The 128768-nt window shown below is 42.8% G+C and overlaps 3 protein-coding genes across 3 annotated transcripts; 1 reads left to right on the top strand and 2 right to left on the bottom strand.

Annotated features, from left to right (window-relative positions):
* Positions 1–22940: 22940 nt before the first annotated feature.
* Positions 22941–65910, bottom strand: LOC126184642 (aquaporin AQPAe.a-like). Its single transcript, XM_049927120.1, has 6 exons — positions 65851–65910; positions 63378–63577; positions 55895–56038; positions 33578–33772; positions 23779–23859; positions 22941–23092 (listed from the first exon to the last, which is right to left on the bottom strand). The coding sequence occupies exons 1-6, from the start codon at positions 65876–65878 to the stop codon at positions 22961–22963; spliced, it is 780 nt and encodes a 259-aa protein (XP_049783077.1). The 5' UTR covers positions 65879–65910; the 3' UTR covers positions 22941–22960.
* A 7759-nt stretch (positions 65911–73669) lies between these two features.
* LOC126183861 (aquaporin AQPAe.a-like) lies at positions 73670–84938 on the top strand. The gene is made up of 6 exons (XM_049926154.1): positions 73670–73750; positions 78001–78200; positions 80681–80824; positions 81244–81444; positions 84431–84511; positions 84599–84938. The coding sequence occupies exons 1-6, from the start codon at positions 73711–73713 to the stop codon at positions 84749–84751; spliced, it is 819 nt and encodes a 272-aa protein (XP_049782111.1). The 5' UTR covers positions 73670–73710; the 3' UTR covers positions 84752–84938.
* An 18554-nt stretch (positions 84939–103492) lies between these two features.
* Positions 103493–114813, bottom strand: LOC126183862 (aquaporin AQPAe.a-like). Its single transcript, XM_049926155.1, has 6 exons — positions 114733–114813; positions 110290–110489; positions 107666–107809; positions 107046–107246; positions 103985–104065; positions 103493–103897 (listed from the first exon to the last, which is right to left on the bottom strand). Exons 1-6 carry the CDS (start codon positions 114770–114772, stop codon positions 103745–103747), a joined length of 819 nt encoding a protein of 272 aa, XP_049782112.1. The 5' UTR covers positions 114773–114813; the 3' UTR covers positions 103493–103744.
* Positions 114814–128768: the final 13955 nt, after the last annotated feature.

A 128768-nucleotide genomic window follows, 5' to 3' on the forward strand; every position in this document is an offset into this window, starting at 1 on the left:
CGTGGTGGGTTAATACAGATGCCAGGGAATTTTGTTTATGTTTAGATTGAATGCCTGTAAAATTGTAGTGCTTTAGGTGTGCATACTTTGCACTCTGAACTGTAAAACCAAGGGGTTGTTTCAGAGCAGGTAAGTTTGGGACCAGACTGAACCCACCATACTGCTTGTGGGATTTCTCTAGAGAACTGTTTCCTGTTCTTATAGATTCAAACGATGTCATATTCTCGTAAAGAAATGAAAATAAGTGATCAACTCGATGAATGGCTACAGTCTATCCTTGACTAAGTACAGCTATACACACTGATTAACCAGAACCGTTTGACCATCTACCTAATAGCCGGTATGTCTATCTTCGGCACGGATAACAGTGACAATGCGTTTTTGCACAGAGTCCCCGAAGCCTTGATAGGTCTCTGGAGGGAGTTGGCACCACATCTGTGCACTCAAGTCCCCTAATTCTTGTAAATTCTGGGGAGTGAGCTCTGATGCCATGTTCAAGTTCAGTCACATGCCAGTCTGTGTGATAGGCAAAATCAAGTGTGTGTGTATGATCACCCTGTGTGAACAAGTTCTTAAATGCAAAATTTCGGACTTCTGTCTTCCTTTTGCCCTCTTCTACAGAAAGTAACCAGCTACAGTGTTGAGTTGGGCCTTTATACGGATTATATAGCAGCCATGACAGTAATTCAGAGTTAGGTGCTGAAGAAGAAAATGGAAATGAGGTAGAAAATGAAGAGGTGTTGGGAGAGGTCATATTTTGATCTAGCACTTACCAGGCATTGGTCCTTCATAGGTCTCCAAAATTCTTGTTCTGAATGCAGCATCTGGTCATTCCATGTAATGGGTAATATTTTTGGAGAAATACTTAGGGCAATGAATGATTTTTTCTTCTTTTTGTGAATCCATCAGAGGTACGATATAGGACTGCAGCTGGCTTCAAATTCTTGTGAAAAACCTTGTACCAAACAGCTGTTTTACTTTTTATAAATTCTTTACTATATGCAACTAGTTTCGGCATCCCATTAATCTTAAGGCTATACATAAACCACCAGATAAATATATCACATAGTTGGTCTGCATTATGCAGGTGCCACCAGGTTTTTTACTAGATTCCATAGACTTCTTCAGACTGACGTGGACACCTCAGTCATAAGACAACTAGTTATTTTTCTGCAATTATATGCATGGTATCCATTCTTTCAGACAGCTGAAAGAACAGTCACCACGCATACAATTTTATCTATACATAGCCTAGCTTGGCATTGGGGAACTTTCTTCAGTTCAGATGCACTCATACACTCAGAGCCATTTGCAGGAATATCTCATGGAGACGGCGAGTGAGGGTACTACTGCAGTAGTAGTGACATATGGAATTTTGGGTCAGATGGGAGACTTGCTGAGGTAATGCACATAGTCATGATGGGCACTGTGTCTGGGTAGTGAAGTAGTCAGTGCAACTGCCTTGACAGCAGGAGTGACGGGTTCAAATCCCGATCCAGTAAAAATATTCTTTTGTCACCATTGATATAGGTCAACACAGCAAGAAAGCATTTAATAAAATTATCAAAATACTTTTATGTCAGAGGCATCCACATAGAACTGAAGGAGACATTCACAGAATCTAATAAAAAACTGCTGGAGCCTGCACAATGCAGACCAACTATGTAGACATGTTTATCTAGTGGTGTGCATACAGCATTAAGATGGCTGCCATTGGGTCACCAAAACTACATGCATGTAATAATGGATTGATTGTAGAAAAACAGCTGTTTGATACAAGGTTTTTCACAAGAACAAATGAAAAAATTCTGAAAAACCAGACTATTTCTCCAACAGAAAATACCTGATTGGCGATGTGTCATGCAATTTAAGGCATCTTGAGATTATTATTATCCGATTCAGCTTTCTTGAAGTAAAAAAGGATTTACAATGATGCCTACACAAGTTTATCTTGTTGTCCATCTTTTCTATAACCTTTGCAAGCTTTATAATAAAATTTGTATGAAAAGTTTACTGTACATGTTTACTTATCCTGTAACTACAGCTAACTGATGCATAATATAGTGCTATTGTGATGGGTTTACTCATATGTTGATTCAACCAACAGGTTTGATTCTTAAGGTTTCAAGAAAATATAACATTTCCATATATTATGCACATGTCAGAACCGTTTCAATGTAAACATTTAAATTATGGTGAGGAGTATGTGATTTTCAACATGCTTCACAAGTTTGATTTTAATTCAAAATGGCTCTGAGCACTATGGGACTCAACTGCTGTGGTCATAAGTCCCCTAGAACTACTTAAACCTAACTAACCTAACGACATCACACACATCCATACCCGAGGCAGGATTCGAACCTGCGACCGTAGCGGTCGTGCGGTTCCAGACTGTAGCGCCTTTAACCGCTCGGCCAATCTGGCCGGCTCTTGATTTTAATTGCTTTAACCAAAGAAAACTAGTCTGAACTTCTTGCACAGCCCACTTTTGTATATTATCCCTTAAATGTCACAAAGTTGCCAGCAGCCATGGCAGACAGCTCTGCTGTGGCTGGTGTTGCCTCATAGCACTTACCACGTTAAGTAATTACTAGACATTAACTGAATTATTGGGCAAAAACATTCCATTAAAGGAAAATTCCTCAGACAGACATTAGAATTTTGGCTGCACTTTTTAAGCAAGACTTCTAGATGCATATACTTCGTGCTCAAGGTCCCGAAAAGCTGTTAACACATCGACTGCAGTATTGTCACTAAAAGCCACACACCCGATGCCATATGCCTGGTGACAAAACATCCATCACCAAGCATGTCATAACCGACATGTTAAATATAGAAAATTAGACCAAGAAAGTCAGCAAAATAGATTCTCGGGAACTGTTTTAATATAAAAAATAATAACTGGAACTGAATAAACAATTTTCAACTTGTCCAAGCAAATTTTGCTTTTTGACTTCATTCAGTTGTCAACTGGAAAACATTCATACTGAAGGATTCTGGTGAATACTCATACTTTACCTGTGAAAAATAGTAAAACCATTTGAAATGACTACGTACATAGTCCAATTAATGTTACAGTTTAGTAGATATTTCAGTTACATTTTGTTAACTATATGCAATAGGATAAATGAGTCAAAAGAAACACACAGTGACATTTTCTTTATTAAGTACACTCGGATTTCCACATCACCCCGAGGTACCGAGTATGATGCGTTACTCATTTTTTTACATGGTGAGTTTCCCCAGTAGGCCTATAAACCATGATACCCACACATGCACACACAACTGTAGGACAGATAAATTTAATTCTTAGAGTAAGTGTGGTCAAAGCCAACATGTACACTCAACACTTCACTGTCAGGTTGCACCAAAGCACTAGCAACATTTGGCGTTTCAGCCAGGGTTGGTTTACCAAAGACACTTTTTGGACTGAAGTTCTGTTTGTTAGATGTTCGTTGAACTGGCATCTTCTCATTGCTGGCACAGTGTTGACCTCCTTTCTTGGAGCGAGAGTTAACAAATGACAGCAATTTCTTCCCACAGCTTCAGAATTTGCTCACTATCTCCCGGTATGTCTAAATTGTTCCTTTTGCTAAGAGAAATCTGTTACACATGAAACTGCATTCAAATCTGGGTTCCATGCGTTGAGCGATACGAAAAAAAAAACAGTTTCTTCAAAAATTATGGACAGTAAAAATTAGGTTTGTTAATTACCCATTGTGGATTACAATGATTGTGACTTAAATGTCTTCTAAGACTAGTCCGTTAATACAAATAATCCTTTCATGTGAGCTGAAAGAAACTTTGCAGTACAACATTGCACCAGATTACTGAATGCACAAAGAACGAAATTCTATAGTTTTACCAGAAACGATCCTACTATTGAATAGTAAAAACTTATTATTATGCAGTGTTTCTTACGGTCCATTGGCTGAAATACAATCTTTTTCATCCGCAGTTCGAACCATGTGCTTTTTCTTCCACATGTGCTCTCAAACTAGCCAATGTATTGAAGGAATAGCTGCAGTCGTCTTATGGGCACTTATTCTTACCTTCTGTATTTGGCACTACATCATACATTTTCCTGATGTGCGAGTATAAAGTTACTCGAAGCTGAAATGCTTTAGCGCACACAAAACACGTGTTGGAATCTGCCATTATAAACATACGCCTAGAACACACAACAGTGAAGTACTATAACGAGTTAGCCACACAATGTATCGACAGACGAATGGCCTCATTTAAAGAACAACGCGTTTCAGAAAGTAGCAACGATCTAGATTGGCTGGTGTGGGAGACGACGTCATGGCACGACGTGGCCAATCAGCAAAGCCAATTCTTTGGCGTCCCCTAGACGCAAGTCAGCCGAGCCGGTCGCGGACGGCAGTCGGAACACCAGCGACCAGAGAGGACCATGGGAGCCGCGTCATGCGGGCGGGAACGGCTGAGGGAACACCCGATGCTGCACGGACCGACTAGGGAACGCCCAGCACCTTACAGGCATAAATACTAGACTCGATCCGCCCAAGGACCATTCTCGGGTAGCACCTGAAGAAGACAGAGTTACGCCATCGAAATATTGTGCGAGAACGACGCGAACATCCGGCAGAAGTCACGTTTTTCAAAATGTCAACAGATCGCTGGGAAAGCGTGAAGAATTACATCAGATTAAGAATATTCGGCCAAATGCGAAGTATGTACATTGCGCCAGTCATAATTTGAATTTCGAGATAAATGATGTCATTAGCAGTTGTGTGGATGTACGAATTTTTTTTCGCAACAATGCGAATCTTGTGTAATTTTTTCGGGAATAACATTAAGCGTTGGGATCTACTGTCGAAGTTCACTGGCGAATGAGAAGCCACTCTAAAAAAATTGAATCCAATTATATGGTCTAGTGAAGATGTACAATAAAACATCCTTTGACAAAAGAAATGCGTTATCAGAAAAAAAGTACTGAAGAGTTTCAGTAAAGATGATTGTAAAGAAGGAGGATGTATTAAAACAGAAATGCTAAATTTCGAGTTCGTATTCCTTTGCGAATTCATGCTATTGAATGACATCAGTTATGCATCAAAAATTTTACAAATCGTGATATCGATTTGGACAAGGGAAGTAGAGCTTCAGCAGAAGTTTGGAAAAATTGATGTTTTATAGAAATGATTTCGAATCATTCAAGTGCAAAGCCAGTGAAACTGCAAAAACATATCACATAGATCCCAGTTTTCATCAAAAACGGGAAAAAAAACATTTTGATAAACTAGCTTCTGACCACCCATTTCGAAACAGGAAAGAAATATTTAATGATGTTGTTGTTGTTGTTGTTGTCTTCAGTCCTGAGACTGGTTTGATGCAGCTCTCCATGCTACTCTATCCTGTGCAAGCTTCTTCATCTCCCAGTACTTACTGCAACCTACATCCTTCTGAATGTGCTTAGCGTATTCATCTCTCGGTCTCCCTCTACGATTTTTACCGTCCACGCTGCCCTCCAATGCTAAATTTATGATCCCTTGATGCCTCAGAACATGTCCTACCAACCGGTCCCTTCTTCTTGTCAAGTTGTGCCCTAAACTCCTCTTCTCCCCGATTCTATTCAATACCTCCTCATTAATTATGTGATCTACTCTTCAGTTTTCTTCTGTAGCACCACATTTCGAAAGCTTCTATTCTCTTCTTGTCCAAACTATTTATCGTCCATGTTTCACTTCCATACATAGCTACACTCCATACAAATACTTTCAGAAACGACTTCCTTACACTTAAATCTATACTCGATGTTAACAAATTTCTCTTCTTCAGAAACGCTTTCCTTGCCATTGCCAGTCTACAATTTAATGTTACTATTTTGAAATATGTACTAGACACAATAATAGCTGAGTTAAATACACATTTTACAGGCATGAGTGCAGTCTGTCAAATATTAAATTTCATAACACCATTGCTCAATGCTCATTGTAGATGAAGCAACTATTTTACAAAAATGTGATCAGTTCCAAAGTAAATATTTTGATGTAATACGCCCTAATTTTTCACTTCAATTTAGTAATACCTATCACCTTGTTCAATCTAAACTGACTCCAACATGGGCTGTTCACCAATTATGTAAGGAAATTGTAACTAAATATGCAGTGAAACTTACTGACAATTAGCGATCGGAAAACGTAGCTGCGAACGAAATAAGGCTGATCGGTATGGCTCAATGAGTTCACGGTTCACAGTTCACTAGTTCAGCAAGAGTGAGTTGCCATTATTGACAATAGCCTGTCTCCCCGCACCTCTGTGCCATCGCGTAGGAGCAAGTTCTGACTTGACTGTTCCCAGTGTGCTTTGTGGCAAACAGCCATGTTTTCATGGCTGAGTAAGGTCTGTTTCACACACTGGTGACGGTCACTGGTAATTGTGGTGAACGCTCCTGGATCACCAGTGTTGGACACTGCAGATATTGCCAGCTGATTAGTTAGTGAAATGGACTCGAGCGAGGAGGAACTTTTGTTAATACTTGTAACGTGCGGTTTTAGGCGCTACAGTCTGGAGCCGAGCGACCGCTACGGCCGCAGGTTCGAATCCTGCCTCGGGCATGGATGTGTGTGATATCCTTAGGTTAGTTAGGTTTAATTAGTTCTAAGTTCTAGGCGTCTGATGACCTCAGAAGTTAAGTCGCATAGTGCTCAGAGCCAATACTTGTAAGCAGGAGGAGGAGGAGAGTGAAGACAACCGTTCATTACACGTACATCCACAGCTACGTGATTTGCTGGAGAAAGGATTGTTTTCTACTCTTTATGTCAACCTGAGACAAGATGAGAAGCAGTTTTTTCAGTATTTTCGAATGTCGGAAACTTCGTTTGATGAACTGCTAGGACAAGTGAAAGAAGCAAAGGAAAAACTTGTCACATTACGGGGAGTCGGTAGGCAAGTGGGCTTCAAAAATTCGATTTTTAAATTTTAGCATATTTGAAATGCCAGGTCTTTCCCGCGTGAAACAGTTTTTGTTTTATATAAATACGACAACTTTTTCGTGAGATATGATGGTTTTCATGACGCTTTCTGCAATCTGGCATTTAAATGCCACGCCCTCGTTTTTGCGCCATGCAGGTATAATGCACAGCATTCTTTTACTCCTTGTATGTTATTTCATGCTTTTATTGTTTTATCGCTTCAATGTTTCCTACCCTATATCTACAACAGTCTAGCATAACAGTCGCGACACTTCGCCTCGATTTTGTTGCCTACCGTGGCAGCAGCGCCCCAAGCGGCCAGTAACTTAAACTGTGAGTTCGGCGAGATCATGAAAGCGAATAGCGGTTGTTTATTTTGATTTCTACAATGGTTTTTACAAGCGGGAGTGTTTGTAGCGCAATGAAATGCATCAACAACAGGAAGAAAACACCACAGCTGTGTTTTTTAGGTTTCCTAAGGATCCTGATAGGTATATACCATCATGTTACTAAACTGTATCGTCAGGATTCACTTGCAAACTATATGTGTATTAATGATTAATGTTTCGTTTTAGGAGCAGAAAATGGCTAGTTAATAGCAGACGAGAAGACCTTATGACAAAGACCCAGTTTAACTGTATAATAATATTAGGTTTTGTTCGCTACATTTCGAACAAAACCAGTTCATGAACGCAGACAATAATGAACTCGTGTGGAATGCAGTACCCACACTGTTTGACATCCCAAATAAACCACCTCAACTGACGAACAGGAAACTGCCACAAAGATTCGACAATCCATCTAAAGCTGTGAAACAGTCCTATGACAGAAGCAGCCAGTTCAGCTCTCGATGTATCAGTGCCAGATTCGTGTGAATCGTCAACACAGGCCTGCTTTGACGATGAAGTGGTTATTAAATGAAGTTATTCGTGTCTTACAAAAGCGTAATGTTTGGTATGTATTTCATTCACTTCTGTTGTTAGTCACTTAATTTTCCTTGCTTCCTTCGTGTGATGCCATTATTTTGTTAGGACCTTGTTCACCGACAGATTTTTTGAAAATTATTCAAATATTTGGTTTTGCATGAAATGTAATCAGCTCATAATGTTTTCAACATATTTCACCCACTATTTGGCAGTTGCTTGCCCTACTTAGAATAATATAAAGATGAAGGTCGTACTTGTGGCAACAGGTGACCATGACAAACACAGTAGGCCTACAGAACGATAAATGAGCTGTTGATAGCTTTTGCATGTAGAGGTACATGTCTGTGCTTCTTACGTGTGAATCTGTGTGTTTATATTCTTTTTATATCAACGAGGTAAGCTGCAATTCTCTCCAACGTCACAAGTGTCTTCACGAATGTGTTGTAGCTTGCCACTCGATTCACGGTGTTTGTCCATACTTGTGCTTATTTTAGAATCATTTTTAGACACATATATGCCTTCTGATACTACACAAACCCTTGGAGGCAAGAAAATAACTCAAATATTTCGTAAATTACGTAGGAAGTGGTTGCAAAACAGGCCTTGTCCTTACGACGCCTCTGATGTTCACCTTACTCGCCGCTTGGAGTGCTAGTGTCGCTCCATCTGTCAAATGATAACAACTTTTACAGCAGTGAGTGTCGCCACTGTTATGTTAGACTGTGATATCTACCATCGATACTCGTTTTTCCGATCGTGTTTGTTATTGTTTTCGAGCGATAATGGTTGTACTTAGTGATTTTTGTTGTGAGTGAAAACATGTTGATTTGTACTTTTTTTGGTTCCGCGTGTTTTCATAAAAATGCCGCAAATAAAGAAATTCTCGCCTAAATTAAAATTCAGAGGAAATAAATACATAACGGTAAATGGGGTTAGTGGGTGAAAGGACCCAAGAATGTTGGGCATAAAGAAAATCAGCACATCAAAAAAAGAAACTTCAGTGTCTTCAAGGCATATCCTCCCAGTCACCTTGTGGGGAGATTGACATTCGTTTGAAAATATTATGGTGAACCTTAGCATACTGTGTGATTTCATTTCCAAAAATACTGTGTGCAGAATATATGGTGGTGACGTATCTTTGGGTGAGAATCAGCATCTTCGTAAAGTGATTGTGTCAAACCTGACATTGACTTGTACAAAATGTGGTGCAGTTGCTACAACAATGACATCAAAAATAGCAAATAATAATTTATATGAAAACAACATAAGGATAGTTTATGGTCTCGGATCTGTTGGTAAAGGGATGGAGCCAGGAAAAGTCTTATGCGCATTACTCGACATTCCAAATCCTCTTACAAAATTTATGACTTACAATAATATTACTGGTATTGCTTTTGCTGATGTTTGTAACGTCTCAGTGAAGGAAGCAGCTGAAGAAGCACTCAAGGAAAGTGATGACAGTGAAAGTGGTGATATTTGTGCATGTTTTGATGGCAGCTGGCAGAAACGTGGACGCACTTCACTAAATGGTGTCGTGGCAGCTACATCATTTGATACCGGCAAGGTAATTGATGTATAGATTCCAAGTAAGTACTGTAAAACTTGTGGCAGTGGAACTGAGAAAGAGCATGAACATAACTGTTAGATGAATTATACTGGTCCAAGTGGTAGGATGAAAGTAGCAGGAGTTCTCAGGATTTTTAATCGTTCAGTGGCAAACAGAGGTGTCAGATACACACAGTATTTAGGGGATGGTGACAGCAAGGCTTGTGACTGGGTGTGTGCAGAAAAACCCTATGGTTCTAATGTCATAATTTCTAAATTAAAGTGCATTGGGCATGTCCAGAAGAGAATGAGGTCCAGGTTGAGAAGATTATTGAAAGAAAAGTAAAAAAGTAGTATCGGAAGATGGTAAGGAGATAGGTGGTAAAGGTCGGCTGACAAATGTTGAAATAGATAGATTACAGAATTATTATGGCTTGGCCATAAGAATAAATGTAGGGAATTTTGAAAACATGAGAAAAGCTGTATGGGCTATCTTTTTCCATAAGCTTTCCACAAATGAAAATCCAGTGCACGGTCTTTGCCCTAATGATCCTGACACTTGGTGCACATACAGGAGAAGAGCCAGGTATGACGGGTCAATGGAGGCATCCGATCCAACCCATCGGCTTTGTCCTATGATGTAAGGGTGTTGTGTGTGAAGTCATGACGGTGTGGAGTTTAGTCTATAAGTGTGTTGTGTTTGTGGACGTCGTCTTGTTGCAGTTGGTGGTGTCATCTAGTGGTGTGTGCGTGTATGATCCGCATGTTATGTGGTATATTGGGTTCATTTGGGTGTCGGTGCTTGAAGTGTGCGTTTATCGGTTGTGACTGTTGTAGAAGAACGGAAATTAGTTTGAGTGAGTTAAGAATTAAGTTTCCGTTGTGTTTACGTTATTGCTGTGTCGTTTGATGTTATTGGTTTGCTGTTTGTCTTGCAGTAAGTCTTCTAATTCAATTTGTAGCTTCTTTTGTTAGGTATGGATATGACTTCTAAGTTTAATTGTGCACGTCTGCAGGCTGAAATGGTGGACGACATGTTGTCCATCATGAAGTTTCTGCTACGTTTTGGGCTTGTGGCGGAGATAGTGAAATGCGGCGCATGAAAGTGGAACATGCGAGTGTTGGTTTTGTGGTATCGACAGTTGCAGTGTGATTATAATTTTTGGAATTGTTGGTTTTTATTTTGTGGTATCGACAATTGCGGTTGAGCTATGAAGGTGAAGGGAAGTGGCCGATTACTGCCGATATTGTAAGTGTAGCGGAATTTGGGAATTTTGTGGTGTTTTAATGTCGTCATTTTGTATGGTTTGGGATCATATTGTGTGTATGTGTTTATATTTACTTTGTCCCCACCCAAATACCCCCAATTTCCAAGTGCTGGTCCCGATACTTTGATTATATTTTTAAAGGGAGGTGTTTGTTGTCATGTTTATGTAATGACGTCATAGACGCCATATTGGAGACGTTGAGAATGGTCGTTTCCGCCATATTGGTGACATCATGGGTCAAAGGAGATGGGTGGAATCGGACACTTCTGTATTCCCGATATGACCACGAACATTCTTTACCTGCATCAGTAATGAATGAAATGTAACCCATATATACAGACCTTTGTAAAGATACCTTGATGAAGAAATGTCTTCATTGGAAAACCCAAAATTTAAATGAATGTGTAAATTCTGTCATTTGGAACCAGTTACTGAAAACTGTATTTGATCAGCTTACAAACCTCAAATTTGGTGTTTATGATGCTATTTAATGCTTCAATGATGGTTTAATTAGAAAACTTGATGTTTTGGAATTATTGGGCATTAAATCTAGTGGAAATACTGCAAAATCTAATGGTTCAAATGGCTCTGAGCACTATGGGACTCAACTGCTGTGGTCATAAGTCCCCTAGAACTTAGAACTACTTAAACCTAACTAACCTAAGGACATCACACACATCCACGCCCGAGGCAGGATTCGAACCTGCGACCATAGCGGTCGTGCGGTTCCAGACTGTAGCGCCTTTAACCGCTCGGCCACTCCGGCCGGCTACTGCAAAATCCTTGGTGCAAATAGATAAGAGAGAATCTGCAAAGGAGATATTGCTAATCATCATTCTCAGTACTAGAGATAGTGCTCTTACAGTCAGTTGTTAAGAATCGCATCCAATCGAAGGAGGTTTACTTCTTCCTACCAGTTGCTGCACAAACATCCCTTTTTTTCGGTCTTTTGTCTTAATTACTTTCTGGTGTAACTGGCCTGTAAGCTCTTCCATTTCCTTTGTAGGGTTGTCCCTGAAACAAATAAAAAGGTTCAGGAACTTCTTCCATGAGTTTTACTTTTGCGGTTGTGTCTGTTAAAGTCTGCTCAAATAATGAAGTAGTTTTGTTATCTACGCCATACTCACGAAGTGTATTGAACAGACTGGTGCGATGAATTGAGTCGTATACTTTCTAGAAATCTATGAAGCCGACTACTGTGCAGTTCGACTGACGGTGTTGCAGTATCATCTTCTGGTTCCAGATTGTTGTGCGCAGGATCGATGTGGGCGGAAGCCTGCCTGATATTCACTGATCATATTTTCTGTCTGTCCTAATCTGCTGAGAATACCTCAACAGTATTATGATGAAAAAATGTATTATTGCAGTAGCTACATATGCGTAAATAACTGGTTAAGAATAATATTTTAACTACGAGGGTCACTCCAAAAGAAATGCACACTTGTTTTTAAATCCACATTTTATTCTACATGTTTCAAAGTTTTAGGGTGTAGATGCATCCTTTAGGATTTCTCCACATAACTTCCACCCCTCTCAACTGCCTTACTCCATCTTGGAACCAGCGCCTGTATACCCGCACAGTAAAATTCTGGACCAACCTGTTGGAGCTACTGTTTGGCAGCGTGCACAACGGAGTCCTCATCTTCAAACCTTGTTCGATGAAGAGAGTCTTTCAGTTTCTCAAAGAGATGATAGTCACATGGAGCCAGGTCAGGACTGTAAGGCGGATGTTTCAGTGTTGTCCATATGAGTTTTGTGATCGCTTTTTGACTGACATGTGGCCATGCATTGTCGTGCAACAGCAAAACATCCTGATTTTTCCGATGTGGTCGAATGCGACTCAGTCTAGCTTGAAGTTTCTTCAGTGTTGTCACATATGCATCAGAATTTATGGTGGTTCCACTTGGCATCATGTCCACAAACAAGAGTCCTTCGGAATTGGAAAACACCGTAGCCATAACTTTTCCAGCAGAAGGTATGGTTTTGAATTATTTTTTTCTTGGTTGAATTTGCATGATGCCACTCCATTGATTGCCTCTTCATCTCTGGTGAAAAATGATGGAGCCATGTTCCATCACCTGTCACAATTCTTCCAATGAATTCATCTCCACCATTTTTGTACTGTTCCAAAAGTTCGCTGCATACCGTTTTTCTTGTTTCTTTGTGAGCCACTGTCAACATCCTGGGAACCCACCTGGCACAAACCTTTTTTAACGCCAACATTTTCAGTATTCTGCAAACACTTCCTTCCCCTATCCCAACGCAGCGTGACAATTTGTTCACTGTGATGCATCTGTCAGCAGTCACCAATTCGTTAACACTCTGCACATTGTCTGGAGTGTGTGCAGTATGAGGCCTGCCGCTGCGAGGACAATCTTCAATGTTGCTGGGACCGCTTTCATCACGTAACCTGCTTGCCCACCGACTAACTGTACTGCGATTGTCAGCAGCATCTTCATACACCTTTTTTAACCTCTTGTGGATGTTTCCCACTTCTCGTTTTCACAGCACAGAAATTCTATGACAGCACGTTGCTTCTGACGAACGCCAAGAATGGCAGCCATCTTGAAGACATGTTGTGATGGCGCCACTCACGGGAACAGGTTGAACTAAGTTTGAAGACAAGCGGGAAGGATGTACTTGCACACTGTAAAACTTCCACACATGCAGAATGAAAACTATTTTTACAGAAAAGTGTGCAGTTCTTTCGGAGTGACCCTCGTATATTTTTCAGACCACAAGGCAGTGCACTTTAAGACGATAAGACACACCCTTAATTTTGTTATGAAAATTTGGAAATACAAGTATTTTTCGATTTTATTTTCATTCGTCATGTATGGGTGAGTTCATGGTTTCACGCTCATCTATTTTGTCCCTTATTATCGCATTAATACTTCATAATGGTACGCTTGTTACTGGTAAAAGAAAACGGGGGTAGCCTCGTACATGGGTAGCAACTAAAGTTCTCTAATTTTTTTATGGCCCAAAAAATAAGGTATTAAATTCACACCCACTCTTCGATCGACTTCCTGACAATAATACGACCCCAGCTTGGGTCACACTGGTATATAATGCAAGTGAATAGCTTCAGATGTTGAAAAAATGAGGGGATAAAGATCAGAGTTTAATGTCCAGTAGACAGAGGTCAGAGGCAGAGCACAAGCTCTGATTATTTTAAGCATGGAGGAGGAAATCGCCGGTGCCCTTTCAAAGAAGCCTTCCCAGCATTAGTCTGGGCTAATTTAGGGACATCATGGACAACCTGAATCTGGATGATTGGATGTGGATCCAAATCAGTCGTCCTCTCAAATGGGACTTAAGAGGTTATCGCCATGAAAGACACGAATATGCCTGGTAATTGTGTGACAGCATTATCGGCACATTACAGAGTTTGATATGGGCATCATTGTGGGTCTCCATGAGACCATCTAGTATGATCTTGCAATATCCAGACTTATTGGGCATTCCTATGTGACAATGGCCTGATGACGGACTGCAAGGGAAAGTAAGGGTAGGAGTACTTGTCAATTCTCCAGTCGATCACATCTGATCACCACAAGGAAAGATCGCCCTATTGTGCACCAAGACCATCTTAACTCCTTCACATGTGCACCTGGAATCCAAGAACACGCAATGGATTCCCTGCAACATCCTGTATTATCTTGCACCACTGGACGGCAGTTAGCAGCAACCAGAGTAGGGAATTAGAGCCCCATGCATAAGCTGCCGTTAACACCACGACAGAAACAGATGTTTTGAAGTGGTGTGTTGACCATGAAGCTTGAACTGATGATGAATAGATCCCATTGTGTTCTGTGTAATAAATTGAGATTCTCCACTGCCCCAAATGGCCATAGTATGCGAGTATGGCGGCAGCCTGAGGAGGTCCCATTTTCCAGTTGTTGGAGCGACATGGCAGTGGGCAGTGCTACTCCTGGAGTCATGGTGTGGAGAAACATCACATACACCTTCAGGTCACAGTCAGTACTGAGTGAGAGAACTGACAGCACAACAATAGTGTTGACACCCTGAGTCCTCATACGACAGTACCAGAGTACAGTTTTTCCATGTGTGTGTATGAAATGTCTGCGTATGTTGTGGTACTCCTATGGTCAGCAAGATTCCCAATAGAAGATACATGAAACTAGTTTGGACGTTAACCGTGTCACACTGCCATTATGGAGGATATAAAGTAGCTGCTATATCTGTTGAGAGTCAACTGGCCTCAGGAGAGAGTGCAAAGGATGCTTGAAACCCTTCCCAAGCAAATCGCTGCATGTATCAAGGCCAGAGGGGCTTTAATGCCATACTGATAAGTGGGCTCATATTGACAAATTCTTTATATATTCGACTATCTTGTCAATGAAATAGTATCACATACCTTCCTAAGTTTTGAAGTTTCAATTCATTTCCTCCTCTCCTCCTCGATGTTTCACTTATTTTATCAGGCAGTATTTGCTTCACGTTGAATGGGAGGACTATAAAAGGCAGGTATGAATGTGAGCCTGTCTTCGATAAGGTACCCGCTATTGAACATCAGAGAGATACATGAAACACTTATTGACCAATTCTTGTTTCCGAGAGTCATAACATGAGAGTAATGCACATGCTCAAAGTTTAAAGATGACTTAATGAAGTGGTCCATTGTAGCACAGAATGCTGACCAGTTATTTGGAGAGAATATTATGATCATCCACTACATAACAGCAGCCTGTACAGGAAAGAATTGGAGTTCGCGAATTCTTGATGGGAAAGGCCACTAAAGGAGCGTAATGTGTCGTGGGTCAGAACTCATACACAGTCCCAGACTCCTTATGCTTATACAACTCATGCCTTTCAGTTCTTCCATCTGTACACTGGACTAAATGAGGTCAAAACATAGCACATAGTTGTAATTTGTTGTAATACGAAGAGTCAGAAATTCTCTTATAAAGGGAGAAATACACTGACGTGCAAAAGAAACATAGGCATGCGTATTCAAATTTGGAGGTATGTAAACAGGCAACGCCTACGTAATATAAGTGTCTGGCGTAAGTTGTAGACCAGTTACTGCTGCTGCAATGACAGGTTATCAAGATTTAAGTGAGTTTGTACGTGGTGTTTTAGTCGGCGCACGAGCAATCCTGCAAGAATGGGACCAACGACGACTGAAGGGAACATTTAGAGTGACAGAAGTGCAACCCTCCTGCAAATTGCTCCAGATTTCAATGCTGGGCCATCAACAAACGTCAACGCGCAAACCATCCGACGAAACACCATCGATATGTGCTTTCGGAGCTAGAGGCCACTGGTGTACCCTTTATGATTGTAGATCACAAAGCTCTACGCCTCGCCTGGGCCCATAAACACCGACTTTGGGCTGTTGACTGGAAACATGTTTCCTAGTCGGACATGTCTCGTTTCAAATCGTATCGAGCGGATGGGCGTGTATGGGTCTTGAGACAACCTCATGACTCCATGGATCCTGCATGTCAGCAGGGGATTGTTCAAGCTCGTGGAGGCTCTAATGTGAGGGCGTGTGCAGTTAGAGTGTTATGGGACCACTGATACGTCTAAACACGAGTGACATGTTACATGTACTTAAGCGTCCTTTCTGATCACCTGCATCCATGCCCATTTTGCATTCCGATGGACTTGGGCAATTCCAGCAGAACAGTGCTACACTGCAGCTCCAGAATCACTGGAAGTTTAAACACTTCCGGTGGCCACCAAACTCCCCAGACATGAACATACTGTACGTATCTGGGAGGACCTGCAACGTGCTGTTCAGAAGAGATCTCCACCCACCCTCGTACTCTTACGGATTTATGGACAGCCCTGCAGGATTCATGGTGTCGGTTCCCTCCACAACTACTTCAGACATTAGTAGAGTCCATGCCACGTCGTGTTGCGGCACTTCTGCGTGCCCGAGGGGGCCCTACATGATATTAGGCAGATGTACAAGTTTCTTTGGCTCTTCAGTGTATATAGGAATATATCCCTGATCGATATTTGTAAGTAGTTTTAGATTTCAGGAGCTTACTTAGAAAATTTATAAGAAAGGTATTTCGTGAGATTTCATTTCAGATCTCATCTGTGTATATTTTGTATGAGTACTTGCCTTTTTATGTCATAGAATGAACGCTTAAGAGTTCGACAGATGAGAAGGTCCATACTATTCCATCTTGTCAAGAACCATTCGTGATAGAGGACGTGGTGATGGCACTAACCAAAGATGTGGAGTATACGCGCGTGCGTGTACACACACAAACACAAATGTCAGTGTCTTAACTTTACAGGAAATAAAAAGCCATTAAAAGATGCCAAACCACTGTCTGGAGAATTATACGAATGAACCATTGACTTAACTATGGGGGGGGGGGGAGGGGAGGGGAGATAAAGAACAGGAGCGCAAGAAAATTCTGAACACATTTCTGTTCGAGCGTTGGGAATAAGTCGAGATAGTGCTGTTTAATTTCCTGTCAAAGGTCACTATTCGTACTGATGGAAAGTCATTGAGTAAAACTGAAGTGATGTCTGGTGTTCCCAGGGGAAATGTACGTCATCTCCTGGTCCTAGTCTACAGCAAGTTTATTTTAATGGTTTTAGAGTTTCAACAAAAACATCGGGTGCATGCCGCCGTTACAAGCAGATCCTGGGACTGATCGTTAGCTGTTAATAGGCAGATGTCTTGGTGTGCCTTTGAGACCTAAGATGTCCATTTTAACATCGGAAATGTCCCTCACTGGGTGACTGCTGTGGCAGAGCGGACCAAATGGAATGAAGATAGAATTGCGAAACAGTTTACGCGAACTTCCATCTCCCAAATGGGATCTAATGGCCAGAAGCACATGAAAAGGAAAGGTGAAAATTTTGATCGTAACGTGTTTCTGGAGGAATCTGGTGGGTAAAGTGACAGAAGAGCTTAACAGACAATCTTCACATTGTTTGGAGCTGATGCTGTGATTTATCATGTAGTAAAGTCATCAGAAGATCAAAAACAAGTGCAAAATGATTAAGACAAGATATCTATATTGTGCGAAAAATGGCAAGTGCTAGGTCACCAACTTTATTTGTAAAAGGAATCCGTTAAATTTCTGTTACACGATGAATCAGGCAAGTCTAAAGGCTGACAATTCAAATACATGCCTAGAAATTAGAATTACGAACAACTTAAATTGAAATGGTCATGATGATGTCGCAAGGAAGGCAAATCTAATACTACGTTTTATTGGTTGACCACTTAGAAGATGCAACTGGTCTACTGAAGAGCCCACACTACCCTTGTTCAGTGTCTACTGGAGTACTGCTATGCTACATGGGATCCTTACCAGAAAGTAAGGAGAACATTGAGTTTATTAGTATGGTGAAATAGGGCGGAGTGTCACGGATATGACAAGATAGTTGGAATGAAAATCGTTAAAACAAGGGCGTTTTTAGTTGTGTGATCTGTTCAAGAAATTTCAATCTCCAACGTTCTCCACCGAAAGCTGAAGTACTTTGTTTACACCCACGTACATAGGCAGAAACATCGTTAATACCAGATTCAGCGTTATGTGAAGTGGTATTCCAAACACGCATTTGTCAGTAATAGCCAGAAATATGACCACATGGACGCCGTTTGTCATGCTGAGTTATTTAGTAAGTATTTTCCAGATAAATTTGCTATATACTGGGTGATCAAAAAGTCAGTATGAATTTGAAAACTGAATAAATCACGGAATAATATAGATAGAGAGGTACAAACTGACATGCGAGGAATGACATGGGGTTTTATTAGAACCAAAAAATACAGAAGTTCAAAAATGTCCGACACATGGCGCTTCATCTGATCAGAATAGCAATAATTAGCATAAAGTAAGACTAAGCAAATATGTTCTTTACAGGAAATGCTCAATATGTCCATTCCTCAACAATAGCTGTAGTCGGGGAATAATGTGAACAGCACTGTAAAGCACGTCCGGAGTTATGGTGAGGCATTGGCGTCGGATGATATCTGTCGGCATTCCTAGAGATGTCGGTCGATCACGATACACTTGCGACTTCAGGTAACCCCAAAGCCAATAATCGCACGGACTGAGGTCTGGGGACCTGGGAGGCCAAGCATGACGAAAATGACGGCTGAGCACACGATTATCACCAAACGACGCGCGCAAGAGATCTTTCACGCGTCTAGCAATATGGGCTGGAGCGCCATCCTGCATAAACATCTTACGTTCCAGCAGGTGTTTACCAGCGAGGCTGGGGATGATGCGATTCTGTAACATATCGGCGTACCTCTCACCCGTCACGGTAGCAGTTACAAAACCAGAATCACGCATTTCCTCGAAGAAAAGGCCCGATAACGGTAGATGTAAATCCAACCCCTACCGTGACTTTCTCGTCGTGCAATGGAGTTTCCACGACAGTTTTAGGATTTTCTGTAGCCCAAATTCTGCAGTTGTGGACGTTGACACACCCTCTGAGCGTGAAATGAGCTTCGTCGGTCCACAACGTTATTCAACCAATCGCCATCTTCCGCCATCTTTTGAAACGCCCACACCGCAAATGCCCTCTGCTTCACTAAATCGCCAGGTAACAGTTCATGATGCCGATGGATTTTGTACGGATAGCATCGGAGGGCAAACCAAACAGTAGTGTATGGAATGCCGGTGCGACGTGCGACTGCACGAGCGCTGACTGCCCCGTGCATAGACGAACCCGCTACAGTATCCATTTCTTCCTGAACTGTCTCCGCAGCATTACGCCTTGTGCTCGGTCGGCCACTACGGGGTCTATCGTCTAAACAACCCGTGGCTTCGAACTTCGAAATCATTCTCGCCACAGCTGCATTTGTTTGCGGACCTTTACCCGTTCGAATCCCCTTCATCTGGCGATAGGATCGTAACGCTGAACTAGCAAACTCCCCATTCTGATAATACAGCTTCACTGAAAGCGCCTTTTCAGGTAAGGTCAACATGCTGTGACTGCTGGCGCATCTGATCCTCTCATTACAGCTCCTTTTAGACACGATTGTCATGCGCAGTCACTGACGTTTTGCTGTCCAGCGCCATCTGTCTGGCATTTTGTGACCTGTTTTTGTTCTAATAAAACCCCATGTCATTCCAAGCATTTGTGTCAGTTTTTACCTCTATCCACATTATTCCGTTGTTTATTAAGTTTTCAAATTTATACTGACTTTGATCACCCAATACGTAACTTCTATATTTTTTATGTTTTTATCTTTTAATCTTTTATTGAATGTTTTTACATCTGCTAAATTTTGTTGTCTAGCTGTAAGATTCAGATTTAGTTATTTTCATTTGAAATTTACGTTTTAACATTTTAGCCATACAACAATGACGGTGTAGAAATGTTCGGGTCAAATACGCTGAGTGCACTCATTTTGCGCACCAAGCATGCAGGATGTAACACTTTGGACAAATCTGAATGCTCCGTTGTAATGCACATAAACGACAGAACTTATTTGAAGTGTTTTGTATCTGATATCGTTTCAACAGTATTCATTCGGAAAAACTTTTTCCAAGGGGGGGCGTGCTTTCACTCTTCACGGCCTTTTAGGCACATCTTAATTATCTTACACTACATTGCAACATATTCAAAGCCGATCAAAATTCAAGTATATTGCTTGGGTAGCTTTATCAGCATTTTCTTGCCCCTATTCTTTGCCCCCATAGTGTCATTTGTGTATTTCTCCAATCAGTGGTTTGGTGTTACAAACTCGTCGCTTGCACTAGTTTCCACTTAATTGACAAAATTCATACAGAAACGTTGTGATCGGCATTTTCTCGTTTCGTTTCCAAGTGTCCTAGGGACAGGTTTCTGTAAACTTCCTCTGCATTATCTTGTGCATTTAGTCTACCGCAGTCGTCCTCCAAAGACGGATATTCCCTGTGTTCAAGTGGACAGCTTCAGGCTCAAAGGCATACTAAGAATTCTGCCTAGTAACTTCTAACAGTACCACGGAGGTCTGCTTGTAGCACCTATATGCTCAGCCGGTCAGCCTCTGGTAATATTTATTTAGATCCTGTAAATTCGTTTCCGGAACAAGAGTTACACTTTCTACAACATACTTTTTAAAATTTTTATAGAAATGCGATACTGCATTAGTTACAAACTTACGAAGGATTTTTACATATATTTTATACTTGTCAATTTGTATAATTAATGGATAAATTACTCTTTTTTAAGCATTAAGTACGGGGAGACTGGGTGAAAGAAGTTTCTGCAGTGTGTAGGAAGTAATTTTAAAAACGTAGCTCAAAGAAATGTGTGTACAATTTCAGTGTGTCACCTGTACGACATTTCTTGGAAATGTTTTAATGATTGGTACTATTGTCATGGAGAACTGAGTGAATTTCTTTCCTTGAGACATGAACATGCGTAACTATGATACACAAATTTTGCTATTTATAGTGTTTGGTGCTGCTTGTGTATTTTATCTACTTTTTATTTATCAGGAAAGTTTGGTCTGGTGTAGATTTATCCACAGTATGCTGCATCTCGTTAATGAATATACAGAAGCGAAGTATATGGGCTCAACTGTTTGAATAATAGTCTCATTTAATTCTCACTAGACACGTCAGTTTGGCCAGTTTTTGTATTACAGATGTGGTGAGTCAGGAATTTTGATTCTACAGGCACCTTGCGTTGCAATGAAGGGCTCAGTAACACTATAAACAAGAACTTTCAATCTCTTAACGTATAGTTTTAACAATGCAAAATGCTCTGGGAATATTTTGCTTTATTCTCAGACCAATGCTTATTCTTTTTCTCAGTAATGCATTGTGCAGTTTGTTAGGTTGATTATACTAATTTCCAGTGATTTCATCTATGTACATGCCTTCCACAGACCACCTTCGAGAATTTTATGCACACGCTAGCAAATTTGTCTATAGCCTGGTGCTCAGATCATCGTACTTATTTAAATCTTAGGGCATACACTAGCCCCGTACTAATGAATTATCGTAGATACTGGGGACGAATATGCATTTCATTCTGCGGTAGGTGAATTCCACATACTGTACCCGATGTTTCCAACTTCAATATAAAATAGTATTTATGTACAATTTAGGTCTGCCGCTTCTTTCAGTTTAACAATTTCAGTGCTAAGCCGCATCTACAGGAACCTACGAGTCAATGGTTTATAGGGACTAGATAAAATATGGGAAAACAAAAAATAGAACATTACACTGCCTAATATGGTGCAGGAAGCCTGCTGGCTCTGGAAACAGTTTCCTGTTTCAGAATGGATGAATACAGATCCTTCATGGTTTTAAAGACAATTTTCTCCCATTCTTCCTGTGTAGTAGTTCAGCTAAAGGTTATGGAGATAGCTAACGAACGAACACACACACACACACACACACACACACACACACACACACACACACACACACACACACACACACACACACACACACACACGTGTGTGTCTTGATAGTAGATCACAGTGGCTCAGTATTTAGATATAGTGATTGGTGCCTGTTTTAACTTACCGGATTTTTCTGATTTCCTTGTATGCGGTATAAATCTTCAATACAGTGATTCTTTAAACACCGACCTCCGACTCCCCTGGTTATGAAATCACCTATTGATTAACAACAATTTGCCCACATTCGAATTCACGTAGCTCTGCTAAAATACACCATATTACACAGAACACTTCCACACGACTGGCTCTTTGAACATATTGGAACACTGTACTGTGCCGCTTGTTATAAAATACGGCAGCGCAATCTAGCATCTTCCTTTATGTTCTAGCATCCATTTCTCACTGTCTCCATATTTTCACCCAATCCCATGTATCTACTACAGACTGCCTCACTTTCAGCACTTCCGAATACCACTTAATATCGACAACAGGCCCCCTAAAGCAATATTAACGATGTTCACTAACAATTATTTCGAAAAACAATGGAAAACCGAAATATGTTTTATGTATAGAAGCACGAATACTTTTCACTTCTGTCCTGCAATTGGCTTACTGTTTCATATACTGTAACAATGAAATACTGTGGCCATAAGGGTTTGACTGTATCTGAAGCGTAGAAATACAGCAGTGAAACTTACCTATGAAGAATTGAGTTGCCTCTTACCTCGAGAGTTCGTAAACCAGCTGCGTATCATCAATAGTTGAATTTTGAGGATATATGTTGTAAATTACAATCCGTTGAGTAGTAACAAAGTCAAGTAGGTAAAATTGAACACTAACTTTGGATCACCATATATTTAAGATTTTCAACAGGGAACATTCTACAGATAATTTCTTTATCAATAGCCTTAGCAGTTTAAGACAAATGCTATTTTATGAAAGTAGGGGCCTGTGTTCAGAGTCTCGAGTTGGTCTGACTGGTGCTTTAGGGACGCTTGGCCTGAAGAGAGAACGGGACATGGCGCCAGCTGCAATGCCTCCTGCGAGTGGTCCCATCCAGTACACCTGAAAGAATTAGTTTCATCATTACTTAGTCTGTGGGCATAATAAGACATTCATAGTTAAGCTGTGTACACTATGTGCTCCTTTTCTGATCACAGAATGATTTTTGTATCAGAAGTTTCAGGAGAAGACCGTCGCCGATGTCTTATACAACATTTACCAAACAATCCACGTGTGCAATGTACAGGAATAACATCACGTAAGCTACTCCACATAGGAATTGCGAGAAGGAAAGTGACTATTCCCTGGAACTTTGGAATATCTGCACAGTCGGAAATGGACAATATATTAATACTTACTACATAATTTAAGTACATATTACAGCAAAATCTATATGCGCAGTTTAGAAACTATTTTGAAGTAAACTTTGGAACAAGTAAAGTTTCTATGATCTAGGTCAGAAAAGACGAGAAAATTAACAAAAACTCTTGTTGTAAGACAAATGGCATTTTATTTTTTAGAATCTGAAGTGAGGAAATGAGGACAGTACAGCACGCCTAATTTCAGGTAGAACTTGACAGTCAGCTAAGTATAATGCTTAACATGTTAATGTATGCGTTGACTATAGGTTTGATTAGGCAACATCTATGTTGGGTAAAGATAATAGCGGAATATTCTGCAGTTTGTTATTTTTGCCTATTAGAGCTGACCCTCAGTCGACTTTTAGCATTATCACAAGCAATACTTACCCAGTGATTGTGCCACACACCGGTCACCATTGCAGGCCCAAGTGAGCGAGCCGGATTCATGCTAGCACCTGTGTACTGCATCTGCAAACAAAACAGTAGAAACATTACTCAAATTCTGGTTAACTAAATGTTAAGCTCTTCCTGACCAAAGATTTGGAATGCTTTGAGTGGATTAAAGGGACTAAACCACAAGGCCATCAATCCTTGCAACACATCAGGCAGGGAAGAGTCCTCAGAGAGGAAGGGGACCTTAGACAAATCCTGAGAAACCCAACTAACAGAAAATCAATAAAGCCAAAAGAAAAGAAGCAGAAATGGAGGAGTGAGAGTGTGAAGGTGAGAGCTGTACTGGCCATGAAGCAGTTCGCGATCCTCTGCACAAGTTATGGGAGAGACACCCTCTGCATCAGAGCAGATTTTTCTCATCCTTTATCACCACAAGATAAGTAGCAACCGCAGCAAGTTGATAAACTCTTAGGAAACAGAGGCAGCAAATCAGCATTAGATTTAAAATAATTAAAAACGTAGAAAGGGCAGGAGCTGGGCCACACCACTGAACAATGGCAGCCATGGGGACACTGCATCAGCAATCAGTAGGACAGCCCTCCAATCTCTCTAGCAGCTGACAACAGCAATGTACCCTACCTACCACAGTAGAATCCACCCTCACAGGTAAAACAAAACCATCAGCTTCTTTGGCATCATCCACTAGCACAAAACAATGTCACGTTTAAGGTTTTGCCATAAGGTGGGCAAAATAGTGCCATCTCATGGGGTACAGGCAACTATCAGATAAGCACCAGAGCAACAGTGGGGTAGATCCTGACAACGTATGTGGCAATGTCTCTGCCAATTGGGGCCTATGTGAAGTCTACTCAACTTTGTTCCAAGCAAGCAGCATTAAGCGAAGAACGCCACATTGTCAGGTTCCTTTTAGTGCTTTTATTATTAAGAGAAACCAGGGTATACCAATTTTGCTTTACAAGCCTCTAAGGGAGTCGATTGAATGTCCAATTCCAATATACCCTTCTCCAAAAATGAGCGTCCTGGTAGCCAACATGGCAAAGACAGCATGTTCGTTCTCTGGAATCCCAGCGAGACCTGGAGGGCCAAAAAAGACTTCTAGGGCGCAAAAACTGCTGTATGTCGCATAAAAAGTAAAACGCAGTCAACCGACCATGCATCGTTCACTAAAACGGCAAATAATTCAGACTGCAAACAAATTACAACTCAAGTGGTTAAAAAGGGGCATTCAATCAGGACACTGAACTGTCAAAGGTTGATGACGATGAGCACAATTGTGGGGATCAAATGGCGATGGCTAAAACGACAGTGGCGAATACGCAACCCAGCAAAAATGTGTAGGAAGCATGAGAGCTGAGAGGTGGTCAGCCAAGCCACTGGGAGAGGTTTATTTGCTCAGAGCTTGCCCCTGTGAAGGGAAGACCACTGGTGATGGAGTGACACCACCTGCTGAAGATGGCAACACACAGACTAGAATGAATAGAGGAACCAGTAGGCCAAGATAGGACTGCAGCCTTGGCAGTAGCATCAGCAGCTTCGTTTGCCATCTGAAGTGAGCAGGGACCTACAAACATTAAGAGTAAACAAGTGCAAGCTTTCTTTGACATGTTACATTAAGGGATTGATTGTGTTTAGCACAGTCTCTGAAGGGCAGAGTGTTGGAGCAAATAACTGGAAAGCCTGTGTCATCAAATGAACAGCGTGGCCTGACACAGCAAAGAGACCCATGTAAATACTGAGCAGTGTTCCAGAAGCCAATACCGAAAATCGTCTGTGCCAATGAAGGTATACCTGACACCAGTCAGTGTCCTCACTAGTATTGGGACAATCAATGGATGGCGCCACCCAAGACTGCAGCCGTGACTGCAGCCGTGACGTCACCCAACCAGTAGGCGTTTTCTGGCCCAAAATACAGTTATCCAAGATGGTGGGATAGTGCCACGCCCCCAGTAAAGTTCAGACAGCTCTGCCTCAGCCAGTGAGCATGGTACCACCCCACAAGGGGTTATGGGCATTTAACTACCTAAACCTTTCCTACTGCTAGGAGATTTTATCAATCAGTGCAGCTAATACATTCAGGAGTACTGCATCATCTGGATGAAGATATACATTGCAGACAGTTATTTCCTGTGTCATGCTTTTTCAGACAGCCACTGCTTCAAAATGGGTTTGAATGGGCACATGTTCACTACATACCAAGTTTAGGACATTAACACAAACTCCACCTGATACTATTACAGTCGCTACAGTTCCTGTAATATCTCTTAGCTGCGGAGTGCAGGGTCCACACTGCTGGGAACCAGGTTTCCTGGAAGGCAATGCATATGATGATGTTATGGTCTTCAGTCCTGAGACTGGTTTGATGCAGCTCTCCATGCTACTCTATCCTGTGCAAGCTGCTTCATCTCCCAGTACCTACTGCAACCTACATCCTTCTGAACCTGCTTAGTGTAGTCATCTCTTGGTCTCCCCCTACGATTTTTACCCTCCACGCTGCCCTCTAATACTAAATTGGTGATCCCTTGATGCCTCAGAACATGTCCTACCAACCGATCCCTTCTTCTGGTCAAGTTGTGCCACAAACTTCTCTTCTCTCCAATCCTATTCAATACTTCCTCATTAGTTATGTGATCTACCCATCTAATCTTCAGCATTTTTCTGTAGCACCACATTTCAAAAGCTATTCTCTTGTCCAAACTATTTACCGTCCATGTTTCACTTCCATACATGGCTACACTCCATACAAATACTTTCAGAAATGACTTCCTGACAAATCTATACTCGATGTTAAATTTCTTTTCTGCAGAAAGGCTTTCCTTGCCATTGCCAGTCTACATTTTATATCCTCTACTTCGACCATCATCAGTTATTTTGCTCCCCAAATAGCAAAACTCCTTTACTACTTTGAGTGTGATTTCCTAATCTAATATCCTCAACATCACCCGATTTAATTCGACTACATTCCATTATCCTCGTTTTGCTTTTGTTGATGTTGGTCTTATATCCTCCCTTCAAGACACCCTCCATTCCGTTCAACTGCTCTTCCACGTCCTTTGCTGTCTGACAGAATTACGATGTCATCGGCGAACCTCGAAGTTTTTATTTCTTCTCCATGGATTTTAATGCCTACACCGAACTTTTCTTTTGTTTCCTTTACTGCTTGCTCAATATACAGATTGAATAACATCGGGGAGAGGCTACAACCCTGTCTCACTCCCTTCCCAACCACTGCTTCCCTTTCATGTCCCTCGACTCTTATAACTGCCATCTGGTTTCTGTACAAATTGTAAATAGCCTTTCGCTCCCTGTATTTTACCCCTGCCAGCTTTAGAATTTGAAATACAGTATTCCAGTCAACATTGTCAAAAGCTTTCTCTAAGTCTACAAATGCTAGAAACATAGGTTTGCCTTTCCTTAATCTTTCTTCTAAGATACGTCTTAGGGTCAGTATTGCCTCACGTGTTCCAGTATTTCTACGGAATCCAAACTCATCTCCCCTGAGGTCAGCTTCTAGTTTTTCCATTCGTCTGTAAAGAATACGTGTTAGTATTTTGCAGCTGTGGCTTATTAAACTGATTGTTCGGTAATTTTCACATCTGTCAACACCTGCTTTCTTTGGGATTGGAATTATTATATTCTTTCTAAGTCTGAGGGTATTTCGCCTGTTTCATACATCTTGCTCACCAGATGGTAGAGTTCTGTCAGGACTGGCTCTCCCAAGGCTGTCAGTAGTTCCAATGGAATGTTGTCTACTCCAGGGGCCTTGTTTAGACTCAGGTCTTTCAGTGCTCTGTCAAACTCTTCACGCAGTATCATATCTCCCATTTCATCTTCATCTACATCGTCTTCCACTTCCATAATATTGTCCCTTGTATAGACCTATATACTCCTTCCACCTTTATGCTTTCCCTTCTTTGCTTAGAACTGGGTTTCCATCTGAGCTCTTGATGTTCATACATTTGGTTCTCTTATCTCCAAAGGTATCTTTAATTTTCCTGTAGGCAGTATCTATCTTACCCCTAGTGAGATAAGCCTCTACATCCTTACATTTGTCCTCTAGCCATCCCTGCTTATCCATTTTGCACTTCCTGTCGATCTCATTTTTGAGACGTTTGTATTCCTTTTTGCCTGCTTCATTTACTGCATTTTTATATTTTCTCCTTTCATCAATTAAATTCAATATTTCTTCTGTTACCCAAGAATTTCTACTAGCCCTCGTCTTTTTACCTACTTGATCCTCTGCTGCCTTCACTACATCCCTCAAAGCTACCCATTCTTCATCTACTGTATTTCTTTCCCCCATTCCTGTCAATTGTTCCTTATGCTCTCCCTGAAACTCTGTACAACCTCTGGTTCTTTCAGTTTATCCAGGTCCCATCTCCTTAAATTCCCACCTTTTTCCAGTTTCTTCAGTCTTAACCTTAAGGTCATAACCAATAGATTCTGATCAGAGTCCACATCTGCCCCTGGAAATGTCTTAATTTAAAACCTGGTTCCTAAATCTGTCTTACCATTATATAATGTGATACCTTTATTATCTCCAGGGTTCTTCCATGTATACAACCTATCATGATTCTTAAACCAAGTGTTAGCTATGATTAAGTTATGCTCTGTGCTAAAGTCTACCAGGCGGCTTCCTCTTTCATTTATTAGCCCCAATCCATATTCACCTACGTTTCCTTCTCTCCCTTTTCCTACACACTAATTCCAGTCACCCATGACTTAAATTTTCGTCTCCGTTCACTATCTGAATAATTTCTTTTATTTCATCATACATTTCTTCAATTTCTTTGTCATCTGCAGAGATAGTTGGCATATAAACTTGTACTACTGTAGTATGTGTGGGCTTCGTATCTATCGTGGCCACAATAATGCGTTCACTATGCTGTTTGTAGTAGCTTACCCGCATTCCCATTTTCCTATTCATTATTAAACCTACTCCTGCATTACCCCTATTTGACTGTGGAGGATCACATTGTGAGACTTAAGGCATGGAACATTCAATGAGGTAGCTTACGCAGCAATAGTCACCTGCTGTCACCGATTTATTGCCTGAGCAGTCTACCAATTTTTTTTTGTGGTTTAGGGCGCTCAACTACTAAGGTCATTAGCGCCCAGTCACAAACGTTAATGCACTAATAGCGTAGAACAACGCAAAGGGGCAACACCAAAAAGTACTTACAAAGACATAAAAGATCTTTTGGAAATGTCAGTCAATGTACTAAAACTAAGGATACGAGCAGCTGCTCGAGCGTCATCAGCTAAAAGTTCCTGTAAGGTAGACGGCAGAGAGGACAACATGAGTGAATAAAACGGGGACAGGACAATAAAATATGGAGCACCGTCAATGGATGACCACAAGGGCACTGCAGGGCGTGGTCACCGGACAACAGGTAGCGGTGGCTAAATCGGCAATGCCCAATCTGCAACCTGGCCAAAATGACCACCTCTCGGCGGGAAGGGAGTGAGGAGGTCGTCCAAGCCGTTGGGATCTGATGGCCCTAAGCTTATTTTCATGGAGAGAAGGGAGGGATGTGGGAGGGAGAAGAAAGATCAATGGCATAAAATGTACCATGAGCGGGACTGAAATGGGTAGGTGAGCCATCATTAAGAAAGCACAAGTAGTTGTCTACAAGAAACTAGTTTATGAGAAGACCCTGACTAAATGCAAATGCATTGCCCCACAAAGGATGGTGAGCATTAAAATTCCTGAGAAGGAGGAAGGGAGGAGGAAGCTGCTGAAGAAGGGCAATTAACGCAGCAGGTTTAAGTCATGTCAAGAGGGAGATTATTGCGAATTGTGACCCCTGAGTCCAGGTGGACCTTAACAGCAACCTTTTCCAATGTAGTTTGAAGAGGAATACATGTGCTAGCAACGTCCGTACAGACCAGGGTACAGACGCCAACAGAGGCCCGCAGGGTGCAGACCCGATTTCGGCAGAAAGCATGGAACCCATAGAGGTTCGGTGAGAGGCTATCTGTAAAATGAGATTCGTGTAGAACCACACAAGCTGCAGAGTAAGACGAAATAAAGGATTTGAACGCTTGAAGGTAACTGTACCATCCATTACAATTCCATTGGATAACCACAGAACGACGATTCAAATGGGGGTAAACAGGCTAAAGCCAATCATGGCACTGGGTCACCATCCATCACTGACAAGGAGGGGGTGACATCCATGAATAGCAGGTCAGAGTCAGGTTGCAAAGGTGGGGACGGGACCTCTGGCTACACCAGAAGCTCCCTGTCCAGGGACTCTTCTGTATGAGATAGAGGAGGGCTGTGCTGCGAGAAAGAGCCAGCTGCAGCAAAATCTGGATCAGAAAGAGCAGGCGACCTGGGGGCCCACAGACCGTGGTTATCGTAGTGGTCGTGTGGCAGCAGATCTTTGACCTGGAAAGTGCTGGGAAGGGGATCCTGGGAGGGGTGTGCCCTTTACTAGCTGTCACCAAAGAAGTGGGACACTTCTCTGGCTGGGGGAGACGGAGCACCACCTGGAGGGGAGGGGGGGGGGAGGTTCGGGACAGATAAGGTAGGGTGAGGAAAGAGTGAGGATTTAACTAAAGCATAGCTAGACGCCATTGACACAGGATGAGGACATGCATACTTCTTACGATTTTCTGTGTAGGTTAGATGATCAAGGAACTTCGTCTCTTGTATCTTTTCCTTCTTATAAGCTGGGCAATCCAGTGCATGTGGAGAATGATTGCCATGACAATTACACACAGGAGGGGGAACACAGGAACTCCTCATGGAGTTTACATCCAGTCACCAGAGGGGTCTGCGAATAGTGTGAAGACTTGTTCAAAACGCAAGCACTTAAGACATCTGAAAGGAGATGGGATGTACAGCTTCAAGTCACATCAATAAACCATAATCTTGACCTCAGGGAGGGTATCCCTTCGAAAGGCCAGGATAAAGGCACCAGTGTCAATGCAATTGTCCTTCGGGCCCTTCTGAACACACCAAACAAAGTGAACACCCCACTGTGATTGTCCCTCAGTTCCTCATCAGTTTGAAGGATGAGGTCCCTGTGAAAAATGACACACTGAACCATATTCAAATACTTGGGGGGGGGAGGGGGGTAATGGAGACAGGAATTGTGCCAAGATGGTCACAGGTACAAAGGGCCACAGACTGGACAGCTGAAAGTTTTGATCAACAACAAACCCAACTGCATCTTGCTCAGAGTCCACTTTGCCAATCTTTTCTTTAACATGTTCCACAAAAAATTAAGGTATGGTATTTGTGGAAGTATCCCGTGAGTCTTGGTGCAAACCAGATAGCGGGGGAAAGGTTTCACCCCTAGCCAAAGAGCCTGACCCTCTTCCCAGTGGGTAGCCATGGAAGGGAGGGCAGAAGTAGCAGCACTAAAAGAATCATTTCCATTCTAAGAGAGGGCCATAGAAGAATGGCCAGAATTCTGGACCCATATCTTGTTCATTTGCGTAGCATCCGCCCCCATACCAACCACTCCGATGATGGGCTCTCCCCATAGGCGCCACCCAGCCACAGCAAAGGCCGTCTGGCATGGCAGCCATTGCCAGGAGTCCCGATGCTCCAGGATGACAAACTACTCCTACACTTACACGAGTAGGTCACAGCTCAGGCATCTGAAGCGTGATCCCTGTGTTTTCATGGGGCTCAACCAAAAGGGTACGTAGCAACCCCACCACACAGGCTGGCTTTGACGTGAAGGAAAAGATGGAAGGAACTAGGAGGGCACACACTGGAGACACTAGGAAAGGTGCTCTTCCCCAAATGGCTCACACTACAGAATACAAATTTAGTAATGGAGTCAGAGCCCAGAGGGGGACCCGAGAATGCCAGAATGATAATTACTCAACGAAACTCCGTCGCAAAGCCAACATAACCAGGGGATAGCGGGGCCAACAAACAAGGATACCAAGAGAGGTAGAGGAGCGGGTGGAGGGGGAAGGACCAATGACAGGGAATGAGGGGAAGGGAAAGGAAAGGAAATGCAGCCCAGGAAGAAAGGCTGCAATAGCTCAGGGCCCTGTGTTCACCATGCATGTACTCAAAAAGACTGAGCCCCTGGGGGGACCTGTCGACCTGGGGCTGGGCATTACACGTTGTCCCATCACCAGCTAAGCGTCAGAAGTATGGGGTTGCCTTCAGGAGGGCGCAAGGAGGAAGGCATGGAAGAACCTCTAACGCTGAAGTGGACGAAGGAGTGAAAGAAGAACCTCACGCCCAAGTGGAGGAAGGCTAGGAGGAGGGAATGCAGAAGGAGGAAACTGAAAATGTCAGGCTACTGAAAATTCTAGATACATTTCCAGAAGTATCAGGCATGTTCCCGAGAGAGGTCAAAATAGGATGATAGACATGCAGGGCCAAAGGGAGAAGTGCTGCAAAGGCTGTGGCCCCATGGTACCCAAGCACAAACTCACCAATTAGTTTTCAGCCCCATGGCTGGCTAGGTAACTATGTCCAGCCTGACAGGTCAAGAGATCTGAGATCATCACAACCAATGGGTTGTAAGGATTCCACTGGTTAGTAGCCTGACAGTTACTCAGTCCATGCTGACCTGACTTCTCACCAGTGCAGGAACGAATGTGACTCAGGGCTCAAGCAATGACCAACTCTGCTGTGAGTAAACTGCATCCATTTGGCAGTAAGTAGTTCACTGCACACTACATGTGTGTAGGCGAAAGTGGTTGATCTGTCGACTGTAGAAGACAGTGCGTATCACTTCTTAACCGAGAAATGCATCAAGGATAGCCAGGAACAGAGACAGGAGAACCACTGCGTCACTATTTCAGTCCCAAGGATAGGTCGAGAAATCTGATGACTGAGTACACACCATTGAGTGCTTCCTGGCAAGAGGCAGTAGTGAATTTGGAGTTCATAGCAGGGACACTGAACTACAATTTTGATTCCAATGCTGGATGTCCGTTGCATTAGTGGATCTCCCCTTATCACACCCCTCACAGACGAAATTGTCAGTAGAGCGACTTTGACGGAAACTGGACTGATAACCAAAATATCGACAATCTAGTTACTGATACAACCATATGCTCGAGCAACTTTCAGATAACATTAGCGAGACTAAGTTATAGCTGTCATTCTCAATGTGGTGTTTACTCTGTTTCAGTACCACGATGCTCTCGCCACGAAGACGAGCTCTCACTCTCGCTCCAAATATAGTTGAATATGGCAAGGACACGATGCTGGCAGTCCACCAGCAGGCGTTTGAGCTTTCGGCTGTGCATGCAATCTGCCTCTCAAGCTATGTTAGAGAAAGTGCTGGCACGCTGAAGAAGTCCCACACATAGAGGCACAATACAGCCAATGTAAATGCAATGAGGCGCTCCATCAATTGATGTCTCATAGCATTGGCGAGCTCATCTGATCTGAAATGGCGACAGTAATTTCTGAAGTCTACCAAGATTACTTTCATCCGACAGCAGATAGAATGGACGTGATTCTGGACAGCTGCATCGAGTCAGTGTGTCAGGGTGCTAAAGGCGATGGCAGCGGCAAAGTAATTCCAGTTACAATTCCTAACTGACTATATGTCCAGATGATTGGTGCTGTCTGACAACATTCAGTAAAGACCACTATCACGTGTCATGTTTGACTCTGCAACAGAGGGGAGAAGACCACGGCTACAAATGGTAAGAGCTATAGCGTAGACCATCCACTTTTCATTATCCTGTGCCACGCTACCTCAACAGCTTCATGGAACGTTTGTTTATTGCTACTGGCTTTGCTAGATTACGGCTATTTAATAAGTACGAAGAGTATACATACCGCGAACAGGTGGCATGTCGTGATGGATAAGCCAATGGCAAACCCAGCACTGCCTCTGGCAGACCTGGCGCCAAACACCGTCATCACTAAGAAGAATGTTATGAAAGCCTCCACGAAGACCGCCTGCGTCAGCGTCAAATATGGGCTGACTGCCGTCACACCTAATGTAGACTCAGACTCCTCTGGTGTCAGCGCCTGGAATGAACAGCAGACTGAAAATTTAGCCTTTCAGTAACTATTATACAGCTCAATGACTACTATCACTCGTCTCAACGACTAAGACTTTTCTATTTCGCAGTGGGGCAAAGGTGAATTCCTGTTCAAGTTGGAAAAGGCATTTATCAATCTGCTGCCCCTCTAATGTGAGAAGATGCCTGAAACTTCACGCTATTTTGAAACTAATCAATTAACAAGCAATGGTGAATGTGCTAACTTGCTTTACCCCATACAAACTCGAATCATTAACAATTTATATGTTCGGGCAGAAAGTGAATCACATTGTAATTGAAATGTTAGTCAAACTGAACTGTACTTAACGAAAACAGTAAGAGGGACAGGAAGGACGAAGTAAACTGGCCTTTATTATGGAACACCCATTGCCTCAATGTCAAAAACTTTACTGAAAGTTATGTAGCTGTTCCGACCGAAACAGAAGGTATCTGAAAGCGTTCTTTTAAAATTTTACTGGAATGGACCGACTTGGGCTAAATGAAGTTCTCAAACCAAAGCGGTATAATCGCGACAGAGCAGTGAGTACTGCACACTTAGGCCTGCTTCACACGCAATGATTTCTTCCGTGGAACGAACTGCTCTGTGCTGGGTTATTGGCAGTTTGGAATTGGCAACAGTCGTCTGATGGCTAAGAGCTTTTAAGGTAAGCCGAACGGAATCTAAGTTTTCAAGAGTGCAGAGCATCGGAGTAGAACGAATTGGATCGGGTAACTACATTTCATTGTCAGATTTCATTCCTGTTTAAATACTTGCGTGGAAATATGCCGAGCGTATTACTGGAATTTAATGTATTTCCTTTAACATAAAAAAAGGAAATTTCCAGCCACGTTTCACGTCGCAACGTTTCCTCATCATTTGAGAACAGTATTCTCAAAAATCTTTACCTATAATAAGACGGCGTCTTAGGTTCATGACTACTTATTTGCCTGAAATCTTACTACATGTCAAGGACGGGCACTTTATTCACAAATTTATTGCAAGTATGTGATAGCGTTTACGTTCACTACGTTTTAGACCACACATTACGACGTATGAAATGTAGCCTCCATCTTCGTAAAGGTTTTTAAACTTTTAAAGATGTTAATATGCATCACCGTTCATATTAGGAGGAAGCGTTAGTACCACGCGCTATCTTGTGTCTGTGGTGCTCAGTATCGGCTGCACAACTGTTGGCTGTTGCTGCTGTTCATAGGCGCATGCTGCTACAGTATTAGTTTAACCGGACTAGAATGGACATCAATCTTTTTACCTACATTGTGCAATCTGTATCTAAGAGTGTCAGTAAGTTGGGTTCCATCAGGTTACTCAAAAATAATCTTCCAAGCCTGTCTGAAGAATTAACGAGTAACAAGAACTAGTTACATGTTTCAATGAGCTGAATTGCCTGAGACTAACTTTACGATTAAATACGATAGGTATTATATTTTGACGAAAATAGAACTTTTGCTTTCAGGCGATGTGTATTGAATGTGAAAAATATGGCGAAACTATACGTAAACACAAACCAGTGAGTTTAGGGCGTTTATGAGTTATGCCCGTGTCTGGAGCCACAGATCAAATTCGCCAAGAGCTGTACACAGTTCACCGCCGCCTTCGGTTCATTAGTGGGGCCCCAGTACCTGCTTGTCACAGTGTGCACGAAGATTGTCAAATTAACTAAATCATGCCGAACTCTTATTTCTCCTACCTGGCGCCTTTTGAAGACTTGTTCCTCTCTGTAGAAGATGACGGTCGGTCGCGGATTCTTCATGTTATACTTTAACTCTTGTAATCGAGGGAAGTTGCTACTTTTCTGTAAGGAGCGCTCAAACTGTTTCAGAAGGAATGCATTATTTCTTGCTGTGCCTGCCATACAATGCAGTATGTGATGCTTTAGTCCAAAGACCTAACTTTTTGCTATTGACAGTCCTTTTTATATTCTCACTACATCTTATTTCACTGGCCGAACAGCAAAACTCATCTAGAAAGGTATTTTCATTCTGCAGCAGAGTGTACACTGAAACTTCTTCGTGGATTACAATTGTGCCGGACCGAGACCCTCACTCAGGACTTTGCCTTTTGCGGGGAAGGGCTCTACCGGTTTAACTACCCAGGCACGACTGTGGACCTGTCCTCGCAGTATTACTTTCACAAGTATCTTTTCTTTTAACTTTTTAACTTCACAGCTCTCCTGCTAATCTTTCAAGACCAGCACTCCTCCGGGAAGATTGCCAGGCTGTTTCTAAGCCATGTCTCCGCAATATACTTCCCTTCAGGAGTGCTGGGCTTGCAAGGTTCGCAGGAGAGCTGCTGTGAATTTTGGAAGGTAGGAGACGAGGTACTGGTGGAAGTAAAGCCGTGAGGACGGGTCATGCGTCGCGCCTGGGTAGCTCAGTCGTACTTTCCCACAAAAAAAAGTTCGTGAGAGTATCGATCCAGCACAGTTTCGATCTGCCAGGAAGTTTCAAAACTAATCTACTTTTAGACTTTATTTTCCTAATGTAAATTCCTCACCCTCGCTAGATTTAATTGGACAACATTCCACTACCAATATTTTGGTTTTACTCATGTTTTTATTACATCCTTTCAAGACACTATTCCGTTTAACTGTTCTTCCTACTCTGTTTTTGACGGTTAGTGTCACTGGGAAGCCTCAGTTCTTATTTCTCGAAACTTGGTAATGCCGTTTCCAAATTTGTCTATACTTCCCTGTTTGATTACTGTACATATTAATAATGCGGACAGGCTACAACCTTGTCTCACTCTTCTACCACTGCTTCCCTTTCACGTCTCAACTAGTGTTCTGTCTGGTTTCTGTAGAAACTATATTCAACTTCACACTTCCTGTATTTTACCCCTACTACCTTCAGAATTCCAAAGAGTACTCAAGTACACATTGTCAAGAGCTTTCTCAAAATCTACGAAAGCTAAAAAACTTACGTTTGTCTTTCACCGACCTGCCTTCAAAGCGTAGTCGAGTCAGTATTACTTTGAGAGTTCCTACAATTCTCCGGAATCCATATTGATCTTCCCGATGTCTATCTACCAGTTCTTACGATTCATCGGTAAATAATGTGCAACCTGCAGCTACGACGTACTAAGTTCATAGTGCGGCAATATTCACACTCATCTGCACCTGCTTTCTTTGGAATTTTAATTCTAACAATGTTTAAGTTTGAAGGTATTCCGCCTGCCTTACCTTTTGCATACCAGGTATATTAGTTCTGTTATGGCTAATTCTCCCAACGATATCAGTTGTGACGGAATGTCTTACTCCAAGGGCTTTGTTTAGGCATAGGTCTGTCAGTGTTGTCTTCAATTAATTTTGTAATATTCTCCCATATATTTCTCTTATGTTTCCAATCAGTTTATTTCCTTTATATGGATCCTGTATGTATTTCCACCTTTCATATGTCCCTTTTTTTTGCACAGTACTGATTATCCACCAGATCTTTATATTCATACAACTCTCTTCTCGAAAGGTAGATAGGGTGGTTGGTTTAAAAACGGGGGAAAGGGACCGAACTGTGAAGTCATTGGTCCCTTGCTCCCAACAGAACAATTACCCAAGTGAAAGAAGAAAGGCATACAGCACAACAGGAGAAAGGAAGAACAAGAAGAATGACAGGACAACGAACTACAATGGACGAAACAGGACAAGAAAACCAGAGACGCGAGGAACAAGAAGAGACAAAGATTACCATGGCTCGTCGACCATGAGAATAAAAAAGGAGAAGCCAGCCACTCGGCAGCACATTAAAACAACCCAAAAACCATAGGGTTGAGGACAGAGGGACAAAGGACATGCACTAGAACTCAGATTAATAAAACCCACCCTCACGAATAAAACTTAAAATTAAAACTTCTGTTGAGGCATTGTCGCCCAACACCGAAGGTAGGGTGCTGGGAAGGTTAGAAGTCCCCGAAGAGCGGATAAAAGTGGCCATTCCAGCAAGAGGTGGACGACTGTCATTTAGGAGCCACGCCACAGCGACACTGAGGTGGGTCCTCGCAATGGAGGCGGTAACCATGTGTGACACGTATGGCCAATGCGGAGTCCACTAAGGACAACTGATTCCCTGCGAGAAGGCCGCAGGGGAGACTTCCAAATATCTACAGTCTCCTTAATGACATGCAGCTTCTTGTGCATACTGTTATGCCACTCAATCTCCAGAAGCCGGAAACACTTGCGGCGTAAGAGAACGCAGATCAGTTTCAGAGATTTCCATCTCCAGGAGCGGTTTACACGTAGCTTGTTTGGTCAGCCGGTCAACAAATTCGTTGCCTGGAATTCCGACGTGTCCTGGGGTCCATACTCCACTGAACGACTGGATCATTCCAGGGTAGTGAGGGGTTCCTGGATGTTCGCTACCAATGGATGGCGAGCGTAGCACTGATCGATAGCTTGTAAGCTGCTCACGGGGTCACAGAACAAACGACTCACCAGAACAGGAATGGATGTACTAAAGTGCACGAGATATGGCCACAAGATCTGCAGTGAACACATTGCAGCAAGCAGGCAAAGAATATTTTTCAGTATGTCCTCTATCGACATACGAGAAACCAACATTACATTACCATCAGCCACCGCGCCGTTTTGTAAACTTCAGAGCCCCAGAACACGCAAGAATCGAGGGAAAGTGACAGCAGAGGGGTAGGGTTTACAGTCCTTAGGGTCTTGCGCAAAAGGTCCAGACGAAGCTTTTGCCGAGTTTTGTTTTGTTTTGTTTAGGGCGCTCAACTACTAAGGTCATTAGCGCCCAGTCACAAACGTTAGCGCACTAGTAGCGTAGAAAAACGCAAGGGGCAACACCAGAAAGGACTTACAAAGACAAATAAAATAGATCTCTGGACAAGTTCGTCAATGTAATAAAACTAAGGACACGAGCAGCTGCACGAGCGTCATCAGCTGACAGTTCCTGTAAAGTAGACAGACAGGACAACACGGGAGTGAGTACAATGGGGACAGGACAATAAAACTGCGCACCGTCAATGGGTGACCACAGGGGCACTGCAGGGCCAGGTCACCGAACAACAGGTAGCGGTGGCTAAATCTGCAATGCGTAATCTACAACCTGGCCAAAATGACCTCTCGCCGGGAAGGACGTGAGGAGGTCGCCCAAGCCCCTTAAACATCCCAACAACCACCACCACCACCACCACCACCACCACCACCACCACCACCACCACCACCACCACCAAAGTTTATTTTCATGCCACAATGATGAAACGCACCGACAAAGAACCCTACTAACATCAGTTGATGGGACACAAGAGGCAGCTGTCCGAGGCAGGAGGACAGCAGCCTTGGCCGCAGCATCAGCAGCTTCGTTTCCAGGCACACGAACGCGGCCAGGAATAAAAAAAAGGACATGAGCGCCACTAGCAGCTAGCGACTGAAGGGACTGTAATTCGTTGCACGAGAGGGTGGTCCGAATATGGGTCATGGAGACAATGGCGCTGAAAGAATCAGAGCAGATGGCATAGGGAGAACGTCGATGGCGGCGGATATTGTGAACAGCCTGATAGAGAGCAGAAAGCTCAGCTGTAAAGCTTGAACACTGGTCAAGGAGCCGGTATCGAAAGGTATCATCCCCAATGACAAAGGCACATCCGACGCCAGCAGAAGTCAGCCATATGTGTAAATCAATTAGCGAGCCTCGAACGAAGTTCGACAAACCTCGAGCGGGATATCGAATCTGCTGTCTTCTCCTTTGGGAGCGAGCTGAGTTCATGGTGAACGCGAACCTGAGCCTGGAGCCAAGGTGGCGTCGGGCTCTCACCCACTCGAAAAGTGGTAGGGAGGGTAAAATCAAATTGCTGAAGCAGGCGACGAAAGCGAACTCTAGGAGGTAACAGGGCAGAGACATACAGCCCGTATTGGCGGTCGAGAGAGTCGTCAAAGAACGAGAAATGACGGGTGGTCGGGCAATGACTTCGGTCGGCAGGCGTACCGACAAAGCAATGTATCGCGCCGGTAGTTTAGCAGTAATTCGGCAGTTTCGGCATACAGATTGAACAGGGCTGGTGTCGAATGCTCCAGTCGCCAGACATAAACCCCCACCTGCCACGGTGGTAGGTGAACATGCACTGAGATACAGTTTGCCAGGTCAATACAATCGCATGGGTGTAACTTCGTTTCTTAGAGACCTACAACAAGCGGGCAGTGCATTCGAAGGAGCAATTTTGGTTCCTCTAGGTTGGACCAAATGCCACGAATATTCAATTGAATAAGTGCCATTATAAAAACGAAAAAAGAAGAAACAAGAAAGGGTCACCTCGATGGCCGCTGAGGGCCTGGCTTCGAGAGAGCACTGCTGCTGCAATCGATAGGTGGTGAGTCATGGTCGATCAACTCAACAATTGCGTCTGCCACCTTCCTGAGCTGGTAAGGAGCCGCCGCCGCCGCCGCCCCCCCCCCCCCCCCTCCGGGGTCCCGTGCTCACTACGTACATATCAACAAAAGAGTTGCGGACCAGGGGGGGAGGGGGGGGGGGAAGGGGGATGAGGGGGATGAGGGGTCCAACGAAGTGTGAGCGACAGTTAAGTAGTATGCAAAAATTTTACTATGCCGCTTCCTCCATCGCTTTCCCTCCATCCATGTATACCCTCTACTTTTCTTTTTCCAACTCCCAAATTTAAGTCCCATCACATTTTTTCATCTCTTGGCGATCTAATTGCCTTTACTTAATTATACCTTCAATCTGCAGAGCTAGTTTACTGTGCGTGCGCGCGCGCGTGCGCGGTATGCCTCAACTAAGAGCTAGACTATGTTCCGTAGTTGGTGATCTTTAGTAACTTTCATTACAGTCTCAATCTAGAAAGCCACACACAGAACTGAGTACTGCTAGTGTGCAGCGCAGCGGCATACAGCAGGTTCATGGACTGTTCTGTTTCGACAGGGTGAAAAAGATACGGCGACTACCATGTTCTGTATTAAAGATCACTTAATTCAAAGTGCTTCATTGCATAAATACTGCCAAATGCCGGCCTGAGATGAGTGGCCGCCTAGCTATGAAAATCCATTTACTATGCTTCTACAGTAAACCACCTGCGTACCTGTTCATTATTGAATGTACTCCTGTATTACCCCTATTTCATTTTGTATTTATAGCGCTGTATTCACACCAGACTCTTGCTCCTCTGACCACCGAACTTCACTAATCACCACCGTATCTTTTATTTCATTTGTAAATTTTGCAACCTTCCTGCCCGAATACATGTGTTAGCATTTCACATTCTGACAATGTGACATCCTCCTGGGTAGTCCACACCCAGAGATCCGGATGGGGAAGGGGGTGACTTACTTCCGAAGTCAGTCACCCAAGAAGATGCCGTCATGTAACTATACTAACGTTGTTTCCTGTTGCATTCAGCTGTTTGCAGTACCAGCACAACGAAGCATGTTTGGTCTGAGAGCGTTCTGTTATGAATGCACCTACAGTACGGCAGTATCACTGCGACAGCAAGCCAGAACACTGTCAAATCCACGGTTCCTATGGCGCACCCTTTTTTTAATGACAGGTAACATTGCGCATGTAGGCGGCCACTCATCTCAGGCCGGCATTTGGCAGTATTTATGCAATGAAGCACTTTGAATTAAGTGATCTTTAATACAGAACATGGTAGTCGCCGTATCTTTTTCACCCTGTCGAAACAGAACAGTCCATGAACCTGCTGTATGCCGCTGCGCTGCACACTAGCAGTACTCAGTTCTGTGTGTGGCTTTCTAGATTGAGACTGTAATGAAAGTTACTAAAGATCACCAACTACGGAACAAATAGTCTAGCTCTTAGTTGAGGCATACCAGCAGCTTGACTTAAATTTGTGGACTAAGCTGTAAACCCCTTGCAACAGGTATACAGTATGTTTGGCTGCATAGTCATTGTGCAGTTAATGTTTAAAGTTGCTTAACTACGAAACATGCAGTAAATTAACCTTACAGATTCTGCCCTGCATTGTGCATAGTCGCGGGCCATTACTGTTGACATGCTTGGCGCTACCGCGAGGTTAAGATCCTATTTGCTCACTTACGAGACCCGTAACTGCTGCCTAACGCAAGCTCATCCGTCCACGTCCCACGTTCGACCAACTCAGTTCGAAGCACTTCGTTCAGCTCATTGTTGACGCGCTGAAATGCTTCGTCTGCGTTTTACGATGTTGACATGGAAATAATGAGTATTACGTATGGTATTAATATTTGTAATTGCTAAGTTGGTTCATGGCAGATACTAAAGTTACAGAAGTTAACGCTATGGCTCGCAGAGTTACTAACGTCAGTAAGTTCTGCCTGACTAGCGCGTGCATGGCAAGAGGAAAGTGCATTGTGCACATACCCACCAGTAGTAGCCGAGTCCTTTTAACGATCGGCCTCCTAAGTGTGCCAATGTTGATAGTTTGCGTTTTATCGTCGCTGCCACTTGTAATGCCTATAGGCTGCTGCTGCTGCAGCTGCTGTGTTGATAATGCAGAGCTACAGGCAGGCACGGGAATCTGCCATACGGCATCCAGACTCTGCAGTGGCAAGGCAGCCACGGCGACATTCTGCTGCAGGCAGCTGGTCCAAGATACGGCAGGATTGTGCTAGCTTCAGACAGTTTTACGCTAACCTTGTTCTGTAAGGTTTGTTAACTTCAATTTTATCTAGGAACATATCAGAACTCACCTGTAAATACTTTAGCTCGACATTGCGTCAAACGCTTTCGCTAAACCGTACCCTCGCGTGAGCTTCGTTGCAGTGACGAACTACATTTACAGCCATGTCAGGAAGTATTCATTGAATAGCCAAGCAATGAAAAGGTATGGGAGCCTCCATGCACACGACTGTGTTAAGCTATGAAAAACAAGCTTCTAGGAACTGTTGAGTTGCCGAAGCAGCTAAGTGTGGCTATTTGCGTGAAGGACCTAAGCCTTGGCATATTGCGCAATTCCTTAACGGTTGTCGAGAACTATGTTCTTCGCAAGGTACTAATATCTTTGACATTATTATAGTAGTCCTGCAATACATTGTAGTCCACTGTAAGGAAAGTAATTTTGATTATGGGGAAGAGTTATATTCAAACAAATTACGTGAATACAGCCGATTCACCTGTCGTGCCCGCATGTCGTACTATACGTAATAGCATATTGAGAAGAGCAGGTCCAGACTACCTGCAGTAAGTTTAATATTCTTTAAGATAACTTCCTTATTTACTGCCCTTATCAAGTAACCTGCTAATACAACATCGTTGAGATTATCTACACAGGGTGATTGTGCATGTGAATAATTACACACTGGTATTTAACGTCTAGTTTAATTTGACATCCATTCTGTCACTAATTCGTAGTGATTGCGCGACATGTAATTATCAACTAATAATACGTTTTGACCTATGTTAATTTAATCTGAACGGCTTCCTCAGCATTATCCCAGTAACCGACATCGCACGTCATTAACTATTCCTTAGGATGACCAGTACCAAGGGAATGCTCTGAAAGATTTGCTCAGATTTGTGTACGGTGCTATGCTTAACACATTGTCCCATTGGTCAAACCAATGTATGACAAGCCCTAACATCAAGGGATATTCTAGAGCTTATTTACTCAAACCAGTATCCTCTTTAACAGATCCTAAGAGTACCCTAATCTTGGACGAAAAGCATATTTTACATGTCTCCCCATAATAAGACCAATACTATTTGAAATTCTACCTTCTAAAGACGAGAACTGTATTATTTGCCATCTCATTTTCGTCTCTCATCCAATCCGCGGTTTGCCAACAGATCAATGGGCGCCTTATCTGTCACCATTCTGACGAAAGGTTAGTTTGAAATTAGCGAACTCAGGTGACCGACTCACAGAGATGTATGAATGTCTTGCACAAGGCCGCACGTACGGAGACAGAGCTCTCTTAAGTAATTTAGGTTGTAATTAATTGTAGTTGAACACAAATACGTTCATTAGTGTGCTCTTCAAGCTTGCCATTAAAGGTTTATTATTTGCGTATTCTTCCAGTAATCGAAAAAGTTAGTTTGGGGTACATTCGACTGTTTAGGCCTAATTTTTGAACGTACGTATTTAGCGTTATACCACAAATTTAAGTGCATTTGTTAATAGTTTACTTACATATTAGTTTCCAAAACATTTAGTGTCCTTTTACATCTGCATTTAATATACACTCCTGGAAATGGAAAAAAGAACACATTGACACCGGTGTGTCAGACCCACCATACTTGCTCCGGACACTGCGAGAGGGCTGTACAAGCAATGATCACACGCACGGCACAGCGGACACACCAGGAACCGTGGTGTTGGCCGTCGAATGGCGCTAGCTGCGCAGCATTTGTGCACCGCCGCCGTCAGTGTCAGCCAGTTTGCCGTGGCATACGGAGCGCCATCGCAGTCTTTAACACTGGTAGCATGCCGCGACAGCGTGGACGTGAACCGTATGTGCAGTTGACGGACTTTGAGCGAGGGCGTATAGTGGGCATGCGGGAGGCCGGGTGGACGTACCGCCGAATTGCTCAACACGTGGGGCGTGAGGTCTCCACAGTACATCGATGTTGTCGCCAGTGGTCGGCGGAAGGTGCACGTGCCTGTCGACCTGGGACCGGACCGCAGCGACGCACGGATGCACACCAAGACCGTAGGATCCTATGCAGTGCCGTAGGGGACCGCACCGCCACTTCCCAGCAAATTAGGGACACTGTTGCTCCTGGGGTATCGGCGAGGACCATTCGCAACCGTCTCCATGAAGCTGGGCTACGGTCCCGCACACCGTTAGGCCGTCTTCCGCTCACGCCCCAACATCGTGCAGCCCGCCTCCAGTGGTGTGGCGACAGGCGTGAATGGAGGGACGAATGGAGACGTGTCGTCTTCAGCGATGAGAGTCGCTTCTGCCTTGGTGCCAATGATGGTCGTATGCGTGTTTGGCGCCGTGCAGGTGAGCGCCACAATCAGGACTGCATACGACCGAGGCACACAGGGCCAACACCCGGCATCATGGTGTGGGGAGCGATCTCCTACACTGGCCGTACACCACTGGTGATCGTCGAGGGGACACTGAATAGTGCACGGTACATCCAAACCGTCATCGAACCCATCGTTCTACCATTCCTAGACCGGCAAGGGAACTTGCTGTTCCAACAGGACAATGCACGTCCGCATGTATCCCGTGCCACCCAACGTGCTCTAGAAGGTGTAAGTCAACTACCCTGGCCAGCAAGATCTCCGGATCTGTCCCCCATTGAGCATGTTTGGGACTGGATGAAGCGTCGTCTCACGCGGTCTGCACGTCCAGCACGAACGCTGGTCCAACTGAGACGCCAGGTGGAAATGGCATGGCAAGCCGTTCCACAGGACTACATCCAGCATCTCTACGATCGTCTCCATGGGAGAATAGCAGCCTGCATTGCTGCGAAAGGTGGATATACACTGTACTAGTGCCGACATTGTGCATGCTCTGTTGCCTATGTCTATGTGCCTGTGGTTCTGTCAGTGTGATCATGTGATGTATCTGACCCCAAGGAATGTGTCAATAAAGTTTCCCCTTCCTGGGACAATGAATTCACGGTGTTCTTATTTCAATTTCCAGGAGTGTATTATCATCATCACTTAGTAAATCTCTTATCTAATTTCCAAACTACCATGGATAGTAAGTGTGTGAGCTGCAGTAGGAAAGTTAGTTCGGGAGCTTTGTGCAGCTGTTTTGACAGGTGGTTTCATTGGAGAAATTGTAGTGGCGTGGGAATTGCGCAAGCAAACTAGACTCTCCAATTCTTTTGCAGGGTTTGCTTAAGAGATAGGATTATAGCTGAACAGGAGGAGAAAATTAGAGCCCTTCAGGCTGATTTGGACAGAGCTAGGGAGGAACTGAAGGGATTAAGGGGGAGGAAGGTAAACAGCGGTAGGAAGTGGTAGCTGGGAACAGGGGCTACAGAGAGAACAGTGACTTTCCCAATTGGCACAACCAATAGATTTGCATTGCTACCACAGTCAAGTAAGGAAGAGGCTCCAGTACTAGATGTTAAGATGCAACAGAATCTGATTAGGAAACCAACTGTTTCAAGGAAAGTAGAAAGAGGAAAGTTCTGCTGCTAGGTAGCAGCCATGGAAGGTGTGGGCCAGATTTCACAAGAAAAATTAGGTGACAGGTACCAGGCCACAAACTTTCAAGCCAAGTGCATGTCGTAGCCAGGTGGAAGATTATATGAGTTCCTTGTGCAATGGTTTCTCAAAGCAGGATCGTGTGATAGTGGGTGGAGTGGGAAACAATATTGATAGTGATCAGGGCTACAGTATTGAGTGTGACCTGGAGAAAACGGCCTCTGCACGCCCCACACCAATGTTGGGCTGGTGCCTGCTTTCGTGTGGCATGATCAGCCCCAGTTGAACAGCTGTCAGGAGGGTAAATATGGAGTGATCAGATTCTTGAGTTTCTCCCGGCGTATTTGATAATCAAAATATCCACGGGTATGCTGCCGGTCTATAGTGTCCAACGGGCACAATATTTCGGCGATCAAACATGTCGCCATCATCAGGTGAACTGACGGACTGAGCTCCTGTGAACGTGCCGGCACGGAGATCCGTACGCTATGGCTGCTCAGAGGGAACTGGGTTTGGTCGCGGCGGCGGCCGATTTAAATACCCTCCGCCCGCGGCGCGCTCCCTCCGCCGTCCGCGCCCAGCGCCACGGTCGCGCGGTGGAACAGATTGCGACGGCGTCTGAGATGACGTCGGTGTGATGGCTCTGTCCGCCGTGGTCGTCACAACTATACGTCTGCTCGATTTACTCTTGATTAACCCGATCGCTGGTTCCCAAGCCTTGCTAAGATTATAGCCACAGTCCCGGTTTATGAGGTCATAATATTGTGCCCGTTGGACACTATAGACCGGCAGCATACCCGTGGATATTTTGATGGAGTGATCAGTTGCATAGGGCGGCCACTGTCAGACATTGGTTCCTGTAGATGCTTTTTGTTTTGTTCTAGGGCGCAAAACTGCTATGGTCATTAGCGCCCGGTATGTGACTTAGGAAACAGTAAAAAACCGAAAACAAACCAGCAGCAATGGGAACGAAAGTCAAATTGGAGAAACTAAAAGCAGAAGGAAGGCTTAAAATCCACTACAGAAAGAGGTTGGTTGTCCCCAAAAAAGCTTCAAATGACTGACGTCATTTCACTGGCACTAATGAACTAGAACGCGATCGGCCGAGCGCGTGTCATCTGCTAAAATTGACGATATATCAGGCGACAGCTGCAGACAGGCGCGTAACGTATTAAAATAGGGGCACTCAAAAGGTGTCTTACTGTCCACAGCTGAGAGCAGTGGGGACAGAGTGGGGGAGGATCGCCGCTTAAAAGATGTCGATGGCTAAAAAGGCAGTGCCCTATCCGGAGTCTAGTTAAAATTACCTCCTCCCGACGACGCGCTCGGGAGGAAGAGGTCCAAGCACAAGGAAGAGATTTTACGTCCCGCAATTTATTTTGGGGAAGTGTCGACCAGTGCGCGTGCCATAAATGAACAACACGACGACATAAAACGCGCCGTAGATGGGCGACGGGAATCGATGGAATAGCTGGCCGAAGAAGAGACTGCAGCCTTGGCTGCAATATCGGCCGCCTCATTTCCGCAGATACCAACGTGTCCCGGGAGCCAGAGGAACGCCACCGAGACGCCCCCCAGGTGGAGCAAGCGCAGACAGTCCTGAATCCGGTGGACCAGAGGGTGCACAGGGTAAAGAGCTTGGAGACTGAGGAGAGAGCTGAGAGAATCGGAGCAGATAACGTACTGTATCCGCCGATGGCGGCGGATGTAGTGGACAGCCCGGAGAACAGCGTAAAGCTCTGCAGTATAGACCGAACACTGGTCGGGAAGCCGAAAGTGATTTGGGGTGTCGCCAACAACATAGGCACTCTACACCTAACGATGTTTTCGAGCCATCGGTGTAAATAAATGTGGCTTCCGTCATTTGTGCACATAGAGCAGCAAATGCCCGACGATAAACAAGTGAAGGGGTACCATCCTTGGGAAATCGACAGAGGTCACGGAGCAGGCAGATCAGGGGACGGAGCCAAGGCGGTGCTGTACCCCAAGTTGTCAAGAAGGTTGTAGGAAAGCGGAAGGAAACAGAATGGAGCAGTCGACGGAAGCGGACTCCCGGTGGTAGTAGGGAGGAGGGGCGGCCTGCATACCCTACATCAAAGGAGGCGTCGAAAAATATGTCATGGGCTGGATTAGCAGGCATGGAAGACAGATGGCTGGCATAACGGCTCAGAAGGACTGCTCGCCGATTTGACAGCGGAGGTTCAGCAGTCTCAGCATAAAGGCTTTCCACAGGGCTGGTGTAAAAAGCTCCAGACACTAAACGTAATCCACGGTGGTGGATAGAGTCGAGACGCCCAAGAATAGACGGCCGAGCAGAGGAGTAGACTGCTTCCATAGTCCAATTTCGAGCGCACTAAGGCGCGATAGAGGCGGAGAAGGACCACTCGGTCCGCTCCCCAGGAGGTACCATTCAGGACACGGAGGGTGTTAAGGGATCGCAGACAGCGAGCCGAAAGATACGAAATGTGGGAGGACCAGCATAGTTTTCTGTCAAACATAAGACCCAAGAATTTAGCGACGTCCGAAAACGGAAGGTTGACAGGTCCTGTATGTAAGGAGAGTGGAAGACACTCCTTACGTCGCCAAGAATTAACACAAACGGTCTTACTGGGAGAAAAACGGAAGCCGGTTTCGATGCTCCAAGCGTGGAGGCGATCGAGACATCCTTGAAGACGTCGTTCAAGAAGGCTGGTCCGTTGAGAGCTGTAGTAGATCGCAAAATCGTCCACAAAGAGGGAGCCCGAGACATCAGGAAGGAGACAATCCATAATTGGATTGGTGGCAATGGCAAACAGTACAACACTCAGCACGGAGCCCTGGGGTACCCCGTTTTCTTGGGACGAAGTACGGGAGAGCAGTGTTCACCCGCACCCTAAATGTGCGCTCTGCCATAAATTCGCGAAGAAAAAGGGGCAGCCGACCTCGAAAGCCCCAAGAGAACAGTGTGCGGAGGGTACCTGTCCTCCAACAGGTATCGTATGCTCTCTCGAGATCAAAAAAATATTGCTACTGTTTGGCGTTTCCGGAGAAAATTATTCATGATATAAGTGGAGAGAGCAACTAGCTGTTCAACGGCAGAACGATGGTTTCGGAATCCGCATTGGGCAGGTGTTAGAAGACTGCGGGACTCCAGCCACCACGCTAGACGGTAATTCACCATACGCTCCAAAACCTTACAGACACTACTCGTGAGAGAAATGGGGCGATAGCTAGAGGGGAGATGTTTGTCCTTTCCAGGTTTCGGAACGGGAACAATAGCTTCCCGCCACCGTCTGGGAAAGGTACTGTCGGTCCAAATTCGATTATAAACGCGAAGGAGGTAACGCAGACTATGGGTTGATAAATGCAGCAACATTTGGACATGGATACTATCCGGTCCTGGGGCGGAGGAGCGAGAAGAAGAGAGGGCATGTTGGGTTCCCGCATGGAGAAAACAGTATTGTAGCTTTCGTGATTTTGAGAGGAGAAAGCAAGGTGTCGCACTTCTGCTGTACGTTTCTTCGGGAGAAACGCTGGCGGGTAATTTGAAGAGCTCGAAATCTCAGCGAAGTGCTGACCCAACGAGTTAGAAATTGCGACGGGGTCCACTAAGGTATCATGTGCGACAGTGAGCCCAGAGACCGGGGAGAAACTAGGCGCGCCTGAGAACCGCCGAAGCCGACTCCCAACTTCCGAGGAGGGAGTGAAGGTGTTAAATGAGCTAATAAAGAATTTCCAGCTTGCCTTCTTGCTATCGCGGATGACGCGACGGCATCGCGCACGGAGCTGCTTATAGCGGATACAGTTGGCCAAAGTAGGATGGTGACGGAAAACGCGAAGAGCACGTCGCCGCTCACGTATTGCGTCACGGCATGCCTCGTTCCACCAAGGAACTGGGGGCGCCGGGGCAATTCGGAGGTGCGTGGTATTGAAAGTTCCGCTGCTGTAAGAATAACGTCGGTAACGTGTGTGACCTCATCGTCAACGCTGGGAAAGGGACGGTCAGCGAATGTCGCTAGAGACGAAAAAAGTGTCCAGTTGGCCTGGGCAAACTTCCAGCGTCTCAGGCGCATATATGGCAGTTGAGGCTGCAATCTAAGAATCATCAAGGGCGAACCATTCGAAGCGCCGAGCTAGCGGAACAGTACCGACCACAAGGTCCAAATGAGATAAATTTGTTGTGGAGGCAGACAAAAATGTAGGGACCCCAGTGTTAAGGCAAACTAGATCCGCTTGGTGGAAGACGTCTAGCAGGAGTGAGCCACGTGGACAAGTATGTGGAGATCCCCAAAGCGGGTGGTGGGCATTGAAGTGCCCAACCAGCAAATGGGGGGTGGAAGCTGACCAAGAAGATGAAGGAGATCAGCTCGTGCCATTGGTGTGGACGATGGAATGTATACAGTACAAAGAGAGAACGTGTATCCAGAAAGGGAAAGACGGACGGTGACAGCTTGGAAGGAAGTGTTTAAGTGAATTGGGTGATAATGGAGAGTATCATGGAGAAGAATCGTGAGTCCTCCATGGGCTGGAGTGCTTTCAACAGAGGGGAGATCATATCGGACAGACTGAAAATGAGGGAGAACAAAGCAGTCATGGGGACGCAGCTTTGTTTCCTGAAGACAGAAGATGACCGGCGAGTAGGATTGTAAGAGGATCGACAATTCATCCCGATTGGCTCGAATGCCGTGGATATTCCAGTGGATAATGGACGTAGGGTGAACAGAAAATGGAGGAATGTGACGAAGGCTGCTGTTAACGACTGCTCAGAGCTTGCGACCGACAGCATGGAATGGCATTCAGCCGAAGGCAGAAGATCCTGATCCATAGGTTGTTCAGGAGCTGCTCCCACCACCAGCGATCGGCCGGTTGATCGGCCGCCAGCAATGCGCCTCGGCGACCCAGAAGACGGCTGAGGGCGATTTCCGCCAGGTGGTGCTGTAGATGGGATACGCCTTGGCGGAGAAGGAGATGAACTGTGTTTCTTTGTAGCCTTCTGGGACATATGATGTTTAGATGAGGGAGGAACCGATGGTTGGGAAGTTGGGTACATAAAAATATCTTCACGAGTATGCTCTTTTTTTGAAGTCTTTGTGTCTGACTTTTGGGCTCGAGATTTAGCAGAACCTGACGAAGGGTGAGCCAGACAGTGGGCAGGCCAAAGTGGTAAGGTTGAACGGGCGATATTTGTGCTGGCCGATCTGACGACCGTGGCACTAAAGGTGAGGTCACAAGTCTGCGTGCCCGCCTCCTTTGTTGGCCAAGGAGAAGCAAGGACAGTGCTGTATTTTCCTGTCTGAGGCACAGTGGGCTGTCGACTGGCGAATAATTTTAGAGCAGCAAAGGTCGACACCTTTTCCTTCACTCTGATTTCCTGGACGAGCTTTTCGTCTAAAAACGGGGCAATCTCGAGAGGAAGCAGCGTGGTCACCCATACAGTTGATGCAGCGAGGGGATGGAGGTGGACAAGCACCCTCGTGGACATCCTTGCCACACGGAACACATTTGGCTGGATTGGAACAGGACTGGCTGGTGTGATTGAACCGCTGGCACCGATAGCAACACGAAGGGTTTGGGACATAAGGGAGAACGTAAATTATCTCATAGCCTGCTTTGAATTTGGATGGGAGGTGAACTTTGTCAAATGTCAAGAAGACAGTGCGGGTTGGAATGATGTTCGTGTCAACCCTTTTCATAACTATGAACAGCCGTTACACCCTGGTCGGACAGGTAGTGCTGAATTTCTTCGTCAATCCATCGAGGGAGCGTGTATAAACGACTCCACGCGAGCAATTTAAAGTGCGGTGCGCTTCAACCTGGACAGGGAAGGTGTGGAGCAGTGGAGTACGCAGCAATTTTTGTGCCTGGAGGGCACTGACTGTTTCTAATAACAAGGTGCCATTCCGTAATCTGGAACAAGACTTTACAGGACCTGCAATTGCGTCGACACCTTTCTGAATAATGAAAGGGTTGACTGTGGAGAAGTAGTGACCTTCGTCAGACCGAGAAACAACAAGGAACTGTGGCAACGATGGAAGAACCGTCTGTGGCTGAGACTCAGTGGACTTACACATGTGAGCAGTCATAGTGGAAGGTGAGGAAACCATTGCAGAAGAATCCCCCATGATTACTGGCGTCTCTGATGGCGCGCTCCTCCCTTGTGGGGGCCCTCTCTGAGGGCACTCCCACCTTAGGTGATTGTTCACACCTCAGGTCACACCTCCCGACAAACGGACGGAGGGACCAATCGGCACTTTCGGAAGGTATCAGCTCGGGTAATCACCCCTCCCTGGGCCTGGCCGTTACCAGGGGGTACGTACGTGTCCTACCTGTCTACCCGGGGCAGGGAATTACGCGTTACCCCGTCACCAGCTACGCACAAAAATGCGTGGGTCGGCCTTCAGACACGCACAGGGAGGAAGAAAGGGAAAACAAAGAAAGGGAATGGAAAGAGGTCTCAAACACCACAGTGGAGAAAAGGGTAAAGAGAAGAGGTAAGGAAAAGAGAAGGACAAATGGAGGATGAAGACATACAAGCAGAGAAGGTGAAGAATGCGGTACATTTACGAGCGTCCGTCTCTGGACGTAGGCACAAACCATACTCCCAGAGGGGGAGAAAGCGACGGAAAGAGCCAGAGGCGAGGGGAGGAGAGGCAAAGATGGGGAGAGGGAAGGATGCGGAAAAGGAAGGTATGCAGCCCGGAAAGGAAGGAGGGCCACATTACCTTGGGGTCCCATGCTCGCTACACACGTATCCACAAAAGAGTTGTGGACCCCCTGGGGGTGTAGATGCTATTGATAGGGGGGAGACTTCATAAGGCATGGCTTATACCTCAATAGGGAAGGGAAGGGAATGGTAAACTGGCAGGGTTGTTAGCGTAATCCGTAAGGGGACACTAGTACTCATGGATGTATCTTTTTAGACTAATATCCGTGTCCAATGGGAAGTTCAGGCAGGCAGGTGCTGAAGAGGTCCAAAACTCCGAAGACTCACAACAGTAAATAATAATGTTACTATATTTAACCACAATATTGGCGGATTAAAGGAAAAGATTCTCAAAGTAAAAAATAATGTTACCATTTTTCACCAAAATATTCCAGGATTGAATAAAGTAGCTGAGCTCCTGGTTTGTTTAGATGACATTGAATCTAATTATGTAATAGATATATGCCTGTATGAGAATCACGTTGTGTCTGATACGGGAAAGGTAAATATCAGTGGTTATAAACTAGCTACACATGTGAGTAGAGAGAATAAGGTGAGAGAAGGTGTTGCCATATACGTCGAAAGTTATCACTGTAAAAAGCTTAGATACAAAAAAATTGTTTGGAGCAACATAAAGAATCATGTGCCTGTCAACTTAAACTGAAGGAGGGCTCTTATTTTAACAGTATATAGGTCCCCTTCAGGAAACTATTATTCCTGGAAAACTTTGATACCTTCTTGTGCTTTGTCAGATAGGGGAAAGCAAATTATTTGTGAAGACTTCAATGTCGATTCACTGGAAGAGTGTAATAGGAAGAATGACCTGGATGTCTTTCTCAGTTCTTTCAATTTGACATCTGTCAGTTATTTTCCTACTCAGGTAGTAAAGGACAGCAGCACATTGATAACACTTATAGAACAAGTTTAAAAACAAATCTGTGCTGTTGAGAATGGCCTTTCTGATCATGGTGCCCATCTAGTTACAGTTTATGACAGCTCCATTCAGTAATTCAAAACTACCCTCCACAGTTGTGCGTTCAGTTAATGACTCAATTAGAAATATCAGGGAACATCATCTGCGATTTAACTAGGATGAGGAGTACAAGGAACCTGATGCTTATTTAAAATAGGACTTATTTCATGATACTTTTAAGTAAACCTGGAAACTTTTTCCCCAAGGAAATAGTTAAATTAATTATAAGAAACCATGCAAAAAACCTTGGCTTACTAAAGGAATAAAAATATCTTAACCACAAAAGGGAACTGTCTACTCTTGTTCTTAACGACCCAGAAACAGCCAAATAAAACTACTGTGCTACATTAAGACTGGTTATTAAGGAGTCCAGAAACGTGCATCACGTCAGATTAATACCTCTGATACAAATCAAAACAATTTGGTATATTATTACAACGGAGGCAGGGCAACCAAGAGTACAGGATGACGGCATTACCATCAAAGCGAATAGAAACTTAACAAGCCAGAAGTCTAAAACATTTTGAATAATCATTTTTTAAATATTGTAGAGAAAAATAGGATCTGAATTTTCATTAGAAGAAGCAGGGCAGTTAATGGAAGAGGCCTTACCCACACTATTTGATACAACTGAAATTCCACCCACCTCTCCATCTGAAATTAGGAAAATGATAAACTCAAGAATAAAAGCTCACATGTAATTGATGGAATTTCCAGCACTATAGTAAAAGCTTGTTCCAAGAGGTAATTGGGATTCTTAGCCACATATGTAATAGCTTTCTGAAGAGTATTTTCCCAGATAGACTGAAGTATGCCATTGGTAAAACACTGCATAGAAAGGGGATGTATCTGTCAACTACCGCCCAACCTCCCTTCTGACTGCCTTATCCAAAATTCTTGAATAGTAATGTACTTTACAATAGCTTCACACCTTTGTAAAAAAATAAAGTTTTAAAAAATGTCAGTTTGGTTTCCAGAAAGGTTTTTCGACGGAAAAATGCTATGTATACTTTAACTAAATACTAAAAGCTCTGCTTAACCAGAAGTCACCCGTTGGGATTTTTGTGATCTCTGAAAGGCTTTTGATTGTGTAAATCGGAATACTTTTAGATAAGCTGAAGTATTGTGAGGTGAATGGGACAGTGCTTAAATGGTTTATATCAGACCTAACTGGAAGAGTGCAGAAAGTTTAAATACGCAGTTCACATAAGATCCAAAAAACTTGTAATTTCTCAGACTGGGGAACAAGAATTGGGGGGGGGGGGGGCAGGGACCCACAAGGTTCGGTCTTTGAGCCTCTGCTGTCTTAATATATTAATGACTTCCCTTTCTGTATTCACGAAGACAGAAAGCTGGTACTTTCGGACAATGATAGAAGTATAGCTATCACACCCAACAGACAAGAATTAATGAAATTGTGAGCGTGTTTTTCAGAAAATCATTAAGTGGTTCTCTGCAAATAGGCTCTCAAACTTTGACAAAACACAGTTCTACACAGTAAATAGAATGACACCATTAACAAATATAGAAACTCGAACTCGGGACCTTTGCCTTTCACAGGCAAGCGCTCTAACAACTGAGCTGTGAATATAGACTTCGATCATGAATAGGTAGCTAAGGTAGAATATTCAAAATTTCTAAGTGTATGCATTGATGAGGGGTTTAACTGGGAAAAACGCACTGAAGATCTGCTGAAACGTTTGATTTCAGATACTTACGCTATTAGAGTCATTGCAAATTTTTGGCGATATACATCTCAGTAAATTAGCTTACCACGCCTATTTTCATTCTCTGCTTTCGTGTGGCATCATTCTGGGGTAACTGAGTAAAATTGTTCACTGCACAAAAGCGTGTAATTAGAATAATTGCTGGAGCTCATCCAAGATCATCCTGCAGACACTTAAATAGCTAGGGATGGAGATATATATATACTTATGAAATTTGTTATTAACAAACCGAACGAACTCTAAACTAATAGTGTACATGGCTGCAACACTAGGAGAAAGGATGATCTTCACTACTCAAGGTTAAATCTAACTGGCTCAGAAAGGGGTAAATTATGCTGCCACAGAAGTCTGGTCACTTACCTAATATCATCAAAAGTCTGACAGCCATATAGCATTTAAAAGGAAATTAAAAAGTTTCTGAATGGCAACTCCTACTCAGATGACTTTTGGATATAGTAAGTGGGTAATTTCCCCATCCCCCACCCCAAAAAATAATGAGTCATGTAATATCTTGTGTAATTTAATATGTATAGACACCTGACTCGTTCCACACCATTACGAAGTGTGGTAGTCATGATCTATGGAAGTACTAATTAAACTAATAAAACTTGATGTTAATATCCCGACAGCTGTTTTCTTACCTTGAGGACAACAGCAGCAGCGATTGCGCCAGCACACTGGGCCGCTATGTACATCACGGCCCTCAGGAGGAAAACGTGGCCGGCTGACAACAGGCCCACCGTTACTGCTGGGTTTACGTGCGCGCCGCTCACATGGCCCAGGCACTGCAACACCATATACCATTCATCGCTCGCTGCTACCTTATTTTGTAATTTTCTGATGGTATTAACTTACGCGAGGATGCAAGGCATCTGAGTTCGTGCTGTTCTTTGTACAAAATTTTCAAGTCATTTCATCTGCCTCCTATCACAAACATGTGAATAATGAAATATTGTCTGTTTACCTTTATTTCAGTATCTGCATAATTAGAATATATGTTAACAGCAGTACCAGCTCTACTGTGAGCAGACTATTGTTGCACGAGCCCCTGTACAAAATGCTTCAGGTGACTTCAAAAATCAAGTATTTGTTAGATAATGCTAACTACCCATTACAAATGACTCACGACGGTCGTTGTCTCAGCTTGTTTTGAAGAGCTCTACGTGCCATTAGAACAGGGTCACCCTAAATTTGAACTGTAAAAATGACTAATCAAGTCGTGACCTTATCTCGTTATGTTAAACGGATTGAACTAATGTGTTAACTCAAAGTCCTTCCACATGAGAAATCCGGAACCGAAAAAATACGCTTTACTATGAAACAAAATCAATGAAACTACTACTGCACACCCCCTGTAACTATTTGCGTGCGAAACGGTTGGTTGGACACTTGTTTGCTTGTTACGGGACTGAACAGCGTGTTCGTCAGTCTATCGGCCTAGATAGTTCATCCTGAGTTGGTGACCGCCACAAATTTGAAAAGATTATTGAAGGTAGGAGCCTTAAACCATGCATTGAAGGTAAGACTGACGTCAGAGCTAAGAATTTCCAGAGGGTATATTGATCGGACCTATACATAGGAGAACGGACAAAAGGTCGCATTTCATCCCTCACTAACCCGATTAAATGCTAAGAAAACTGCATAGTAAAGAATCTTATCTATATGATGCTTAATAGTTAAAGTGAGAAGGCTAAAATGTAATGGACGTAAGGTGGACAATCAATAACAAAAAGGCGAAAAATCAAGTCAGCAGGTGGGTGGGGCAAGGCAAATGTCGCCCACGCCCCTGCATGCGACAGAAGTCAGCTCAGATTCGTTATCAAAGTGGTGACAAGAGGAACAACACTCACTATTAATTTGAGAGTTATCGCTGACACGGAAAATGGGGTGTAGCGGAAGGAGGGCTGACCACATCTAAGAGCAAGTGGATGACAGGCGCCTGGTGAAGGCAATACAGTTTAGGGTCACCCACACTAGCATGTGACCAGTTCCAACCAACCCTCACCTACCCAGAATGGCGTTTAAAACTGTTTGACAATATAAACCACTGTCAAAACAGAACTAGTTCCACTCAATGAGTTGTTCAATATTAGAGGTAAAGTGTTCAGAAGACGAGTCTTAGCATGGATAGGCAGAGGAGGAACCATTCCACCAGGACATGAGTTACTGTCTGCAAAGACGGTGGATTGCTTCTTCGAGGTGCGTAAGAAGTGTTGTGCCGCAGTGGTCTCTTTGACATTGAGTTTTTTAGAGGGGCAATAACCAACCAGATGTTCATATCTGAATAAGCTGGATCGTCAAAGTGAATGTTGACCGAGTGTTCACTTCTGTAACTGAATAGTCTGATGCCGATGTGAAACCATGTCCAGACGTGTGATAGTATGGCTAAGCCTCATTACAGATGTCTGAGGCCATAGACTGGCCAGACTGGTCAAACAGGTGAGGCGTAGAACTGTGGCGGACCTAACGCCGGTCAGCAGACAAGTATGTGTGAGCATAAAGCGCAACTAACACTCCTAATAATGAGCCTCCACAGCTAACGACCCATTCATGTGCCAATGTTGACACCGCATCTGCAACTGCGACAAATGGACATGATCATCCGCACTGGACGTTGGCGCAATGGTAGAGCATTATATGGTCTGATTACTCCCGATACCTTTCTCATGCTGATACGAGGGCACGAATCCATCGTCTTCTGGGGAACAGCTCTTTCACGCCTGTACTGTGGGATGGAAACAAGCTGGCAGCAGCTCTATTATGCTCTGGGGGACATCCACGTGGGCATCCATGGGTCCAGTGGAGTTCGTGCAAGGCACCATGACAGCTGAGCAGCCGTGTACACTGGTTGCAGACCACGTACATACGTTCATGAGGATCATGTTTCCCGATGGCAGCGCAGTTTTAGCGGAATAATACGCCATTTCACAAAGGCAGGATTGTGATGGATTGGTTCACAGAACGGTGAGCTCTAATGTGCTGACGCCCTCCCCAGCTCGCCAGATCTGAACCCACTAACCCATCTTATTTAATGTGCCCCACTTCCCTATAATTCACGGGAATGGTATGTGCACAGATGTGGTGCCAACTTCCTCCAGAGATCTGCTAGGGCCTCACTGCTATGCCATGAAGCGGCGCTGCTGTTATTTGTACCAAATGTGGACATACTATGAGGTAGATGGTCAATGTTCTGGCTGATCAGTGTAAGTAGCAGTAGCACCCTGATACTCTTGCAAAACAATTGAACACTGACTGGTCATGGGAGTAACTATATGATCTTGAACCAGATTAATTCGTTATCTGGTTAGTGTATTAAACAGGATATGCGGAACAACATGTTACGTTGAGCTCCTGGCAGAAGTTAGAGGTGCATTTCAGCTGGTAATTCTGCTGGAGGGTGTCAGCGAGGCGATGCACCGTTTACACAAGAAAGTTGAAGTGTGAGGAAACTGATGGATGATCGCTTACGTGATCAATACTTGGTACCCTCTGACGAAGTAAGAACCTAACTTCGGCTGGGAGACTACAGGAATGGTACAGCAATTCTCAACAAGGATGAGCCGAGCCATAAATTATCAACCATAGAATCCAGCAAGACTATGGCCCTGTATGTATGGAAGAGAGTGATTTACAACTAAATATGTTGACAAGTGGGGTAAAGCTTCTGCATGAAGCTAGTTTTTAGAAGCCACATGGTGCATAAAAGTAAACTTAAGAAGGTGACTTCCCAGAACAGGACTGCAACCACATCCTTGTTATGCGTCAGAAAGCAGGCGTCAGCATGGGCTATGGTGTGACGAGAAATGCACCACACTTTCACAGGAGATTTGTAAACCATGGAAAGGTTATTGTATGTTTAAAGGAACTTGCTACTGAGTCGTTAGCCCATTTCATGACACGCAGAAAGGTAGAAAGCAACTACACAGACAAGTCAGAGTTAGAAAAGGTCGTGACAAGCCGACAGGTAAAGGTAAAAGCAACCCAGACAGAATCGGGCACAAGAGCGTCTAAAGGCACAACAATGTGAGGGGAAGTAACTTCTATTGCGAATTTAAATGGGACTCCTTAGAACCACATAGCTCATGCTAACCCTTTTTAGATAAATTCAAAGAACCTGTATTCACGAATGACTGCTGCCACCATCGTGCATATCAAGGTAACAGTAAATTTGTTAAAACGGCACCAAGTGGCAAAGTTTTTCTATTTTTAGGTGCTGCATCCGAATATGTTTGCCAAAAAATTTCGTGATGCAACACTGAAAAATGCAAAAGGTACCATTTTGGGCACTTGTTGCATGTAACTCAAACTACCAACTTCTGGTAAGTAACTTCTATTCAGAATGGAAGTGTACAAAACTTTCTACCTGTTTCAGTACCTTTAGATCTCCGACAAACTTAGGGCTCAAGTGCTAATTGAGAACTGACGTGTGTCGGCTGTCTCCTTAAAACACTTTCCACTCCAAATCTTATCAGCTGTAACTTTGTGAATTCCTCCTAGTTTTACGTTGAATACAATGTAGAATGTGTTATCCGTTATGGAAGCTCCAGTAAGACGAGAAGAACAGTTTCTAAATTCACTTTGTATTTAAGTTCTAAGCAAATGTGACTCCGTCTACGTCTTCATTTTATATTCCATACCTTCAACATGGCTGGTTTGAGAAATTTTCCACACAAACGACTTTTCTTACACTTTTACCCCTGTCAGTTTTCGCTGATAACTGAAAAGTACGATACACGCCTAGCACTTGGGCGCCGCTCTCACTTTGGCGCCCCGAGCGGCAAACCAGAACGAGATTGCCGGAGGAGGAAATTTTTTTCTCATGGCTCTGTATGGGAAAGGACATGCGACTAAAGCGAGTCATTGGGAAGGCAGGCAATACGTATCTTCAACGCACTGAAGTGAAACCAATATTGCCTCACCACTTCTGACCGAAGCTACTGCATGACAACATTCAGTTTACTTTCACGTGGAGCAGTTATCCGGTCGAACAACACTGAACAAAACGAGTGGCGTGGAAAACAAGTAGTCTCTTGCCAGTGCAACTAACTGAGCCCTGCACTGAACTAGACTAGCCATTACTTGTAATGGTTAAAGAAGGCTGTCAATGAACTTGTGGAGGCAGGAAAGCTAACACATTGCTCCCCGATTTTCACATCGTGCGAAGAACGGAGTGAACGTCCAGCCCCAGTAAGACAGCACTGGTCTAGCTTAAGTGACTGAAGGAGGCCGAGTCTGAGTAGACACACTTGCACGAAGCGGAAGATACGTCATCTTTTTCGTAATCCTCCCTCCTTGAGATGATCAAGCTTTTCTTACTGTCTCTTACTCCCTGGATTAAGAAGTCCCGATGCTGACGCAACAACCCGAACCTTTGCCAAGACACACTGCCTTCGAAGGACCTCAGCTAGGACCCTCTAAACGACGGTACATTTCTGCCCAAATTATTTTTACGTAATCATGTAATTTAATATGAATAATTTTCCACGATTTTTCGTTGAAATTCCAAATTTCTTGTCACAGCTGGTACAAGGTCTGATTTGTGTAACTTTTACATTATGTAATTTGTGAAATAATGACACCTTTGCATATGCGATATAATGTTGGTATGTGAAGAGAACTGGAGGAATTCACTGACAGCCTTTAAAAATAAATTCGAGTTGTGGAGCGGAAAAGTGAGTTTCTTCAGAGGGCAGAACAAATACGTCTGTTTTCAACTAACGCTTGGGCATTACGGCTCGTGGGTGAAATATCCTTAATAGCGGCATTTCTAGGAAATTTTATGCACTCATTTCGAATAGGGAGGTTATTTACGAAAATATGGCTTGCTAGTTACAAGCAAGAAACAGCCAAAAATGTTTTTGCATTTTTTCAAGGTCACGAAATTTTGCTGGCAAACTTCATTCCGGTTTAGCACCCCAGAAAACAGAACTGAAGAAATCAAAACCACTCCACAACTTTCCTGGTCAAAACAAATTGTCACTAAAATAATGGGAAATTGGTAAGTATGTGCGGTGTCTTAAGCTAATTTTCTCTGTTCACAAATGGTATGGGACAAACACCAGTATTGGTTCTATTTACCCTCCGAGTGCTGTACAATGACTCACTGACTTAAGATGAACGTGGGTCAACACAACTGACGTGTACCGTGTAACGCTCACAAAGTGTGATCCAAATTTGACTGCCAGGGAAATTTTTGTTCAGGATAGCCCATAACAGCAAGCGTGAGGACAGCCGCTAAGAATAGCAGTAAGTTTCGATATTTCGCTGGTAAGTTTGCGACCACCCAATTTGCTGGTATGACCTCTTGCGCAGCAACTATCATCTCTCCGTACACTGAACTATAGCTTGCCCGACTGCGATTTGAGCATGAAACAACCATAGTGTGTTTCAATTTCTAGTCTATGCAGATGGATTGCACCTAGTGCAATGTTACGGAAGGTCCTTAGAAGTGAGTTATGATTTCGGGAAAATTTAAATATTTAGTAAACACTCAGTAAAAGCTTTTATTAGCTAAATTTTATGACCACACGGCTCGTTTCGAGTAGCCCCCTGCTCACAACCGTTTATTTCGCCCTTTATCTAAGGACTGCGATTCATTCGTCTAATCCCTGACGTGGCAGTTTTGTATTTTTAGAGGGTGCACCGTTACGATGAATGTGACGAGGTTTGATCATTCACACTGAATTGCAAGTGTTACTATCAGAACTATATAACAAATGATAGGTTCCTCCAAAACATAGGCTATTTCAGCTTCGGGCACATGTGTAAGTGCATGCTGAGTATACTACGTAAGTGGAACAGAAGCATATATCCTGACGTTACATTGACTTTGAAAGTTACTGATTTTAACGCGAAAGACAAGAAATAATTACAAGGAGTGGTGAAACACCATCCAGCTCATACACGAACTATACAGTAGTAGTATAAATGTGTATATCAGAATGAATAGTAGTCAGTCCCCTTGACGTAATGTATTTAAGGCCTAAAGTTAGAGGTCAATTACGTAATATTGTCACCATAGCTCTTAATACCTTTGGTATTTCAAATACTTAGAGAAAACACCTCACACTTTAACAGTGACGTCTTCACGTTATAGAAGAAAGAATCCAAGCGGAAGTATTGACCACATTAACGGATCAGTTTCCACTTTAACTAGTTTTGCCTGGTATACATTCATTGGAATAAAATCCGAAAGTAATAAGACTAAATTCAGGAAGACTCTTGCAGTTATTTTGCTTACGTATTTCAGCCTACGTAAAACCTTCTGGCAAACATTTGATTGTTTAGGGCATTCACTTAGACAAATTGGCGATGTAACTTTGTATCAGATAAACCACACTTTAAAAACTGAAAGACTGATGGGCAATTCCTCCCACTATAGATAAATACCTTAATAGGGGCTGTTACACTAGACTAAGTCAAAACGTGTTATATTTCAGTTGACAGCACTGTCCCAAACCAAGATTAGGTATTGTGTATGAAATATTAAAAGTGCATAGCTCATTATGACTTAATTCTGTAAATGTTAGTTCAGTTTACTGTTATGCATTCACCTATTTTGACGATCTTGACTGACAATAGCCGCGCGGGGTAGCCGCACGCTGTAGGGCTTCTTATCTCCCCGTCGGAGGTTCGAGTCCTCCCTTGCGCACACGCGTGTGCATGTTGTGCATAGAGCAAGTTACAGTAAGTTGGATTAAGTAGGACCGATGACATAAGCAGTTTGGTCCCCTAAGATCTTACCACCAATAACTGATCTTTATTCCGAAAGGCAAAATAACTGCCAAATCGGGAGCTGGTGAATAAAATGGCTAAGGTAACTGCCGAAGACTTCAGAATTAGCATGAAAAGAACGTAGCTGTCCCAAAAGCAAGTAGTTACGGCAAATTTTCCGACAAACTAATTTGTCCGATAGTTTCAGTGAGGCTAAATGTAATTTTTGAACTAAAGCTTCACAATATACCCATTACGTCTATATTCTTGCTTAATAGCAAGAAATGATAGCTAAGCTCAAGAATGCATAGTTTTCCAGTGAGATCGCCATTACAAATCTCTGAACAGTACATTCACTGCACTGGATATAGCAACTGGCTTTAAATATATTAATAAAAACCTGTTACTCACCTGAACAACACATGCAACAATCAGCCCGAAGGCCAGTGCAATTTGAACAGTCGTTGGCTTGTATCCTTCAGACCAAGCTACAGTGGTAGAGCCACATCCTACGAGGACCAACAGGAATGTTCCTATGAACTCCGCTGCAAACTTTCGCCAAGTAGTGCTGTACACTTCGACCTCGTGCAAACCTGCTGCAGCCCAAGCGCCTATAGAGGAAGTATTTGGCAGTTTCACAGAATCCCAGAGCATATGTCTTACATGTGACGTTTCATATCAAAGCTACTAACTATGTTTTACTGTTACTGTTATACAGATACAAAAGATTAACTACTGTATGAAATACACCAGAGCTATTTTACGAATTTGCTTCTTTGGATATTCGTAATGAAATGCTCAAATGTCACAGTATCACTATGCCATAACGGCAAATTTAAGTTTGCCTATAGTCTCTGAACCACTTGTTGCAAAAGTATCGGTAACGTTTTACGAATAACAAACCGTAGCTTTATGAATATTTCAACGTATTTTACTATAATTTCTTAAAGCTGCTGAAACACTGACTGTATCCAAAAATTTACAATAGTTAAGCGGGAAAACTTATTTTCCAGCGTTGGGTTTGTACCAGTGGAGCGTTCGAACCTATTAGCCTGCTTAGGTTCCTAGCAGTCTCACTGGAGGCGTCTAATGAGCCTGCAGTGATTAATAATGATGCACCACAGTTCCTACCGTATGCCTGCACGTCGCCAATTTCCTTGTCAATGATTTCTGCGAACTTAAGCTGTAACCATCTTATTTGCACAATCTCGAATCACTGAGAAGGAAATTTACGTCATATGCAACCAGTGATACCAACGCCGAAAAATAACTTTTTTTTCCGCTTAACTATTTTAGGTAATTGGATACAGTGAATGTTTCAGCAGCTATAAGAAATTATAGTAAACTCCTTCGAAACATTTGTAAAGCTACGGGTTGTTATTCGTAAAACCGTAACATTTACTTTCCGAGTTAGAAGTCTGAACTCGGAGAAGTTCGACTTAAGATACCAGTAACTTCAGAAAAGTTTTGTTGGTTCTATCAACGTTTCCAGCATTAGCATGTGCTGGAAACTTTAATATTCAGTTTCAGACGATATGCACAAAGCTAACGCCAGCAGACAAGCTACGAGAATTTAAGGTCCTACTGTCGACAACTACAGTTGACTTTCTTCCCCATTACGATTTTGCTTTCAACCAAGATCTGATTAACAGTACGCCGTTCAGTCATACGTTTTTACCTATCACTAAGAAGACTGAACAGTTGGTTAGAATACTTTGTGAACTATTTCAGCAACATTAGGATTACCGCCAGGCAGTACACTGAACTAAGGGTAGTTTCCTTTAACTGCTATTTTTGTAGGGTAGACTGCTTCAAGAGAAAAGACTAGGTGGAGCTTCGCAGTTTCGACCGCACCCTTGTATTGCAAAGAAGTGGGTTCTAGAGATTTCACTCTACGTAGTACGTATCACTTCAGTCGATTGGCGTTACTTGAAGAGAACTTTTTCAGAAGCAAAGTACTGAATTTCACTTAACTACAGCTGTCTACAGAAGACTAGATACATTATGGAGAAATTAATAGCCCTAGACTATATTCTTATAACGCGTTTTACACTAAATTACGCAGAAGCAGCCAAATCTTTAACCCACTTACTAACGGTTCTCTCAAACGTATTCGAGTAATTTTACTCTTGAGGCTTCCGTGACAAATCCGTTTAGAAGCCTCTCCTAGGTGCTGCCAGAGAAAGTAAATACCGTAATATTCTTCCAGCTGCCTCACGTCAGGCGGTTACTGCTACCAAACAGCGAAAGCTGTTACTTACAAATAGCAGCCACTGGCTATTTCTAGCAGATGTCTGGAACAAACGTGGGATTTTGGTAACGTGAATCGGTGACAGTATTTCATTTTGAGATGTTTCATGGGTTAAAACGGTAATTCTGAAATTAGAGAATTCCATGACCCATGAATTACACTCTTCGATATCCTTTGGCAGGAAATTTCGTTGTTTTAAGGTTCAACATATTTGCAAAAATTAAAGCTAACATGCCAAGCTTTTCACATGCATAACAATAAGAGTGAAATAAAATACTGATTAAAGGGATAGGGAACCAACCTGTACGAAAGAAAACTGCTCACTTTTCTAACCTCCGCATCAAATCATCCTTACTACACACTATTCCACACTTCACATTCTAACGACACTGGACTCGCATTCGGGAGGACGACGGTTCAAGCCCGCGTCCGGCCATCCTGATTTAGGTTTTCCGTGATTTCCCTAAATCACTCCAGGCCAATGCCGGGATGGTTCCTCTGAAAGGGCACGGCCGACTTCCTTCCCCATCCTTCCCTAATCCGATGAGACCGATGACCACGCTGTCTGGTCTCCTTCCCCAAACCAACCAACCAACCAACATTCTAACGCAGCTGACTCGCATTAACACTAACCTTCCTTCATACTCGCACAACACGGCATGACTGGAAACAGTTGCACACTGACCAACAAGATGTCCTCGCTCGACTGAACGGGAAATCATATCCGTACTAGTCAACTAGTACCGTATTGGCGCAAACATTTTCACGGCAAAGACTATACACTTCTACCATCAGTCCACGTTTGAAACTCTCAAGTTGTCTTTAATGTATAGAGAGCCAATCTGCATGCTGAATTTTATGCTCAGCAATGAAAAATAATTGTTGGATGAACATACAAATGTTCAGCATGTTTCCTGATAGGCATCCTTTGTGTTTGACATTAAGGGACAGTGATTTTTTTTTCAGATATGCTCTGTGAATGCTTACTCCGAATCTTCGAATCTAAACTAAATACCGACAAACCTAAGAAGATTACTGCATGAATACACTGTAATATATTGGAATGAATTTATTGCATAAATAAGCAGCAGGTGCCAATACTTTTTACGTGTTGCCTCCCTACCTATTAGTGTGCTAAACCATAAGAAGTAAGTTGCAGTAAATTGTCTTTTACAGTGCTTTAATCTGTCTTCGTGGTGGACATTGGTTCATCTAATTGACTCTGTGGTACTACATCGGGTTAGAGGAACTGTTCATGGTCTTCATTTCGCAGGCAAACATGAGATATCGTAGAAATAGGAACATCTAGGATTATTTACACACTGACTGGATTAAATTACAGATATCTGCACACACTCATATAGAAACAGGATGCAGAATACTGTCGAATTCGCCCGGTGGATGGGGTGAAACTTGGCGGCCTCTAGTAGCCTCTCGAAGCCTGTATAGGAAATGCTAGCATAGGATTATTTTATCCTCGCCTTTCTTTAATTTCAATTCTCCCTGTATGCTAAGAGTCGGATGTTTATACAATCGCAAAACAAGAATGGCATTACGTTATTAAGTTAAAGCACATCACTCACAAGGCCAGTGCAATTAAGAACTAAGGAAAAGTTAAACAATAGTATTCGGACACTGTGTCTATTTCAGCGCGCTAGTTCTGCTTTTATGAAGTTCACTCACTTGGGATGATTGGAGTGAAGGTCACATTCCTCTCTGCTGTGCTTAAATTAGTATTCCACAGTTACATTCTGGATACATCTCAACACCGCCTTGGGTGCAGATTGTATTTTCAATTAACCCGTATTCTTTTGAAACTCTTAGACAGGTGTACAACAGTCAAATAGTTCTGACCATAAACAGTGTTGATCGGCTTCAAAGCCCAAAATTCTTTGCCCTTTAACTCTCTAAATTAAGGAAGGTTCCACTCTCACATCTCGTTAAGACGAAGTCATTAGAGATATACTGTATTGTATGTATTGTATGTTAATCGGGGACCTAGAAACGACAGAGAGACTCCGTCCCCGCCGCAGCCGCAGTGGTCCACAACCCCACGACGACTACCGCAGTCCACTTCACCCCTCCGCCGCCCCACACCGAACCCAGGTTCAAATGGCTCTGAGCACTATGGGACTCAACTGCTGAGGTCATTAGTCCCCTAGAACTTAGAACTAGTTAAACCTAACTAACCTAAGGACATCACAAACATCCATGCCCGAGGCAGGATTCGAACCTGCGAGCGTAGCGGTCTTGCGGTTCCAGACTGCAGCGCCTTTAACCGCACGGCCACTTAGGCCGGCTCCGAACCCAGGGTTACTGTGGGGTTCGGCCCCCGGTGGACCCCCCAGGGAACGTCTCACATCAGACGAGTGTAACCCCTATGTTTGCGTGGTAGAGTAACGGTGGTGTACACGTACGTGGAGAACTTGTTTGTGGAGCAATCGTCGACATAGTGTAACTGAGGCGGAATAAGGGGAACCAGCCCGCATTCACGGAGGCAGATGGAAAACCGCCTAAAAACCATCCACAGACTGGCCGGTGACGGACCTAGACACAAATCGGCCCGGAAAGCCGTGCCTTAGACCGGACGGCCAACCTGGCGGGCAGAGATATATTACGCAAGCTTATATTATACAAACATCGAGATCGGCTGTGGCTTTGTTACAGTAAATATCTGAACTTCCGCCAGAAATGCTTTTAGAGAATCACTAAACCCTAAATCATAATGGGAGCGCAGATACTTGGATCCAGCCTTCCCTGAATACGAGCTAATTATTTTATCACTAGCTACCCTATCTCGGTATATATTTTCTTAATTTTTGCGTAACTTATATTCTTAGTGGGTATGACCTCCGTCAACGATTCTTTCAGAACAGTTTACAGACGTTTGCTAGGTGTATGATCCAGGGGCTTCCTGGTATGTAGTACGTAGTTATAAAGCAATGCACAAATGCGTCACTCAACTATATTTAAGAACTGTTTTTAAAATATTATGATGGAAACTAAACTGGATATGCAGTACTGTTGATATTGTTTCTGTTAGGGTCAAATGGTTCAAATGACTCTGAGCACTATGGGAGTTAACTACTGAGTGAACAGATGACAGCACACGTCACATTTACAAGACATCTGGACACAGTATGGTAGATATCAAGCAAGAGTTTCAAAATACAATTAGAAATTAAAGGCTATTGCTCGTGTATTCTGTGTATAATTATGCAACAGAGTACCAGAATTACATCAAGAATGCTCAAGAGTGATTCTTACCTGTTTTACTTCGGAAAGATAGGATTCCTTCACACAGCTTCTGCGAGGCTTTTCTGATACCACTCTGAACACAGCTACGTCAGTTGCGAGCTGATCGCTTTAGCCAACTGTCGGGAGTTGCGCTCTCTTTGGGACTGCACAGTGTTCGATACATTTACCCTATTCTTCCTAATGATTCTGCCAGCAGTACATGCTAATAATCAATAGATCACGTATCTTACACGAGAAATCGTACTAATCATCTGGAGAATTGCTTTATCAAATGAAAATATATATTTTCAACACAGCTTTTAATTATGGGTTAAACTAGCTTTTTTAACGATCCTGAAACAACACAGTGAGTCTACACGTTTAGGCCTCGTACTTGTGGCTGTGCTTTCCCAGAATGGTTTCCTTCAACCGTATGTAACTTTTGGGCAATTGAAGAACGGAGTGGTGGACCATTGTCGAGATCATCAGTATGAAATAGCTCACAATTTACGTTCATGTATCACTTCTTGACAGAAAAAGGCTCATATTCGTGAAGAATAGGGTTAAAATGTCAATAAGAAATACAAAATTAACTTTTGTATACTTTACTCAACATCACTTACATCTAAGGCTCGGATACCTCTTTCGAAAGGGACGCGATCGGTTTGCTTCTTCATCCTCATCGACAGGACATAAAATCCTGACTTTCCTATTTCCTGACAGCGGCAATTACATAATAGTGATATAATTTTGAGAATAATGATGAATAAAGCAAGAAATGGGAGAAACAGCTACTAACGGTAGAGTACAAGAGAGCGTCGGGTCACAGGTTTCATAGACATTTGATATCATGTAGTAAAACATTTCAATAACGTATTCAAAAATATAATCACGTTGCCCCGCTGCTGCTTTTAGACATTTAACGTAGAAATATTTATAATAAATACAGAGATATGAAGTTCAGCCTGAGACCTCACAAACGAAGTGGGATTAACGTATCGTTTTCCTAGTGGGTATTAGCGTTCCATGAACATCAGAGAGATAATAAATGGGCTATAAAGCAAACTGATAAATGAAGCAGAATGGAATCGACCATTCATGGAAGTGGTTTTTAGAACAAACACGGAAAATGTGCAATATGATGAACGAATGTGTGTAATGCCATAAATATTGTGTCAAACTATTCCCTATGAAAGAAAATGTTGCAAGCTTCAAGGCAGTTCATAATATCTCTTCGTCATCTCGCAAGTATCTGACAAAAAGTTTGAAATCCTTAATATTTTCTGCACGTTCCCTTTTAAGTGACGATTCGATTATACCAAACACGAAGATAAGGAAAAAGTACTTCTTATTTATAGGTATAATAGTTGAGAAAAAATAATGGCTCATTCATTCGTTCAGTAGAAGATACTTACAAATTATGGGGGGTGGGTAACGTCACACTACCCAGAAGTTATGAACGAATCAGATAATTTCTCAGGAAACAACTCAAAAATTTTTTGTGACTTCTGATCTGTGTAAATTCTGGGTAATGAGCTGTATCACTGTAACTGGTCCAAGGAACTAAAATATGATGTAGATGATAATAATAATAATGATGATGATGATGATGACGATTTCAGATAGTGAATTTAACTGTCGAATTAAAATTATATGCCAACGAAGATCGTCGCCTTTTGTGGACGAAGTCGATTAACTGAGTTGGTAAAGCCCACTATTTTAATCTTTAAGCAATAAATATTTAATTCTGATTACACTACAATGTAAAATTCGTTGCCAAACACGATAACCTATACGACCCTGTTTTGGAAACGGTATTCTACAAAGCAAATGTTAGGTTTTATAAGTTATCGAACATTTTTATTTGTCTTTAGTTTGGACCAAGCGAGGACGCATAAGAGGTAAGACACTAGACACGAATTCGAAAGGGTGGCTGTTCAGATCCCCATCCGGCCGGCAGCTAGCTCGAATCACTCAAGGCAAATGTGAGAACGGTTCATTTGGAAAAGACATAGTCAGATTCCTTCCAATTCCAGGTATGTGCTTCGTCCTGATGACCTCGTTGTCAGAAGGAAAATTAATCACTTAAAAATGGAATAAAGTTCTAGACGAAATATAAAAATCGTGGTGTTTTAGAGGTCCCGAATCACTTAGAAGAATGTCGCACTTGTCACATGCGTTGGTAGCTTCGTGCTGAATCAACACCTACAGGCAATGGCGCTCTAAAACAGTTACCCTTCCAATTCTTAGCACAGCACTGGTATGATGGAAATTCGCGACATTCGGTATTATGGGGTTAAAAATTAAACCTTCAGTTTGGCATAAAAAAGGGAATCGTTTATGCTGAATTTCCATTTTCGAAAGTAATATAAAACATTTCTCCCGATTATCGACCATATTGAGGGAGCTATTGTGTGTTGGGACAGGCAATGGGGAACGTATCTGAATCTGTGACGTTCCTCAGAGTACCATCACCTATAGCCCAGAAAGAACGCACTCTTTTTATTTCCCGTAATTAGTACGACTACAGATTTTTTCTTGACTGTAATTTAATTCCCATACGCGAAAGAATGGGAGTGGAATGGCAGCGATACAATTGCGGTTTATCAGCAGAGAGCATTTACGAAAATATACGAAAACAATTTTAGAATGGTAAAATATCTATGCGTCTGCTTTACCTGTTAAAATGTACATTTGTACATTTAAGGTGCTAAAAGCCATTAGATGTATTTTCAAACACAAATATCGTTGGTAGTCATTAAAATAAGAAAGAATGATTTCACTTCACAGCACTAACATGAAGGAATCGTAGGCGCAAAGGATAGATTGGGATTAATAAGATTGTTTGTTATTGTGGTCTTCAGTCCGAAGACTGGTTTTATGCATCTATCCACGCTACTCGTTCCTGTTCAAGCCTACAGCCAACATCCTTTTGAACTCGCTTGCTGTATTCATCTATTGGTCTCGCTCTACGATTTTCACCCTCCACGCCTTACTCCAGTACTAAATTGTTGATCACAGTATGTTTTTATGTTTCAGAATCCTACAACCGATCCCTGCCTTTGCTCAAGGTATGTCAGTAATTACTTTTCTGCCCAGTTCTATTTAGCACTTCATCGTTGGTTACATAATACACCAGTCTAATCGGCAGGGTTCTTCTGTAGCACCACATTCCAAAAGTTTCTGTTTTATTCTTGACGGAAATGTTTATCGTCCACGTTTCACTTCCGTACAGGGCTGCACTCCATACAAATACCTTCATAAAGGGATTCCTAACACTTAATCTATAGCCTATGTTAACTACTTCCTCTTCTTCAAAAACGTTTTTCTTGCCAATGATAGTCCACATTTTTTATTTTTGCTCCCTGAACATTAGATCCTTCTCCAACTTTTTCTTTTGTTTCATTTACTGCTTGCCCAGAGTACAGACTGAATCACCCAGGCTACAACCTTGTGTCACTCCCTTCCCAACCACTGCTTTCTTTGTTGCACCTCGACACATAACTGCGTTCTGGTTTCTGTACAACTCGTATATATTCTTTCGCTTCCTGTATTTTACGCTTGCTACCCTCATAATTTAGAAGAGCGTAATGCAGTCGACATTATGGAAATATTTATCCAAATCTACAAAAGCTATAAATTACGTTTGCCCTTCCTTAATCTGTCTTCTAACCAAAGTCGTAGGGTCAGTATAACCTCGCGTGTTAGTACATTTCTCCTGATGTCTGCTTCTACCAGTTTTCCCATTCTTCTGTAAACAATTTGTGTCAATATTTTGCAACCATGACGTATTAAACTGGTAGTGCTGTAATATTCACATCTATCTACAGCTGCCTTCTTTGGAAATGGGATTATTACATTCTTCTTGAAGCCTAAGGATATTTCGCTTGTCTGCTACACCTTGCATACGAGGTGGATTAGTTCTGTTATGGCTGGCTCTCCCAAGAATATATGTATTTCTGAGTGAATGTCGTCTACCCCAGGGCCTTGTTTCAACTTACGTCTTTCAGTGGCCCGCCATCTTCTTCTCGCAGTATCTTACATCCTTGCTCATCTTCACCTAGGTTCTCTTTTCTTTTTATATTGCCTTCAAGTAATTTTTCCTTGCACTGTCCTTCTATATACTCCTCCCGCTTCTCAGCTTCCCCTTCTTTGCTTACTATTGGTTTCCCATCTGCGGCCCTGATATTCGTGTAGCTTCGTTTCTTTTATCCAAAAGTGATTTTAATTTTCCTGTGGGATTTATCTGCTTTTCCCGTGGCTGAGTGGCCAAGTGATGATATGAGTAATAGAGTTGTAATGGAACGAAACGTGCGAGTGAACTACTGATAAGAAGTGAAGTGACATATCTGTGTTCCATATCAATGTTACTTTGGGTGTACGTGCTGTGGTATAGAGTAAAACAATCCTAGGCGTTAGATTCCTGCCAAGAATATATATCAATTCTGCTGTCAGTAACATCTGCAGAACAAACGGTTTCATTGGTATCAGCTAAGGACACTTTGGATTAAACTTCTTATTTCACAGCTAAGGAAGAAGCTGTAAAGGCGAGGGTGTAGAGAACTATGCAACGTTCGTGGTAGTTGCTTAAGTTTTCCACGCTTTGCAAAAGCAAACTGACTACAGACAAATGTAGTCAGTACGGTGTCCGACGTTACCATAAAATTCCAAAAAATAGCCGTCCACTCTTTCTCCTCTATCAGATGTTACACACAGAACCACAAGCAGTTGCGAAAGAACAATTAACATGTTGTGTCTTGATGTTACTGCCTAGATGCCATCAACGTTAAATTCAGTTCGACCATTCAATGCAAGTTTGTTAAATCATATGATTTTATTTTTCTAGAATTTTGCACGCTATCGCTGGACGAGGAGTTGCTCCCAGATTCTATTGTTAATTGAAATGTTGAAATTCGAAGGCTACACATCTCATTGGTACACGGAAAAGTAAACTAATAAAGCATGACTTTAAAACTAAATTCCATGAAGTGTTACAGTATCTCTGTAAGATTATCGTAAAGTCTTAAGTACTCTAGACGTGACGTTATGTCAAAAAATAAAGAAATTGTAATACATAAATTGGACAGAGACTGTAGTGTAGCATGTTCTTCGGTGACTGCTGTCTTGAAGTGTGCCGTCTTTGCTGCGACAATGTTTGGTCTAATAGAGGTTTAAGTGAGACTAGCCACCCTGCCCATTTGTAGTGCGAGTCTGCCAACAGCGCCGGTCTTGTTGATATTGTGGAGCCTCACAGCCATGTGTCTGTTTGCACTGAAGCATCCATTTACTCCGCAATGTAAGTTGGAAGAGCTATTGCATGTGTATAATACCGAGAGCTTTAAAGTCTAATACAGTTTAGGTTTGTTTTTAATTGTCTGAATTTGGGAACGTCAATGTGTTTGCGTGTCTTCCACGTCGTTTCTAGTGTCTGATTCTAGATGCTTCAAGATCCAGTAGTAATTAAACTAGTTACCTTATAAAGGGTAAGATTTCGTGGTAGAGGAACGCATACCGATCAAATTTTGAGCTTTTAGTGACATCATTCTGTTTTATTCATGACGACTTCGTCATCACTGTTTGCAAACTTTCGTTGCAACGGATTGAGGTGTCCGGTCAATGCTGTATAGGGAAGCAGGGAGATAAAGCTACGTAAGTAGTAACTGAACGCACTCGCCGTGTTGCAGACTGCAGTGCACTATTCCGTAGCTGTCCAATAGATTTACTTCAGAAGCTTCATCACTTGAAGCTAAACGTTTCTAAATAAATGATCATACCATTTTAACATCATGGCTATGTCGGCTCAGGAGTTTCACTCCATTTGCGTAAATAATTCCACAATATACGAGTAGACGTTTTGGGTCGCTTTATCTGTTCGGTACAAATGTGGTAATATATTCCCAACTCGGTAAGAGTTGGGTGCTAGAACCTCCCAGCGTAGTTCAGAGATGGGTGACCATTCAATATAACACGCTTCGTCAGTTAGATGGTGGCCACCTTGTGTATCAATGCCGTTTGTCTCTTCCCTTGTTAGAGACAAATTGGTTCACGGGAGAACAATTTCTAGTAAGCCTCCATGTAAGCTCTAAGCTAATTTTCAACTTAGCAGTATTTTCGGGAAATTCTTTAGGAACCAATGTATTGATTAAAGTGTGGAGGAACTGAAATAAACAAATTTTCCATGGCCGCTGGAGGCTTCTGATTCAAACTGGCTGAAAAATTTCCCACGCGAGAGTAAAAAAAAATGCAGAAAATTTTCAATAGCATTTCCATCCTCCCGAAGCAACAAAACTTTGTGATAGACATGTGGTAGCTATGTCAACACCTCAAACATTAAAAGTGAAGTAAGGTGGGCGTATCAAACACGTAATTAAGAATGTCCACCACCCCTTTCCCCTCGTTCTGTTACATATTGCACGCGACCCAGGTATGTTGTCTTCCGGCTTAGCTACTGGCATAGCTACAAAAAATTTGTCACAAGTTCTCAGTACTACCGGTTGGGTTAAGACTCCCTATGCAGCTAAGAGAAATGTTACGTTCTAATAACTGGGTTCGTAAACCGTCGATGTCATTGCTGCCGTACATGTACTAAAGTTGCTCGAGCTCATTCACCTATTCGTCTTGCAAGGGGTAAGCTTAATAAAATCGGCATGTTCATTGTAGCATGTATTACGGCAGTTTAATAACAGCGAACTGTTTCCATAAATTTATTCCTTGGTGCTGCACCCGAGACAGTAAGTGGCCGTCAGGCTAAACGCTAGAAACGTATGGCTGCTCGCGAATGGTGCAAACGAGTCCAGACTGCCACCTCAGTGCTTCGTAATTTCTCAGACGGCTGTTGATCATTAATCGATTACCTTCCCGTCCTGCAGGTCCGTGATCATTTTTGACAGTTAAGCTTCTTCGCAGCTTAAAACTGTGCGGCGGGTGCCACAATCGGCTAGGAATGGTAAATCTACATGGGATTACGGAGAGCGTATAGCGTAGACACGTTGCACGCCAAGTCACGCAGCCTCGTGCGGCAGCTGCTTCGATAAAGCAGCTCCATGTTGCTGGCTTCATATTTACTCGCTTCTGTAAGCAGTTGACCAGATAGCGGCTTTGTCAGAACTGTGATGGCGTGGGAAATAGCCACTAAAGATGGCTGTTTATGGAACGAAGACATTACGCTACCACTGTTTCAAAATAGTAGTGGGAATCAACCTCTTCCTACTTCACTCGTTAAATCCCACAGCGGAAACTTCCGTGGGTTCTGACAAAGTCAAGATGACCGTGGTTACGGTCATAACACTAGTCGTTAATTTCCACGCGCTGTACGGTAGAAAAAATTACGCACAGAGGAGGAATAAATTAAAATAGTTAAAGATAAGCGCGTTGTCAGATGGAACAGTTTAAAACATGTACTAGAGGTGTTTCAGCATGTGATTTCTGAACTTCGTCTTCGGATTTAGCGTCTCAGAAGGCTGTTACCTTTATCTGCCTGCACTAAAAGATCCTTCATATGAAACGTCATAAACGTATAGTTCACAGTTAATCAAGTGTCTTCACCGCGTACATTTCTATAAATTTATGACAGGTTACCTCGTTATTTAATTTAGATACGTAATCGGCAGTTAAGATATCATGTTTTCCTTTCAGAAATTTAAAGACTAAAATTATCTGAAATAGAAAATCAAAACGTGCATGTCTTCGAAGGGCAAATATAAAGTTGTGGAAGTTTTTCCTTTATGAATAGTTAAAAATTGAAAATACTTGATCGTCTGCTTTGAGAGAAATTCAGATTGTCCTCAGAAATCGTGTATTTTGAAATAAAGGCTAGGGCAAATTAATGAACGCTCGAGTACAGTATCAGGGCTTAAGTTTATGAAAATATGCTAGGTCAGTTTGGCAATGTAAGAGTGCGTCCGTCTGTCACACATGTACAACTTCTCGCTTTTGCGGCCACAAGTAGCCCGTAAAACCCCATGGAAAAAGTTGCTGACCGCCGCCCCATCTCTGCTAAAATGCGCAATAACATCCCAATTTAAGATTATCTCCAAGCAGTCTCTGAAAGATTGGGAGTTAAACTTGCTCGTTATTATAGGAAACACGATGACATGATCGTCACCACCAACACTCGGATATTTTAGTTTTTGCATATCCACTGTTGTTGGAATGAGAGATTCCGTCACGCCACATATTGGTAGCACATTCCAGCCGTCTTCTAATTTAGGTAGAATTAACGAGGCTTCGCGGCTTAAATCTTGATTGTACAGCTTCGTACGTCATGAGAAACAAGTCCCAATGTGAGAACAAAGCATAACTTAATGTTGATCATGTTGAGGTCACTGCTAGTGATTGATTAAAACCAACCTCGGCTGTATTAATCCTCATTCGATAAAACAAGTTTAATTTCTTGGAGTACATCCAGGTTGCCAAATTGGGCTGAAGTGACGTCGATGGGATCTGCAACATTACATACCAGACCATCTAGTTCCTGACGTCAGCACAGCTTGGCGACCTGTAGATAATAAAAGAAACGAAACGGGTCGTAACAGATGTGTAAAACCGCAGCTCAGGTTTTCCATTAATCAATACGTTGATGAAGCATGTCACTTTCTTTAGTAGCCTGTCACACAGGTCTGGTAGCCAATGTGTCCTAGGAGAAAGGGTCAATATTGAGATGACGAAGTGATTTGAAGAAATTGCAGTTAAAATAAAACTTCAGAGGTAGATCATAGCTACTGGCACAAATCGCTTATACTGAACAGGTATTAACAGCCCTTAAGGTGTGCATTATGCAGCTTGTTTCCCAGGTTTTTGCTTCAAATGATCGTAATGTCATTCATTCCTCCTGCGCCACCCTGCACAAGGTTGCATTAATAAACCTTATGAAAGGGTTCGGACCCTTAACCTTAGAGCGTAAAGGTTAGTTCTTGACTTTCTGCGTCTGAAATGACTATGTTCTAATTTCCAGTTTTCTTTCCCATGTTAGCTAAAATTTCTTCAGAGGGGTGAGAAGCTAGTTCCTCGCAGTTAGTGTGTGTAAACAGCTTACTGACCGCACAGGAAACTCACTCGCTAGTTCAGGTAAGCGGCAAGCATAAACAGGATGTATATGCCGCGGACGAGGCACAAATGACATTTTGAAACGAAATACAAAATGATTGCGCATACTGTGCTTCTTTGACACAAGGGGAAAAGATACGAAACGAGATTAAGTAAAAGGTGTATGAAAGGATAATGTAGATAGTTCCTCTAGCCTAAGAGGAACTAAAATTTATTACTGTGGTAAATCCTGTAAATACTCCTTGCGTCTGAATAGGGGCGCCGTCTTAATTTGTAGATGGGAGACTTAGTATAGTGCTGCGACAGTTGAAGTATGAAAACAGGTGGCAGCTCAGCTAGAAGAAACGGCATGGTTGAGGACGGAGGGTGCCTCAGCACGACAGCCGTTGAAGCGGCGGACAGTAGGGTTTACATTGTTTCCACAAGACCATTGCAGATTCTCCTCGATTCTTGAAACTTGCAGTGCCATGTCTCGGAAGTGACACTATGCTTATGTTCTAGGCGTCCTGGACCTGATAAGGTTAGACGAGATGAAGCCCTGGAAAACTGTGGTGGTACAGCTGGCTGCTGAGCTCCTCGGCACGTTCCTGCTGGTGGTCGTCGGGTGTGGCTCGACTACAACGGCGTGGTCGGAAGGCTACCAGCCGACGACTGTTCAGGTGGCCCTGACATTTGGACTTACTGTCGCATGCATCGTGCAGGTAGGTATCGCAATAATAGTCGCATTCTAGAGAGCAAGAAATGGTCACTCGTTAAGCTTGCCAGTAGCGGGGGAAATAATAGTAAAAGTGTAGTGAGCTGCGTATCGCAAATGGAATTCAGGTAGATTAAACTGCTACTGACTAGAAAGTACCTGGTCATGGCGTGTTGGGGCCGCTCTTTCAGCGGCGTACATAGATAGTAGGGGCGCAAAGTGCAGTTAGAAAACGGTGTGTGCTGGCTGTCTGCTTTCTTAGTGTCTCGTTCGTGGAAAACGTCAGACAAGATGTGGAAGCTCTCAGGCCATGTAACGGCTGTAGGCAGTAAAACATTCGCTCCATATTACGGTGGCCAGCCTTTTCAGCTATGTCAGTATTACTAAGTTAGAGGCAAAGACGTTGTGATCCGTATTATGCGTATGATGTCCACGGCATTGACAATGGTCTTAAACTGGTTATAAGATACGGGACAAGATAGGATTTGCAGTGACTTAACAATTAGAATGTGAAAATAAACCCCCAGTGAATCTCATTGCTTAAATGTTATGAAGGTTGTGTATGGCGGTAGCAACTAGAGGTGCTCGCCTGTGCACAGTATTGAACTGTTCAGTCACTAGGAAACGAAAATTTGATGTGATAATTGTCAGCATCTTAACTCATCAGGCTCACTCGTATTGACCTTCCTTAAGGGGCTCCGGAACGCCCTATACTTGCAATGTTAAAATAACGCTTATAAATTACATCTTTCCTCACAAAGTATTTGAGGTAGGAACTGGAACTTTTTACAGATTATTTATTGGAATATGGGCTACAACTTAACACAGGGATTTTACAAAATTTTAGTTCAGTTATTAAATACAATTTTTTCAATTGTAATGAAAATTCACATTTTTTGCAATTTTTTATTTATATATTAAAAAATAGTTTTTTGGAAAAAGGCTGTGTTAAATTATGCAGAAGGTAGTGTCAAACATTTACTGAAAGTTTGAAACAAATGTTTGGAAGATCCTTAGAAAACATGTAATTAGTATGAGAAAATAAGTTTCGGGAATCGAGCGACAAAGATTGGATTAACTTTTTAGTGCATTCCAGGTCCATAGGAAGGATTATCTTCATCCTCTGCAAACTCCTCCTCCAGCTTCCTCTTGTTCCTGCTCCTGTTTACTCTTGCTTGTATTTACTCTTTACAGCCCTGTCTACAGCCCGAAGGCGTTCCTTGTCTAAAGCAAGCATCGCTCGTACTATGTTAGAACCTATCTTCATTCCCAAATTTCTAAATACCTTGCACATTACAATGTTGCCATCATTGAAAGTCGCAACAGCATCATACACACGAAAGTGAAGTTCCTATTCCAACAAATAGTCTTCCGGATTCTGGACCATATAACACTATTTACACTTTCATTGGGGTTTTGAGTTTTTCCGTGAATACTTTTTCAACAGTTCAGGTGCTGCTAAGTCTCTGAAAATAGGTTAGCCATAACACATACTTTATCTCACATAACTGAAATGTACCTGATGAACACGGACGTTAATAACACCATTTGACAGCAGTTTAACAGCGCCACAGTGGGTCACGCCCATGTAGAACACATTTCAAAAAAATTTAAAAATAGTTGTAGTCTTCGGAAATGAATAAATTATATATCTATTAAAAGGTAAGTCTGCAGATTCAGAAAACGCAAAAAAGTAAAAATTGAACTTTTCATGATTTTGAGCCTTTCCGGAGCCCCTTAATGCAGTTCTGTGAGAATAGCTTAACGGCTGGTTTGTAACTCATTCCCCTTGCTGTCACGCGAGCATTTCACACATCCGCTGCAGGAATGGCTAGAAAGGTGCCATTGAGTGTATGAATAAAAGTGGAGAGTAGAAATAATGGTCAGTGCCACTCGAACAAATACGTTCAACGTGCCAATGCTACAAATTCTCCTAAAGAGCACGCGGCAATTGGCTACTAACAACGCTATTAGCACAAATAGCGCGATGACAGGTTTCAAACCGACCGATTCAACAATCGGTTGCTTAAATTTGTATGAAATTCGTTGTTCGGAAACTAAAATTACTAAACAGATGAGCAGTCGCAATATCAATTTGCGGCAAAACAGCGGAACAGTTTTTGTCGGAAGTACCATTAATACTGAGGCACAGATTTCATTTGTGATCAAGCTGGTAGAGAAACAAAGGATTAGGTTCTTGACTGGTAGAAAAGCAGTCAACGAAAGAGACTTCACACGATTCAAATTCTTAACACCAGAGGTAAGCACGTCTTGGTACGAAGACGATGCACTTCTTCCTAAGGCAGTTTTCGAAAAAATTCTGTATGGTTTGGCACCTGGGATGTCCAATAAGAGTGAAGAGGCATTGTAAGGATATGACTAACTTACTCGTATCCATTTCCACTCGACTTAAACTCGGGGTAGTTGCACAGAAATATTTGTATGTGAAAGTATATGAATGTGATCGACCAAAATGTTTGCTTTCAGACGCTGGGCTACGTAAGTGGCGCTCACGTGAACCCGGCAGTGACGGTGGGCCTGGTGGTGGGCGGCTTCCTGGGCCCGCTGAAGGCTCTGCTCTACGTGATGGCGCAGTGCGTGGGCGCCACCGCTGGCTCATTCGTGCTCCAGGTACTCGTAGCTGCGCCTGTTGAAGTGGTTATTTCGTTCTAACAATTCTTAGTTAAATGGTAAAGACATGGTTTGAAAGCTACGCAGTAGACGATTCAGTAAACAGATGTCTGGAATTTTGACGAGTTATAATCTGACAATAACTGTACATGGCAACTAATTGCCAAAGAATGACGCCTTAAAGCAGCAAATAGTACAGAACGCAGAGTTGTGTAGCAACTGTATGTCAGAGCAGCGACTAAGGCTTTCAAATCTTCGTAGTCGAAGAACTGAAAAACATATTAGTGAAGAGGGACTACAAACTTTGTCCAGCTGTGTTAATTGTAGTAAATTTGTTCGCTCTTTCCACAAAATGATTTTAAATGTAGTACCAGTGAGATGGAGGGTACCTTGGCAGCCTTATGTTGTGGTTGTTGCAGGCCCTGACACCCAACGAGACGGTCGCAACACTGGGCGTTAATGCCTTGAATCGGCACGTGACGCCAACGCAGGGCTGCTTCGTGGAGATGGTCATATCATTCGTGCTCGTGATGACCGTGTACAGCGCTGCCACAGGCGCGGCGGCAGCGGCAGGCCCCTTCACTGTCGGCATGTCTATCACAGCCTGCCACTTGTTCGCGGTAAGTTTCCCAGGGGCCCAAGGGCCCTGATCATGAGTGCTCTGAGGTTTAATTTCAATGACTGATAACGTCCGCACAGCAGCTACAGACTTGAGACCCAGGCTAATACAGCCGCAGACTTGGTTGTGGAGGTGCCCGAATTAAGCGACCTAGGTGCAGAATCGGCAGCGTACAAGTCGGCACACCAATTTCATTATTAACTTGGTAAATACATTGATACGTCCCTAAATATTAAATTTCGTTTTTACCAACGCATCTAGTTCAGGAAATTAACAATTAACGTATTGCATCAGTTAGGTTTTAAGGAAGGATTATGATAGTTTCATAGGCGACACAAACAGCGCCAACAGTGTTAAAGGTCCCTCGTAACTACGATATGTGGCTACACAGGGTATGATAGCAGGGTGGGTAATACCACGGCCACCGTGTGAGTTGCGCATAAAAACCAACGGCAATGTGATTGCACGAGTTCGGCATTAAATAGTTAAGGCACTGTCAGGTAGGCCGACCCACCACGGCACCGGTTGATGTAAGAGCAGAATTTGAACGGCACATATTCCGCAATTCTGCGTAGTGGCGTGTCTTCGAAGATGGAAAAATAGGCTTCGTATGTTCGATGCTGCCAAGAAAGGCTAGACAAAACGTTTGCCTTGCTGGAAGGTCAACATGAAGCAGCTCCTGAACATGGTTAATTTTGGAGAGCAATGCTCGAAGTTTCCGCAGAACTTTCTGCAATCCTCAAAACTCTAAAGTTCACTTAAATCGCCGTCCACTGCATGTTGGCACTCCCTCCTGTAATGCTGTGGCAACATGTGCTGAAGTCGGACCAATTGCTCTCTTCCTTCAAAAAACCTGTCTTAACGAAATTACGCTTTTCTCCAGACCCTTCACACTGGGCCAGCGCCCAATTTTTTTTCCTATTATAAAGTGTCATGAACTTTACAAGATCGGAGACACTGTTCTTGCAAAACATTCACCACCAGCGCGCCATCCCGCATGGACAGTCATACCGAGCGTCTCACAGCTGTGTACCCCGTGTCTTCTGTTTAACAAATTCTGCGTCGTACAGCGCCATGTAGTGAAGAAAGTTCCATAGTGCCTCTACCCCACCTTGGTTAATAATCCGTCCTAATTTGACGTCATGAGTAATTACTTTTTCAGCGTTTTGAAACTGGATCTTCGGTTATCACCTTCAAATTTCGAATTGCATAATGACACAGCTTCGCAGCTAGTTCGAGAAAGTCAGAGTAATCTACCTTTCGGTTTTAGGCCAGAACTGCCCATAACTAAAGCTGTAGACATGGTTATTCTTAAGCATGTGAAGTGCCTGTTCGGTATGCGGACGGTACTCAAAACTTCTGGGGTGAGTAGTTCTCACGGCGGGGTTAGAACGTGGTCACTTCGGTACACTCCCATCCGGTAAATGTCAATATACGGCACTCCTTTGCACGATACATTTAAGATCTTCGAAGTGAATACCCAAGCCTCATAGCTACCCAACAGCGAAGGCAAGCTAAGTGGAGAATTAGGGTCGTTCAAAGGAGTGGGAGCGGACCGAAGCGACTTCCGGCAGTTTCTGGCCAGTCCACAAAACTTTCTTTTCTCTGGCCTCGACAAGTTTTTCCTTAGCTTGGTTTCTTACCAGGAAATCTGTAATGCGACGCGGTAACACAATTTTATCATATTGCTGATCGAGCCCTTCAGATCTGAATTCAGTGTTGGACAAACAATTCCTCCTGTGTTAAATTTCATTAAAAATACAGCAGCGAAGTTCATGCATACCACAGCCTGAACTGTTCACCACCCAACACGACCGTTAAAAATTCACCATGCATTTGTACAAATTTTGTCCAATTGATCCTAGGTATCTGAACAAGCTTGGAATAACACGGGGTCCTTCCTGACAGGAATTCAAAGATGTTAGTGTGTGGGTACCCTGTAATGCATATGGACAATGTGTGGCGTTGGGTGAAAAACTTCGGAAATTCCGCATAGCTGCCGGCAGACATTGATTAGATGGGGATTGAAGACGTACTGGTAATGATAAAAAGGAAATACGCTTTAGTTAATGATAAACAGCGACGCTTCTGTAACCACAGTTCAGAGCCTTAGGGAGCCAATGACGCACGCCCCCAAACGTCGTTCTTCGCATCAAGCGATCGTAAAATGAAACTGGTCAGTGGTGAATCTTGCACACTACAGCCCATTTGACTGTTAGGTCTTAAGAAAGCAACATACGCTGTTAAAGATCAAATGACTTGCGTGAACGTAACAGCTGAAACACAAGAAAAAGCAAGGCTTGGTTCAGTAATGTCGCAGGTAGGCACGAATGGATCGGCGACAGTGCAAAAAGGGAGGTGTGTAGAGGACAGTTAAAGCTATAATCTAATTCCGCTGTTGTCTCAATCACTAAACTTGATACAGGGCACTACTTCTTGGTCTACCCTCGTATAAAAGTAATCGGTGACCTAAGTATTTAAACTGTGCAAATGGATTTAAATTTGGAATGTGGACTAACGCCCTATGGAAAACTTACGGCTCGACCTTGTCAAGACATAAGGTGACTTTGTCATCAGTGAGTGGTAAAGAGATCTTCACACACCAGAAGCACTGCTACAATGAAAGAAGTGAATCATTTAGGCTAAGTATATGCCCGACTAAAGGTGAAGGTATCGTCCCAAACTCAATAACACGGAGTTACGATGTGTGTTCGGCTTCATAACTTGGGTCTCGGGAAGATAAAACTACTTTACGATGTAGTTGAATTTACGGTTTCGTAGAAAACTACCCATAAATTGACAATGATAGAAAATTCACTTCGTAGATCAGTAGAGCAAACCCTGATGGTAGCTGAAAAAGCAGCCACAGGACGCACCTGTAAATGACAAAGGACAGCCTAAAATTCAATAAGCTGTACATCACTATTCAAATGTAACGCGGAAATATGAGGTATCGTGCAAGACTAAATGACCTTCATTTTTCGCAGATGCAGTATACTGGTGCTGGTATGAATCCGGCTCGCTCTTTCGGACCTGCTTTCGTTACTGAATCTTGGACAAACCATTGGGTATGTATCAAATGAATTGTGAAATGCATTATGAGAGTGAGTTGTCAACAAAGCTTTGCTTAGTACTGGTTCGGACGTCTTTTGCAGGTGTACTGGGTGGGACCGTGCGTAGGCGGTGTTGCTGCGGGTATCGTCTACCAATACTTCAGACCAGAAGAGCCTGTGGATGCATCAGAGAGTAGGGCTTCTCCAGGTCAAGCTTCTGGCATGGCCTCAGGTGTAGCGGAACGGAATGTATAAGCACGAAACAAAAATGTAACGCTCTTGACAACATGGAATTGTCCAATTTCTGCCTGAACTGTGGACGAGTGTGTAAACCTAATTAAGCCTGATGTTAAGAGAATGCATATTAGAACTCGCCTATTTCACTAGGCGTGGCAAGGACATATAATGGATGTAAAATTTTAATGTGAAACATTTACAATGTACTGAGATTTTATGCTCCAGTGTATTTTTAAATGTTGTCCACGTTCAATAAATTCAGCATGTCGAAAAACTAGTATCTGCTGACTAGTGCAATTAGATACTCTTAAAGCTAGAATAGGCACAAGAAAAATCTCACCCGACCCTTCGAAGTCACAGTACTTGCCGCCCCCCCCCCCCCCCGCTTTTCCGTGTTCATATAACATAAGTGAATATTCTCAACGTGCGGTTATGTTTCAGGTACATACCGTTCTTCAGCTGGACTGCTTAACAATTCTTTTCCAGAGGGCGCTACTGCAGTAAAAAAAATTTTCTGCGTGCTTGGAATAAGACAAATTTAAATCATTTGCGTGTCACTAGTTCAATAATTTCCGTGGTTCTCCGCCCTTGCTAATATAGGTTGACAGATAATTTCCGCTTCAGTTACTTCATTACGACGGCAGCGTGTGTCGTAGGTGCCAATCTTAAGACGTACGGCTGCCGACGTGTTAAGGCGCTAGCTAGCTAGCTCGCTCGCACTCTCTAAAAGATCCAGTTATGACATTTAAATTCGCATTTCACTCAACCATACAAATAAGAAAAGAATCGTAAATACTGAGACATTAGCTCTTAACATACAGGTAGGTGTCGCGTAAGCAATAGTTTCACGTATGGTTGAACTTAAAGCCCATAATTCCTGCAATGACGTGATGACGTGATGGAGTGGGGTCCACTGTGCGCAGTACACACCCACGTACGTGGCAATGTGTGAAATGAAATGCCCTAACCAACAGCTAGAGGCGGCCTTGTTCATTCCCAAATAATTCGAATCGACACGACACAATTTCGTGAAGTGCCACACGCAAATCCACTTAAATAATGAAAATATTCAACGGAACGCTCAAGTAATAGCAAGACACACATACAGTAAGGTAAACTTGGCCAGGCTGGACCGTACTGGCCAATTCTGGCACTAGCCAGTGGCGTTATTTCAATGCGTTGTAAAGGCCGTCTTTGCAGAGCTTGGCGCCACTACTTCGAAGGTGGCTCCTCAACTGGCATCAAGAGGCTGTGGACACCGTTCTAGCCCTCCTACCAAGGGGAAAAGTTACTGGCAGTGCCGGGATCTGAACCTCGGTCGTCTGGACGTAGGCTTCACATAGTGCCTATACAGCAATCTAACAAATGATTTAGCGGTCGCCAGCCCAGTTAGGCCACGTTTCACTGCACAACGGTAGTAGAGTATATTATGCGTAGTACTTAAAATCCCTGAGTTCTGTAATAACTGAAAGTCTGGGATAGTGTTGTCGGTTGTATTGTAACTTCTTAATTGTAGCGTCGTAATTATCGTTGTCAGTAAACTACTTAAACTTCGATACCTGCTCAACAAGAGGCAGTGGAACACATTAGGTCATTCTCGGAAAATTGTCCAGTGACCTATTATTACCTGCGATCTCCTGTCCACTTGCTGGCTTGGCAGCTACTGTACTGAAACAATCTGGACTTTTTAACTCAGGATGACTGGAAACAGGTGACAAGTTAATAGATTTTTATGGACGAAGCTCGTTTACTGTACTTTTCATGAACTTTAAACAGAAACAAACCCTCTAAATTTCTCACAGCAGCACTTTCCACTTACTTGCCATCGAAGGTTGTGAAAGGTCTCTAGGTCTACCCGCCACTCATCCAACCGAAAATTAGCTATTGGCAGGTAAGTAGTTCTCTTCAATATTTATAACGAATAATCACAGTGAACACACAAGCCTATTTACATGCAGACGTGGGGGGGTGGGGCTGACTGTAACATTTCACGTGAGTCCTGAAGGTGGACGTGGAGCCGTCAGGCCCACACGAACAAAGTTCTGCTGGCTCGCATCCTAAGGCTGAGCCCTCCTTGCAGATCAGGCATCGTCGTGAAACTGTTGCAGGAACGTGCAAGTCTACTTTCCAGTAATGAGTACGTAAAATTTTTAGGGATGCCAGTAATTTACTCCAGTTGCAATGAAAATTTAGATCAGTTTCGCGCGCGACTTCTGAAACTTCTAGTTCTCAGATAGCACGCATAAATCAAAACTTTAATTTCACACTGCTGTAATCTCACTTGCTGAATGACGTAAATTCGTAGAAATTCCAGGTTAGGTCGACCAGTCATAATCGCCTTTTTTTTTTGTTTTTTGTTTTTTTTTTTTGCAGTCGTCGGGACGTTGCTGAATTACAAAGATTTGTAATTCTTTGGACAGTGATGTATCCATGCGATTTCGTGGAGTTAGATTTCTCAACGGTAGACGCAAAACTCGTCCTTCAATGTGGCTGTTCAGAACTGACTCAGAATATCTGGCTTCTATCGAAACTCAATTTCGTAGAGTGGTAGTCCGACTTACTCTCACGAGTAGAGCCAGTTAGAACTGATAAGACCGGTATTAACGGGACTCTGAATACTTGCACTTGGAATAATTTTTGCAGCGCTACCAGATTTATTCACAACTAGCAGAGTACACAGCATTGCCTGGGTATGTATTTATTCCAGTCTTCTAGTCCATCACTTCGTTCAACCTCTTTCCATCTCTACAGCCTCCTCTCTTGCCACCTCAACTCCCCGTTCTTCACCCACTTCCTCCCTCTCCCTGTTCATCTTCCCCATTCAATGTTTGTCCATCTCCTCCTCGCCCTTGTCTCTGTCCATTCTTCCCTGTTTTTCCTCCTCCTGCTTGTCATGTTCTCTTCCCCCATCTCTCCACGTGCATCTTCCTCCCCTTGCCTCTGTCCGTCCCCTCCTTTTTCCTATTTCTCTCCATTCCCCTCCCCTATCTGTCCATGTCCTGTTCCTCTTACCGTTGCTTATCTCCTCCTTTCCCCCCCTAGTCCTCCCTTCGCTCTCCACGTAGTAATACCCCAATAGGCTTGATTCTTACTCCTACAGTATTTCCCAATTGTAATTAATATATGTACCAATTTGACTGAAATGCTTACAGCCGTTTACGATGAGCTTTCTACCCCAGCATATGCACATGTAAAATCTATTTCAAAGATATTTAATTGTATTTTACGCCTGTTTGTACATATTTCACCTGTAGCTTTTCCCCTGCATCTCAATGTTTATTACGTCGCGTGTCCTGAACCATGTTCAGTACAATGACATACAGGGTGTTTCAAAAATGACCGGTATATTTGAAACGGCAATAAAAACTAAACGAGCAGCGATAGAAATACACCGTTTGTTGCAATACGCTTGGGACAACAGTACATTTTCAGGCCAACAAACTTTCGAAATTACAGTAGTTACAATTTTCAACAGATGGCGCTGCGGTCTGGGACTCTATAGTACGATATTTTCCACATATCCACCATGCGTAGCAATAATATGGCGTAGTCTCTGAATGAAATTACCCGAAACCTTTGACAACGTGTCTGGCGGAATGGCTTCACATGCAGATGAGATGTACTGCTTCAGCTGTTCAATTGTTTCTGGATTCTGGCGGTACACCTGGTTTTTCAAGTGTCCCCACAGAAAGTCACAGGGGTTCATGTCTGGCGAATAGGAGGCCAATCCACGCCGCCTCCTGTATGTTTCGGATAGCCCAAAGCAAACACACGATCATCGAAATATTCATTCAGGAAATTAAAGACGTCGGCCGTGCGATGTGGCCGGGCACCATCTTGCATAAACCACGAGGTGTTCGCAGTGTCGTCTAAGGCAGTTTGTACCGCCACAAATTCACGAAGAATGTCCAGATAGGTGATGCAGTAATCGTTTCGGGTCTGAAAAATGGGCCAATGATTCCTTTGGAAGAAATGGCGGCCCAGACCAGTACTTTTTGAGGATGCAGGGACGATGGGACTGCAACATGGGGCTTTTCGGTTCCCCATATGCGCCAGTTCCGTTTATTGACGAAGCCGTCCAGGTATAAATAAGCTTAGTCAGTAAACCAAATGCTGCCCACATGCATATCGCCGTCATCAGTCCTGTGCACTATATCGTTAGCGAATGTCTCTCGTGCAGCAATGGTAGCGGCGCTGAGGGGTTGCCGCGTTTGAATTTTGTATGGATAGAGGTGTAAACTCTGGCGCATGAGACGATACGTGGAAGTTGGCGTCATTTCGACCGTAGCTGCAACACGGCGAACGGAAACCCGAGGCCGCTGTTGGATCACCTGCTGCACTAGCTGCGCGTTGCCCTCTGTGGTTGCCGTACGCGGTCGCCCTACCTTTCCAGCACGTTCATCCGTCACGTTCCCAGTCTGTTGAAATTTTTCAAACAGATCCTTTATTGTATCGCTTTTCGGTCCTTTGGTTACATTATACCTCCGTTGAAAACTTCGTCTTGTTGCAACAACACTGTGTTCTAGGCGGTGGAATTCCAACACCAGAAAAATCCTCTGTTCTAAGGAATAAACCATGTTGTCTACAGCACACTTGCACGTTGTGAACAGCACCCGCTTACAGCAGAAAGACGACGTACAGAATGGCGCACCCACAGACTGCATTGTCTTCTATATCTTTCACATCACTTGCAGCGCCATCTGTTGTTGAAAATTGTAACTACTGTAATTTCGAAAGTTTGTCCGCCTGAAAATGTACTGTTGTCCCAAGCATATTGCAACAAACGGTGTATTTCTATCGCTGCTCGTTTAGTTTTTTTTATTGCCGTTTCAAATATACCGGTCATTTTTGAAACACCCTGTATTTTTGCACGTACATCCAGTGGTATATGCGACTGTCTGCAAAATCTATTATGAATAGTTAGTAGTAAAAATGTAAAATTAAAACGTAAAGTGTAATGCGTCAGTTTCTCATGCGTCTGTCAGTGGTGTTATGTCTCCTGAGCTATGTACCTTAAAACGATATAGGCTTCTAAGTTCGTTCAGTATTATACGTGGGTACTTTTACGAAATGTTGCGCGTAGTTAGTAGTAAAGGGGTAATAAATTAAATCATGCTTCATGTGGCAGACTTAATATATGGACTGGATAAATGTAATAAGGGATAAGCTTAGAAGTTGGAAATTATGTGTACAGTTTGTTGCAAGTATCCAAGCGTTGTCATTCTCAAATACTTGATGACTAAGTTATGGGTATTCTCGCGTCGTGGGCTACACTTAGTGGCGCTCTACCAAAACTACAATTGGGTCTTTTTGGTACAGTAAATAGATACGGTGGGAAATTGTACGCTTGCCGTCAGTATTGATAGGACTGGTAGAAAATAACTAATGGAAAGTGTGAGAAACTGAACCGACGACTTCCCTTTGTTTTTGCACGTAATTAGAACTGCACATCCATTAGTCCATTGTGTAGTCTGTTCCGTACCCTTACAAACTGTAAACTGAATTTTAGAACTAATAAAAATTAGTCGATCGCTTAACTTGTGTTTCTATATAACCACTGCAATTACTTTTGATGCAAGTACAGTTTATATGCACCAACATATAAAATCTATATTGCTATTGTCTCAATAGGTGAATCACGTCAAAGGCAAGTTTCCTGTTACTAAGTACGAAACTAATTTATGAATAACAAACTAGTCTCATGTAAAGTTGACGATTTATTGAAGCGATGTTTGATACGTTGTCTTGCGGTTTTTATAAACGTTAACGACTTTTTAGGAAATTGCGCTTTATAGCGTTAGATGATGAATCTTTCTTTTATTAAAAGATACCTCTGTCAAGTTACAAAACGAGTGTCAAATGAAACCCGTATTAAATGGTGGCAGTTTCAATTTTGCTTTAAATGCTGTTTAAGTAACAGACAGGGGGATAACTATGTAGAACAGAAATGATACGTAGGCTACGCAGCCCATATACAAGGAAAAACCAGAGAAAAACCATAGCGAAGTGGTGCAGTGGTTAGTACACTAGACTCGCATTCGGGAGGACGTCGGTTCAAACCTGCGCTCTGGCCATCCCGTTTTAGGTTTCTTGTAGTTTCCCTAATTAGCTTCAGGTAAGTGCCGAGATGGTTCCTTTGAAAGGGCACGGCCGACATACTTTCCCACCCTTTCGCAATCCGATGGGGCCGGTGACCTCACTGTTGGTCCCCTTCCCTAGACCAACCAACCAGAGAAACTGGAACACCTGCCTAAAATTGTGTAGGGTCCCCGCGACAGGATGCTTAAGTGTCACCTGTCAGAGTCGTATCTAGACGTATCAGCGGTCCCATATCACTCCAGGTGCACACGCCCCACACCATTACAGAGCCTCCACCAGCTTGAACAGTCCCCTGCTGACATGTAGGGTCCATGGAGTCATGAGGTTGTCTCCATACCCGACACGTCCATCTGGTCGATACAATTTGAAACTAGACTCGTCTCATCACGCAACATGTTTCCAGTCAACAAGTTCACTGTTGGGATTTACGGGCCCAGACGAGGCGAAAGCTTGTTGCCGTGCCTTCGACTCCGAATGCCCAAATCGATTATCATTGAACGGTTAGCACGTTGACACTTGTTAATGGCCCAGCATAGAAATCTGCAGCAATTTGCGGACGAGTTGCACTTCTGTTACGTTGAACGATTCTCTTCAGTCGTCGTTGGTCCCGTTCTTGCAGGATCTTTTTCTGGCCGCAGCGATGTTGAGATTTGATGGTTTTTACCGGATTCCTAATATTCATGGTACACCTGAGGAATGGTTATGGGGGAAAATCCCCACCTCATCGCTACCTCGGAGATGCTGTGTCCCAACGCTCGTGTGCCGACTATAGCACCACGTTCAAACTCATGTAAATCGTGATATCCTGCCGTTGTACCAGCAGCAACCGATCTAACAACTGCACCAGACACTCGTCTTCAATAGGCGTTGCCGACCGCAGCGCAGTATTCTGCCTGTTTACAGGTATCTGTATTTGGATACGAATGCCTATTCCAGTTCCTTTGACGCCTCAGTGTAATTCTCATCGTTTACAGACAATTCATTGCTTTCGGATCCTAGGGAAAGTATCTTAGATACTAATTGCATATGCAAACAAAGCGATCGAAATTAGGTAAAATCCAATAGCGATGCGACACGCCTAAGATTCACGTAATGCAGTTGGTCTTAACTGATCAAATCTACTAGTGAAACTACCATAATCTACGCTTACTTGTGACAATATATGGTAGGTTTACAATTCTAGCTACACTGCTCTTTCACCCTTGTCCTTTCCCTTGATGGGCGGTAGTTCTTACCCACTCAGTGATTCTTTCCAGACGTCCAGTGGTTTTAGGGGCAGATGCTGAGTATGCATACATTTGTATGAACTTCCGTTTTTTTTTAATTTGTATGATTTTCTAATCACTTTAGATCTTAAAGTAGTAAAGGATTTTTGCTATTTGCGGAGCAAAATAACTGATGATGGTCGTAGTAGAGAGGATATAAAATGTAGACTGGCAATGGCAAGGAAAGCGTTTCTGAGGAAGAGGAATTTACCTCGAGTATAGATTTAAGTGTCAGGAAGCCGTTTCTGAAAGTATTTGTAGGGAGTGTAGCCATGTATGGAAGTGAAACATGGACGATAAATAGTTTGGACAAGAAGAGAATGGAAGCTTCCGAAATGTGGTGCTACAGCAGAATGCTGAAGATTAGATGGGTAAATCACATACCTAATGAGGTATTGGGGAGAAGAGGAGTTTGTGGCACAACTTGACAAGAAGAAGGGACAGGTTAGTAGGACATGTTCTGAGGCATCAAGAGATCACAAATTTAGCACTGGAGGGCTGCGTGGAGGGTAAAAATAGTAGAGGAAGACCAAGAGATGAATACCCTAAGCAGATTCAGAAGGATGTAGGTTGCAGTAAGTACTGGGAGATGAAGCTTTGACAGGATAGAGTAGCATGGAGAGCTGAATCAAACCAGTCTCAGGACTGAAGACGACAACAACAACAACAAAAGAAATTATTCAGATAGTTAAGTAAGACAATTTAATAGTCATGGGGGACTGGAATTCGATAGTAGGAAAAGGAAGAGAAGGAAAAGTAGTAGGTGAATGTGGACTGTTGGAAATGTATTAAACAGGAAGCTGCCTGATAGAATTTTGCGCAGAGCATAATTTAAACATAGCCAATACTTCATTTAAGAATCATGACAGAAGGTTGTATATGAGGAAGAGACCTATAGACACCGGAGATTTCACACTGATTACACACTGCAGAGCCAAGGAAATTGGTACACCTGCCTAATATCGTGTAGGGTCCGAGCGAGCACGCAGAAGTGCCCCAACATGAAGTGGCATGGACTAAACTAAAGTCTGAAGTAGTGCTGGGGGAAACTGACACAATGAATCCTGCAGGGCTGTACAAAAATCCGTAAGAGTACGAGGGGGTGGAGATCTCTTCTGAACAAGACATTGCAAGGCATCTCAGATATGCTCAGTAATGTTCATGTCTGAGGAGTTTGGTGACCAGCGGAAGTGTTTAAACTCTAAAGAGTGTTACTGCAGCCACTGTGTAGCAATTCTGGACGTGTGTGGTGTTATATGGTCCTGCTGGAATTGCACAAGTCCGTTGGAATGCACAATGGACATGAATGGATGCAAGTGATCAGACAGGACGCTTACGTACGTGTCACTTGTCAGAATTGTATCTAGACATATCATGGTTTCCCATATCACTCCAGCTACACACGCCCCACACCATTACAGAGGCTCCACCAGCCTGAACAGTCCCTAGCTGGTATGCAGGGTCCATGGATTAATGAATTTGTCTCCGGCCCAGGCGGGGCGTAAAACTTTGTGTCGTGCAGTCGTCAAGGGTACACGAGTGGGCCTTCTGCTCCGAAAGCCCATATCGATCAATGGTACCCACGCTGACCCCAGTTGATGGCCCAGCACTGAAATTTACAACAATTTGTTGAAGCGTTGTACTTCTGTCTCGTTGAACTATTCTCCTCAGTCATCGCTGATCCCGTTCTTGCAGGATCTTTTTCCGGCCGCAGCGATGTCGGAGACCTGACGTTATACCAGATTCCTGATACTCACGGTACAGTCGTGAAATGATCTTACGGGAAAATCCCCACTTCATCGCTACCTCGGAGATGCTGTGTAATATCGCTTGTGCGCCAACAATAACACCACGTTCAAACTCACTTAAATCTTGATAACCTGCCATTGTAGCAGCAGTAACCGACCTAACAACTACGCCAGACACTTGCTGTCTTATATAGGTGTTGCCGACCGCAGCGCCTTATTCTAACAGTTTACATGTCTCGATATTTTAATACTCTCGCTTATACCAGTTTCTTTGGCGCTTCATTGTATAATGGTAAGACAGAGACTTTGGAACCAGGTTTTAAATTGTAAGACATTTCCAGGGGCATATGTGGGCTCTCACCGCAGTTAACTGGTTATAACCTGAAGATTGAAAATGAACAAACCGCAAAGAGGGAGGATTTTTGCGGAGATGGGATCTGGATAAACTGAAAGAACCAGAATTTATATACAGTTACAGAGCCAGCATTGCGAAACGATTGACAAGAACCATGGGAAAGGAATAGAAAAGAATACAGTAGAAGAATGAGTAGTTTTGAGAGATGAAATAGTGAAGGCTGCAAAGGATCAAGTAGGTAAAAGACGAGGGCTAGCAGAAATCCTTGGGTAACACAATAGATACTGAATTTAATCAAAAAAATGGTTCAAATGGCTATGAGCACTATGGGACTTAACATCTATGGTCATCAGTCCCCTAGAACTTAGAACTACTTAAATCTAACCAACCTAAGGACATCACACAACACGCAGCCATCACGAGGCAGAGAAAATGCCTGACCCCGCCGGGAATCGAACCCGGGATGAATTTAATTGATGAAAGGAGAAAATATAAAAATGCAATAAATGAAGGATAATCAAACGTCAAAAAATGAGATCTACAGGAAGTAAAAAACGAAGCAGGAATGGCTAGACAAATGTAAGCAAGTAGAAGCATATCTGACTAGGGGTAAGATAGATGCTGCCTTCAAGAAAATTAGAGACCTTTGGAGAAAAGAGTACCAGCTGTATGAATATTAAGAGCTCAGATTGAAAACCAGTCCTAAGGAAAGAACGAAACTAAACTCCACTCTAACAGGCAATGAAGGCTCAACGCTACTGACCGGCCGCAGTGTCATCCTCAGTCCACAGGCTTCACAGGTTGCGGATATGAAGGGGCATATGGTCAGCACACCGCTCTCCCGGCCGTAGGTCAGTTTCCGAGACCGCAGCCGCTACTTCTCAGTCAAGTAGCTCCTCAGTTTGCCTCACAAGGGCTGAGTGTATCCCGCTTGTCAACAGCACGCGGCAGCCCGGATGGTCACCCATCAAACAGCGCCTAACTTCGGTGATCTGACGGGAACCGGTGTTACCACTGCGGCAACGCCGTTGGGCCTAAGCAAAGAAGGGAAAGCTCAAAGGTGGAAGGAATATATAGAGGGTCTATACAAGGTAAATATACTTGAGGGCAGTATTATGGAAATGAAAGAACGCAGATGAAGATGAGAAGGGAGATCTACTGCGTGTAGAATTTGACAGAGAACTGAAAGGCTTAAGTCGAGACAAGGCCCCGGGAATAGACAACATTCCGTTAGAACTAATGTGATAGTCTTGGGAGAGCCAGCGATGACAAAACTCTTCCATCTGATGGGTTTTGCTATTTGGGAAGCAAGGTGTACGAAACAGGCGAAATACCCTCAGACTTCAAGAAGAATATAATAATTCCAATTCCAACGAAAGTAAATGCTGAAAGATATGAAAATTACCGAACTACCAGTTTAAAAGCCACTGTTGCAAAATACTAACACTAATCCTTCACAGAAGAATGGAAAAAAAAAATTGGTAGAACTGTCCTCGGGGACGATCAGTTTGGATTCAGAAGAAATGTTGCAACACGCGAGGCAATACTGATCCTACACCTCACAGAAGATAGATTAAGGAAAGGCAAACCTACGTTTATAGCATTTGTAGACTTAGAGAAAGCTTTTGACGTTGTTGACTCGAATGCTTTCTTTCTAATTCTAAAGGTGGTAAGGGTAAAATACAACGAGCAAGAGACTATTTAGAATTTCTACAGAAACCAGATGGCAGCTATAAGAGTCGAGGGGCACGAGAAGGAAGCAGTGATTGAGAATTTAGTAAGACAGGATTTTAGCCTGTCCCCAATGTTATTCGATCTGTATATTGAGCAAGCAGCAAAGGAAACGAATGAAAAATGTGGGGTACGAATTAAAGTCCAGGGAGAAGAAATAAAAATACGATGTTTGATGAAGACATTGTAATTCTGTCGGAGACAGCAAAGGACATAAAAGAGCAACTGAACGGAATGGACCACGTCTGGAAAAGAGGATATAAGATGAACATCAACAATACCAAAAGGAGGAAAATAGGACGTAGTCGAATTAAATCAAGTGATGCTGAGGAAATTAGATTAGGAAACGAGACAAAGTAGTTGATGGGTTTTGCTATTTGGGAAGCAAAAAACGACTGACGAGGGGTCGAAGTAGGAAGGATATAAAATGTTTATCGGCAATGGCAAGAAAGTCGTTCCTGAAGAAAAATTTCTTAACATCGAGTACAGATTTAAGTTTCAGGAAGTTATTGCTGGAAGTATTTGTACGGAGTGTAGCCATGGATGAAAGTGAAACATGGAAATTAAATAGTTTAGACAAAAAGAGAATAGAGGCATTTGAAATGTGGTTCTACAGATGAACGCAGAAGATTAGCTGGGTAGATTACGTAACTAATGAGGAGGTACTGAACATAAATGGGGAAAAGAGAAATTTGTGACACCACCTGACTAGAAGAAGGGATCTGTTGGTAGGTAACATTCTGAGGGATCAAGGGAACATCAATTTAGTACTAGAGGGAATCGGGCACCGGAGGGGGGGGGGGGGGGCGTAGGGGAAAGCCAAGAGATGAATACAGTAAGCATATTCAGAAGCATGTAGGTTGCAGCAGTTACTCGAAGATAAGGAGGTTTGCACGGATAGAGTAGCGCGGAGAGCTGCATCGATTCTGTCTTTGGACTGAAGACCACAACAAGCATAATCACTCATAATTTGTATTTCGTACCATTTACAAGTACAGTGAGCCATGAAATAATGCCTAACGGCTGAGTCAAACCTTTAAGATGTTATAGCCGAGACTTGTGCTTAATATCAAGTGCTCAAACAGTTCATGTTTCTACTACCAATAAGCAAAACTTAAACAAAATTACTGTAAATATTACGAGATATTGTACTCCAACATTTCAGTTTGCCAACGTGACACTGGTTTGCAGAGACAATGGTATCGATGTAGTAATGAACAAAAAAAAAAAAAAAACAGACATGTAATTAAGTGATTAGAGCAGCAGAAGCCGTGGGGAATGATCAGTAACTGGTGTAGTAATTTAATTACACTCCATATCATGGCGGTTAAAAGGAAATGTACTGGTCATGTACATGCCTAAACAGTCTTGCAGAGGGCTGAAACATATCGTCCATTCTGTAGTGATGTCCAGCCTGGTAATACCATGTTCTTCAGCCAAAAGTGAACTGTTGTTGACTGGAAACATGTTGCGTGATGAGACGAGTCTAGTTTCAAATTGTATCGACCAGATGGACGTGTCGGGTATGGAGACAACCTCATGACTCCATGGACCCTACATGTCAGCAGGGGACTGTTCAAGCTGGTGGAGGCTCTGTAATGGTGTGGGGCGTGTGCACCTGGAGTGATATGGGACCGCTGATACGTCTAGATACGACTCTGACAGGTGACACTTAAGCATCCTGTCGCGGGGACCCTACACAATTTTAGGCAGGTGTTCCAGTTTCTCTGGTTGGTTGGTCTAGGGAAGGGGACCAACAGTGAGGTCACCGGTCCCATCGGATTGCGAAAGGGTGGGAAAGTATGTCGGCCGTGCCCTTTCAAAGGAACCATCTCGGCACTTACCTGAAGCTAATTAGGGAAACTACAAGAAACCTAAAACGGGATGGCCAGAGCGCAGGTTTGAACCGACGTCCTCCCGAATGCGAGTCTAGTGTACTAACCACTGCACCACTTCGCTATGGTTTTTCTCTGGTTTTTCCTTGTATATGGGCTGCGTAGCCTACGTATCATTTCTGTTCTACATAGTTATCCCCCTGTCTGTTACTTAAACAGCATTTAAAGCAAAATTGAAACTGCCACCATTTAATGCGGGTTTCATTTGACACTCGTTTTGTAACTTGACAGAGGTATCTTTTAATAAAAGAAAGATTCATCATCTAACGCTATAAAGCGCAATTTCCTAAAAAGTCGTTAACGTTTATAAAAACCGCAAGACAACGTATCAAACATCGCTTCAATAAATCGTCAACTTTACATGAGACTAGTTTGTTATTCATAAATTAGTTTCGTACTTAGTAACAGGAAACTTGCCTTTGACGTGATTTACCTATTGAGACAATAGCAATATAGATTTTATATGTTGGTGCATATAAACTGTACTTGCATCAAAAATAATTGCAGTGGTTATATAGAAACACAAGTTAAGCGATCGACTAATTTTTATTAGTTCTAAAATTCAGTTTACAGTTTGTAAGGGTACGGAACAGACTACACAATGGACTAATGGATGTGCAGTTCTAATTACTGTACCAAAAAGACCCAATTGTAGTTTTGGTAGAGCGCCACTAAGTGTAGCCCACGACGCGAGAATACCCATAACTTAGTCATCAAGTATTTGAGAATGACAACACTTGGATACTTGCAACAAACTGTACACATAATTTCCAACTTCTAAGCTTATCCCTTATTACATTTATCCAGTCCATATATTAAGTCTGCCACATGAAGCATGATTTAATTTATTACCCCTTTACTACTAACTACGCGCAACATTTCGTAAAAGTACCCACGTATAATACTGAACGAACTTAGAAGCCTATATCGTTTTAAGGTACATAGCTCAGGAGACATAACACCACTGACAGACGCATGAGAAACTGACGCATTACACTTTACGTTTTAATTTTACATTTTTACTACTAACTATTCATAATAGATTTTGCAGACAGTCGCATATACCACTGGATGTACGTGCAAAAATACAGGGTGTTTCAAAAATGACCGGTATATTTGAAACGGCAATAAAACAACTAAACGAGCAGCGATAGAAATACACCGTTTGTTGCAATATGCTTGGGACAACAGTACATTTTCAGGCGGACAAACTTTCGAAATTACAGTAGTTACAATTTTCAACAACAGATGGCGCTGCAAGTGATGTGAAAGATATAGAAGACAATGCAGTCTGTGGGTGCGCCATTCTGTACGTCGTCTTTCTGCTGTAAGCGGGTGCTGTTCACAACGTGCAAGTGTGCTGTAGACAACATGGTTTATTCCTTAGAACAGAGGATTTTTCTGGTGTTGGAATTCCACCGCCTAGAACACAGTGTTGTTGCAACAAGACGAAGTTTTCAACGGAGGTATAATGTAACCAAAGGACCGAAAAGCGATACAATAAAGGATCTGTTTGAAAAATTTCAACAGACTGGGAACGTGACGGATGAACGTGCTGGAAAGGTAGGGCGACCGCGTACGGCAACCACAGAGGGCAACGCGCAGCTAGTGCAGCAGGTGATCCAACAGCGGCCTCGGGTTTCCGTTCGCCGTGTTGCAGCTACGGTCGAAATGACGCCAACTTCCACGTATCGTCTCATGCGCCAGAGTTTACACCTCTATCCATACAAAATTCAAACGCGGCAACCCCTCAGCGCCGCTACCATTGCTGCACGAGAGACATTCGCTAACGATATAGTGCACAGGACTGATGACGGCGATATGCATGTGGGCAGCATTTGGTTTACTGACTAAGCTTATTTATACCTGGACGGCTTCGTCAATAAACGGAACTGGCGCATATGGGGAACCGAAAAGCCCCATGTTGCAGTCCCATCGTCCCTGCATCCTCAAAAAGTACTGGTCTGGGCCGCCATTTCTTCCAAAGGAATCATTGGCCCATTTTTCAGACCCGAAACGATTACTGCATCACCTATCTGGACATTCTTCGTGAATTTGTGGCGGTACAAACTGCCTTAGACGACACTGCGAACACCTCGTGGTTTATGCAAGATGGTGCCCGGCCACATCGCACGGCCGACGTCTTTAATTTCCTGAATGAATATTTCGATGATCGTGTGTTTGCTTTGGGCTATCCGAAACATACAGGAGGCGGCGTGGATTGGCCTCCTATTCGCCAGACATGAACCCCTGTGACTTTCTGTGGGGACACTTGAAAAACCAGGTGTACCGCCAGAATCCAGAAACAATTGAACAGCTGAAGCAGTACATCTCATCTGCATGTGAAGCCATTCCGCCAGACACGTTGTCAAAGGTTTCGGGTAATTTCATTCAGAGACTACGCCATATTATTGCTACGCATGGTGGATATGTGGAAAATATCGTACTATAGAGTCCCAGACCGCAGCGCCATCTGTTGAAAATTGTAACTACTGTAATTTCGAAAGTTTGTTGGCCTGAAAATGTACTGTTGTCCCAAGCGTATTGCAACAAACGGTGTATTTCTATCGCTGCTCGTTTAGTTTTTATTGCCGTTTCAAATATACCGGTCATTTTTGAAACACCCTGTATGTCATTGTACTGAACATGGTTCAGGACACGCGACGTAATAAACATTGAGATGCAGGGGAAAAGCTACAGGTGAAATATGTACAAACAGGCGTAAAATACAATTAAATATCTTTGAAATAGATTTTACATGTGCATATGCTGGGGTAGAAAGCTCATCGTAAACGGCTGTAAGCATTTCAGTCAAATTGGTACATATATTAATTACAATTGGGAAATACTGTAGGAGTAAGAATCAAGCCTATTGGGGTATTACTACGTGGAGAGCGAAGGGAGGACTAGGGGGGGAAAGGAGGAGATAAGCAACGGTAAGAGGAACAGGACATGGACAGATAGGGGAGGGGAATGGAGAGAAATAGGAAAAAGGAGGGGACGGACAGAGGCAAGGGGAGGAAGATGCACGTGGAGAGATGGGGGAAGAGAACATGACAAGCAGGAGGAGGAAAAACAGGGAAGAATGGACAGAGACAAGGGCGAGGAGGAGATGGACAAACATTGAATGGGGAAGATGAACAGGGAGAGGGAGGAAGTGGGTGAAGAACGGGGAGTTGAGGTGGCAAGAGAGGAGGCTGTAGAGATGGAAAGAGGTTGAACGAAGTGATGGACTAGAAGACTGGAATAAATACATACCCAGGCAATGCTGTGTACTCTGCTAGTTGTGAATAAATCTGGTAGCGCTGCAAAAATTATTCCAAGTGCAAGTATTCAGAGTCCCGTTAATACCGGTCTTATCAGTTCTAACTGGCTCTACTCGTGAGAGTAAGTCGGACTACCACTCTACGAAATTGAGTTTCGATAGAAGCCAGATATTCTGAGTCAGTTCTGAACAGCCACATTGAAGGACGAGTTTTGCGTCTACCGTTGAGAAATCTAACTCCACGAAATCGCATGGATACATCACTGTCCAAAGAATTACAAATCTTTGTAATTCAGCAACGTCCCGACGACTGCAAAAAAAAAAAACAAAAAACAAAAAAAAAAGGCGATTATGACTGGTCGACCTAACCTGGAATTTCTACGAATTTACGTCATTCAGCAAGTGAGATTACAGCAGTGTGAAATTAAAGTTTTGATTTATGCGTGCTATCTGAGAACTAGAAGTTTCAGAAGTCGCGCGCGAAACTGATCTAAATTTTCATTGCAACTGGAGTAAATTACTGGCATCCCTAAAAATTTTACGTACTCATTACTGGAAAGTAGACTTGCACGTTCCTGCAACAGTTTCACGACGATGCCTGATCTGCAAGGAGGGCTCAGCCTTAGGATGCGAGCCAGCAGAACTTTGTTCGTGTGGGCCTGACGGCTCCACGTCCACCTTCAGGACTCACGTGAAATGTTACAGTCAGCCCCACCCCCCCACGTCTGCATGTAAATAGGCTTGTGTGTTCACTGTGATTATTCGTTATAAATATTGAAGAGAACTACTTACCTGCCAATAGCTAATTTTCGGTTGGATGAGTGGCGGGTAGACCTAGAGACCTTTCACAACCTTCGATGGCAAGTAAGTGGAAAGTGCTGCTGTGAGAAATTTAGAGGGTTTGTTTCTGTTTAAAGTTCATGAAAAGTACAGTAAACGAGCTTCGTCCATAAAAATCTATTAACTTGTCACCTGTTTCCAGTCATCCTGAGTTAAAAAGTCCAGATTGTTTCAGTACAGTAGCTGCCAAGCCAGCAAGTGGACAGGAGATCGCAGGTAATAATAGGTCACTGGACAATTTTCCGAGAATGACCTAATGTGTTCCACTGCCTCTTGTTGAGCAGGTATCGAAGTTTAAGTAGTTTACTGACAACGATAATTACGACGCTACAATTAAGAAGTTACAATACAACCGACAACACTATCCCAGACTTTCAGTTATTACAGAACTCAGGGATTTTAAGTACTACGCATAATATACTCTACTACCGTTGTGCAGTGAAACGTGGCCTAACTGGGCTGGCGACCGCTAAATCATTTGTTAGATTGCTGTATAGGCACTATGTGAAGCCTACGTCCAGACGACCGAGGTTCAGATGCCGGCACTGCCAGTAACTTTTCCCCTTGGTAGGAGGGCTAGAACGGTGTCCACAGCCTCTTGATGCCAGTTGAGGAGCCACCTTCGAAGTAGTGGCGCCAAGCTCTGCAAAGACGGCCTTTACAACGCATTGAAATAACGCCACTGGCTAGTGCCAGAATTGGCCAGTACGGTCCAGCCTGGCCAAGTTTACCTTACTGTATGTGTGTCTTGCTATTACTTGAGCGTTCCGTTGAATATTTTCACTATTTAAGTGGATTTGCGTGTGGCACTTCACGAAATTGTGTCGTGTCGATTCGAATTATTTGGGAATGAACAAGGCCGCCTCTAGCTGTTGGTTAGGGCATTTCATTTCACACATTGCCACGTACGTGGGTGTGTACTGCGCACAGTGGACCCCACTCCATCACGTCATCGCAGGAATTATGGGCTTTAAGTTCAACCATACGTGAAACTATTGCTTACGCGACACCTACCTGTATGTTAAGAGCTAATGTCTCAGTATTTACGATTCTTTTCTTATTTGTATGGTTGAGTGAAATGCGAATTTAAATGCCATAACTGGATCTTTTAGAGAGTGCGAGCGAGCTAGCTAGCTAGCGCCTTAACACGTCGGCAGCCGTACGTCTTAAGATTGGCACCTACGACACACGCTGCCGTCGTAATGAAGTAACTGAAGCGGAAATGATCTGTCAACCTATATTAGCAAGGGCGGAGAACCACGGAAATTATTGAACTAGTGACACGCAAATGATTTAAATTTGTCTTATTCCAAGGACGCAGAAAATTTTTACTGCAGTAGCGCCCTCTGGAAAAGAATTGTTAAGCAGTCCAGCTGAAGAACGGTATGTACCTGAAACATAACTGCACGTTGAGAATATTCACTTATGTTATATGAACACGGAAAGGGGGGGGGGTGTTGTGCCCAAGTACTGTGACTTCGAAGGGTCGGGTGAGATTTTTCTTGTGCCTATTCTAGCTTTAAGAGTATCTAATTGCACTAGTCAGCAGATACTAGTTTTTCGACATGCTGAATTTATTGAACGTGGACAACATTTAAAAATACACTGGAGCATAAAATCTCAGTAAATTGTAAATGTTTCACATTAATAAAATTTTACATCCATTATATGTCCTTGCCACGCCTAGTGAAACAGGCGAGTTCTAGTATGCATTCTCTTAACATCAGGCTTAATTAGGTTTACACACTCGTCCACAGTTCAGGCAGAAATTGGACAATTCCATGTTGTCAAGAGCGTTACATTTGTTTCGTGCTTATACATTCCGTTCCGCTACACCTGAGACCATGCCAGAAGCTTGACCTGGAGAAGCCCTACTCTCTGATGCATCCACAGGCTCTTCTGGTCTGAAGTATTGGTAGACGATACCCGCAGCAACACCGCCTACGCACGGTCCCACCCAGTACACCTGCAAAAGACGGCCGAACCAATACTAAGCAAAGCTTTGTTGATAACTCACTCTCATAATGCATTTCACACTTCATTTGATACATACCCAATGGTTTGTCCAAGATTCAGTAACGAAAGCAGGTCCGAAAGAGCGAGCCGGATTCATACCAGCACCAGTATACTGCATCTGCGAAAAATGGAGGTCATTTAGTCTTGCACGATACCTCATATTTCCGCGTTACATTTGAATAGTGATGTAAAGCTTATTGAATTTTAGGCTGTCCTTTGTCATTGACAGGTGGGTCCTGTGGCTGCTTTTTCAGCTACCATCAGGGTTTGCTCTACTGATCTACGAAGTGAATTTTCTATCATTGTCAATTTATGGGTAGTTTTCTACGAAACTAGAAATTCAACTACATCGTGAAGTTGTTTTATCTTCCCGAGACCCAAGTTATGAAGCCGAACACACATCGTAACTCCGTGTTATTGAGTTTGGGACGATACCTTCACCTTTAGTCGGGCATATACTTAGCCTAAATGATTCACTTTCATTGTAGCAGTGCTTCTGGTGTGTGAAGATCTCTTTACCACTCACTGATGACAAAGTCACCTTATGTCTTGACAAGGTCGAGCCATAAGTTTTCCATAGGGCGTTAGTCCACATTCCAAATTTAAATCCATTTGCACAGTTTAAATACTTAGGTCACCGATTACTTTTATACGAGGGTAGACCAAGAAGTAGTGCCCTGTATCAAGTTTAGTGATTGAGACAACAGCGGAATTAGATTATAGCTTTAACTGTCCTCTACACACCTCCCTTTTTGCACTGTCGCCGATCCATTCGTGCCTACCTGCGACATTACTGAACCAAGCCTTGCTTTTTCTTGTGTTTCAGCTGTTACGTTCACGCAAGTCATTTGATCTTTAACAGCGTATGTTGCTTTCTTAAGACCTAACAGTCAAATGGGCTGTAGTGTGCAAGATTCACCACTGACCAGTTTCATTTTACGATCGCTTGATGCGAAGAACGACGTTTGGGGGCGTGCGTCATTGGCTCCCTAAGGCTCTGAACTGTGGTTACAGAAGCGTCGCTGTTTATCATTAACTAAAGCGTATTTCCTTTTTATCATTACCAGTACGTCTTCAATCCCCATCTAATCAATGTCTGCCGGCAGCTATGCGGAATTTCCGAAGTTTTTCACCCAACGCCACACATTGTCCATATGCATTACAGGGTACCCACACACTAACATCTTTGAATTCCTGTCAGGAAGGACCCCGTGTTATTCCAAGCTTGTTCAGATACCTAGGATCAATTGGACAAAATTTGTACAAATGCATGGTGAATTTTTAACGGTCGTGTTGGGTGGTGAACAGTTCAGGCTGTGGTATGCATGAACTTCGCTGCTGTATTTTTAATGAAATTTAACACAGGAGGAATTGTTTGTCCAACACTGAATTCAGATCTGAAGGGCTCGATCAGCAATATGATAAAATTGTGTTACCGCGTCGCATTACAGATTTCCTGGTAAGAAACCAAGCTAAGGAAAAACTTGTCGAGGCCAGAGAAAAGAAAGTTTTGTGGACTGGCCAGAAACTGCCGGAAGTCGCTTCGGTCCGCTCCCACTCCTTTGAACGACCCTAATTCTCCACTTAGCTTGCCTTCGCTGTTGGGTAGCTATGAGGCTTGGGTATTCACTTCGAAGATCTTAAATGTATCGTGCAAAGGAGTGCCGTATATTGACATTTACCGGATGGGAGTGTACCGAAGTGACCACGTTCTAACCCCGCCGTGAGAACTACTCACCCCAGAAGTTTTGAGTACCGTCCGCATACCGAACAGGCACTTCACATGCTTAAGAATAACCATGTCTACAGCTTTAGTTATGGGCAGTTCTGGCCTAAAACCGAAAGGTAGATTACTCTGACTTTCTCGAACTAGCTGCGAAGCTGTGTCATTATGCAATTCGAAATTTGAAGGTGATAACCGAAGATCCAGTTTCAAAACGCTGAAAAAGTAATTACTCATGACGTCAAATTAGGACGGATTATTAACCAAGGTGGGGTAGAGGCACTATGGAACTTTCTTCACTACATGGCGCTGTACGACGCAGAATTTGTTAAACAGAAGACACGGGGTACACAGCTGTCAGACGCTCGGTATGACTGTCCATGCGGGATGGCGCGCTGGTGGTGAATGTTTTGCAAGAACAGTGTCTCCGATCTTGTAAAGTTCATGACACTTTATAATAGGAAAAAAGTTGGACGCTGGCCCAGTGTGAAGGGTCTGGAGAAAAGCGTAATTTCGTTAAGACAGGTTTTTTGAAGGAAGAGAGCAATTGGTCCGACTTCAGCACATGTTGCCACAGCATTACAGGAGGGAGTGCGAACATGCAGTGGACGGCGATTTAAGTGAACTTTAGAGTTGTGAGGATTGCAGAAAGTTCTGCGGAAACTTCGAGCATTGCTCTCCAAAATTAACCAGGTTCAGGAGCTGCTTCATGTTGACCTTCCAGCAAGGCAAACGTTTTGTCTAGCCTTTCTTGGCAGCATCGAACATACGAAGCCTATTTTTCCATCTTCGAAGACACGCCACTACGCAGAATTGCGGAATATGTGCCGTTCAAATTCTGCTCTTACATCAACCGGTGCCGTGGTGGATCGGCCTACCTGACAGTGCCTTAACTATTTAATGCCGAACTCGTGCAATCACATTGCCGTTGGTTTTTATGCGCAACTCACACGGTGGCCGTGGTATTACCCACCCTGCTATCATACCCTGTGTAACCACATATCGTTACGAGGGACCTTTAACACTGTTGGCGCTGTTTGTGTCGCCTATGAAACTATCATAATCCTTCCTTAAAACCTAACTGATGCAATACGTTAATTGTTAATTTCCTGAACTAGATGCGTTGGTAAAAACGAAATTTAATATTTAGGGACGTATCAATGTATTTACCAAGTTAATAATGAAATTGGTGTGCCGACTTGTACGCTGCCGATTCTGCACCTAGGTCGCTTAATTCGGGCACCTCCACAACCAAGTCTGCGGCTGTATTAGCCTGGGTCTCAAGTCTGTAGCTGCTGTGCGGACGTTATCAGTCATTGAAATTAAACCTCAGAGCACCCATGATCAGGGCCCTTGGGGCCCCTGGGAAACTTACCGCGAACAAGTGGCAGGCTGTGATAGACATGCCGACAGTGAAGGGGCCTGCCGCTGCCGCCGCGCCTGTGGCAGCGCTGTACACGGTCATCACGAGCACGAATGATATGACCATCTCCACGAAGCAGCCCTGCGTTGGCGTCACGTGCCGATTCAAGGCATTAACGCCCAGTGTTGCGACCGTCTCGTTGGGTGTCAGGGCCTGCAACAACCACAACATAAGGCTGCCAAGGTACCCTCCATCTCACTGGTACTACATTTTAAATCATTTTGTGGAAAGAGCGAACAAATTTACTACAATTAACACAGCTGGACAAAGTTTGTAGTCCCTCTTCACTAATATGACTTTCAGTTCTTCGACTACGAAGATTTGAAAGCCTTAGTCGCTGCTCTGACATACAGTTGCTACACAACTCTGCGTTCTGTACTATTTGCTGCTTTAAGGCGTCATTCTTTGGCAATTAGTTGCCATGTACAGTTATTGTCAGATTATAACTCGTCAAAATCTGAGACATCTGTTTACTGAATCGTCTACTGCGTAGCTTTCAAACCATGTCTTTACCATTTAACTAACAATTGTTAGAACGAAATAACCACTTCAACAGGCGCAGCTACGAGTACCTGGAGCACGAATGAGCCAGCGGTGGCGCCCACGCACTGCGCCATCACGTAGAGCAGAGCCTTCAGCGGGCCCAGGAAGCCGCCCACCACCAGGCCCACCGTCACTGCCGGGTTCACGTGAGCGCCACTTACGTAGCCCAGCGTCTGAAAGCAAACATTTTGGTCGATCACATTCATATACTTTCACATACAAATATTTCTGTGCAACTACCCCGAGTTTAAGTCGAGTGGAAATGGATACGAGTAAGTTAGTCATATCCTTACAATGCCTCTTCACTCTTATTGGACATCCCAGGTGCCAAACCATACAGAATTTTTTCGAAAACTGCCTTAGGAAGAAGTGCATCGTCTTCGTACCAAGACGTGCTTACCTCTGGTGTTAAGAATTTGAATCGTGTGAAGTCTCTTTCGTTGACTGCTTTTCTACCAGTCAAGAACCTAATCCTTTGTTTCTCTACCAGCTTGATCACAAATGAAATCTGTGCCTCAGTATTAATGGTACTTCCGACAAAAACTGTTCCGCTGTTTTGCCGCAAATTGATATTGCGACTGCTCATCTGTTTAGTAATTTTAGTTTCCGAACAACGAATTTCATACAAATTTAAGCAACCGATTGTTGAATCGGTCGGTTTGAAACCTGTCATCGCGCTATTTGTGCTAATAGCGTTGTTAGTAGCCAATTGCCGCGTGCTCTTTAGGAGAATTTGTAGCATTGGCACGTTGAACGTATTTGTTCGAGTGGCACTGACCATTATTTCTACTCTCCACTTTTATTCATACACTCAATGGCACCTTTCTAGCCATTCCTGCAGCGGATGTGTGAAATGCTCGCGTGACAGCAAGGGGAATGAGTTACAAACCAGCCGTTAAGCTATTCTCACAGAACTGCATTAAGGGGCTCCGGAAAGGCTCAAAATCATGAAAAGTTCAATTTTTACTTTTTTGCGTTTTCTGAATCTGCAGACTTACCTTTTAATAGATATATAATTTATTCATTTCCGAAGACTACAACTATTTTTAAATTTTTTTGAAATGTGTTCTACATGGGCGTGACCCACTGTGGCGCTGTTAAACTGCTGTCAAATGGTGTTATTAACGTCCGTGTTCATCAGGTACATTTCAGTTATGTGAGATAAAGTATGTGTTATGGCTAACCTATTTTCAGAGACTTAGCAGCACCTGAACTGTTGAAAAAGTATTCACGGAAAAACTCAAAACCCCAATGAAAGTGTAAATAGTGTTATATGGTCCAGAATCCGGAAGACTATTTGTTGGAATAGGAACTTCACTTTCGTGTGTATGATGCTGTTGCGACTTTCAATGATGGCAACATTGTAATGTGCAAGGTATTTAGAAATTTGGGAATGAAGATAGGTTCTAACATAGTACGAGCGATGCTTGCTTTAGACAAGGAACGCCTTCGGGCTGTAGACAGGGCTGTAAAGAGTAAATACAAGCAAGAGTAAACAGGAGCAGGAACAAGAGGAAGCTGGAGGAGGAGTTTGCAGAGGATGAAGATAATCCTTCCTATGGACCTGGAATGCACTAAAAAGTTAATCCAATCTTTGTCGCTCGATTCCCGAAACTTATTTTCTCATACTAATTACATGTTTTCTAAGGATCTTCCAAACATTTGTTTCAAACTTTCAGTAAATGTTTGACACTACCTTCTGCATAATTTAACACAGCCTTTTTCCAAAAAACTATTTTTTAATATATAAATAAAAAATTGCAAAAAATGTGAATTTTCATTACAATTGAAAAAATTGTATTTAATAACTGAACTAAAATTTTGTAAAATCCCTGTGTTAAGTTGTAGCCCATATTCCAATAAATAATCTGTAAAAAGTTCCAGTTCCTACCTCAAATACTTTGTGAGGAAAGATGTAATTTATAAGCGTTATTTTAACATTGCAAGTATAGGGCGTTCCGGAGCCCCTTAAGGAAGGTCAATACGAGTGAGCCTGATGAGTTAAGATGCTGACAATTATCACATCAAATTTTCGTTTCCTAGTGACTGAACAGTTCAATACTGTGCACAGGCGAGCACCTCTAGTTGCTACCGCCATACACAACCTTCATAACATTTAAGCAATGAGATTCACTGGGGGTTTATTTTCACATTCTAATTGTTAAGTCACTGCAAATCCTATCTTGTCCCGTATCTTATAACCAGTTTAAGACCATTGTCAATGCCGTGGACATCATACGCATAATACGGATCACAACGTCTTTGCCTCTAACTTAGTAATACTGACATAGCTGAAAAGGCTGGCCACCGTAATATGGAGCGAATGTTTTACTGCCTACAGCCGTTACATGGCCTGAGAGCTTCCACATCTTGTCTGACGTTTTCCACGAACGAGACACTAAGAAAGCAGACAGCCAGCACACACCGTTTTCTAACTGCACTTTGCGCCCCTACTATCTATGTACGCCGCTGAAAGAGCGGCCCCAACACGCCATGACCAGGTACTTTCTAGTCAGTAGCAGTTTAATCTACCTGAATTCCATTTGCGATACGCAGCTCACTACACTTTTACTATTATTTCCCCCGCTACTGGCAAGCTTAACGAGTGACCATTTCTTGCTCTCTAGAATGCGACTATTATTGCGATACCTACCTGCACGATGCATGCGACAGTAAGTCCAAATGTCAGGGCCACCTGAACAGTCGTCGGCTGGTAGCCTTCCGACCACGCCGTTGTAGTCGAGCCACACCCGACGACCACCAGCAGGAACGTGCCGAGGAGCTCAGCAGCCAGCTGTACCACCACAGTTTTCCAGGGCTTCATCTCGTCTAACCTTATCAGGTCCAGGACGCCTAGAACATAAGCATAGTGTCACTTCCGAGACATGGCACTGCAAGTTTCAAGAATCGAGGAGAATCTGCAATGGTCTTGTGGAAACAATGTAAACCCTACTGTCCGCCGCTTCAACGGCTGTCGTGCTGAGGCACCCTCCGTCCTCAACCATGCCGTTTCTTCTAGCTGAGCTGCCACCTGTTTTCATACTTCAACTGTCGCAGCACTATACTAAGTCTCCCATCTACAAATTAAGACGGCGCCCCTATTCAGACGCAAGGAGTATTTACAGGATTTACCACAGTAATAAATTTTAGTTCCTCTTAGGCTAGAGGAACTATCTACATTATCCTTCCATACACCTTTTACTTAATCTCGTTTCGTATCTTTCCCCCTTGTGTCAAAGAAGCACAGTATGCGCAATCATTTTGTATTTCGTTTCAAAATGTCATTTGTGCCTCGTCCGCGGCATATACATCCTGTTTATGCTTGCCGCTTACCTGAACTAGCGAGTGAGTTTCCTGTGCGGTCAGTAAGCTGTTTACACACACTAACTGCGAGGAACTAGCTTCTCACCCCTCTGAAGAAATTTTAGCTAACATGGGAAAGAAAACTGGAAATTAGGAGAACATAGTCATTTCAGACGCAGAAAGTCAAGAACTAACCTTTACGCTCTAAGGTTAAGGGTCCGAACCCTTTCATAAGGTTTATTAATGCAACCTTGTGCAGGGTGGCGCAGGAGGAATGAATGACATTACGATCATTTGAAGCAAAAACCTGGGAAACAAGCTGCATAATGCACACCTTAAGGGCTGTTAATACCTGTTCAGTATAAGCGATTTGTGCCGGTAGCTATGATCTACCTCTGAAGTTTTATTTTAACTGCAATTTCTTCAAATCACTTCGTCATCTCAATATTGACCCTTTCTCCTAGGACACATTGTCTACCAGACCTGTGTGACAGGCTACTAAAGAAAGTGACATGCTTCATCAACGTATTGATTAATGGAAAACCTGAGCTGCGGTTTTACACATCTGTTACGACCCGTTTCGTTTCTTTTATTATCTACAGGTCGCCAAGCTGTGCTGACGTCAGGAACTAGATGGTCTGGTATGTAATGTTGCAGATCCCATCGACGTCACTTCAGCCCAATTTGGCAACCTGGATGTACTCCAAGAAATTAAACTTGTTTTATCGAATGAGGATTAATACAGCCGAGGTTGGTTTTAATCAATCACTAGCAGTGACCTCAACATGATAAAAATTAAGTCATGCTTTGTTCTCACATTGGGACTTGTTTCTCATGACGTACGAAGCTGTACAATGAAGATTTAAGCCGCGAAGCCTCGTTAATTCTACCTAAATTAGAAGACGGCTGGAATGTGCTACCAATGTGGCGTGACGGAATCTCATTCCAACAACAGTGGATATGCAAAAACTAAAATATCCGAGTGTTGGTGGTGACGATCATGTCTCATCGTGTTTCCTATAATAACGAGCAAATTTAACTCCCAATCTTTCAGAGACTGCTTGGAGATAATCTTAAATTGGGATGTTATTGCGCATTTTAGCAGAGATGGGGCGGCGGTCAGCAACTTTTTCCATGGGGTTTTACGGGCTACTTGTGGCCGCAAAAGCGAGAAGTTGTACATGTGTGACAGACGGACGCACTCTTACATTGCCAAACTGACCTAGCATATTTTCATAAACTTAAAGCCCTGATACTGTGCTCGAGCGTTCATTAATTTGCCCTAGCCTTTATTTCAAAATACATGATTTCTGAGGACAATCTGAATTTCTCTCAAAGCAGACGATCAAGTATTTTCAATTTTTAACTATTCGTAAAGGAAAAACTTCCACCACAACTTTATATTTGCTCTTCGAAGACAGGCACGTTTTGATTTTCTATTTCAGATAATTTTAGTCGTTAAATTTCTGAAAGGAAAACATCTTAACTGCCGATTACGTATCTAAATTAAATAACGAGGTAACCTGTCGTTATAAATTTATAGAAATGTACGCGGTGAAGACACTTCATTAACTGTGGAACTATACGTTTATGACGTATCTTTTAGTGCAGGCAGATAAAGATAACAGCCTTCTGAGACGCTAAATCCGAAGACGAAGTTCAGAAATCACATGCTGAAACACCTCTAGTACATGTTTTAAACTGTTCCATCTGACAACGCGCTTATCTTTAACTATTTTAATTTATTCCTCCTCTGTGCGTAATTTTTTCTACCGTACAGCGCGTGGAAATTAACGACTAGTGTTATGACCGTAACCACGGTCATCTTGACTTGGTCGGAACCCACGGAAGTTTCCGCTGTGGGATTTAACGAGTGAAGTAGGAAGAGGTTGATTCCCACTACTATTTTGAAACAGTGGTAGCGTAATGTCTTCGTTCCGTTTCCGAAATAGCCATCTTCAGTGGCTATTTCCCACCCCATCACAGTTCTGACAAAGCTGCTATCTGGTCAACTGCTTACAGAAGCGAGTAAATATGAAGCCAGCAACATGGAGCTGCTTTATCGAAGCAGCTGCCGCACGAGGCTGCGTGACTTGGCGTGCAACGTGTCTACGCTATACGCTCTCCGTAATCCCATGTAGATTTACCATTCCTAGCCGATTGTGGCACCCGCCGCACAGTTTTAAGCTGCGAAGAAGCTTAACTGTCAAAAATGATCACGGACCTGCAGGACGGGAAGGTAATCGATTAATGAGCAACAGCCGTCTGAGAAATTACGAAGCACTGAGGTGGCAGTCTGGACTCGTTTGCACCATTCGCGAGCAGCCATTCGTTTCTAGCTTTTAGCCTGACGGCCACTTACTGTCTCGGGCGCAGCACCAAGGAATAAATTTATGGAAACAGTTCGCTGTTATTAAACTGCCGTAATACATGCTACAATGAACATGCTGATTTTATTAAGCTTACCCCTTGCAAGACGAATAGGTGAATGAGCTCGAGCAACTTTAGTACATGTACGGCAGCAATGACATCGACTGTTTACGAACCCAGTTATTAGAACGTAACATTTCTCTTAGCTGCATAGGGAGTCTTAACCCAACCGGTAGTACTGAGAACTTGTGACAAATTTTTTGTAGCTATGCCAGTAGCTAAGCCGGAAGACAACATACCTGGGTCGCGTGCAATATGTAACAGAACGAGGGGAAAGGGGTGGTGGACATTCTTAATTACGTGTTTGATACGCCCACCTTACTTCACTTTTAATGTTTGAGGTGGTGACATAGCTACAAATGTTTATCACAAAGTTTCGTTGCTTCGGGAGGATGGAAATGCTATTGAAAATTGTCTGCATTTTTTTTTACTCTCGCGTGGGAAATTTTTCAGCCAGTTTGAATCAGAAGCCTCCAGCGGCCATGGAAAATTTGTTTATTTCAGTTCCTCCACACTTTAATCAATACATTGGTTCCTAAAGAATTTCCCGAAAATACTGCTAAGTTGAAAATTAGCTTAGAGCTTACATGGAGGCTTACTAGAAATTGTTCTCCCGTGAACCAATTTGTCTCTAACAAGGGAAGAGACAAACGGCATTGATACACAAGGTGGCCACCATCTAACTGACGAAGCGTGTTATATTGAATGGTCACCCATCTCTGAACTACGCTGGGAGGTTCTAGCACCCAACTCTTACCGAGTTTAGAATATATTACCACATTTGTACCGAACAGATAAAGCGACCCAAAACGTCTACTCGTATATTGTGGAATTATTTACGCAAATGGAGTGAAACTCCTGAGCCGACATAGCCATGATGTTAAAATGGTATGATACTTTATTTAGAAACGTTTAGCTTCAAGTGATGAAGTTTCTGAAGTAAATCTATTTGACAGCTACGGAATAGTGCACTACAGTCTGCAACACGGCGAGTGCGTTCAGTTACTACTTACGTAGCCTTATCTCCCTGCTTCCCTATACATCATTGACCGGACACCTCAATCCGTTGCAACGAAAGTTTGCAAACAGTGATGAAGTCGTCATGAATAAAACAGAATGATGTCACTAAAAGCTCAAAATTTGATCGAAATGCGTTCCTCTACCACGAAATCTTACCCTTTATAAGGTAACTAGTTTAATTACTACTGGATCTTGAAGCATCTAGAATCAGACACTAGCAACGACGTGGAAGACACGCAAACACATTGACGTTCCCAAATTCAGACAATTAAAAACAAACCTAAACTGTATTAGACTTTAAAGCTCTCGGTATTATACACATGCAATAGCTCTTCCAACTTACATTGCGGAGTAAATGGATGCTTCAGTGCAAACAGACACATGGCTGTGAGGCTCCACAATATCAACAAGACCGGCGCTGTTGGCAGACTCGCACTACAAATGGGCAGGGTGGCTAGTCTCACTTAAACCTCTATTAGACCAAACATTGTCGCAGCAAAGACGGCACACTTCAAGACAGCAGTCACCGAAGAACATGCTACACTACAGTCTCTGTCCAATTTATGTATTACAATTTCTTTATTTTTTGACATAACGTCACGTCTACAGTACTTAAGACTTTACGATAATCTTACAGAGATACTGTAACACTTCATGGAATTTAGTTTTAAAGTCATGCTTTATTAGTTTACTTTTCCGTGTACCAATGAGATGTGTAGCCTTCGAATTTCAACATTTCAATTAACAATAGAATCTGGGAGCAACTCCTCGTCCAGCGATAGCGTGCAAAATTCTAGAAAAATAAAATCATATGATTTAACAAACTTGCATTGAATGGTCGAACTGAATTTAACGTTGATGGCATCTAGGCAGTAACATCAAGACACAACATGTTAATTGTTCTTTCGCAACTGCTTGTGGTTCTGTGTGTAACATCTGATAGAGGAGAAAGAGTGGACGGCTATTTTTTGGAATTTTATGGTAACGTCGGACACCGTACTGACTACATTTGTCTGTAGTCAGTTTGCTTTTGCAAAGCGTGGAAAACTTAAGCAACTACCACGAACGTTGCATAGTTCTCTACACCCTCGCCTTTACAGCTTCTTCCTTAGCTGTGAAATAAGAAGTTTAATCCAAAGTGTCCTTAGCTGATACCAATGAAACCGTTTGTTCTGCAGATGTTACTGACAGCAGAATTGATATATATTCTTGGCAGGAATCTAACGCCTAGGATTGTTTTACTCTATACCACAGCACGTACACCCAAAGTAACATTGATATGGAACACAGATATGTCACTTCACTTCTTATCAGTAGTTCACTCGCACGTTTCGTTCCATTACAACTCTATTACTCATATCATCACTTGGCCACTCAGCCACGGGAAAAGCAGATAAATCCCACGGGAAAATTAAAATCGCTTTTGGATAAAAGAAAAGAAGCTACACGAATATCAGGGCCGCAGATGGGAAACCAATAGTAAGCAAAGAAGGGGAAGCTGAGAAGCGGGAGGAGTATATAGAAGGACAGTGCAAGGAAAAATTACTTGAAGGCAATATAAAAAGAAAAGAGAACCTAGGTGAAGATGAGCAAGGATGTAAGATACTGCGAGAAGAAGATGGCGGGCCACTGAAAGACGTAAGTTGAAACAAGGCCCTGGGGTAGACGACATTCACTCAGAAATACATATATTCTTGGGAGAGCCAGCCATAACAGAACTAATCCACCTCGTATGCAAGGTGTAGCAGACAAGCGAAATATCCTTAGGCTTCAAGAAGAATGTAATAATCCCATTTCCAAAGAAGGCAGCTGTAGATAGACGTGAATATTACAGCACTACCAGTTTAATACGTCATGGTTGCAAAATATTGACACAAATTGTTTACAGAAGAATGGGAAAACTGGTAGAAGCAGACATCAGGAAGATCAGTTTGGATTCTAGAGAAATGTACTAACACGCGAGGTTATACTCACCCTACGACTTTGGTTAGAAGACAGATTAAGGAAAGGCAAACGTAATTTATAGCTTTTGTAGATTTGGATAAATATTTCCATAATGTCGACTGCATTACGCTCTTCTAAATTATGAGGGTAGCAAGCGTAAAATACAGGAAGCGAAAGAATATATACGAGTTGTACAGAAACCAGAACGCAGTTATGTGTCGAGGTGCAACAAAGAAAGCAGTGGTTGGGAAGGGAGTGACACAAGGTTGTAGCCTGGGTGATTCAGTCTGTACTCTGGGCAAGCAGTAAATGAAACAAAAGAAAAAGTTGGAGAAGGATCTAAGGTTCAGGGAGCAAAAATAAAAAATGTGGACTATCATTGGCAAGAAAAACGTTTTTGAAGAAGAGGAAGTAGTTAACATAGGCTATAGATTAAGTGTTAGGAATCCCTTTATGAAGGTATTTGTATGGAGTGCAGCCCTGTACGGAAGTGAAACGTGGACGATAAACATTTCCGTCAAGAATAAAACAGAAACTTTTGGAATGTGGTGCTACAGAAGAACCCTGCCGATTAGACTGGTGTATTATGTAACCAACGATGAAGTGCTAAATAGAACTGGGCAGAAAAGTAATTACTGACGTACCTTGAGCAAAGGCAGGGATCGGTTGTAGGATTCTGAAACACAAAACATTCTGTGATCAACAATTTAGTACTGGAGTAAGGCGTGGAGGGTGAAAATCGTAGAGGGAGACCAATAGATGAATACAGCAAGCGAGTTCAAAAGGATGTTGGCTGTAGGCTTGAACAGGAACGAGTAGCGTGGATAGATGCATAAAACCAGTCTTCGGACTGAAGACCACAATAACAAACAATCTTATTAATCCCAATCTATCCTTTGCGCCTACGATTCCTTCATGTTAGTGCTGTGAAGTGAAATCATTCTTTCTTATTTTAATGACTACCAACGATATTTGTGTTTGAAAACACATCTAATGGCTTTTAGCACCTTAAATGTACAAATGTACATTTTAACAGGTAAAGCAGACGCATAGATATTTTACCATTCTAAAATTGTTTTCGTATATTTTCGTAAATGCTCTCTGCTGATAAACCGCAATTGTATCGCTGCCATTCCACTCCCATTCTTTCGCGTATGGGAATTAAATTACAGTCAAGAAAAAATCTGTAGTCGTACTAATTACGGGAAATAAAAAGAATGCGTTCTTTCTGGGCTATAGGTGATGGTACTCTGAGGAACGTCACAGATTCAGATACGTACTCCATTGCCTGTCCCAACACACAATAGCTCCCTCAATATGGTCGATAATCGGGAGAAATGTTTTATATTACTTTCGAAAATCGAAATTCAGCATAAACGTTTCCCTTTTTTATGCCAAACTGAAGGTTTAATTTTTAACCCCATAATACCGAATGTCGCGAATTTCCATCATACCAGTGCTGTGCTAAGAATTGGAAGGGTAACTGTTTTAGAGCGCCATTGCCTGTAGGTGTTGATTCAGCACGGAGCTACCAACGCATGTGACAAGTGCGACATTCTTCTAAGTGATTAGGGACCTCTAAAACACCACGATTTTTATATTTCGTCTAGAACTTTATTCCATTTTTAAGTGATTAATTTTCCTTCTGACAACGAGGTCATCAGGACGAAGCACATACCTGGAATTGGAAGGAATCTGACTATGTCTTTTCCAAATGAACCGTTCTCACATTTGCCTTGAGTGATTCGAGCTAGCTGCCGGCCGGATGGGGATCTGAACAGCCACCCTTTCGAATTCGTGTCTAGTGTCTTACCTCTTATGCGTCCTCGCTTGGTCCAAACTAAAGACAAATAAAAATGTTCGATAACTTATAAAACCTAACATTTTTTCAAGGATACAGTTTACAGAACAGGATCGAAACGTTATCGAGATTTTATATTCTAGTGCAAATGAGAACTGAAATATATAATCCTTAAAGACTAATGTAGTGGGGTGGACCAACTCAGTTAATGCACATCGTCCGCAAAAGGCCATGGTCTTCGTTATGATCTACGTCATTATTTACTTTATGGGTTTTGCTCTGGGGACCATTTCTAATGATGCAGCTTATTACTCAAAAACTATAAAAGTCAAAACTCACAAAGTTTTATTGAAAATGGTCTGATTCGTTAAAAATTCCTGGACAGTGTTACGTTACCCTACTGACTATAATTTTAAAGTGTGGAACAAACACTTTTATCTTCTATTGAATGGCTAAATGATCCTTTCTTTTTTTCCGACGATTTTCACCTAAATAAGCAGTATCTTTTTCTTATTCTCTTATTTGATATAACTGAAACGTTGCTTAAAGGATTGTATGCAGAAAATAATAAGGATTCAAAACTTTTTGTCTGGTACATGCGAGAAGACGAAGAAATATTATGAATTGCTTTGGGAGTCGCACATTTTCCGTGTTTAAAAAACACTCCCTCGGATGGTCGAGTCCATTCTCCTTCATTTATCAGCTTGCTTTATAGCCAATTTATTATCCCTTCAATGTTCACGTGACGCTAATACCCACCAGTTAAGTGTCACATTAGTACCAGTTTGTTTCTGAACCCACAGACGTGTCTCCATACCTTCGTATTCATAATAAATAGTTTTACGTGAAATGTCTAAAAACATGAGCGGGACACCGTGATTATATTTATGATTACGTTTTTGTGATCTTTTACTACATGAAATCAAATTTCTACGAAACTTGTGACTCTATTCTCTGTTATAGTTTACCGTTAGCCGTTCATCATTTTTCACAAAATTATACCACTCTTATGTATTTGGCACTGTCAGGAAGTAGGAAACTCATAATTTAATGCACCGTCGACGACGAAGTTGTTAGCGACGTAGCACAACATCGACGTTGATGAGGAACCAAACCAGCCTTAGATGTACGAGATTTTGAGACACTATATAAAAGTTAATTTTGGATATCCGAGTGGAGATTTGAACCCTATTCTTCACGAATATGTTTCAGTTTCTGTCGGTGTTTGATACATGAACATAAATTGTGAGCTGTCGCATACTGATGATCTCAGCGACTGCCCATCACTCTGTTCTTGAGTTATGCGAAAGTTGCATACGGTTGAAGGAAATCATTCTGGGAAAGTACAGCCAGATGTATGAGGCGTATACGTGTGGACTCAGCGTGTTGTGTCCAGGATCGTTAAAAATGCTAGTTTAACCCACAATTAAAAGCTGTGTGGAAATATATATTTTCAATTGATAAAGCAGTTCTCCAGATAATTAATACGATTTCTTGTGTGAGATAACATGATCTATGGATTATTAGCATGTACTGTTGGCAGCATCGTTATGAAGAATATGTTTGAGTCAATATTATTCCCAGTTTGTAGGTTACTTATGTGTTCTAGTCACTAAAACTTACCACCCGCTGCAGCCAAAACCGTACTCACTCGAAAATGTAGTGAATTTATTTGCTAATATATGCCATAAGTTACTGTGTAATAGTTTTAAAGGTCTTTGCAAGCAGAAAAGCACGATTCACTTTCGATTCTGATTTATTACACAAAAATCTGGCAACACTATCATACATAAAGGCATCTCTGTAATTAGCATATAATGATAGTTATTTCTGTCGCATTCCATAACAGATGGTGACTAGGTGCGCTCTTTAATATTTTAACTGTGCTGGTCACAAATTTCATGAATAAATTTTTATTGAACTTTTCTTCCAATATTGTAATGCTCTCGGTTTTCAATCAATCTCTGTGACTAATGACCACGCACTCAGTGTAACAAACAAGCATCTATAGATGTCGTTCCAAAAGTCCTTATCAGTCTTAAGAAGACGATTCTCTGTAGTCTGCTAAGAACTGCGCTTGCTTCACCAAATATTATTTGTGTTATTGCATAGTACCAGTTAACTGATGCTAATATCCCCTCGTGCTAGTACGTTATTGTTCATATTAGTAAGATGAAGAACGTCTTCCGTTAAGCTCGTAATTTTATGTATTTCTCAGATACCTCGCTCTGCAGCAGCGTCCACATCAGCATTGATGTTCGAGTATCCACTGAACAGGACTGAAAGAAGTTATATCTCCTCGCCTGTTTTAATCCTGATGATGTATACTGAATGAGACGGGCCGGCAACGAGCTTTTATGAGCAGTACTAACTGTTTTTAATTTTATTATATTCATTTTAACACTGATAAGTCATTGCATTAGATCAGTGTGCATACAAAAATTAATGTCCGTTGACTTTCTTTGATATGAAAATTATCAATTAAAATAATTATAGTATTAGCTACGCAATCGAGGGCTGAGTTACCAGAAAACTGGTCCAACACTGGAATCTTCTGAAAGCCGGTTCGCGAAAGTAATTTATTACTGACTAATTTGGACATACTGGCATAATATTTATGTCATTGCAGTAACCGACGAGGTATGCCTGCAGGCAGGACTCGCGAACGTCCTCAGACGATTGAAGGAGAGTGGTCACCAACTGTTGTCGAATGCGACACTAATAACCGTCACTGTATGTGCCACATGCTTCGCAGTTCTGTGCCAGATTACAAAGATGTCTGTGTTTCTAATCGCTTTCGTAGATTCCTCTTTAATTAACCTGAATCGACAGGAACTCAAGCCTTTCAGCTTGCAATGATAATTAAATTCATCGCACACTAATTTCTAGAAGACGTTACCTAGTATATGTATACACTAACGGACCTGTATGTTTCATACTGCAGTGGGAGTAAGTTTTGGAGGGTCTAACGCAATAAATAATCTGTATACTGAGTATCATATGTTGACTGAATTATGTTCTTGCTGACGATGCTGCCAACAGTTCATGCTAGTAATCCATAGATCACGCATCTCATCTGAGAAATTGTACTAATCATTTGGAGAACTGCTTTATAAAATGAAAATATGTATTTTTACATAGTTTTAAAATATGGATTAAACTAGGATTTTTTACGATACTGGGAACAACACAGTGAGTCCACACGTATAGACCTCGTACATCTGGCTGCACTTTCACAGAATCATTTGCTTCAACCGGATGAAACTTTTGCATAATTGAAGAACAGATTCATGGACAATCTTTGAGATCATCAGAATGCTATAGCTCGCAATGTAATGCATGTCTCAGACATCGACAGAAATGGAATCACATTCGTGTAAAATAGAATTAAAATCTCCACTCTGCAATCGTAATTTAGATTTTCTATGGTTTCCTCAAATCTAAGTCTGGGGTTTTTGAAAGGGACACGATCGGTTTCCTTCCTCATACTTGACCGAGTGAATGTTGCATTCAGTCTCTGACGATTTGACTTTGCCGTGGACGAGACATTAAATCCTTACCCCTCTACCTGGTACTTTGACAACAAGAAATCTAAAACCGGTGGGAAGGCATATAACTTCTTCGTAGCTCAAAAAATATTTTTTGTAACATTTAAAACATTTGACTCATATGTAATGGGACATTTAGCCCCCATTCACACAGAAAAATGGATGTGTTGATGATAAATATCCTTGTGGTAATCCAAGAACACGAGCTCATAGAACTTACATCTTTCATTTAATATCAAGAAAAGCCCCATACGAAAATGATATCAAAAGCCCTGAGCTAGAGCTGGTATTTACAAACGAGGTTACATTTGGTATCCTACAAAAATCTTAAGAAAGACGGTTTTAGTATTTCCATAATTAACTCCACTCCAGGTCCATGGATGTGGTGATTGAGAATTGGCGATTAGATAATGAAGTGTCACTCTGAGTTATTGTTGCACTGCGTCTTTTTGCTGTATTATACGTAATGGACATACTTCTCTGTATCTAATAGGTGAACTGTTAGTAGCAGTAAGTAATAACTGACCCAGACAGAAACAGTATCAATGGTATTGTATATCAAATTTAGTTTTCTTTATAATATTTTAAAAACACCTCTTAATTATAGTTAAGTGACACATCTGTATATTGCTTGCTAGCTACCTACTAGAGACCACGAATTCTTTACATCATACACCTACCAAACGACCCTAAACAGTGACGAAAGTTCGCCGATAAATGTCCTTTCCGCTCAAAATTAAGCAATATATACCGAGATAGGGTAGCTAGTAATAAAATAATTTGCTCGTATTCAGGAAAGCTAGATCCAAGTAACAGAGCTCCCATTGTGATTTATGTTTTCGTGGTTTGTAAAAGCACTTCTGGCGAAATTTCTGACACTTACTGAAGCAAAGCCACTGCCTATCTCGATGTTTGTATACTATGAGCTAGCGTAGTATATCTCTAATGAATTAGACTCTAATGAGATGTGAGAGCGGAACGATGCTTAATTCAGAGAGTTAGACACCAAAGAATTTTGGTCTTTTGAAGCCGATAAACCCTGTTTATAGTTACAACTGTTTGACTGTTTGACACTCGTCATGGAATCTAAAAGTAATACGGGTTAATTCAAAACAGAAATTGCTCCGTAGACGATACTCTTTGTTAGCAAGGTATTGAGATGTATCCACTATTAAACTGCGAGATACCTATTTAAGCACATCAGATGAATATGACCTTCGTTCTGATCAGGGCAGGTGTGTGGAATTTATAAAGGCAGAACTAGGAGCACTAAAATGGACACAGCGCCGGAATACTGTTCTTTTACTTTTCCTTCCCTCATAATTCTGCTGGACTTATGACTGAGGTACTTTAACTTTATAGTTTAATGCGATTCTTTTGTTTGTGATCGTGTAAACATTCTAATCTAAACATATAGAGAAAACTGGAGTTAAAGAAAGGGAAGGATAAAATACTATGCTACCATTTCGTATACAGGCTTCGGGAGGCTACTAGACGACGCCAAGTGTCACCCCATGCACTGGGAGAATTCAATTCAATAGTGTTCTGCATGCTATGTGTAGATGACTGTGTTCATATATCTGGAATTTAATCCAGTCAGTGTGTACATAATATGAGGTGTTTTTAGTTCTACGGTAACCTATGCTTGCCTGCGAAATGAAAACCATGAGCAGTCTCGTCTGTTTACAGTCATGCCTTGTTGTCAGTGTCTGTGTATGAGGAAAGGTCAGTATTAATACGTTATAGTTGCACTACTGATGAAGTAAAATGCAATAAAGATAACTGGATACAGAGGCCAACGGAGTGTGCATTTTTCTTTCATACCGGTTGTATCCGTAACATCCGTAATCTTTATCTCGACTCCAGGTCACATTGAAATCCCAGAGAACGAAAATGCTCACTGGTTGACCAAATTGACTACCAGGATGCCGAGTCTGGATGAGGGAGTACAGGAATTGGACCTTCGGTCAACTCTATGCCGTCAGTTGTTGGAGGCTTGGAACACAGATATGTGGACCCTAGTTTCTGTGAACAAACTGCGAGTAATGAGGGGGACCACGACCAGGTGGTAGTCTGCCTTCATGCTTTTTGCAGGCAGTCTACCGTTCTCTGTCTGGTTTCCGCTGGCCACATATGGCTGACCCATGGTCACGTCCTACGACATGAGAATCATTCAACTGTCACTATCCTGCACATCTGAAGGTGGCACATATCCAACTGGACTGTCTTAATTTGTCCAGGCCTGGCAGGGGATAAAAGTTGCATGATGATAGACAGATGTTGAATAATCATTGTTACGGACACATATGTCATGTACTTGTGTGTGACATTGGACCACATTGTGGACCTCCACGTCGCTGGCTGACCAAATCGTCCAATATCGAGATTTGTGGGGCTTTCTGATGTAACAGTCGCACGTTGTTGCATGACATGAGATCGTGAGGGCAGGCATACTTGTCGTCAAGGTTCGAGTCTACCACGTCTGACCACCACCAATTGTGTACCATGCGCATCATAACCCTTCACAATTACGTCTGCCATCCAGCAATGGCCTCCCTTTAACATTCTGTCATACTCCACCATTGGCTGGAGACTAGCAGCAGCCGGACCAGTGAGTTACCGTCCCTAGCACGCGCTTCCATTAACACCAGAGCACAAAGAGTTCAATAGAGCCAGGTCTGGAAAGCATGGAAAGCTGATGAACGGCATCACATTGCTTTCAGTGATGAATCGCAGTTCTGCAGTACACTGGGTAAGCATCATCAACGTGTATGGTAGCAACCTGAGGAGAGATTCCAGTCTTCCATTGTTTTGGAGAGGTACAGCGGTATCACGCCAGCCGTCGTGTTGTGGGGAGCTATTGGGTATGACCTCAGGTCACAGCTAGTAATGACTGAGGGAACTTTTATGGCTCAGCAACATATTACAGACACAGTGGGTCCTCTAGTGTTATCTCCATGTGCCAGTGTCTTGGTACCATTTTTCAAACAGGACAGTTTTAGTCCACACATGGCTCACGTCTGCATGGACGGCTCCTGTGACAAGATCCCCAGATCTGTCGCTGTCAGAACATGTGTGGAACCAGCTCAGATGTCAACTCTGTCTTAGTGCCAGTATCTGGAATATCAAGGATCAGTTACAACAGTTTATGGGCCAGCTTGCCTAATGAGAGCCTGCCACGGCTTTATGATACCTGAATAAGTTCAAGCTTCAGCCCAGAGATAGTGCGACGATATATTGATAAGTGGGCTGATATTGATAAATTCTTCATAAATTGATTCGATTCTGTAATCACTGAAATAACATCGTGTATTCCCTCATCCTGTGAAGTTTTATGCCGTTTCCACCTCCTCTTCTGGATGCATCACTTCTTTTCAGGCAGTACATTTCGCTGATTCTGGAAAATTCGGTAATGTGCGTAATAACACTATCGCACTGAGTTGCCCGCCAATAGTACGTATGATAAAGTACGGTTGAAATGGTGATACAACTACGTGACCGTATTAAAATCTTCCATCACTAAGTGCCTTATGGCAGAACTAAATCATTTCGGTAACAAGACAGAGCACAGATTACTATTGGTCTTAATTAAAATATTAGAAACAATATCCCATACATAAGAAATGTTTTTCATTACCTATTTTCAGTGTAGTGGAGGACACGTGGCCATGAAGATCCGCAAAATATTTTAAATTAGGATTTATAGGTCGTAATTTAAATGAAATCCATCTGAAAATATTACGTGTCGGTGTAAAAGAAAGGAAAGTCAAATATTTCGTCAAAAGTAGAGTCTCTTATGAAGTTTATGATACTGTTAATGCCATACTAGACAATTTTTAATGCAACAGCTTCGTTCCATTGCTAAGCAACATATGTTTACTAAGTAAGGTTTCCAGTATATAGGGTGACATAGATTTAATGATCATTGTAAGGTGAAAGTCCCTTTTGAGTCTGATTTATTAAAGAGAAATCTACAGAATCTATCAGAAATACAGCCATCTTTGTAATCTACCATAGAACTGCGAGGTCTGTGGCACACATAGTGACGGTTGTTGGTGTCGCATTCGATGACAGCTGGGAGCATTCTCCTTCTACTGTCTAAGGAAGGTGGTCTGTCCTATCCGTACACGTGCCTGGTAGGCTGCTACTGTGACAGAAATATTACTCTGGTATGTCCATATCGATCAGTATCAATTTCTTTCGCGAACCGGCTTCCAAAAGACTCCACTGTTTGACCAGTTTCCTGGTAACTTAGCCCACGAATATGCAGCCAATACTTTAATTACTTTAATTGAAAATTATCATATGAAATAAAGACCGCCTACATTTCTATAAATACTGTCCTACAGCAGTAATACAGCACGGTTAAAATAAGTATAATACAACAAAAAACAGCTCGTACTGCTCGCAGCGAAGCTCGTGCAGGCTCTTCTAATTCAATACACAACACCAGAATTAAAACAGGCGAGAAGACGTAACTTCTTTCAGTTCTGTTCGATGGATACTTGAACATCGATACTCATGTGAACGTTGCTGCAAAGCGAGGTATCTGAGTATTACAGAAATTACAAGCTTGAGCAGGACGTCCTTCATCTTATTAATATGAACAATAAGATATTACTTAAAAGATATCATAGTCGCCGTTGACTATTTAAAATATTTATTGTTACTATTGCAATTTCGGCCTTATGGCCATTTTCAAGTAACACTGCAAAGTCACATTCTGTCAGAAAATAAAACTATCTGACATGAGTACATGTCGTCGTCAAAAGGCTGCATTTTAACGACGACATGTACTCATGTCAGATAGTTTTATGTTCTGACAGAATGTGACTTTGCAGTGTTACTTGAAAATGGCCATAAGGCCGAAATTGCAATAGTAACAATATATATTTTAAACAGTTAACGGCGACTATGATGTCTTTTAAGAAATATTATATGACTGTGAATCCCAACCATGAGAAGTTAATCAAATAAGATATTAGCACGAGATGCTATTATCAATATACTCTGAAATAACTCAAATAATATTTGGTGAAGCCAGCACAATTCTTAGCAGAGTATTTCTGGAACTATATTTACTGATGCTTGTTTGTTTCTCTCAGTGCATGATCACAAGCTGCAGATATCGTTAACCGAGGAGCATCAATACACTGCTGGAAAAAAATTAGTACTCCTTTTTAGAGGCTTCCAATTTATTCTATAGTTGTTGTTGCAACAGTGCATATGGAGTACATGGAATGATTACATTTACAGATCAACAGGACAGCTGTTATGGGGTACCAGGTATCGATCCATGCTGAAACGCCCTTGTTAGTATGTGATATAGCCTCCATGGACGGCAATGCAGGCGCTGATTCTGACATCCAGTCCATCGTACAGATGGGGAATACTGCCCTGTGATACTTACTTACTTTACTTTTTCGTGTCCCCGAACTACAATTTGTTTGCCCAGTATTGGGCAATGTCCAATGCTTCTTCTTTAGCCAGTCATAGATCGTCGAGGGTGCATCTGTGGGGGCAGGCAGGGCATTGTAGAAGATGTTCCATGTCCTGTCGAGTGCCGCAGTCGCATTTGTCGTCATTTTCGTCCAACAAACCCCATTTGCTCAGATTAGATTTCACAGGAGCCACCCCAGTTCTGATGCGGTTAAGCATTCTCCAGGTTTTCCAATCACCAGAAAAGCCGCTTGGTGGGTCCTCTCTTAGTGGATAGTAGATGGGGGGCTCATCTAAGGCGCAACTTAGGAAGCGGCGTCTGGATTTGAGTCTGCTGGGGCCACACTCTAGGCCAAATATTGAGTGACGGGCATCAAAGGTTTGTTTTAGCTTCTCGGTATGTTCATGGGCTTTCCTACGTGAGTCAGGGTTTGTGAAACCTGCGGCCCTGTGAAGATTTTCTATGGGGGTTGGTTTCATGCAGCCTGTCACTATCCTGCATGTTTCATTCAAGCTAATATCTACCTTTTTTGCGTGGGCGGATCTGCACCATACCGGGCAGGCATATTCGGCAGTTGAGAAACACAAAGCTTGGGCTGAAGTTCTGACCACGGTAGGTTTGGCACCCCATTTGCTATTGGACAGCTTTCTTATTAGGGAATTTCGTGCTTCTACTTTTCTGCGTGTTTTTTCGCAATGATATTTGTATGTCAATGTTCTGTCCAGCACGACGCCAAGGTAGGTGGGAGTATCTGTGTGTTCTAGTAATGTCCCATCCCAGGTAACATTGAGCCTGTACTTTGCCTGCCTCGAGTTCAGATGGCAGGCATTCACTTGAGTTTTGGAGGGATTGGGTTTTAGAGAATTCTTTTTGTAGTAGGTTGACATTGTAGAAAGGGCGGTTTCTAGTTTCTCCTCGATGGCTTCAAACCTGTTGCCTTGAAATGTTATTCCCAGGTCGTCTGCATATACAAAAGTTTTGGTTTTGTCTGGAGTTGGTTGGTCATTTGTATATATGTTGAATAGGATTGGCGCCAACACGCTCCCTTGGGCGAGCCCATTTTTCTGATTCCGCCGTCGACTCTTTATCCACTGAAGCATTACGAAGAACTGTTTATTTTGGAGCAGGGATTCGATATTAGTAAGTGTAACCTACTGACTATAACAAGGCGAAAATCCTCATTAATGTAAGAGTACAAAATAAATGCCCAGTCTTTGGAAGCGGTAATGTGCGTCAAGTATCTGGGTGTAACTATTCGGAATGATCTCAAATGGAATGATCAGATTACACAAGTAACGGGTAAGGCGAACTCTAGATTGCAGTTTATTGGTAGAATCCTGAAGCGATGCAGTCCTTCAACAAAGGAAATAGCTTACAATACGTTAGTTAGTCCAGTCTTGTAGTATTCTTCGTCTGTATGGGCCCCTTACCAGATGGGTATGATTCAAGAGTTTGAGAAGTTCCAAAGAAGAGCGGTAAGATTCGTTACCGGTACATTTAGCCATCGTGAGAGCGTTACAAATCTCAGAAAGTTTGAAGTGGGACACATTTGCAGATAGATGGTGCGCTATACGGAAGGGGCTGCTCACTAAATTCCGAAATCCGATCTTCACCGAGGATGTAGAGCATATATTATTACCACTATC

The sequence above is a fragment of the Schistocerca cancellata genome, chromosome 4 (assembly GCF_023864275.1).
Source record: "Schistocerca cancellata isolate TAMUIC-IGC-003103 chromosome 4, iqSchCanc2.1, whole genome shotgun sequence".
NCBI classification, from domain to species: domain Eukaryota; kingdom Metazoa; phylum Arthropoda; class Insecta; order Orthoptera; family Acrididae; genus Schistocerca; species Schistocerca cancellata.

What these genes read in the sequence shown, in the direction of transcription:
- LOC126184642 (XM_049927120.1), bottom strand. Translation starts at nt 65,878, where the DNA reads ATGCCGTGTTGTGCGAGTATGAAGGAAG. An exon ending in TTGTGCGAGTATGAAGGAAG is followed by an intron (nt 63,578 to 65,850) that starts GTTAGTGTTAAT and finishes CTTCCTCTATAG; the next exon opens with GCGCTTGGGCTGCAGCAGGT. An exon ending in CGACATGCCACCTGTTCGCG is followed by an intron (nt 23,860 to 33,577) that starts GTATGTATACTC and finishes TTTTGTTTGCAG; the next exon opens with ATGCAGTACACAGGTGCTAG.
- LOC126183862 (XM_049926155.1), bottom strand. Translation starts at nt 114,772, where the DNA reads ATGTGTCTGTTTGCACTGAAGCATCCATTTACTCCGCAAT. An exon ending in CAGCCTGCCACTTGTTCGCG is followed by an intron (nt 104,066 to 107,045) that starts GTAAGTTTCCCA and finishes CATTTTTCGCAG; the next exon opens with ATGCAGTATACTGGTGCTGG. An exon ending in AATCTTGGACAAACCATTGG is followed by an intron (nt 103,898 to 103,984) that starts GTATGTATCAAA and finishes CGTCTTTTGCAG; the next exon opens with GTGTACTGGGTGGGACCGTG.
- LOC126183861 (XM_049926154.1), top strand. Translation starts at nt 73,711, where the DNA reads ATGTGTCTGTTTGCACTGAAGCATCCATTTACTCCGCAAT. An exon ending in CTGGCTCATTCGTGCTCCAG is followed by an intron (nt 80,825 to 81,243) that starts GTACTCGTAGCT and finishes TGGTTGTTGCAG; the next exon opens with GCCCTGACACCCAACGAGAC. An exon ending in AATCTTGGACAAACCATTGG is followed by an intron (nt 84,512 to 84,598) that starts GTATGTATCAAA and finishes CGTCTTTTGCAG; the next exon opens with GTGTACTGGGTGGGACCGTG.